Here is a 144179-nt window from a genome sequence, read left to right as displayed (position 1 = left end):
ACTACAGCTGCTAACCAAAACGCCAGCAGTTCGAATCCACCAGGTGGTCCATGGAAACCCTATGGAGCAGTAGTTCTACCCTGTCTTATAGGGCCACTATGAGTTGGAATGGACTCGACAGCAAAGGGTTTTGAATGTGTAAGGCAAGGGGCCCTGGTGATGCAGTGATTAAGCATTTGGCTGCTAACCAAAAGGTAGCCAGCTCAAATCTACCAGCCACTCCTTGGAAATCCTATGGGGCAGTTCTACTCTGTTCTATAGGGTGGCTATGAATTGGAATCAACTTGGTGGTAATGGGTTTGGGTTTTTTGGATGTGTAAGGCAAGGACCCCTGTTTAGATGCTTGGCTGCTTACCAAAAGGTCAGCAGTTCAAACACACTAGCCACCCCTTGGGAGAAACCTCTGGCAGTCTGCAGTCTGTTTTTGTAAAGGTTACAGCCTTGGAAACCCTATGGGGAAGTTCTATTCTGTCCTATGTGGTCACTACGAGTTCTGAATTGAGTTTGATTTTGGTTTATGTGCAAGCTGTCACTCTCCCACTGCTGACGTTCTCATGGGTGGAATCCTTTCTTCAAGTCCTGCTGATATACACGACTGTCTTCTTGAACTCATTCCCTTTTCTTTCATGTCCACTGTCTTATTTCAGACCAGACTACTGCTAACTAACTAAGCCAAAGCCATTGCCGTTGAACTGATTCTGACTCATAGTGATCTTATAGGACAGAGAACTGCCCCATAGGGTTTCCAAGGAGTGACTGGTGGAGTAGAACTGCCAACCTTTTGGTTAGCAGCCAAGCTCTTACACACTGTGCTGCTACTATTCCAGATTAATTGGTCTCATGGTCTGGCCCCTCCAATCCACCACTTACAGCTACAGCTGTGATTTTTTTAAACTTCAAATCTGATGAGTCTCGACCTCCTGCCACAACCAAAAAACCTGTTGCTGTCAAGTCGATTCTGACTCATAGTGACCCTATAGGACACAGTACAACTGCCCCATAGGGTTTCCAAGGAACGCCTGGTGGATTCAACCTACTGACATTTTGGTTAGCAGCCAAATTCTTAATCACTACGGCACCACAGCAACTTGTATTTCTTCTTCAAATACTTAAACACAGTTGTGGTTTTGTTTGATTTATTTATTTTTTGTTCCTATTGTCTCTTTAACATAAAGTCAGATACATAAACATGTATTGAATAAACTGAGCAAAAACCCAACAAAACTGTGTTCTATCCCAGAGTTCCTACCTAAGTCTGGAGCCATGTTAAATAAAGCAAATCTGAACACACCTAAATAATCTGGATAATCTCTTAGGGTTTCTGATCATGAGATCTGATCTTTAGGGCTGGGTGAGCTGCAATAACGGTAGCCACTAGCCACATGTGGCCAGTTAGCCCCTGAAGTGTTGTTAGTCTCAGTTGAGATGTGCTCTATGTGTAAAATACACATAAATTTCAAAGACTTGGTATGAAAAAAGAATGTAGAATATTTCATTAATCATTTTTATATTGATTACATGTTGAGATGATAATTTTTAGATATGCTGGGTTAAGTAAAACACATTATTAGAATTAATTTCACATGTGTCTTTTTATTTTTATTTTTAAAAATATGGCTATTTAGGAAAACTTAAAATTACACAAGTAGTTTGCATCACGTTTCTGTTGGACACCACTGCCCTAGAGGGGGAGGAGAGAAGACAGAAGAGAAAAGTTGTCATCAAAAGTTAATGTACACAAAGGGGGCCAAGATGGCAGAGTAGTCAGATGCTTCCAGTTGTCCCTCTTACAACAAAGACCCAAAAAAAGAAGTGAATCGATTATACGTATATGTACATGACAAGCTGGAACTATGAACATCAAAGGCAAAGTAAAGAAATTGCACTGAGTGACAGAGGGAGTGAGAGACAGTACAGAAACAGTGAGGAGTTGCTGAGTCAGTGGGAGCACCTCAGCCACGATTACTTGGTGTGACCATGGCAGGTTTGGCAATAGTGTTTGGGGATGCAGCTGCTTCAGCAAAAGTGGCACACCCCTGATCCCCTGGCGCGACTGTGGTAGGGCTGGCGGTGGTGTTCAGGACATGGCTGCTTCAGTGAAAGAAGGCAAGCAAGGTGGCACAGCCCCAATCCCCTGGCGCGACCATGGCAGGGCTGAGACAGGGCACGGAATCGAGGCACACCTCCAGAATCTGCGATAAAACAGTGTTCTTGGCACAAGATAAGTGATTTTGTCTAATTTACCAAACTGATCTAATAGCTCCTCCTTTTGAAAGAACTTTCTCCCATCTATCTGATTGCTCCTCCCTCTGCCCCAGCTGGCTTCAATGACAATTGATTTCCCTGGGCCTGAAATAGGTCCTGCTGCGCTCCCCAAGCCATTCTCCCAGCCTTGGAGAAGAAACAAATTAACAAAAGGGGGAAAATACTCTGCTGACACCCCTAATCTGGAAACTCAAAGCAGAAGCAGCTCCTGTCCAGGCACAACCTGTCCACAGGCTTTGTCTTTCACCCCTGCATGGATTCAGGTGGCCCCATTACAGCAGATAGGATCTGGCTTTTACATTGCAAGGGCGAATGTGTTTCAGGTCTGACTGTAACCGTTTCAGCTCTGTGGTGGAGAGGTGGGTTTTTGATGTTTGATACTGCTCTACCTATTAAACAGGGTCCTCACCAACCAACAGCAGGGCCCTGAGGACTGGTGGCTCCACCCATGCCACATTGCCACCTGTGACAGGGGTCCAAGGATAAGTGGTGGTTCCCAGTCCTTACAGTTAAAAGCATTGGGTGCCTATGGTACAGTTGCAGAGCCCAACCATGAGAGTGCTCTAGAGAACAGGGACACACCTTCCTCATAGCCACTTGGGGGAAGGTTGTCAGCCCCCTGCCTTCCTCAGAGTGTGACCCCCTGCTGCAACCAGAAACTTGTGCATACACCAATCACCACTGCTCCTCTAAGATCATAGGTGAGAGCCTATACTGCACACTAGGTTACTGACTACCTGGACACCTAAGCTGAATTCATACAAGAATAATGAATGGACTCCTAAGCTCATATACCCGGTGACAGCTCTAGCCACCTGGTGACAGGATATTAGTGTTTCAAAGGCTTCTATAATCAAGTTAGCTCACTCTAGTAGCCTATTCGGGTATATCAAAATGAAACAAAGCAAGAAGCTGGGACACAGCGAGCAAACATAAAATAAATTAATACAATAACTTATAGATGGATCGGAGACAAGAGTCAATATCAAATCTCCTAAAGAAGTAGACCATGATTGCTTCAGCAAACTCCCAAAACAAAGAATCAAGGAATCTTCCAGATGAAGATGTATTCCTGGGATTACCAGGTGTAGAATACAAAAGATTAATACACAGAACTCCTCAAGAGATCAGGTAAAACACAGAACAAGACAAGGAACACACAGATAAAGCAGCTGAGGAAATTAAGAAGATTATTCAAAAACATAATGAAAAATTTAATAGGCTGCAAGAACCCATAGAGAGACAGCAATCAGAAATTCAGAAGATTAACAATAAAATTTCAGAATTACACAACTCAGTAGAAAGTCAGCAGAGCAGAATTCAGGAATTGGAAGTCAGAATTAGCAAGTTTGAAGATAAAACACTTGGCAACAATATATTTGAAGAAAAATCAGATAAAAGAATTAAAAAAAAATGAAGAAGCCCTAAGAATCCCATGCGACTCTATCAAGAGAAATAGCTACGAGTGATTGGAGTACTACAACAGGGAGGGATAACAAAAAATACAGAGAGAATTGTTGAAGATTTGTTGGCAGAAAACTTCCCTGACATTGTGAAAGATGAGAAGATATCTATCCAAGATGCTCATCAAACCCCATACAATGTAGACCTCAAAAGAAAGTCACCAAGACATTTTATAATCAAACTTGCCAAAATCAAAGATAAAGAGAAAATTTTAAGAGCAGCCAGGAATAAATGAAAAGTCACATACAAAAGAGAATCAATGAGAATAAGCTCGGATTACTCAGCAGAACCTTGGCAGACAAGAAGGCAATGGGATGACATATAGAAAGCATTGAAGGAAAAAACTTGCCGGTCAAGAATCATATATCCAGAAAAACTGTCTCTCAAAAATGAAGGTGAAATTAGGACATTTCCAGATAAACAGAAGTTTAGGGAATTTGCAAAAACCAAACCAAAACTACAAAAATTACTAAAGGGAATTCTCTGGTTAGAACATTAATAATATCAGAAATTAATGCAACACTAGAACACAGGACAGAGCAACCAGGTATCAACCCAGATAGGGAAATCACAAAAATAAATCACAATAAAAAAATGCTCAAAACAGGGAGTTGGCGATGTCATTATGTAAAAGATGACAACATTAAATCAATAAAGAGAGACTAAATAAAGTAGTCATAGATCTTTCATATGGAGAGGAAGTCAAGGCAATGTGAAGAAATAAAAGTTAGGTTTAAACTTAGAAAAATAGGTGTAAATATTAAGGTAACCACAAAAGAGACCAACAATCCTATACATCAAAATAAAATACAAGAAAAACAGAAAGACTCAGCAAAAACAAAATCAACAACAAGGAAAAAGAGGAACACACAATTTACAATGAAAAGCTATTCAGCACCAAAAATTAAGTGGAAAAAGAAACTGTCAACAACACACAAAAAAAGACATCAAAATGACAGCACTAAACTCATACCTATCTATAATCACACTGAATGTAAATGGACGAGACGAGAGTGGCAGAATGGATTTAAAAAAAAAGGATCTCTTTATATGCTGCCTACAAGAGACACACCTTAGACTTAAACAAACAAACTAAAACTCAAACAATGGAAAAAATACATCACGCAAACAACAATCAAAAAAGAGCAGGAGTGGCAATACTAATTTCTGACAAAACAGACTTCAAAGTTAAGTCTACCACAAAGGATAAGGAAGGACACTACATAATGATTAAAGGGACAATATACCAGGAGATTATTACCATATTAAATATTTATGCACCCAATGACAGGGCTTCAAGATACATAAAACAAACTCTAACAGCATTGAAAAGTGAGATAGACAGCTTCAAAATAATACTAGGAGTCTTCAACATACCATTTTCAGTGAAGGATACAACATTCGGAAAGAAGCTCAATAAAGACATGGAAGAGCTAAATGCCCCAACCAACCAATTTGACCTCACAGACATATACAGAACACTCCACCCAACAGCAGCCAAGTATAGTTTCTTTTGCAAGGCATATGGAACATTCTCTAACATATAGACCACATGTTAGGCAATAAAGCAAGCCTTAACAGAATCCAAAACATAGAAATATGACAAAGCATCTTCTCTGAACTTAAAGCCATAAAACTAGAAGTCAATAATAGAAAAATCAGGGAAAAGAAATCAAACATATGGAAATGGAACACTTTGTATAAAAATGATTACATTATAGAAGAAATTAAGAACAGAATAAAGAAATTCATAGAATCCAATGAGAATGAAAACACTTCCTACAAAAATTTTTGGAACACAGTTAATGCAGTGCTCAGAGGTCAATTTACAGCAATAAATGCATATATCCAAAAAGAAGAAAGGGCCAAAGTCAAATCATTAATCTCACAACTCGAACAAATAGAGAGCAACAAAAGAAACACTCAGAGAGCAGAAGAAAGCAAATAATAAAAATTAGAGCAGAATTATATGAAATAGAGAGCAGAAAAAACAATTGAAAGAGTTAACAAGGCCAAAAGCTGGTTCTTTGAAAAGATTAACAAAAGAAAAACAGGAGACAAACCAAATAACTCGAATAAGAAAGGAGTGGGTGATATCACAAGAGACCAAACTGAAATTAAAAGAATCATAACAGAATACTACGAAAAATTGTAATCTAACAAATTTGAAAATCTAGAGGAAATGGACGAATTTCTAGAAACATACTAGCTACCTAAACTAACACAAACTGAGGTAGGGCAACTAAATAAACCCATAACAAAGAAGAGATTGAAGAGGTAATTTAAAAACTCCCAACAACAACAAAAAAGCCCTGGCCCTGATGGCTTCACTGGAGAATGCTACCAAACTTTCAGAGAAGAGTTAACACCACTACTACTAAAGGTATTTCAGAGCATAGAAAAGGATGGAATACTCCCAAACTCATTCTATGAAGCCAGCATAACCCTGATACCAAAATCAGGTAAAGATAACACAAAAAAAGAAAATTAGACTTGTACCCTCATGAACTTAAACACAAAAATCCTCAACAAAATTCTAGCCAATAGAATTCAACAACATATCAAAAAAATAATTCACCACAACCAAGTGGAATTCATACCAGGTATGCAGGGACGGCTCAGTATTAGAAAAACCATCAATATAATCCATCACATAAATAAAACAAAAGACAAGAAACACATGATCTTATCAATTAATGCAGAAAAGCCATTTGACAAAGTCTAACACCCATTCATGACAAAAACTCTTAGCAAAACAGGAATAGAAGGAAAATTCCTCAGCATAATAAAGGGCATTTATATAAAGCCAACAGCCAACATCATCCTAAACGGAGAGAGTCTGACAACATTCCCCTTGAGAACGGGAACCAGACAAGGATGCCCTTTATCAACACTCTTATTCAACATTGTGCTGGAGGTCCTAGTGAGAGCAATTAGGCTAGATAAAGAAATAAAGGGCATCCAAATTGGCAAAGAGGAAGTAAAGGTATCTCTACTGCAGATGACATGATCTTATACACAGAAAAACCTGAAGAAAACTTCTGAAACTAACAGAAGAGTTTAGCAGAGTATCAGGATACAAGATAAACATACATAAATCAGTTGGATTCTTCTACACCAACAAAGAGAACATCGAAGAGGAAATCACCAAATCAATACCATTTACAATAGCCTCTAAGAAGATAAAATACTTAGGAATAAATCTAACCAGAGATGTAAAAGACCTATACAAAAAAAACTATAAGACACTACTGCAAGAAAGCAAGAGAGACCTACACAAGTGGAAAAACATACCTTGTTCATGGATAGGAAGAGTCAACATTATAAAAATGTCTATTCTGCCAAAAGCGATCTAAAGATACAATGCAATCCCGATCCAAATACCAGTGACAACTTTTAATAAGATGGAGAAACAAATCACCAACTTCATATGGAAGGGAAAGAGGCCCCAGAGAAGTAAAGCATTACTGAAAAAGAAGAACAAAGTGGGAGGTCTCACACTACCTGATTTTAGAACCCATTATACCGCCACAGTAGTCAAAACAGCCTGGTATGGGTACAACAACAGATACATAGACCAATGGAAGAAAACTGAGAATCCAGACATGAATCCATTCACATACGAGCAGCTCATATTTGACAAAGGCCCAAAGTCTGTTAAAAGATAGTCTCTTTAACAAATGGTGCTGGCATAACTGGATATCCATCTGCAAAAAAATGAAACAAGACCCATACCTCACACCATGCATAAAAACTAACTCAAAATGGATCAAAGACCTAAATATAAAATTTAAAACAATAAAGATCATGGAAGAAAAAATAGAGACAACGTTAGGAGCCCTAATACATGGCATAAACAGTATACAAAACATTATTGGCAATGTACAAACACCAGAGAAGAAATTAGATAACTGGGAGCCCCTAAAAGACAAACACCTATGCTCATCCAAAGACTTCACCAAAAGAGTAAAACGATTACCTACAGACTGGGTAAAAAGTTTCTAGCTATGACATTTCCAACCAGAATCTGATCTCTAAAATTGACATGATACTGCAAAAACTCAACAACGAAAAGACAAATAACACAATTAAAAAACGGTCAAAGGATATGAACAGGCACTTTACCAAAGAAGACGTTTGGGCTGCTAACAGGTACATGAGGAAATGCTCATTATCATGAGCTATTAAAGAAATACAAATCAAAACTACAATATGATTCCATCTCACCCCAACAAGGCTGGCATTAATCCAAAAAACATAAAATAATAAATATTGAAGAGGTTGTAGAGAGACTGGAACACTTATACACTGCTAGTGGGAATGTTAAATGGTACAACCACTTTAGAAATCAATTTGGCATTTCCTTAAAAAGCTAGAAATAGAGCTACCATACCACCCAGCAATTCTACTCCTTGAAATATACTCTAAAGAAATAAGAGCCTTCACACGAACAGACATATGCATACCCATGTTCACTGCAGCACTGTTTACAATAGCAAAAAGATGGAAGCAACGAAGGGGCCCATCTACGGATGAATGGATAAATAAATCATGGCATATTCACACAATGGAATACTATGCAATGGTTAAGAACAACGATGAATCTGTGAAACGTTTCATAACATGGAAGAATGTGGAAGGCATTGTGTTGAGTGAAATTAGTCAATTACAAAAGCACAAAAATTGTACGAGACCATTGTTATAAGAACTCCAGATAAAGTTTATGGTTATGAGAGTGTGGAAGGTGGGAGAGGGATATCCACTAACTAGATAGTAGACAAAACTGTTTTTAGATGAAGGGAAGGGCAACACACAACACATGGATAGTCAGTACAACTGGACTAAACCAAAAGTAAAGCAGTTTCCTGAATACAAGCAAACACTTCCAAGGCCAGAGCAGCAGGGACAGGGGTCTGGGGACCACGGTTTCTGGGGACATCCAGGTCAATTGGTATAACAAAATGTATTAAAAAAAAAAGTTCTGCATCCTACTTTGGTGAGAGGCATCTGGGGTCTTAAACGCTAGCAAGCAGCCATCTAAGCTGCATTAATTGGTCTCAACCCACGTGTAGTAAAGCAGAATGAAGAACACCAAAGACATACGGTAAAGATGAGCCCAAGAGACAGAAAGGGCCACATAAACCAGACACTCCATCAGCCTGAGACCGGAAGAACTAGATAGTGCCCAGCTACCACCGATCACTGTCCTGACGGGGAACACAACAGAGAATCCCTGATGGAGCAGAACAGTGGAATCACAAATTCTCATAAAAAGACCCAGGCTTAATGGTCTGACTGAGACCAGAGGGACCCTGATGGTCATGGTCTCTGGGCCCTTTGTTAGGCCAGGATTGGAACCACTCCTGAAGCCAAGTCTACAGACAAGGATTGGACTAGACTATAAGATAGATAACGATACTGGTGAGGAGTTAGCTTCTTGGCTTAAGTAGACACTTGAGGCTATGCGGGCAACTCCTGTCTGGTGGTGAGATGAGAAGGAAGTGGGGGACAAGAGCTGGCTCAATGGACACGGGGAATACAGGGTGGAGAGAAGGAATGTGCTGTCTCATTAAGAAGAGAGCAGCTAGGAGTACACAGCAAAGTGTATATAACTTTTTGTATGAGAGACTGACCTGATTTGTAAACTTTCACCTAAAGCACGATTAAAAAAAAATATACATACTTCTTCCACCCTGAGACCAGAAGAGCTAGGTGGTATCTGGTTACCACTACCAACCTTTCTAATCAGGGCCATGGTAGATGAACCCTGACAGAATGGGAGAGAAATGTGGAACAAAACCTTAAGTCCCTAAAAAACAAAAACAAAAAACAGGCTTACTGGACTGATTGAGACTGGAGGACTCCCAAAACTATTGCCCTGAGCTACTCTTCAAACCTTGAATGGAACATAACCCCTGAGGTCACCTTGTAGCTAAATAACAAGTTGGCTCAAAAAATAATGACTACCACCTGTAACTACTGTGTGCCTTTAAAAAATCACCTATATGAGACCAAATGGTTAACAGTTACTTTAAAATAAAGATGAGAATGTAAGGGGGCAAGGAGATTAGATTAATGGAAACAGAACAACTAGATGAAATAATGAGAACGTTCACACATTGTGAAGACTGTAACCAACGTCACTCAACAACTTGTGAAGACCTGCTGAATGGGAACCTAAACTGTTATGCAAACCTTCACTAAAAACACAATAAAATATTATTAAAAAAAAAAAGTTAATGTAACAATTGTTAAATATTCATGTAAAATGAATAACAATTGTTAAATATTCTATATAAAATAGAATTTTGTGACTAAGTACTGAATCCCTCAACATGTAGGATAAATAAAACTTTAAGTATATGTTTATGATTTTAGTCTGTAGGTTCACAGAATGCAGATTTGATATCAGAGAATCAGACCATAAAAAGAAGGCCAGTGGAGGCGAATGGCTAATGAATTTTCTCTCAGCACGTGAGTACTATTTTATAACACCTTGCAGATTCTGAATCCCAAGTTCAAGCTGAATTGCTTACCTGGGTACTTTTCCAGTTCCTGAAGTTTGGACTCATTGATATCTGTGGCTATGACTTTGGCACCTTCTCTTGCAAAAGCCTGGAGGATACAATGCACAAATAAATCCTTTGTTTACTTGGTTAAGCTGCTTCCCTTTTATCTTGTTTCCACTGTTGTTTTCCCTAAAAAATAGGTGGGATCTCACACTATCTAGTCTCACCCAATACCCCCATTGTTGTTATTTTTTTACTTTTATCATTAATTAGAACAATGTGACATACATTGTGCTTGCCATCTGACTTTGTCCATTTAACCCAAAACGTCCACTTAAGTAACATCAAATATGACAGGGCTTTTAAAACTAGGATTCTGTTATTAACACCACTCAAATAACTGCAGTTCTGAGATTTGTTAGCCTATCTTCCATTTCTGAGCAGGTGACTGAACTCTAATGAGAGAAAAATGAGTTATTTCACCCTTTTTCTCCGAAGAGTACTCTAGTGCTTTCACAAACGTCAAGCCACATCCTACCACTATACTGAAGGTGGTTAATTAGCTCAGCTATGCGTTTGTGGGTGTAACGTGGGAGAAGATGTAAATTAGAAGGCAATAGTACAGTGAGCGTCTTATAACTCTGCAGTCCTATGTCTGAATGGACGTCACTGCAGAATGCTATATATTCTTTTAAGGATCCTAGTGGTGCAAAGGTTAAGCGCTTGGCTGAGAAACGAAAAAGTTGGCGGTTCGAATCCAACCAGCAGCTCTGCGGGAGAAAATACCTAGCAATCTGCTTCCACAAAGATTACAGCCAAGAAATCCCTATGAGACAGTTCTATGCTGTCACATGGGGTCACTATGAGTTGGAATCAACTGATGACACATAGCAACAGTATCTCCTTGTAGGCCCCTTGAGGTTGGTTTATTATGGTGCAGAGAAACCGAGGCAGAGAAATCAGTTTCTCAGAATCAAAGGTCATCAGTGACATCGCATACACAACATGTGAGGCATTTGTCCCTTCATCAGCCTGGGCTCAGTGACTTTTTTTTTTATAACTTAAGACAACAGCAGCACAAAGTCAACAGAAAGAGTAGAGGGGGTTAAATAGCAGTGGAATCATTCCACATAATTCAATACCTCAAAAGGCAGTAAGCAAACAACGAGAGATATTAACTTACCAAGGCGGCTGCCTGGCTGATGCCCTGAGCAGCAGCTGTCAGGACGATGACTTTGCCATCAAGTCGACCCAGAATGCAACCTGTAGTTTAATCCAAAGGCATATGCATTAAAAAAAAAAAATGTGGTGAAAATATACACAACAAAACATGCACCAACTCAACAATTTCTATGTGTACAATTCAGTGGCATTGATTGCATTCTTCACGTTGTGCAGCTGTTCTTGCTGCACATGCCTTTAGGTGGAACAGGTGCTTGTGTTAGCCATTCCACCGAAAGGCATGAGCACTTAATGGCTAACACAAGCACACGTTCCTGGCACTAACATTTAGAAAGAACGGTTCAAGGTGGTTCTTGACGAACTTCACTGCACCTTTGCACAAACAGTCCCACCATCTGAACTCTCCAAGAATGCGTTTTCTACATACCGATCTCTACATTTCAAAAACATTTAGCACAACCCACTGAGGAGATAACTGGTGACACACAGACATTGGATTTTAACCTGCCTTTCGGTCCCTTCACTACTTAGTAACCACAGCCTCTAATGCTGAGGCTGCAGGGGTGAAATTCTTTCCCTTACTGCCACCACCACCCTCCTCCCCACCATCCCGCACACATTGTTATTACGTTGTTTGTGTCCTTAACACTCCAGACTGCTTCTGTCTTTCCTGGAAGCTTTTAGTGAGGCTTGCACTATCAGTAGCGCATGGCTTTCCCTTGTGCTTTTAAAAGGTTTCAGGGCTGGCCTCAGACAGTCACTGAAGAAAATCAAATCGTGCTCAGTACCACCATTTTACAGATGAAAAACTGCTCCAATGGGTCAAACTCATAGAACCAGTTAAAGGTAGAGCCAGAAGGAAACTCAGCCCTCCTGACTCTTTTGTTACATGAACGCTTCACCCCACAATGCTGCTAACCCTCTTTTAAAGTTAGAGCACGCATTTCAACAGCTACAATCAGTAATGTTTAAAGGGAGGACTGAGGAACTGTGACACGGGCAATTTAGATATTTGGCCAGTGCCTGCTTGGACTGTAGATTGCAGGTAAAAAGAATGACTGGTGATGAGGCCTCAGGTTGTGACAGGTCAAATGATGATCAAATGAGGCTGTCTTCAAAGAATCAGGTTCCTTCTATTGCCCTGATCTGCCCTTAATGTGTGCCCTCTGACCTCATACCAAGGCACAAAATGGCTGCTACATCTCCAGACATCATATCTACATTCCAGGGTAAAAGAAGGGGAGAAGCAAAACCCTTTAGAGAAGTCTTGCCTTTCTACTCAAGCAGGAAGCCCTCCTCTGAAATTCCTTTGACCAAATCTGTGTTACTTGACCACCTCTTGCAGCCAAGGAGGCTAGGAATTTTTGAGTTTTTGCTTTCCAGTTTATGAAGGGAAAGGCAGGGGAAAGTGAGTTGGATGGGTGTTGACTGAATGCCCTTAGAGTATGTACACAAATAACCTACACAACCACTGTGCTCAACCACCTGCCTGATGAAAGACAGGCTGCTAGCTTAGCCCAGGGGGATCATATGATCTAGTTCTTTCTTTTTGATATTATTGTCCACAAAACATTTTTTTTTTTTTCTGTTACTCGACATGGTCCTTCCTATAAAACCTTCACACTTGTTTAAGCTTTACATGCTAATGGGGCTATAGTTACTCCTACAAGCAATGGGAATTGAAGGATTTATGGAAAGAGAGTGATATGAGCAGATATGGGTTTTAGAAAGATCCCTCTGGAGAACAGCCCTGGAGAGGGAGGGACCAGGAGTAGCAAGTTCAGTTAGGAGGCTAGTGCAGATGCTGGTGAGGGCCTGCAGTGAAATAGCAGGATGGAGAGAAGGGGTGGATGAGAGAGATGACAGACAGGTGTGGACACCGATGGGATGAAGATCAAAGAGATTATATGGTTTGCCTCATGTTTCATTGCTATGAGACAGTAGATCTGAACTCTGCTGTACAGAAGATCTTTATGAGTTGGAACCAGCTTGACAGCACCTAACAACAACGACAAATGGCCAAGGGCCCAGCTTCCCATGGGCTGTTCCCAGCCAATGCCTGAGTGCTGCATGGACACTAAGGAGCCCCATTCCTAGGAGACAGGGCTCCTCTCTGGAGGCTGACCTCCTCTTGCTGAACCTTCCTTAGACTACACAGTGCTCTAGGACGCTTGCACCCAACCTGGCTTCCCTGTCTCCCTCCCTTAAGGTCAGATTTGTACCTTGACCTGTCAGTTCACCCAGCCTTTCCCAGTTCCCTCCTCATTTTCTCTCACAGACGTTTCCCTTAACAAAACTATGCATATTTAATTCTGCCTTGCGGGACCAGGCTAAAACACCTACCTTATAAAAACTGGTTTCAGAGATCAGTTTACAATTCACTGATGGTCTACGATTTTGTCTGCATTTGTTATGCGATGGAGAAGCCGGGCTTTTACAGTGCCTGGCCTACTCTGATTCAATTAACTTCTACTGGTTTTTTTTTTTTATTTCTTACGTGAGTGATAAATTTTTACTCTAAACGTGGAAAGAGCTAAGAGATATATACAATATATAAATAGTAGACTCCCTGCTGTGGAGTTGATTCTGACTCATAGTGACCCTATAGGACAGGGTAGACCTGCCCCATAGGATTTCCAAGGAGCTCCTGGTGGATTTGAACTGCTGACCTTTTGGTTAGCAGTCTTAGCTCTTAAGCGCTACGGCACCAGGGTTTCCATTGTGCCTCCAGGGCTCCTTAACCTCTCTAAAACACATCCGTTGCCATGGAATTGATTTAGAAAAAAACAAACCCATTGCCATTGGGTCGATTTGGACATATAGTGACCCTATAGGACAGAATAGAACTGCCCCACAGGGTTTCCAAGGAGTGGCTGGTGGATTTGAACTGTCGACCTTTTGGTTAGCAGCCTTAACTCTTAAACATTGCTCTTAACCACTAGACTCCATCAGTTGTTTGTGCCTACGCACCAGGCCATATGCTGCTCCAGGGTTGTTGTTGTTCGGTGCCTTGGATTCTGGCTCACAGCTACCCCATGTGACAGAGCAGAACTGCCCCAAAGCTCCATTTGAACCCACCAGCAGGTCCACAAGAGAAAGATGTGGCAGCCTGCTCCTGTGAAGATTACAGCCTTAGACACTCTACAGGGCAGTTCTATCCTGTCCTTTAGGGTCGCTATGAGTCAACATGGACAGGACGGCAGTGGGTTTGGTTTTTGGAATATTTGTGGAAGGAGATCACCAGGTGTTTCTCCTGTGGAGCAGCTGGGTGGGTTCCACTCACCAGCCTTTTGGGTAGCTGCCAGGACACTTAGCTATTGCTTCAGCTGGGCTCCAAGGTTAGTCAAAATTAAATGAGCCAGAAACTGCACGTGGAAGATAGCAGGGCAACAAAATGGAAGGAACCCAGGACACTGAAGAGTCTGAGCCTTCCTGGCCTTGACCTAGATTTTTTTTTTCTGGTGTAGTCCAGATAGAAGGAGAGAAAAATATGGAACAGATCACAAATCCTTTTTATAATAATGATCTCATACAGTATTTGTCCTTTTGCAATGGACTTAGTTCACTCAGCATAATGCCCTCCAGATTCATCCAGGTTGTGAGATGTTTCGCAGATTCATCATTATTCTTTATCGTCGCACAGTATCCCTTTGTGTGTATATACTATAGTTTGTTTATCCGTTCATCTGTTGATGGGCACTTAGGTTGTTTCCATCTTTTTGTGATTGTCAATAATGCCGCAATGAACATGGGTGTAGATATGTCTATTTGTGTGATGGCTTTTATTTCTCTAGGATAGATTCCCAGGAGTGGGAGTGCTGGATCATATGGTATCTCTGTTTATAGTTTTTTAAGAAAGCATCATATTGTTTTCCAAGATGGCTGTACCATTTTGCATTCCTACCAGCAGTGCATAGGAGTCCAATTCCCCACCAGCCTCTAAGACATTTTTTTTTTTTAATTTATGCCAGTAATGTTGGGGTGAGATGGTAACTCATTGTAGTTTTGATTTGCATTTCTCTGATGCCAAGTGATCGCAAGCATATCCTCATATGTCTGTTAGCTGCCTAAATGTCTTCTTGGTGAAGTGTCTGTTCATATCCTTCCACCTTTTTTTAATTGGATTGTTTGTCTTTCTGTTGTAGAGGTGTTTTGATTTTCCTATGGATTGTAGAGATTAGACTTTTGTCAGATATGTTGTAGCCAATTTTTTTTTTTCTAGTCTGCAGGTTATCTTTTTTCTCTTTTGGTGAAGTCTTTTGATGAGTGTATGTGTTTCATTTTTAGAAGATCCCAGTTATCTGGCTTACCTTCTGATGTTTGTATATTCTTAGTTATGGTTTGTATCCTGTTTATGCCGTGTATTAGGGTCCCTAGTGTTGACCCTATTTTGTCTTCCATGATCTTTATAGTTTTTGGTTTTATATTTAGGTCATCGATCCATTTTGAATTAGTTTTTTTTGTATGGTGTGAGGTATGGATCCTGTTTCAATTTTTAGAGATGGACATCCAGTTTTGCCACCGCCACTTGTTAAAAAGGATGTCTTTTTCCCATTGAATGAACTTTGGGCCTTTGTTTAAGATCAGGTGACCATAGGTGGATGGATTTACATCTGGGTTCTCAATTCTGTTCATTGGTCAACGTGTCTGTCATTGTACCTGTACTATTTTGACTACCTTAGCTGTATAGTAGGTTCTGAGGTCAGGTAGTGAGGGTCCTCCTACTTTATTCTTCTTTAATAGTGCTTTACTTATCTGGATCTTCTTTCCTCTCCATATAATGATTAGCTTTTCCATCTCTTTAAAGAATGCTGTTGGTATTTGGATCGGGATTGCATTGTATTTGTAGATTGCTTTGGGTAGAACTGACCTATGTAGGTCTCTCTTGGTTTCTTGCAGTAGTGTTTTGTAGTTTTCTTTGTATAAGTCTTTTACATCCCTGGCTAGGTTTATTCCTAAGTATTTTATTTTTTTTAGGGGCTATTATAAATGGTATTGTTTTATTGATTTCTTTTTTTGTCATTCTCTTTATTGGTATACAGGAATCCAAGTAATTTTTGTATTTTTAGCTTATACCCTGTTAATCTGCTGAATTTATTAGTTCCAGTAGTTTTCTTGTGGAGCCTTTAGGGGTCTCTGTGTATAGCATCATACCCTGTAACCCAGTGCTGTATCATCTGCAAATAGGGATAATTTTACTTCTTCCTTACCAATTTGGATGCCCTTTGTTTTTCTTGCCTTACTGCTATAGCTAGGACTTTCAGCACAATGTTAAATAGGACTGTTGACCTAGATTTTTTTGAGTGAGGAAAAGAAATTTTCTCTTTGGTATTTAGTCTTTCATTAAAAATTTTATTTTACAAATATTTATTGATTTTCAGCTCTGTGCTAGACACTGGATTTAGTAGTAAGAATCTATGAATATGGTATAGCTATTTATTTATTTTGATTGTTCTTTAGATGAAGGTTTACAGAACAAATTAGCTTCTCAATAAGCAGTTAGTAAACATATTGTTTTATGACATTGGTTAACAAGCCCACGACATGTCAACACTCTCCCTTCTAAATCTTGGGTTCCCTATTACCAGCTTTCCTGTCCCTTCCTTCCTTCTAGTCCTTGCCCCTGGGCTGATGTGCCCCTTTAGTCTGATTTTGTTTTATGGGCCTGTCAAAATCTTTGGCTGAAGGGTGATCCTCAGAAGTGACTTCATTACTGAGCTAAAAGGTTGTCTGGGGGCCACACTCTCAGCGTTTCTCCACCCTCTGTCAGGCCAAGAAGTCTGGTCTTTAGGAAAAGAAAATTTTATTGTGTTTAAGGTACAATTATTGGGGGGATGTGGAGCTTGAACCAGAAGTGTGGAGGCTTGAGATGGAAGAGCACCTTGGGTAACAGGTCAAGTTTGGCTGAAGAGAATGGAGGTGAGTTCTAAAAGAAAGAACTCGATTATCCTAGGTAAAGAACCTATAGGTCATTAGATGGGTAATTGAGCAAAGTGACTGCGCAGGTTTTTGTGCACATACTCCATGTGAATTCACTCAACACCCATTCAACTCTCCTTCCACCTTGCTTTCATTTCATAAAGTCTGGGAAAGCAAAAACTCTCAAATTCCTAGCTTTCTTTGCTGTAAGGGGTGGCTGAGTAACACAGATCTGGGCAATGGAATATAGGCTGGAATTCCTGAGGGAGGCGTCCTTCTTGAGTAGAAACACAAGGCTTCTCTAGAAGTCTTATGGCTTTTGCTCCTCCCCTTCTTTTTGCCCGGAATGTAGATATGATGCCTGGTGACATAGCAGCCATTTTGTGCCTTGGTATGAGGTCAGAAAGCACACATTAAAGAGAGAGCAGGGCAATAGAAGGAACCTGGTTCCTTCAAGACAGCCTTGAGGCATCAACCCTGGTCTAACTTCTCTGGACTTGTGTAAGATAAAATAAAGCCCTCTTTAAGACCACTATTTTTCAAGTTTTCTGTTATTTGGAGCAAAGTGTATTCCTAACAGTCACAGTGAACACAGTCAGAAAGGCTTTGAATGAATTCCAGATCTTTTTCTCACTAGCTAAGTGAATAAGTCATTTTAACTCCCCAAACTTAGCTTTCTCATCTGTAAAATGAAGGTAACCATAGCACCTACCTACCTCAGGGGTGCTGTGAGGAGGAAAGATTCGGAATGTGAAACCATCATACAATGTTTGACATGTATGCACTTAATAAATTTTAGTGATTATTATTACGGAAGTTACCAGAGGAATGTACTAATGTATGATTAAAAAAAAAATTTTTTTTTTTTTTAAACCTTGAGCTTAGTTTCTGCACATGTCCAAGTGACGCTTTTGGTAAAATTGTGCTTGTTGCCCCCTGCAGTTTAATGCTGGGTCTAATGATCTGTCAGGAGCCCTGGTGGCACAGTGGTTAAAGAAGTCGGCTGCTAACTGAAAGGTTGGCAGTTCGAACCCACCAGCTGCTCTGCAGGAGAAAGATGTGGCAGTCTGCTTCGAAGAAGATTTATAGCTTTGGAAACCCTATGGGGCAGTTCTATTACAGGGTGGCTATGAGTCAGAATCAACTCGACGGCAGTCAGGGTTTGGTAATGATCTGTAATCTCAGCCTTGCTTTAATAATAATGTCCTTCCTTTGAATTTTGAGGATTTTAGAATAGACGTTTTATGACTATAAGTGTTCTCTAATCCTTTCTTCCTTAATGCAGCTTTCTTCAGCCTCCCATGCTGACTGACTTCAGTAATAATGCTCTCTGAAAACTGCCCGAGTCTCATGGTATTGCAGATATTTGCTTGCCTGTTTATAGACACCAGACTAAATTCTTCAAGCTAGGCATTTATCTTCCTTCCTTGTACAAGTTCCAAGAAGGCAGGCCTTGTACTGTGTAGATCAGCGACCAGCATGTAGTAAAAAAAAAAAAGACACATATTAAATATTTGCTGAGTAGCAGGCTTTCAAAAACATGTTTTCTATAAGCAATAATATCACATTTTGTCTTCTCTACGGCACTGGGTTTTTTTATTTGGAGCCCTGGTGGTACAGTGAATAAGAGCTCAGCTGCTAACCAAAAGGTGGGCAGTTTGAATCCACCAGCCGCTCCTTGGAACCCCTATGGGGCAGTTCTTCTCTGTCCTATAGGGTTACTGTGATTCAGGATTGACTTGATGTCAATGGGTTTGGTTTTGGTTTGATTTAGTCCTGAATTTACTTTCTAAAAAATTTTATGTTTACAGAGAATTTTTTTTTTTTTTTTAAGGTTAAATCAGTTTCTCTGTATCTGTGGAGACCTGAAAGAAGGCTAGTCCATTCCTGGTACTCTTTGTATCTGGCCAATAGTTACTCTGCAACCTATTTTTAATAGGATGTGAGTGGGATGGATCTCTTTTTCACCTATAACCTCTGAAATGAGGGAAGAAGGAAGGAGCCTCTATCCCCAACTTTCTTCTCTTGGCATCTTAGTTCCATATTTCTAACTTCCTACTTAAAAAAAAAAATTTTTTTTTTTTTTTTTTTTACTGGATACTGAATGCCCTATAAATACCTCAGATTCACTATGTTTAAAATACAACATCATCCATTTCACTATTAACCCACATTTTTCTTTTTTTATTGTACTTTAGATGAAGGTTTACAGAACAAACTAACTTCTCATTAAACAATTAGTAAACATATTGTTTTACGACCTTGGTTAACAACCCCATGACATGTCAACACTCTCTGTTCTCGACTTTGGGTTCCCTATTACCAGCTTTCCTGTCCCCTCCTGCCCTCTAGTCCTTGCCCCTGGGCCGGTATGCCCATTTAGTCTCATTTTGTTTTATGGGCCTGTCTAATCTTTGGATGAAGGGTGAACCTCAGGAGTGACTTCATACTGAGGTAAAAGAGTGTTGGGGCACCATTCTCTCAGGGTTTCTCCAGTCTCTGTCAGGCCAGCAAGTCTGGTCTTTTCTAGTGAGTTAGAAATTTGTTCTACAATTTTCTCCAGCTTCATGGGACCCTCTATTGTGATCCCTGCCAGAGCCTGTCAGTGGTGGTAGCTGGGCACCATCTAGTTGCACTGGACTCAGCCTGGTGGACGCCATGGTAGTTGTTGTCCATTAGTCCTTTGGACTAATCTTTCCCTTGTATCTTTGGTTTTCTTCTCTCTTCTTTGCTCCTGAGGGGTGGGACCAGTGGAGTATCTTAGATGGCTGCTCACAGGCTTTTAAGACCCCAGACGCCACTCACCAAAGTAGAATGTAGAATATTTTCTTTATAAACTATGTTATGCCAATTGAGATACATGTTCCCAGAAACCATGGTCCCCATAGCCCCTGGCCCAGCAATTCAGTCCCTCAGGGAGTTTGGATGTGTCTATGGAGCTTCCACGACCTTGCTTTATACAAGTGGTGCCGACTTCCCCAGTGTTGTGTACTGTCTTACTCTTCACCAAAGTTACCATTTATCTATTGTCTTATTAGTGTTTTTTCATCCCCACTGCTCCCCTCCCTTGTAACTATCAGAGATTGTTTCTTTTAGTGTGTAAATCTTTTTAATGAATTTTTACAGTAGTGGTCTCATACAATATGTGTCTTTTTCTGATTGACTTATTTCACTCACCGTGATGCCCTCTAGATTCATCCATGTTGTGAGATACTTCAAAGAGTCATCATTGTTCTTTATCGTTGTATAGTACTCCATTATGTGTATATACTATAGTTTGCTTATCCATTCATCTGTTGATGGGCATCTAGGTTGTTTCCATTTTTTTGCTATTGTGAACAACACTGAAATGAACACTGGTGTGCATATGTCTATTCGTGTGATGACTCATTTCTCTAGGATATATTCCTACGAGTAGGATTGCTGGATCATATTTCTAGTTTTCTAAGGAAGCACCATATCATTTTCCAAAATGATTGTACTTTTTGCATTCCCACCAGCAGTATATAAGAGTTCCAATCTCCCCAAAGCCTCTCCAACATTTTTTATTTTCTGTTTTTTGATCTGTGCCAGTAATGCCAGCATGAGATGGTATCTCATTGTTAACCCACCTTTTTCTATTGATCCTTTTTTAGTTAATGGTAATGCCTATCACCCAGGTTTTCCTGGTAGATACCTGAGATTTATTTTCGACATCCTCTCCTGTCTACCTTGATTGATCTAACCAATACGATGAGCGTGACAGGCCTCAAGTCTTGCCTGGCTTTAAGGTGACAATGATTTGAACGCCCTAAGTTTCATGGATTTCATGAATAAGTTCTGGATACCTGAGAGGCATAATCTGTGAAAGGACATCAGGGCCTGAAAGGCAGTTTATCTAGATAAGGAGATAGCCACTCCCTACTTCTTCAGTTTCCACTATTCCTCAATTTCTTATAATCTGGCTGCTTCCTTCACCACTCAACTAAACTGTTCTCACAAAAGTCACCAATGAGCTCTATTATCACCAAATTGAGGAGACATTTTCAGTCCATATTCTGGCTCTCTTTCACATTTGCCACTTTTGATCGCTTCATCTATGACATAGCTTCTCTCCTCCACTGATGAGTGATACCACTTTTGTTGGTATTCTCTTTGAACTGTCCAACCTTGAACCCATGTGTTGCCCCTTTTCTGCTAATGACGCTTGAATGTTTATTTCTTCCAGAGTTTTTTTTTCCTGTCTTAAGGCTTTATTCTTCTTTTATGCTTTCTGGGTTACCTTACCCATGCTGTATTATCTACCACCTATATGCTGTTGCGCCCTGGTGGCAAAGTGGTCCAGAGCTCGGCTGCTAACCAAAAGGTCAGCAGCTCAAATCCACCAGCCACTCCTTGGAAACCTTATGGGGCAATTTTACTGTGTCCTATAGGGTCACTATGAGTCAGAATCAACTCAATAGCAATGGGTTTGGTTTATGTGGTGTTAAGTCCCAGATCATTCTCCTCTAAAACATCAGATGCACAATTAAATGCCTACTGGGCTTCTCTTCCTGAATATTCCATCTATAGACTTCAACCTCAGAACATCCCAAACTAAACACCTAATCTCTCTTCTTGCCTCACCCGTTTTGGTCCTCTTTGTTTTTTCTTTATCTTAGTTAATGGCATCACTATACACAAACTTGGCTAAGTCCAAATCCTGGGATTCAACCTAAATTTTCTCCCTTACATCTACTACTCATATGGACCTACCATTTTAGCTGCTAAATGTTTCCTCAGTCCATTTCTTCCTCCCCATTCCTATGTCTTCCCTAGTAGTAGTAAAAAAATAAACAAACAAGATCCAAAGAAGTTGCTGTTGAGTGGATTCCCATTCATGGTGACCCCATGTGTGTCAGAGAAGAACTGTACTCCATAGGGTTTTCAAAAGCTGTAATCTTTTGGAAGTAGATCACCGGGCCCTTCTTCTGAGGTGCTTCAGGGTAGATTCAAACAGCCAACCTTGTGGTTAGTATCTGGATGCTTAACTGTATGCATCACCCAAGGACTTCCACCTAGGAATATGCCAAAGCCATTGCCGTCGAGTCGCTTCCAACTCACGACGACCCCATGTGTGTCACAGTAGAACTGCCCTCCACAGGGTTTTCAAGGGTTGCAATCTTATGGAGTAGATCACCAGGTCTTTCTTTTGCAGTGCTGCTGGGTGGATTCAAACCACCAACCTTTCAGTTAGTAGCTGAGTGCAAACCATTTGTGCCACCCAAGGATCTCTACTAGTACAAACCAAACCCTTCACTGTCGAGTCATAGCGACCCTCTAGGACAGGGTAGAACTGCCTCACAGAATTTCCAAGGGGCAGATGGTGGATTCAAACTGCTGACATTTTGGTTAGCAGCCGAGCTCTTAAACACTTTGCCACCAGGGCTCCTCTAGCAGTACCGTCACCCATGATATCTCTTCTGCACCACTGCAACCGCCTCTTGTGTGTTCTCCCTGGCAATAGGCTGATCCCCCTCAAACTAATTTCTTCTTCATTCAGTAGCAAAGTATCTAAAATGGTAATTTGATTATGTTACTCCCACCATTCAAAACTGTCAATAGCTCCTCATCATCTACAGGGCTTACCTCTGACTTTCACTACAGTCATATCTAGTGTAATTTTTTACAGCGTTTCATAGGACTATATTTCTATCACTGCACTTATGACCTGTCTGTATGTCTGCCTCACTGACTAGATTATGAGATATTTGAGATGTTATTTATATCTGTCTCCCAAGCACAGTGTCCAGGCCCATAGGCAGAGCTCAGGTTTTGATAAATGAACAGGTTCTAGGTGCACTGAAGATCTTCCACATGAGCCCTATTATCCATGATTCGGTAGTAAGTACATTAACATCAAATATGTCAACTCCCAAAGCAGGACTTAATACACTGAAATTTATGGACATTTATAAGGATATTACTCAAAAAGTTGGTACTTTAAGTTTCTCCATGACTCCGTGGAATTCTGTGGAACATCTTTGGTTTACAGAGAGAAGTTTTTGAATCTGTTTGGTTTGTGAATATGAAAGTGGGAGTTTTGCTTTTACTCTAATTCAAAACTCTTTTGGGGTTTCAATTTCCTTCTCCAAATCAAGAGACAATATATTCAAGTACTTGTAACAATTATTCATCTCTGAGTATTTCTCCAGAAGCTTCTGAATAAAATTAGAATTCACTTAACAATTCATTCTACCGATTAACAATAAATGGTCCCAGCCGTGGGACTGTAACAAAACTTACCCTTTAACACTTTCTGTAGGAGAAAAATAAACTAAGACTTTTGTGTTTAAAAAGCAAAACAAAACAGAACTGCTGTTGTTGATCTTGGATTATAGAAATAACTATTGTTGAAAAATTTAAACATTAAATATAACAATGAAAATGAGAACCACCATTGATATTATTTTGATGCATTTTCTTTTCAGTCTTCGTTGCTTAGGCATGCAGGCATATACACAAATTTAATTGTGATTATAGTATATATCATTTTAAACAGCTCATTACAAGATGGTGCTCATTACTTTTCATGGTATTTTAAAGGCCTGTGAAATCCTGTGTTTGAAATCAGTGGTTGCTCAATATTCTGTTACCTGGATAAATAAAAACTTCTAATCATTTTCTAGACTTTTGATACACAAGTTTAAATTTTGCTACTCAAAATACTACTACAATGGGATCGTTATTCACAGATCTTTGACTGCATTTTCAATATTTTTTTCAGGAAAGATTCCGTAAAATGGATTTACTGGTCAAAAGATAAGAACACTTTGAAAACCTTGATACTAACAATTTGCAGAAAAAGTGGAATAACTTATTCTCTCAAAAGGGAGTGTCCTGTCTGATCACAGTCTTGTCAGGATGAAATATTTATTTAAAAAAGAAACAAACACAAAAAGCCAAACCCAAGAAGACCTGACTTTGAATGAGCCATTAGCACCTCACTGTTGCTTTAATTTGTATTCTTTTATTATTTATCATCACTTCACTCCCCCTTTTACCAAACTTTCTACTCTAAGGCTTTCCTGGCATTATTCTGCTCTCATTTAACTGGGACTTCTGAGGCTGCCCCTTTACCAGCTCTGATTTCTTCAAGTTCATGTTCTCCAGGCCCCTTCCCAGGCTCAATGCCAGTCTAATTCTACACTCTTTCCCCCTCAGTCCAGCTACTTTTAAATGTTCAATACTATCTTATTTCTATCCTGATAATTTACAAATCTACTAATCCCGTATAACTCTATGAATAATTCTAGCAATATTTTAGTTACTACATTGTTTTAGAAATATTAGGTATTTTGTTTGTCTCTGCTGCTGAAATCTTGAGCAACATAAATTTTATCTTATTTATCCTCTTCCACAAGGCCTAGCCCAGTGCCTATTACTTAGGATGACCTCAGTAAATGCTGGTTGTATGAAAGAGATTTAAAAAATCAAACTACAATAAGATACCATCTCACCCCTTCAAAAAATGGCAATGATCAAAAAAAAAAAAAACAAAAAACCAGAAAACAAATGCTGGTGAGGCTGTGGGGGATTTGGAACTTTTATACATTGCTGGTGGGATTCTAAAATGGTATAACCACTATGGAAAACAGTATGGTGCTCCCTCAAAAAGCCAGAAATAGAAATACCTTATAATCCAGTAATACCACTTCTAGGTATATATCCTAGAGATATAACAGCAGTGATATGAACAGACACGTGCACACCTATATTTATGGCAGCTTTATTCACAACAGCAAAAAGATGGAAACAACCTAAGTGCCCATCAATGGAGGAATGAATAAACAAATTATGGTACACACATACAATGGAATACTATGCAACTATAAAGAATAATGAGGTGTCCATGAAACATCTTACAACATGGATGAATCTGGACGACATTATGCTGAGAAAAATAAGTCACTCACAAAAAGACCAATACTGTGTGGTCTCACTATTATAAAAAACAGATATACACACAGAAAGCAAAGTTCTTTGATGGTTACTATGAATGGGAAGGAGAGGGAGGGCGAATAACTTTCTAGATAGTGAACACGTATTACTTTTGGTGATGGGAAAGGCAGGACCAAAGATGGGTCAAGTCAGCACAACTTGACCAAGATAAGTACACTAAGTACAGGAGAAAAAGGGTCAATTTCAGTAAAGGCTATAACATATATAATTTTGCAACAACAGTAAAAACAACCAAAACACAAATCAAAACAAAACAAAAAATAATTTATAATGGCCTGCATAGGGAATAGTGGTAATAAGGCCAAGGTCAAGGACATGAGGCTCATTTAGACCAAACTTTGGTGCTCTGTTCCAAAGCGAGGCACAGATCATACACTCTCATCTAACAGGAAGAGGCATGCCTTTGATCATGTGGAATCTGGAGAGAGTACAACTACATGAGCAAAATCTGTCCCTAGTGGACAAAAAGAAGCCCTGGTGGCACAGTGACTAGGCACTTGACTGCTAACCAAAATGTCAGTGGTCTGAACCCACCCAGTGGCTCCTCAGGAGAAAGATGTGGCAATCTGCTTCCATAAATATTTAGCCCAAAGAACTAAAGGACCACATGAACCAGGAGCTCGACCCGACTGAGAGCAGAAGAACTAACTATATGGTGCTTGGCTAACACCAACAACCACTCTGACAGGGATCACAACAGACTGTCCCAGATAGAGTGGGAGAAAAAATGTAAAACAGAATTCAAATTCATGAAAAAAGACCAGACTGAGACTGGAGAAACCCTCGAAACTATAGCCCCTGGAAACTCTGCTAACCCAAAATTGAAATCATTCCCATAGCCCACTTTTCAGACAAAGATTAGACAGGGCTATAAAACAAAAAATAACACACATGACAAACGTGCTTCTTAGTTCAAACAAATATAAGAGATCAAATGGGCAATTCCTATCCAAAAGCAAGATGAGAAGGCACGAAAGGACAGGAACTAAATGAATGGACAAAGGGAACCTGGCTGGTGGAAAGGGGGAGCGTGCCATCACATTGTGGGGATTGCAACAAATGTTGCAAAACAATATGAGTATAAATTTTTTAATGAAAAATTAACTTGAGCTGGAATCTTTCAGCTTTCACAATAAAAACAAAAGATTACAGCCTTGGAAACCCTATGGGGCAGTTCTACTTTGTCCTATAGGGTCATTATAGGGTCTTTCTGAGTTGGAATCGACTCTATGGCAATAAGTTTGGTTATGGTTTTAATGCAGAGAAAAAAGCCAGTTCAAATATATATACACCAATGATAATATATATATCAATGATAATATCTGAAAACCCTGTTGACACAGTGTTTAAGAGCTCAGCTGCTAACCAAAAGGTCGGCAGTTCAAATCTGCCACCTGCTCCTTGGAAACCCTATGGAGGCAGCTCTACTCTGTCTTATAGGGTACTATAAGTTGGAATCAACTAGATGGCAATAGGTTGGTTTTTGATAATATCTAAGATTTCTATTATCTGAATATATTAGAATAAATTGGTGCTTTTTTGAAAAAAAGTGATAACTTTGATTTCTGTGTGTGGCTAAAAGTTTATATTTTTTATTTAAAGGAACTTGTGTATACTTCAAAATCTGTTGGCATAGTGGTTAAGAGCTACAGCTGCTAACCAAAAGGTCAGCAGTTCGAATCCACCAGGCGCTCCTTGGAAACCACATGGGGCAGTTGTACTCTGTCCTATACAGGGTCGCTATGAGTTGGAAGTGACTGGATGGCAATGGATTTGGGGTTTTGTTTGGTGTGTACTCTGGGGTTGGTAAATTAAATATGATTAATAGAGAAATTGTAGCTGTACTTCCTTCTATTACCCAGAGTTCACTCTATTTTAGGGATTTCTTTAGCTATGTAATTCCAGCTTCACATGATTCTATAGCACGTATCTCACGATGGGGCAGAGTGTGACTCTGAACATGTAGTAAGCACATCTAGAGATTGGGATTCTATACTTTGTATATAAAGGAGCCAGTGTGAGCACAGGGAGTGGGCGTAAGAGACAGAGACACAAGACAGATAAGGAGAGAGATTGTAAAAAGAGTACAAGGTTGTAAAAAGAGTGCTCCACTCCCAACATAGAAACATGGAAGCTATGAAAATCTTTTCCTGTAAATTTCTGTAAAATTGCAAAATCAAAAATTAAAGAAAACAAAGGGGACATGGGCTATTGAGCTAAATTTGACGTTTCAGTGCACTGTATTTTAGAACCCCTCAATTGGCTCCTGAAAAAGCTCTGCAGTCCAACCTCAGTGGATAACCTTTGGTGACCAGCACGTTTCTCTCTCTTCCACAGGCCCTGGCACTACCCCCAACTGCTTTACAGAAACCTCTCACTAAATAGGGTCATGGGAATGTGTATTTTTTTAAAAAGCAATCAAACAATTCTTAGGTCTCTTAAGACCTATGGGCAGAAATTATATTTACATAAGAGTCCATTTACTTATACTGGTAGATGAGGCCCATTCCAGCTCAGAGAAAAGTTCGATTCAGTGCCTTAATAAAACTGATGTTAATTAAAAAACAATTTATTAAATAAAAGATCAATAAAATTTGCTTTCAAAAGTTTAAAGTTAGTAAGCAGTGAATAAGAAAGTAAATTTTTAAAACTTGAATTATCCTTCATATTTTAATCTGATTTTTGTTCTTCATAGGAGTTATACTCTGAAGGTCAAACTCTTTCGTTTAATTATATAGAATAGCTAAAAAAATTAGGAAATTTTTCTTTATAAATATTTGGTGGCAATGACAGATACTTTTAAAATTATAGTTGAAAAGCAAGTTTTATACAAATTTTTACAAGGCTGCACCAGTTTTAAAATTTAGAATGTAATTTTAATAAAAACCCTAATACTGCCAGGAATATAATGTTCTTTCTAACAAACTTAAAATTAAATGTCAAAAGTAGGTTTTAAGTAAAAATCTTTAATCAATATTGCTTTTTTGGGGCAGATACAGGAAATACTTCCTCTTTGTCCACATATTGCTTGTAACAGAGCTGATTATCTAGAATATAAAACTAAGCAGTGGAGGTGGAGCCAAGATGGTGGAATAGACAGATGATTCCGGCGAGCCCTCTTTACAACAAAGACCCGAAAAACAAGTGCCCTGAGCATCAAAGGCAAGCTTAGAAAATGAACAGAGGGGCAGGGGGAGGAAGAGAGGGTTCAGAAGCAGAGAGGAGTTACTGGGCCTGAATCGTGGGGAGCCCTCAGGCACCATTCCCGGAGCGGCAGAGGCAGGCTGGTACTAGCGTTCGGCCACAGTTTCCTCAGGGAGAAGCAGCCAGCCACACAGCCTAATCACACCTCTGGAACCACAGAAGAAAGGTGCTCTCGGCAAAAGTTAAGTACTTACATATATTTTACTAAGGCCCCCCCCTTCAACCCCCAAGCCGGCTTCGGCGGCTGAATTCCCTGGGCCTGAGATAGGCACTGTTGAGCACCTAGAGCCATTCTCCCAGCCCTGGAGAAGGAAAAAAATTTGCATTTGGGGGGAAAAAATAATTTGCCAGCTCCACTAACTGGGGAAGCTCAGGTCAGAAGCGGCTCCTGTCCAGGCATAAATGGTCTGTGGACTTTGAGCACCTTTCTGCTCTGCATGGACCTGTGTAGGCCTATTTCAGGAGAATAGGCCCTTGTTGGCAGACTCCAACCATTTCAGCTATTTGGTGGAGAGATGGGCACTTGATGTTTGACATTGCTTTGCCTATTAAACAGGGTCCTCACCTACCCACATCAGGGGAGTAAGGACTGGCAGCTCCACTCAGGTCACCCAGCCACCCATGACAGGGGTCCAAACATTGGGTGCCCATGGTCTGTCTGCAGAACCCACCCACCTGCATGCTCTAGGGAACAGGGACATGCTTTCCTCAGAGACATTTGGGGGTCAGTTCTCAACCCCTGCATTGTTCAGAGTGTGACCCCCTGCTGCAACCAGATACCAGTACCTACAACAATCACCCCTGCCCCTCTAAGACTGTAGGACAGAGCCTGTACCACATACTTGATAATCAGCTACCTGGACACCTGAGCTGAATTCATACAAGAAAAGTGAATGGAATCCTAGACTGATATACCTGATAACAGCCCTTGCCATCTGGGGGCAGGACGTCAGAGATCCAAAGGTGAAAATAATCAAGCTACCTCACTGAAGCAACCCATTTGGGCATATCAAAACAAAACAAAGCCAGAAGCTACGACACCGTAAGCAAGCATAAACTAATACAATAACTTATAGATGGCTCGGAGACAAGAGTCAATATCAAATCACATAAAGAAACAGGCCATGATCACCTCAACAAGCTCTCAAAACAAAGAATCCAGGGATCTTCTAGATGAAAGTGCATTCCTGGAATTACCAGAGGCAGAATACAAAAGTTTAATATACAGAACCCTTCAAGACATCAGGAAGGAAATGAAGCAATACGCAGAACAAGCCAAGGAACACACAGATAAAGCACTTGAAGAAATTAGAAAGATTATTCAGGAACAATGAAAAATTTAATAAGCTGGAAAAATCCATAGAAAGGCAGCAATCAGAAATTCACAAGATTAACAATAGAATTACAGAAGTAGACAACTTGATAGAAAGTCAGAGGAGCAGAATTTAGCAAGCAGAAGCCAGAATTTCTGAACTTGAAGATAAATCACTTGGCACTAATATATTTGAAGAAAAATCAGATAAAAGAATTATAAAAAAATGAAGAAACCTTAAGAATCCTATGGGACTCTATCAAGAGAAATAGTTGGACTACCAGAACAGGGAGGGATAACAGAAAGTACAGAGAGAATTGTTGAAGATTTGCTGGCAGAAAACTTCCCTGATATTGTGAAAGCTGAGAAGATATCTATCCAAGATGCTCATTGAACCCCACATAAGGTAGACGTTAAAAGAAAGTCAGCAAGACATATTACAATCAAACTTGCCAAAACCAAAGATAAGGAGAGAATTTTAAGAGCAGCTAGTGATAAACAAAGAGTTACCTACGAAAGAGAGTCAATAAGAATAAGCTCGGACTACTCGGCAGAAACCATGCAAGGAAGAAGGCAATGGGATGATGCATTTAAAAAATTGAAGAAAAAAATTATCAGCCAAGAATCATATATCCAGCAAAACTGTCTCTTAAATATGAAGGTGCAATCAGGACATTTCCAGATAAACTGAAGTTTAGGTAATTTGTAAAAACCAAACCAAAACTACAAGAAATACTAAAGGGAGTTCTTTGGTCAGAAAATCAATAATATCAAGTATCAACCCAAGACTAGAATACTGGGCAGAGCAATCAGAAGTCAACGCAGACAGGGAAATAAAAAAAATTAAGCAAGATAAAAAAAAAAAAAGCTTAAAACAGGGAAACAGAGATGTTATTACATCAAAGAACACAACATTAAAACAATAAAGAGGGACTTAGAAATGTAATCACAGACCTTCCACATGGAGAGGAAGATATGGCAATACAAAGAAATAAGTTAGGTTTAAACTTAGAAAAATAGGGGTAAGTAATAAGGTAACCACAAAGGAGACAAACTATCCTACTCATCAAAATAAAATGCAAGAAAAAAATATAGACTCAGCAGAAACAAAATCAACAACGAATATGAGGAAAGGACAATATATAATCTACTCAGCACACAAAATTAAGTGGGAAAAAGAAACTGTCAACAGCACACAAAAAAAGACATCAAAATGATAGCACTAAATTCATACCTATCCATAATTACCCTGAATGTAAATGGACTAAATGCACCAATAAAGAGACAGAGAGTGGCAGAATGGATTCAAAAACATGATCTGTCTATATGCTGCCTACAAGAGACACACCTTAGACTTAGAGAAACAAACAAACTAAAACTCAAAGGATGGAAAAAATATATCAAGCAAACAACAATCAAAAAAGAACAGGAGTGGCAATATTTATTTCTGACAAAATAAACTTTAAAGTTAAACCATCATAAAGTATAAGGAAGGACACTATATAATGATTAAAGGGACAATATACCAAGAAGATATAACCATATTAAATATTTATGCTCCCAATGACAGGGCTGCAAGACACATAAAACAAACTCTATCAGCATTGAAAAGTGAGATAGACAGCTCCACAATAATAGTAGGAGACTTCAACACACCACTTTCGGTGAAGGACAGGACATCCAGAAAGCAGCTCAATAAAGACATGGAAGATCTAAATGGCACAATTAACCAACTTGACCTTATAGACATACACAGAACAGTCCACTCAACAGCAACCAAGTATACTTTCTTTTCTAGTGCACATGGAACATTCTCTAGAATAAACCACATATTAGGTCATAAAGCAAGCCTTAGAAGAATCCAAAACATTGAAATATTACAAAGCATCTTCTCTGACCATAAGGCCATAAAAGTGGAAATCAATAACAGAAAAAGCAGGGAAAAGAAATCAAACACTTGGAAACTGAACAATACCCTGCTCAGAAAAGACTGGATTATAGAAGACATTAAGGATGGAATAAAGAAATTCATAGAATCCAATGATAATGAAAACACTTCCTATGAGAACCTTTGGGACACAGCGAAAGCAGTGCTCAGAGGTCAATTTATATCTACAAATGCACACATCCAAAAAGAAGAAAGGGCCAAAATCAAAGAACCATCCCTACAACTTGAACAAATAGAAAGAGAGCAACAAAAGAAACCCTCAGGCACCAGAAGAAAACAAATAATAAAAATTAGAGCAGAACTAAATGAAATAGAACACAGAAAAACAATTGAAAGAATTAACAAGACCAAAAGCTGGTTCTTTGAAAAAATCAAAAATTGATAAACCATTGGCCAAACTGGTAAAAGGAATGGATGATTTCCTAGAAACACACTGCCTACCTAAACTAACACAAACAGAGGTAGAACAACTAAACAAACACATTTACAAAAGAAGAGATTGAAAAGGTAATCGAAAAACTCCCAACAAAAAAACACCCGGTCCAGACGACTTCACTGCAGAGTTCTACCAAACTTTCAGAGAAGAGTTAACACCGCTACTACTAAAGATATTTCAGAGCATAGAAAAGGACGGAATACTACCAAACTCATTCTATGAAGCCAGCATATCCCTGATACCAAAACCAAGACACCACAAAAAAAGAAAATTACACACCTATATACCTCATGAACTTAGATGCAAAAATCCTCAAAAAAAATCCAGCCAATAGAATTCAACAACATATCAAAAATATAATTCACCATGACCAAGTGGGATGCATACCAGGTATGCAGGAATGGTTTAATATTAGAGAAACAATTAATGTAATCCATCACATAAAAAAAACACAAGACAAGAATCATCTGACTTTATCAATTGATGCAGAAAAGGCATTTGACAAAGTTCAACACCCATTCATGATAAAAACTCTCAGCAAAATAGGAATAGAAGGAAAATCCCTCAACATAATAAAGGGCATTGATACAGAGCCAACAGCCAACATCATCCTAAATGGAGAGAGCCGGAAAGCATTCCCCTTGAGACTGGGGAACCAGACAAGGACGCCCTTTATCACCACTCTCATTCAACATTGTGCTGGAGGTCCTAGCCAGAGCAATTAGGCTAGACAAAGAAATAAAGGGCATCCAGATTGACAAGGAAGAAGTAAAATTATCTCTATTCGCAGATACCATGATCTTATACACAGAAAACCCTAAGGAATCCTCCAGAAGACTACTGAAACTAACAGAAGAGTTCAGCAGAGTATCGGGACACAAGATAAACATACAAAAATCAGTTGGATTCCTCTACACCAACAAAAAGAATATCAAAGAGGAAATCAGCAAGTCAATACCATTTACAGTAACCCTCAAGAAGATAAAATACTTAGGAATAAATGTTACCAGAGATGTAAAAAACTTATACAAAGAAAACTCGAATACATTTCTGCAAAAGAGTCCTAAATGAGTTGAAAAACATACCTTGTTCATGGATAGGAAGACGTAACATTATAAAAATGTCTATTCTACCAGAAGCAATCTATAGATTTAATGTAATTCTGACCCAAATTCCAACGACATTCTTTAATGAGATGGAGAAACAAATCACCAACTTCATATGGAAGGGAAAGAGGCCCCAGAGAAGTAAACCATTACTGAAAAAGAAGAACAAAGTGGGAGGTCTTATTCTACCTGATTTTAAAACCTATTATACCGCCACAGTAGTCAAAACAGCCTGGTACTGGTACAACAACAGATACATAGACCAATGAAACAGAGTTGAGAATCCAGACATAAATCCATCCACATATGAGTAGTTGATATTTGACAAAGGCCCCAAAACAGTTAACTGGGGAAAAGACAGTCGTTTTAACAAATGGTGTTTGGCATAACTGGATATCCATCTGCAGAAAAATAAAACAAGACCCATACCTACTCCATGCACAAAAATGAGCTCAAAATGGATCAAAGACCTAAATATAAAATCTAAAATGATAAAGATCATGGAAGAAAAAATAGAGACAACGTTAGGAGCCCTAATACATGGCATAAACAGTATACAAAACATTACTAACAATGCAGAAGAAAAACTAGATAAGTGGGAACTCATAAAAATCAAACACCTATGCTCATCCAAAGACTTCACCAAAAGAATAAAAAGATTACCTACAGACTGGGAAAAAGGTTTTAACTACGACATTTCCGATCAGTGCCTGATCTCTAAAATCTACATGATACTGCAAAAACTCAACTGCAAAACGACAAATAACCCGATTAAAACATGGGCAAAAGATATGAACAGATACTTCACTGAAGACGACATTCAGGTAGCTAAGAGATACATGAGGAAATGCTCTCGATCATTAGCCATTAGAGAAACGCAAATCAAAACTACAATGAGATTTCATCTCATTCCAACAAAAAAGCATTAATCAAAAAACACAAAACAATAAATGCTGGAGAGGCTGTGGAGAGATTGGAACACTTATACACTGCTGGTGGGAATGTAAAATGGTACAACCATTTTGGAAATTGATTTGGCGCTTCATTAAAAAGTTAGAAATAACTACCATATGATCCAGCAATCCCACTCCTTGGAATATATTCTAAGGAAATAAGAGCCTTTACACAAACAGACATATGCACACCCATGTTCACTGCAGCACTGTTTACAATAGCGAAAAGATGGAAGCAACCAAGGTGCCCATCAACGGATGAATGGATAAATTATGGTATATTCACACAATGGAACACTACGCATCGATAAAGAACAGTGATGAATCTGTGAAACATTTCCTAACATGGAGGAACCTGGAAGGCATTATGCTGAGTGAAATTAGTCAGTTGCAAATGGACAAATATTGTATAAGTCCACTATTATAAGAACTCAAGAAACAGCTTAAACAGAGAAGAAAATATTCTTTGATGGTTACGAGATGGGGGATGGAGGGGAGTGGGATGGGGTATTCACTAATTAGACAGTAGATAAGAACTACATTAGGTAACGGGAAAGACAACACACAATACAGGTGAGGCCAGCACAACTGGACTAAACCAAAAGCAAAGAATTTTCTGGAATAAACTGAATGCTTTGAAGGCCAGCATAGCAGGGGCAGGGGTTTGGGGACCATGGTTTCAGGGGACATCTAAGTCAATTGGCATAATAAAATCTCTTAAGAAAACATTCTGCATCCCACCTTGGAGAGAGGCGTCTGGGGTCTTAAGCGCTAGCAAGCGGCCATCTAAGATGCATCCATTGGTCTCAACCCACCTGGATCAAAGGAGAATGAAGAACACCAAGAACACAAGGTAAATATGAGCCCAAGAGACAGAAAGGGCCACATAAGCCAGAGACTACATCAGCCTGAGACCAGAAGAGCTAGATGGGGCCCGGCTACAACTGATGATCACTCTGACAGGGAATGCAACATAGAATCCCTGAGGGATCAGGAGAGCAGTGGGATGCAGACCCCAAGTTCTCGTAAAAACACCAGATTTAATGATCTGAGACTAGAAGGACCCCGGTGGTCATGGCCCCTGGACCTTCTGTTGGCCCAGGACCGGAACCATTCCCAAAGCCAAGTCTTCAGACAGGGATTGGACTGGACAATGGGTTGGACAGGGATGCTGGTGAGGAGTGAGCTTCTTGGATTAGGTGGACACTTGAGACTATGTTGGCATCTCCTCTCTGGGCAGCGAGCTAGGAGGGTAGAGGGGGTTAGAAGCTGGCGAAATGGACACGAAAAGAGAGAGTGGAGGGAGGGAGCGGGCTGTCTCACTAGGGGGAGAGCAATTAGGAGTATGTAGCAAGGTGTATATAATTTTTTCTGTGAGAGACTGACCTGATTTGTAAACTTTCACTTAAAACATAATAATAATAATTAAAAAAAAAAAGACAAATTAAGCAGTGGGTTTGTTTAGTTTTTTAATAGTCGTCAAATATCTCATTTTTTTCTCCATTAACATTTCTCATTTCAACCATGATTTGTAATAATTTTATTCAATATCCCTTGTGGGGGACAAGGAATATATATCAACTGTGACTGTGGTAACGTTTCCTCTTTTTTGGCAGCACAGTTCCCTTAGCTTCTCCATGTTCACTAGTATCTCTGAGGATCTGAGGCAAAACAATGAACTCCTTTAAGAAATATACTTTGCATACAATTTTATGAATGTACTAAACCATCAAATCTCATAATTTATATTATTACTGTCAATATGAAAAATTACATACACAAAAGAAGATTCATGCTTTATATTTATAGACATTATCTGGCATTTGGGAATGTGACTGGAATATATTCTGATGGGCACCTTAATTTATCTTTATAAAGCCTTAGTCCCTGCCATTTTCGTTTACCATTTATGCAAGCTTAATAAGTCAGCCTGTAGAGTGGGAAGAATAATTATATATCCCTTTCCAGTCTACCTTCCAAAAATAATTCACCAAAACTTCTGTAGAATTAAAACATAACTAAATTGGAAATGAGGGAAAAATAATTTTGTTTGGACTCAATTCATTTGAAAAATTATGTAAATGAAAGTAAAGTGAAAAAAACGTAGGTCAAACCTTCAGGAATTCAAGGTTCATTGCTTCCACCCATATTTATATGTAACTTTTTTTTTTTATATATTGGTTTATATGTAATAAAGTTCATGGCTGTACCTCAATCTTCCAGGCCTTTTAACGGTGTTGGTCTAACTATAAGACTTTGGAGTGGGAAAAAAGAAGTATATGATTTTGGTCAATATTGAAAGGCTTCCCTTAGGGTAGCAGCCCTGGTGGCACATCACTAAAGGGACTCAACTGCTGACCGAAAGGTTGGCTGTTCGAAACCACCAGCAGCTCCACAGGAGAAAGACGTGGCAGTCTGTTTCTGTAGAGATTTACAGCCTTGGAAACGCTATGGCGTTGCTATGAGTCAGAATGGACTTTATGGCAGTGGGTTTGGTCTGATCCTCTAGGGTAAAACAAAGCAAAAAAGAGTAAAGTAAACCCTAGAGTAGGGTCTCCCAAATTTGTCTTATGGTTGCCATGATGCATATATGTGTGTGGGCATGCATACACAGACATCAATGCTTTGTGTGTACTGATAATATTGTATTTGAGTGCAGTGAGACAGAATATTACATTGACACAGGAAATCATACAAAAGGCTAGAGAGCATGGAGAGATGAAGGAAAGGGGGAGGTAACATTTAATGAATAAGGAGATGGGCACCACAGCAGCTGATGCCTAAAAGTTAATTCTGTAGCTTTTCAAGACCTTAGTTCTTCAAACCTGATCATGATCACCTGTTGGAGCTCTAGTGTAGACAATTGGTTCAGAAAATTGGTCTCTGTCCAAAAACACTAAGGTAATGATGCAACAGTTAATTTTGATTAGGGCGAAGTAGTAAATAGACAGTAAAACCACATTATTTTAAATTTTATTATTTCAGAATTTATAAATTAACATAAACTTGGATGAAGTCTTCAGAGATTAATAAATTTATTAGAATCAATGAAATGTAGAAACATTTTAAAAATGGAAAAATTGTAATTCTAATAATGAAAAAATATTATTTATTAAAACTAGACCAGCAAAAGATCTAATGACTTAATGCATATATTTAGAATAATAATTAAAAAAAAACTTGGGTCTCTTCAAATATACAACATAATGTTTAATTAATTTAGATTGTCTTTACCTGTGTTTATTTAAATTACTGAGTTCTTCTGGGATGTGGCAAGAAAAAATAAGCTACATTTCTATTATTACTAAAATCTTCCCTCTTTAGCTCCAAAATACTCCAGTCACCTCTTCCCATCTGTTCTAAAAGTACCTTCTACTCATTTCCTAAGACCCATTAAAATTAGCAATTTCAAAATTACTGCTTCTAATTTTTAACTAGATACATAAAAGAAACTTAGTGAGTAAACTTTAAAAATAAATGTTAAGATCAGATTGATTTTTATGTCATATATTAAGAAACAGTTTTAGGTTTTTACCTCAGTAGATGTTGGGGGTAGTTTATCCTCCAAATGTTCATTTACTGATTCTGTGGTATATGTGCTAAGAGTTAAAAGAAAAAAGAATTTGAAAGAGAAGCAGGGCTATAAGTCCTGCACCAGGTAGAAACCCTATTCTTATTTATTTTGGCAGAAAATACAGAGAAATAGGGAAATGTTTGATATGCCTGAAACAGAAAATAGATTGTTTCGATTAAAAAAAATAAAGGATATTTTTCTTCACAAGTAGGAGAGGTTCTTATAGAGACAAATGGTTTGATCATAGTCTAATCCTTTTATACTGCTACCAAATAAGAAAGCATATGATGTATTTTACTAGTTATTCACCTATAATAAGAATAGGAACTCTGCACAGTTTTTTCTATTGAGATATAACACTGTATCAGTCAGAATTCTCCAGAGAAAGAAAACCAATAGGGGATGTTGTTGTTAGGTGCCATCTCATAGCAACCCTGTGTACAACAGAACAAGACACTGCCTGGTCCTGTGCCATCCTCACACAACTGCTGCTATGTTTGAGTTTATTGTTGTAGCCACTCTGTCAATCCATCTCATTAAGGGTCTTCCTCTTTTTCACTGACCCTCTACTTTACCAAGCATCTTAGGCTGTGTTCTCTAGAGAAGCAAAACCAGTAATGCGTATAAATAGAAAGAGATTTATATTAAGGAAATGGCTCATGTGGTTGTAGAGGCTGGAACATCCCAAGTCCATGGGTCAGGATAGAGGCTTCTCCTGATTCACATGGCCGCAGGGGCTGGTGAACCCAAGATCGGCAGTTCAGATGGCAGGGCTTTTGCTCACAGGCTATGAAGATCAACAAGTCCTAAGATTGGTAGGCATGACAGCAGGTATAGTGCTAGCTCAAGTCCCAAAAACCAGAGTTCAGGATCCAGAGTAAGCAAAAACCCACAAGCCTTGCCAGAATGTCCACTTATATTCAATGCAGGGCACGCGCTCAAGGAAACCTCTTTTCAACTGATTGGCCACTCACAGCAGATCCCATCGTGGAGGTCATTACGTTATACCAAATCTCATCATGGAAGTGATCACAACATCATACGACCGCCAAACCACTGAGAATAATGGCCAAGCCAAGTTGACACACAATCTGAACCGTCACAGCAAGCATGGTGTCCTTCTCCAGTGATTTGTCCCTCCTGATAACATATCCAAAGTATGTGAGAGGAAATCTCGCCATCCTTGCTTCTAATGATTATTCTGGCTATGCTTCTTCCTCAACAGATTTGTTTGCTCTTCTGGCAGTCCATGGTATATTCAATTCTTGGCCAATACCGTAATTCGAAGGCATCAATTTTTCTTCAGTCTTCCTCCTAGGGAATAGATATAGATAGGTAGATAAGTAGACAGACAGATAGATAAAAGAGAGAAGAGAAAGACACAGAGAGAGATTAAGATAATTTATTTTAAGGAGTTAGCTTACGTGATTGTGGGGGCTGGCAAGTCCAAAAGCCGTAGGGTGGGCAGGCAGGTAGGTTGGAAATTCAGGTAACAGCTGATATTGCAATCTGGAGGCAGCAATCAGTATGGAAGGCCAGCAGGCTGGAAACTCGGCAGGATTTCTATGTTGCAGTTCCTTCTTTGGGAACACTGTTTTTGCTCTGAAGGCCTTCAACTGATTGGAGGGGTCCACCCACATTATGGAGGGTAATCTGCTTTACTTCAAGTCAACTGACTGTAAATGTTAATCACATCTAAATACCTTCACAGCAACATCCAGACCAGTGTTTGATCAAGCAACTGGGTACCATACCCTAGCCTAGTTGACACATAAAATTAACCATCACAAACACATACATAAAAAAAATTCACAAGTGATAATTGTATAGTTCTGTGATTCTTCACAAAATGAACACACCTGAGCAGCCTGCACCCAGCTTGAGAAAGCAAACATCATCAGCACCTTAGAGGCTCCCCTTTTTAGTCACTACACATCTTCTCGAGGGTAACTACTATCCTGAATTCTTACACCCTTAGATGAATTTTATGTTTTTGAATGTTCTATAAATGAAACCATATGATATATACACATCTGGCTTTTTCTTTCACTTAACATTATTTTTGCATTCCATGCTCTTGCATGTAGTTAATTCCCTCTCATGGCTGTATAGCATTCCATTTCATAAATATACCATAATTTATCTATTCTATTTAAGGTTCACTTTTGTTATCAATGGAGCTCTGGTGGCATAGTGGTTAAGAGCTTGGCTGCTAACCAAAAGGTCAGCAGTTTGAATCCGCCAGCTGCTCCCTGGAAACCCTATGGGGCAGTTCTTCTCTGTCTTATAGGTTGCTATGAATCAGAATTGACTCAGCTGCAATGGGATGTTTCGTTTTGTTTTTTTATGAATAGTGCTATGAATATTTGTGTACATGTAGTGCTATGAAGAGCAACTCTGGTAGTGTAGTGGTTAAGTGCTTGGCTGGTAACTGGCTCCATAGAAGAAAGATGTCGCAGTCTGCTTCTGTAAAGATTAGCCTTGGACTTGATGGCAATGGGGGGTGGTGGTGGTGGTGCCATGAATATTTGTGTACATGTATTGTACTGTTTCATGACAGCAGATTATGCCAGTTTTCCAATTTACTCTATATTTACCAATTCAATAGATTTCCAGTTCCTTATATCCTTGTTAACCTTGGTATTGTCTTTTTTCTTTTAACTATTTTGGAGATTTTGCATTGTGGATTTAATTTGCATTTTCTTGATGACTAATGACCTTGAACACTTTTTCATATATTTACTGACAATCTTAGTATATCCTTTACCAAAGTGTCTGTTCCACACTTGTCCTTTTTTTTTTTTTTAATTGTATTGGCTTCCTTTTTCTTAATTTGTTGGAGTGCTTTATGTATTCTAAATATGAATCTTTTGTCAGATATGTAAATTGCAACTATCTTCTCCCATTCTGTGGCTTGCTTTTTCACCCTGATGTTGTCTTTTAATGAATGGTTTTATTTTAATTTAGTCCAATTTATCCTTTTCTTCTTTTATGGTTAAAGCTTTTACTGTTTCAGAAATCTTTGCTTACAATGAAGTCATAAAGGTATTCTCCTATGTATTCTTCTAGAAGCATCACTGACCTGTCTTTTATATTTAGGTATATGATCCATGTGTGGTATGATTTTTCATGTATGCTATGAGGAAGGGATCAAAATTCATTTTTCCTATATAGATATCTAATTTACCCAGCACCATTTATCAAAATAATCATGCTTGAGGCGGGGCCAAGATGGCGGACTAGGTGGACGCTACCGCGGATCCCTCTTGCAACAAAGACTCGGAAAAACAAGTGAATCGATCACATACATAACAATCTATGAACCCTAAACAACAAAAACAGATTTAGAGACGGAGAACGAACAAATACGGGGAGGCAGCGATTGTTTTCAGAGCCTGGAGCCAGCGTACCAGTCAGGTGACCTTCGGCGCCCGATTTGGGGCAAAGCCCAGGGGGGACAGACGGCACAAACAAGAGGCCTAGCCCTAGCCCCCGAACTCATTCCGGGAGGGGGCCCAGCCGGTTCGCGCGGGCGGCGTGGTGGCGCAGCCGGTGCGAAAAGTCCCTGGGAGGCAGTGACTGGTCTTGGAGCGGGGAGAGCAGCGTCCCAGCTGGGGAGCCGTCCCGCCGGGATTTTGGCGGACCACGGGCGCAGGAAGCTGCTCCACCCCCCTGAACTAACCCCGGGAGGGGGCCCAGCCGGTTCGCGCAGGTGGCGTGGCGGCGCAGCCAGTGGGAGACGTCTCCGGGAGGCAGTGACTGGTCTTGGAGCGGGGAGAGCAGCGGCCCAGCCAGGGAGCCGTCCCGCCGGGATTTTGGCGGACCGCGGGCGCGGGGAGCTGCTCCACCCCCCTGAACTAACCCCGGGGGGGGTGCCCAGCCAGTTCGCAGCGACGGTGCGGCGCCGCGGCAGGCGGGACAGGGAGTCCCCGGGAGGCAGTGACTGATTTTGGAGTCGGGAGTGCACCGTCCCAGGCTGGCAGTGGAGGATCTGACCATGACTCCAGTGGGCCAGACCGCCCGGGGGCAATCTCCACACAGCCAGCACACATAGGCGACGCGCCATGCGGAAATCTCAGATATAATAGTCATTCCAAGCAAGACAAGCAACTCTGGCTATATTCAGAGGTGCTACTCTCCTATCTCTCTGATCCCTCCCCCACCCTCCCCAGGCGGCTTCATTAACATCCAAATAGCCTGAGCCAGAGGGAGAACTCTGATAGGGATCTGACTGCATTTTTTTTTTAGCGGATTTTCTGGGAAAACTAGTTTCCCAGTGATGGCTCGGAGACAGCAGTCCATATCAAACCACATAAAGAAGCAGACCATGACAGCTTCTCCAACCCCCCAAACAAAAGAATCAAAATCTTTCCCAAATGAAGATACAATCCTGGAATTATCAGATACAGAATATAAAAAACTAATTTACAGAATGCTTCAAGACATCACAAACGAAATAAGGCAAACTGCAGAAAAAGCCAAGGAACACACCGATAAAACTGTTGAAGAACTCAAAAAGATTATTCAAGAACATAGTGGAAAAATTAATAAGTTGCAAGAATCCATAGAGAGACAGCATGTAGAAATCCAAAAGATTAACAATAAAATTACAGAATTAGACAACGCAATAGGAAGTCAGAGGAGCAGACTCGAGCAATTAGAATGCAGACTGGGATATCTGGAGGACCAGGGAATCAACACCAACATAGCTGAAAAAAAAATCAGATAAAAGAATTAAAAAAAATGAAGAAACCCTAAGAATCATGTGGGACTCTATCAAGAAGGATAACTTGCGGGTGATTGGAATCCCAGAACAGGGAGGGGGGACAGAAAACACAGAGAAAATAGTCGAAGAACTCCTGACAGAAAACTTCCCTGAGATCATGAAAGATGAAAGGATATCTATCCAAGATGCTCATCGAACCCCATTTAAGACTGATACAAAAAGAAAAACACCAAGACATATTATCATCAAACTCGCCAAAACCAAAGATAAACAGAAAATTTTAAAAGCAGCCAGGGAGAAAAGAAAGGTTTCCTTCGAGGGAGAATCAATAAGAATAAGTTCAGACTACTCAGCAGAAACCATGCAGGCAAGAAGGGAATGGGACAACATATACAGAGCACTGAAGGAGAAAAACTGCCAACCAAGGATCATATATCCAGCAAAACTCTCTCTGAAATATGAAGGCGAAATTAAGATATTTACAGATAAACACAAGTTTAGAGAATTTGCAAAAACCAAACCAAAGCTACAAGAAATACCAAAGGATATTGTTTGGTCAGAAAACCAATAATATCAGATACCAGCACAATACAAGGTCACAAAACAGAATGTCCTGATATCAACTCAAATAGGGAAATCACGAAAACAAACAAATTAAGATTAATTTAAAAAAATAATAAAAATACACATAACAGGGAATCATGGAAGTCAATAGGTAAAAGATCACAATAATCAAAAAGAGGGACTAAATACAGGAGGCATTGAACTGCCATATGGAGAGTGATACAAAGCGATATAGAACAATACAAGTTAGGTTTTTACTTAGAGAAATAGGGGTAAATAAAAAGGTAACCACAAAAAGGTATAACAACTCCATAACTCAAGATAAAAGCCAAGAAAAATGTAATGACTCAACTAACATAAAGTCAAACACTATGAAAATGAGGATCTCACAATTTACTAAGAAAAACGTCTCAGCACAAAAAAGTATGTGGAAAAATGAAATGGCCAACAACACACATGAAAAGGCATCAAAATGACAACACTAAAAACTTATTTATCTATAATTACGCTGAATGTAAATGGACTAAATGCACCAATAAAGAGACAGAGAGTCACGGACTGGATAAAGAAACACGATCCATCTATATGCTGCCTACAAGAGACACACCTTAGACTTAGAGACACAAACAAACTAAAAATCAAAGGATGGAAAAAAATACATCAAGCAAACAATAAGCAAAAAAGAAGAGTAGCAATAGTAATTTCTGACAAAATAGACTTTATACTTAAATCCACCACAAAGGATAAAGAAGGACACTATATAATGATAAAAGGGACAATTGATCAGGAAGACATAACCATATTAAATATTTATGCACCCAATGACAGGGCTGCAAGATACATAAACCAAATTTTAACAGAATTGAAAAGTGAGATAGACACCTCCACAATTATAGTAGGAGACTTCAACACACCACTTTCGGAGAAGGACAGGACATCCAGTAAGAAGCTCAATAGAGACACGGAAGACCTACTTACAACAATCAACCAACTTGACCTCGTTGACTTATACAGAACTCTCCACCCAACTGCTGCAAAGTATACTTTTTTTTCTAGCGCACATGGAACATTCTCTAGAATAGACCACATATTAGGTCATAAAACAAACCTTTGCAGAGTCCAAAACATCGAAATATTACAAAGCATCTTCTCAGACCACAAGGCAATAAAACTAGAAATCAATAACAGAAAAACTAGGGAAAAGAAATCAAATACTTGGAAAATGAACAATACCCTCCTGAAAAAAGACTGGGTTATAGAAGACATCAAGGAGGGAATAAGGAAATTCATAGAATGCAACGAGAATGAAAATACTTCCTATCAAAACCTCTGGGACACAGCAAAAGCAGTGCTCAGAGGCCAATTTATATCGATAAATGCACACATACAAAAAGAAGAAAGAGCCAAAAGCAGAGAACTGTCCCTACAACATGAACAAATAGAAAGTGAGCAACCAAAGAACCCATCAGGCACCAGAAGAAAACAAATAATAAAAATTAGAGCTGAACTAAATGAATTAGAGAACAGAAAAACAATTGAAAGAATTAACAAAGCCAAAAGCTGGTTCTTTGAAAAAATTAACAAAATTGATAAACCATTGGCTAGACTGACTAAAGAAATACAGGAAAGGGAACAAATAACCCGAATAAGAAACGAGAAGGACCACATCACAACAGAACCAAATGAAATTAAAAGAATCATTTCAGATTACTACGAAAAATTGTACTCTAACAAATTTGAAAACCTAGAAGAAATGGATGAATTCCTGGAAAAACACTACCTACCTAAACTAACACATTCAGAAGTAGAACAACTAAATAGACCCATAACAAAAAAAGAGATTGAAACGGTAATCAAAAAACTTCCAAGAAAAAAAAGCCCTGGCCCGGACGGCTTCAGTGCAGAGTTCTACCAAACTTTCAGAGAAGAGTTAACACCACTACTACTGAAGGTATGTCAAAGCATAGAAAATGACGGAATACTACCCAACTCGTTCTATGATGCCACCATCTCCCTGATACCAAAACCAGGTAAAGACATTACAAAAAAAGAAAATTATAGACCTATATCCCTCATGAAGATAGATGCAAAAATCCTCAACAAAATTCTAGTCAATAGAATCCAACAACACATCAAAAAAATAATTCACCATGATCAAGTGGGATTTATACCAGGTATGCAAGGCTGGTTTAATATCAGAAAAACCATTAATGTAATCCATCACATAAATAAAACAAAAGATAAAAACCACATGATCTTATCAATTGATGCAGAAAAGGCATTTGACAAAGTCCAACACCCATTCATGATAAAAACTCTCAGCAAAATAGGAATTGAAGGAAAATTCCTCAACATAATAAAGGGCATCTATACAAAGCCAACAGCCAATATCACTCTAAATGGAGAGAACCTGAAAGCATTTCCCTTGAGAACGGGAACCAGACAAGGATGCCCTTTATCACCACTCTTATTCAACATCGTACTTGAAGTCCTAGCCAGGGCAATTAGGCTAGACAAAGAAATAAAGGGTATCCGGATTGGCAAGGAGGAAGTAAAGTTATCACTATTTGCAGATGACAGGATCTTATACACAAAAAACCCTAAGGAATCCTCCAGAAAACTACTGAAACTAATAGAAGAGTTTGGCAGAGTCTCAGGTTATAAAATAAACATAAAAAAATCACTTGGATTCCTCTACATCAACAAAAAGAACACCGAAGAGGAAATAACCAAATCAATACCATTCACAGTAGCCCCCAAGAAGATAAAATACTTAGGAATAAATCTTACCAAGGATGTAAAAGACCTATACAAAGAAAACTACAAAGCTCTACTACAAGAAATTCAAAAGGACATACTTAAGTGGAAAAACATACCTTGCTCATGGATAGGAAGACTTAACATAGTAAAAATGTCTATTCTACCAAAAGCCATCTATACATATAACGCACTTCCGGTCCAAATTCCAATGTCATATTTTAAGGGGATAGAGAAACAAATCACCAATTTCATATGGAAGGGAAAGAAGCCCCGGATAAGCAAAGCATTACTGAAGAAGAAGAAGAAAGTGGGAGGCCTCACTCTACCTGATTTCAGAACCTATTATACAGCCACAGTAGTCAAAACAGCCTGGTACTGGTACAACACCAGGCACACAGACCAGTGGAACAGAATTGAGAACCCAGATATAAATCCATCCACTTATGAGCAGCTGATATTTGACAAAGGACCAGTGTCAGTAAATTGGGGAAAAGACAGTCTTTTTAACAAATGGTGCTGGCATAACTGGATATCCATTTGCAAAAGAATGAAACAGGACCCATACCTCACACCATGCACAAAAACTAACTCCAAGTGGATCACAGACATAAACATAAAGACTAAAACGATAAAGATCATGGAAGAAAAAATAGGGACAACCCTAGGAGCCGTAATACAAGGCATAAACAGAATACAAAACATTACCAAAAATGATGAAGAGAAACCCGATAACTGGGAGCTCCTAAAAATCAAACACCTATGCTCATCTAAAGACTTCACCAAAAGAGTAAAAAGACCACCTACAGACTGGGAAAGAATTTTCAGCTATGACATCTCAGACCAGCGCCTGATCTCCAAAATCTACATGATTCTGTCAAAACTCAACCGCAAAAAGACAAACAACCCAATCAAGAAGTGGGCAAAGGATATGAACACACATTTCACTAAAGAAGATATTCAGGCAGCCAACAGATACATGAGAAAATGCTCTCGATCATTAGCCATTAGAGAAATGCAAATTAAAACTACGATGAGATTCCATCTCACACCAACAAGGCTGGCATTAATCCAAAAAACACAAAATAATAAATGTTGGAGAGGCTGCGGAGAGATTGGAACTCTTATACACTGCTGCTGGGAATGTCAAATGGTACAACCACTTTGGAAATCTATCTGGCATTATCTTAAACAGTTAGAAATAGAACTACCATATAACCCAGAAATCCCACTCCTTGGAATATACCCTAGAGATACAAGAGCCTTCACACAAACAGATATATGCACACCCATGTTTATTGCAGCTCTATTTACAATAGCAAAAAGCTGGAAGCAACCAAGGTGTCCATCAGCGGATGAATGGGTAAGTAAATTGTGGTATATTCACACAATGGAATACTACTCATCGATAAACAACAGTGACGAATCTGTGAAACATTTCATAACGTGGAGGAACCTGGAAGGCATTATGCTGAGAGAAATGAGTCAGAGGCAAAAGGACAAATATTGTATAAGACCACTATTATAAGATCTTGAGAAATAGTAAAAACTGAGAAGAACACATACTTTTGTGGTTACGAAGGGGGGAGGGAGGGAGGGAGGGAGGGAGAGGGTTTTTTATTGATTAATCAGTAGATAAGAACTGCTTTAGGTGAAGGGAAAGACAACACTCAATACATGGAAGGTCAGCTCAATTGGACTGGACCAAAAGCAAAGAAGTTTGTGGGATAAAATGAATGCTTCAAAGGTCAGCGGAGCAGGGGCGGGGGTCTGGGGAACATGGTTTGAGGGGACTTCTAAGTGAATTGGCAAAATAATTCTATTATGAAATCATTCTGCATCCCACTTTGAAATGTGGCGTCTGGGGTCTTAAATGCTAACAAGCGGCCATCTAAGATGCTTCAATTGGTCTCAACCCACCTGGAGCAAAGGAAAATGAAGAACACCAAGGTCACACGACAACTAAGAGCCCAAGAGACAGAAAGGGCCACAGGAACCAGAGACCTACATCATCCTGAGACCAGAAGAACTAGTTGCTGCCCGGCCACAACCGATGACTGCCCTGTCAGGGAGCACAACAGAGAACTCCTGAGGGAACAGGAGATCAGTGGGACGCAGACCCCAAATTCTCATAAAAAGACCATACTTAATGGTCTGACTGAGACTGGAGGAATCCCGGTGGCCATGGTCCCCAGACCTTCTGTTGGCACAGGACAGGAACCATCCCTGAAGACAACTCATCAGACATGAAAGGGACTGGTCAGCGGGTGCGAGAGAGACGCTGATGAAGAGTGAGCTAATTATATCAGATGGACACTTGAGACTGTGTTGGCAACTCTTGTCTGGAGGGGGGATGGGAGGATAGAGAGAGAGGGAAGCTGACAAAATTGTCATGAAAGGAGAGACTGAAAGGGCTGACTCAATAGGGGGAGAGCAAGTGGGAGTAGGGAGTGAGATGTATGTAAACTTATATGTGACAGACTGATTGGATTTGTAAACGTTCACTTGAAGCTTAATAAAAGTTAATATAAAAAAAAAAAGATCATGCTTTACATACTGCATTGCAATGTCACCATTGTTGTAAGTTAACTAACCAGTTGCCACCAGGGTGTAAATTAGGTGACCATATTTTTTTTTTCTTATATATATATATGAATCTATTTTTGGACTCTATTCTGTTCCACTGGCCCATATGTCTCTCCTTATGCCAACATTACACTGGTGCTTATAAAATAAGTATTGATATCTGGTGGTATAAGTTCTTCAGTTTTTTTTCTTCTTCAGAATTGGATTGACTCCTTGGTCCTTTGCATTTACACATAAAATTTTGGAATCAAGTTGTCAGTTGCCTCTCTCTCTCACACACACATATACTGTATTAAATCTATAGATCATTTTCAGGAGAAATGACATCTTAACAATATTGAGTCTTCTAATCTGGAACATTATATACTTTCTGGTTATTTAGATTTTCTTGATCTTATTTGGAGTGCTCAGAGCAGAGATCTTGTACATCTTTCATTAGATTTATTTCTAGGTATTTCATATTTCTTGGTGCTACTACAAAAAAATTCATTCTTGCTAGTATACAGTAATACCAGTAAAAATTTTTTTGAACATTTTATTGTGATTTGGGTGAAAGTTTACAGAGCAAATTAGTTTCCCATTCAAAAATTCATACACATTTTGTTTTGTGACATTATTTGCACTAGAAACACAAGTAATTTTTGTTTAATGACTTTGTATTTAGGTCTTGATAAATTCACTTAATTCTAATAGTTAATCTACACATTCTGTTTGGGTTTTTTAAGTACACAAGCATGTGGTCAGAAAATATAAGTTTTATTTCTTCCTTCCTCAATTTTATACAGTTTATCGCTTTTTCCTTTTCTATGGCATTGGTTGTAACCTGCCTTTACAGTTGCTCTATATCCTTGCTAACCTGTCTGTAGAATTTCTTTTAGTATAGATCTCTTGGCAATAAATTCTCTCATTATTTTTATTGTTATTATTTTGCCTGAAAAAGTCTTTATTTCACCTTCAGTTTTGAAAGTCATTCTCATTGGATATAGATTCTAGACTAGAAACTTTCTTTTAACACATTAAAGATGTTATTCCATTGTCTCCTTACTCCCATAGTTTTTCTTGAGAATTCAACCATCATTCTTACCATGACTTCTTTGAAGATAATTTGTTTTCCCCTTTTGGCAGATATTAACTATAGTTATTTTAATGTCTTTGCTAACTAAAAAACCTGGGTCACCTTTGAATCTGTTTTTTAGATTATGGTTGGTCATATCGTTAGTATGGCTAATAATTTTTACAGAAAGCTTGACACTATATAAAAAATTAAAAATTTACACAGTCTGAATTCTATCTTTCTCCAGAGGAAAAGATGTGAAGCTGAGGATGGGGGGCATCTGATTACTTTAAACTAATCAGACTGAGCTCAGTTGAGGCAGCTTTGTAACACTCTGCAGTACCTCAATTTGTACTGGCTCCTAGGTCATAGTCCCTTGGGGCTTTTACCTTAGATGATGATCCCAACAAATTATGGTAGCCTCACTTGTTTCTCTCAGATCAGAGATGCCTTACCTTTTCCTCTTGGTTCACACCTAACGTCTGTGCTTTCCTGCCCTGGAATAGCTGACTTAACTTATCAAAGCTCACATAGCTAGTAAATGGAGTAGGCTTCAAAATCAGGCAATCTGGATCCACTGGCCACACTGTTAACACTAAAGTCCCTATAATGTATCAAACACTGTGCCAGGCACACACAAAAGTGCCGATAAGGCTTAGATATTAATATTTATAAAATGGCAATCAACTTGGTTATGTGCAGAGCACAAGTTCTCTCTTGCTTTCAGTGGGCAGTGGCTCCAATCTTGGTTCAGTTTTCAAAGCCTTGGCTATGCTGCTTTGGGTCTGTCCCATGTTGCGCTCATGGGTTAGTCTTTGACCTGGGCAGTAGTTTACATCTTCATTCAGTTCTCAAGGCCTTTGCTATGATGCTTAGGGTCTTTCTCATGCATGTACAGCCTGAAGAGACCCAAGGCACTTGGTTTGGTCCATACACAGAATTAAGGAACTGCCTCCCTTCTGCAGCTTTCTCCTCTCCTAGACTCCTCCACACTCTCTAGCTCTCAGGGTCTCATCCCCTGGTTCCTCTGGCAAGAATACACTGTTTCTCTCTGAGTTTTAGCTGCCCATGCTGCCATAAATAGCACCTGTTCTCTGTTCAAAGCTGTGAGAGGAAGAAACATCGCTCACACTGTTGTTGGACTATAGGGGTCCATTTTCCCAGCACCCCAGGCCATAAAAGTCAGGTTTGTATTATAATTTTGGTGTCCTGTGCTGCCCTTACACAGTTGCATGATTGGCGCCCGCCTTCAGGTCAAAGCCACAATCAAAACCAAACCCAGTGCCATCGAGTCAATTCCAACTCATGGCAACCCTATAGGACAGAGTAGAACTGCCCCATAGAGTTTCCAAGGAGCACCTGGTGGATTTGAACTGCTGACCCTTTGGTTAGCAGCTGTAGCACTTAACCACTACAACACCAGGGTTTCCAAAGCCACAACAGAAAGAGAAATTTACTCCTGTAGTTTCAACTCCCCTGCACAATCTACCTGCTTTTCCTCAGTTACAAAGACTGCTGCTAAATACTAAACCACACCAAAATCCATTTGTTTACTTTTTAGAGTCCTAACATAGTTGTTTTGAGCATTTTATTCAGAGTTTTTGGTTATAAGCAACGGGGAAGTTAGGCTGTGGTGGGCCTACTCCATCCTAGATGGAACTGAAAGCCTGTGAGCTTCATTAGAAGAGGGACCATATCTAGTTTACCTTTGATCTACATAGTTCTGGCACATGGTGGGCGGTCAATAAAAACTTGTGGAATAAACATTGGTGACTGAGAAGTTAAAAATTCCAGATAATTAAAATAATAATAAAAAAGAAAAAGATTTCAGTGTGGTTAACAAGAAATGAGTCTTTGATAGAAGAGTAAGAGATTCTAAAACCAAGTACAGGTTTTTCAAACACATTAACAAAAAGGGTGCAAATTCTAGGATGAGGAAGATCCTAAATGATTATATCATAAAGACAGAACTAGTTTGTTCTGTAAACCAAAACCTAGAATGGAAATTTTGAGGAGCCAGGACCCTTTACAAGATATATTTTTGGTACAAGTTTAGATGGAGGGAGTTGAGCAGGAAAAATAAGATACATACATAATGTAGGGGTCAGAGCAGGGTAGGCAGGATATATGGGCCTTATCTCTCTCTCCATTGCTCCCTTCTCTCTTTTTTAAAATTGTGCCTATCTCCTTTCTTCTTTTTTCTAGGTATCTCCTTACTTCTATCTTCCTTTGGACTTATTTCTTCCCCTGGGCCTTTCTTATCTGACCAAATAGAAATTAGACATTTTTAAATGCCTATGGAAACCCTGGTGGCATAGTGGTTAAGTGCTATAGCTGCTAACCAAAAGGTCGGCAGTTTGAATCCACCAGATGCTCCTTAGAAACTCTAAGGGGCAGTTCTACTGTGTCCTACAGGGTCGTTGTGAGTTGGAATCGACTCGATGGCAACGGGTTCAGTTTTTGGTTTTACTTCGTTAATAAATTTTATAATTTAAAATGTAGATAAGTTAAACTTAGAAATTTTACCTTTTTTTTTAAGATAACATTTGGTGGGATTATGCATCAATCTCTTGGTAGAAAAACATCTCGTCAACAGCTCTGTGCAATTGTTTAAAATAAATCTGATGTAAATAAAATCCTACCTGTATAATTCAGAAGTAACTGTGGTAATCTGGTTGTCTAAGAGCTACATGACAGCATCCTGTTAGGGTTCTCTCCTTATATGTCTGTATAGCTGGCATAATGGAAAGAATGAGGGCTTTGAAATCAGAAAAATAGTGCTTGTACTGTGGTATGTAACACACAATGGAGTATTATACAATGCTAAAGAACAAAGACAAATCTGTGAAGCATCTCATAACATGGATGAAACTGGAGGACATTATGCTGAGTGAAATCAAAAAAGGATAAATATTGTATGAGACCATTACTATAAAAACTCATGAAAAGGTTTACACACAACAAGAAACAATTTTTGATGGTTACGAGAGAGGGGAGGGGTGGGGATAGAAAAACACTAAATGGACAAGAGTTAAGTGGTAACTTCGGTGAAGGGTAAGACAGTACACAACAGTGGGGAAAGCCACACAACTTGTACAAAGCAAGGTCACGGAAGCTTCATAGACACATCCAAACTCCCTGAGAGACCAAAATGCTGGGCTGAGGGCTGTGGGGACCACGGGTTCCGGGAACATTTAGCTCAACTGGCATAACGTAGCCTATAAAGAAAATATTCTACATTCTACTTTGGTGAGTGGCGTCTGGGGTTTTAACAGCCTGTGAACAGCCATCCAGGATACCTGACTGGTCTCACCACTTTGGGAGCAAGGAAGAATGAAGAAAACTAAAGATATAAGGGAAAGATCAGTCCAAAGGACTAATGAACCACATCTACCATGATCTCCACCAGACTGAGACCAGTACAACTAGATGCTGCCCAGCTACCACCACTGACTGCTCTGACAGGGATCACAATAAGGGTCCCAGACAGAGCTGTAGAAAAATGTAGAACAAAATTCTAACTCAAAAAGAAAGACCAGACTTCCTGGCCTGACAGAGACTGGAGAAACCCCCAGAGTATGGACCCTGGACACCCTTTCAGCTCAGTAATGAAGTCACTCTTGAGGTTCACCCTTCAGCCAAAGATTGAACAGGCCCATATAACAAAACAAGACTAAAGGGGCACAAGGGGCACACCAGCCCAGGGACAAGGACTAGAAGGCAGGAGGGAACAGGAAAGCTGATAATACAGAACCCAAGGTTGAGAAGGGAGAGTGTTGACATGTCGTGGGGTTGTTAACCAATATCATAAAACAATATGCATACTAACTGCTTAATGAGAAACTAGTTTGTTCTGCAAACCTTCATATAAAGTAAAATAAAAAAAATATAGTAGCTTTGTAATCGCAAATAAATTACAATCTCTCTTCATCTTTCAATGGGAATAGTACTATCTACTTTTCCTAGTTTGCACTGGCAGCTAGGGAAAGCAGAATCATTTGAGAACATACAGCAAAATATGAGTTTATTGGATAAGTTTATTGGGTATCATGTATAATAACAGAAACAGTGTAGATTATTTGTTAGTATACATGACAGACTTCATACAGGTTTATCTTCTATTTTTTCTGATCATATCATTTTCAGAAATTTTTATGCTATACTTATTTTAATAAGCTTCCTGAGATTTTAATAAGCTTCCTTAGATACTTTTTCTAATAAGGCTGAGTATAAACACTACAAATATAACATACATATATACCATCTTAGTAGAGTGATTAAATGAGCTTATGGCAATAATTATGGTATTTGATTGAGAATTTTTATTAGCATAAATATGTACTGTCATATTCATATTGCAAGCCTGGTCTTTAAAGTAGTAGAAAATTTTGATGGACTTAGAGGTTCTACTTTCCACCGTGTTTTATTAGAATGTCTACTTGACTGTACACATTAATGATGCACACAGTGTGGTACTGTCTAAGCCCTCTGCTTTTAACTTGCTATATAATATTCAGTAAATCACTTGTCACTTCATCCCTCTGCTCCTCAATTCCAAATCTATACAATGGGGTGGGGAGGGAGCATCCTAGGTGATCTAAGACCTTCATCAGTTTTAAATCTATGATTCTATTCTTTCATGGACCTAGTAAGAAACAGTGAGAAGGTACATGCTGCCTGGGAACTTACTTCTTATTTAAATATCATGAGTGTACATATCATTTAATATAAGCAATTTTTTGTCTTTCCCGGATGTGTGTTCACGTATGGTATTCTGGGTCTGTTCTTTCGGAGCAATGTTGTGGAATGGTGACATCTAGTGACTGCAGCACAGATCATTTCACCAACATTTATGGCCAACTCTCAGTCCTCTGAATGTGGATGATTCACTCTGTGGCTTAGCTAGTACTTGAACATCACTCCTCACCTCTCCCCTTTATAGATTAAAGAAATATCAATTAAATTTTATAATAGCATTTACAATTGGATACATAATATTGGAAATTTCCTCTTGAAAAAACCACAATGCACACAGAGTTAAGATAAACTAAAGGCAGGCCCCTGGTTATAAATGTCTGACTTAGACAGGACTCCTACTTGCCCTTTGACGTTATATAAATTTGCCTTCACTTTGAAAAGACTGAACTAACTCCTCGAGAAGAAAAACCAAAACGAAATCCTTTGCTAGAGAATGTACTCTGACTCATAGCAACCCAGTAGTTGAAATAAATTCATCACAGGAATCTTCACTTTCTGCACATCCAGCTTTTAAATCATTGAAAAGACTTTGAGCCTCTTCTTGCACTAAGACCAAAACCAAACCCACTGCGGTCGAGTAGATTTTGACTCATAGCGACCCAATAGGACAGAGTGGAACTACCCCATAGAGTTTTCAAATAGCGCCTGGCAGATTCGAACTGCGGAACCTTTGATTAGAAGCCATAGCACTTAACCACTATGCCTCCAGGGTTTCCTTCTTGCACTAAAGTAAGGCTAAATAAGAACCATACGCACCTGTTCCGACTTACCTACAAATGTGACTTAAAGACAGGAACGGATCTTGTTTGTAACCAGGAACTGCCTGTATTTTAAGTAAGACTGCAACTTATTTCCCTCCTCTGAGAGTGAGATAACTGGGATGTGACCTTAGGTGAGTCTCAGTCTGTAGTGCATGCCCTCAACCATAACGTTCTATCGTATTGCTGACACATAATAAACGTTTAACACATATTTATTAAATTAATGCTGTTGTAGTTAGTTGCTGTTGAGTCAATTCTGATTCATGGAGACTCCATGTGTGCAGAGTAGAACTGCTCCATAGGGTTTTCAAGGCTGTGACCTTCTGAAAGCAGATTGCCAGGCCTGTCTTCTAAGGGTGGGTTCGAACTGCCAATGTTTTGGCTAGTAGTTCAGCCCTTAACCATTTGTACCACTCAAAAAAAGAAAGAAAAACAAACCCATTGCCATCGAGTCAATTTCACCTAAACAAAAAACCAAACTCAGTGCGGTTGAGTCGATTCCGACTCATAGCGACCCTATAGGACAGAGTAGAACTGCTCCATAGAGTTTACAAGGAGTGCCTAGTGGATTCGAACTGCCGACCCTTTGGTTAGCAGCCGTAGCACTTAACCACTAAGCCACCAAGGTTTCCCCTCAATTCCACCTAAAAAAAAAAAAAAAAAAAAACCTAGGGACTCCTAAATTAATATTAGGTAAAGCAAAGCATAGCATATGCATTAATATCTGTGTTTGTGAATATGTACTGCTTTAGAATCTCTGCAACTACTGCAGCTTTTTTCAGACAGACAAAGAACTCATCTTGAGGTTAGACCAAAGATCATCAAGTAAAAACAACTACGTTATATATTTTTTTGGGCAAAAGAATTTGAGAGCTACATCCAAAAAGAGAATACTCCTTATAAAAAGCATTCAAATTGAATAAGATTGTTTTCAATGACAATGACTAGCTCGAATTATTACTTAAGCAGGACAAGACAGGGCTAAACTACTGCAGTTCAAATTGACCTTGCTTGCTTAACAATCTTTATTTTTTTGACAAATGTTTTTTGAGAGCTCATTCTGTGACCAGTACTGTATTCTCCTCTCTATACAGGATTTAGTCAAAACAGGGTGTTGTCCAAGCATATATGGGATGTGGGACGGGGTTCGAGAAATGCTTCTCAGGAATTCACACTCCTATGACCGTACTAGATTAAATCAGTGCCTACTTCATAATCATTTCTGGTTCTCTGAATTACCAAATACAGTAGATGGTAGATAAATATTTAATCCTATTAAATGTTCGGGACCTTCATTTGCTGATGTGGCACCACTCAAAATGAGAAGAAACAGATGCAAACATCCATTAATAACTGGAACCTGTAATGTATGAAGTATGAACCTAGGAAAATTGGAAATCGTCAGAAATGAAATGGAACACATAAACATTGATATCCTAGGCATTAGTGAGCTGAAATGGACTGGTATTGGTCATTTTGAATCGGACAGTCATATAGTCTACTATGTTCCGAATGAAAACTCGAAGAGGAATGGTGTTGCATTCATCGTTACAAAGAACGTTTCAAGCTGTACCCTGAAGTACAACACTGCCAGTGATAGGATATATCCATACGGCTACAAGGAAGACCAGTTAATATGACTATTATTCAAATTTACGCACCAGCCACTAGGGCCAAAGATGAAGAAATAGAAGATTTTTATCAGCTGCTGCAGTCTGAAATGGACTGAACATGCAATCAAGATGCATTGATAATTACTGGCGATTGGAACGCAAAAGTTGGAAACGAAGAAGGATCAGTAGTTGCAAAATATGGCTTTGGTGATTAGAAATGATGCCGAAATCACACGATAGAATTTTGCAAGACCAACGACTTCTTCATTACAAATACCTTCTTTCACCAACATAAATGGTGACTATACACATGGACCTAGCCAGATGGAACACATAGAAAGCAAAATGACTACATCTGTGGAAAGAGATGATGGAAAAGCTCAATATCATCAGTCAGAACAAGGCCAGGGGCTGACTGTGGAACAGACCATCAATTGCTCAATGCAAGTTCAAGCTGAAACTGAAGAAAATCAGAGCAAGTCCACGAGAGTCAAATTATGAACTTGAGTATATCCCACCTGAATTTAGAGACCATCTGAAGAATAGATTTCACGCATTGAACACTAGCGACTGAAGACCAGACGAGTTGTGAAATTACATCAAGGACATCATCCATGAAGAAAGCAAGAGGTCACCGAAAAGAAGGGAAAGAAAGAAAAGACCAAGATGGATGTCAGAGGAGACTCTGAAACTTGCTCTTGAGGATCGAGCAGCTAAAGCAAAAGGAAGAATTGATGAAGTAAAAGAACTGAACAGAAGATTTCAAAGGGCATCTGAGAAGACAAAGTAAAGTATTATAATGACATGTGCAAAGAGCTGGAGATGGAAACCAAAAGGAAGAACATGCTCGGCGTTTCTCAAGCTGAAAGAACTGAAGAAAAATTTCAAGCCTTGAGTTGCAACAGTGAAGAATTCCATGGGGAAAATATTAAACGATGCAGGAAGCATCAAAAGAAGATGGAAGGAATACACAGAGTCATTATACCAAAAAGAATTAGTCGATATTCAACCATTTCGAGAGGTGGCATATGATCAGGAACCAATGGTACTGAAGGAAGAAGTCCAAGCTGCTCTGAAGGCATTGACGAAAAACGAGGCTCCAGGAATTGACAGAATATCAATTGAGATGATTCAACAAACAGATGCATCGCTGGAGGTACTCACTCATCTAGGCCAAGAAATATGGAAAACAGCTTCCTGGCCAACTGACTGGAAGAGATCCATATTTATGCCTATTCCAAGGAAGGTGATCCAACCGACTGTGGAGATTATAGAACAATATCATTAATATCACACACAAGCAAAATTTTACTGAAGATCATTCAAAAACGGCTGCAACAGTACATCAACAGGCAACTGCCAGAAATTCAGGCCGGTTTTAGAAGAGGACGTGGAACCAGGGATATCATTGCTGATGTCACATGGATCCTGGCTGAAAGCAGAGAATACCAGAAGGATGTGTACCTGTGTTTTACTGACTATGCAAAGGCATTCGACTGTGTGGATCATAACAAAGTATGGGTAACATTGCGAAGAATGGGAATTCCAGAACACTTAATTGTGCTCATGAGGAACCTTTCAATAGGTCAAGAGGCAGTTGTTCGGACAGAACAAGGGGATATTGATTGGTTTAAAGTCAGGAAAGGTGTGCGTCAGGGTTGTATTCTTTCACCATACCTATTTAATCTCTATGCTGAACAAATTATCCGAGAAGCTGGACTATATGAAGAAGAACAGGGCATCTGGATTGGAGGAAGACTCATTAACAACCTGTGTTGTGCAGATGACACAACCTTGCTTGCTGAAGTGAAGAGGACTTGAAGCACTTCCTAATGAAGATCGAAGACCATAGCCTTCAGTATGGATTACGCCTCAACATAAAAAAAACAAAAACCCTCAAAACTGGACCAATGAGCAACATCATGATCAACGGAGAAAAGATTGAAGTTGTCAAGGATTTCATTTTGCTTGAATCCACAATCAACAGCCATGGAAGCAGCAGTCAAGAAATCAAAAGACACATTGCATTGGGTAAATCTGCTGCAAAGGACCTCTTTAAAGTGTTGAAGAGCAAAGATGTCACCCTGAAGACTAAGGTGCACCTGACCCAAGCCATGGTATTTTCAATCACATCATATGCATGTGAAAGTTGGACAATGAATAAGGAAGACCGGAGAAGAGTTGACAGCTTTGAATTGTGGTGTCGGTGAAGAATACTAACTGCCAAAAGAACGATCAAGTCTGTCTTGGAAAAAGTGCGGCCAGAATGCTCCTTAGAGGCAAGCACGGTGAGACTGCGTCTTACATACTTTGGACATGTTGTCACGAGGGATCAGTCCCTGGAGAAGGACATCATGCTTGGCAGAGTACAGGGTCAGCGGAAAAGAGGAAGACCCTCAACGAGGTGGATTGACACAGTGGCTGCAACAGTGAGCTCAAGCGTAACAATGATTGTGAGGATGGCACAGGAACGGGCAGTGTTTCATTCTGTTGTGCATAGGGTCCCTGAGTTGGAACCAACTCGACGGCACCTAACAACAACAACATTAAATGTTATATTTTAAACAAATACGAAATGTTTTTGTATTACAAGAGGCCTCCAACCAGCAATTATTTTCTACCCAGTCAACTTTTTCTCTGTTATCACTTTGGATATAATGGATTGTGAAAAGCAAAGAGGCAAAGCAGTTCAGGAAAAAAAATAGGAAACTCAGAGTCAGAAGACCGTGGTTAATAATTCTGCCACTAACTAGGTATGTGTCCTTGGTCAAGACCCTTAACCTCTCTGAGCCAGTTTCCACATCTGAAAAAAGGCAGTTACAAAAACTGAGTAAGATAAAGAAGTGAGCATAGCACAAGATATAAAGGGCTATCCAAATGCTGTCTATTATTATTATTGTTATTAGAGTCAATACAAATCAGGTCTCCCTTTTACTGCTCATCCTAGCTCTGTAAGGCAACAGGATTCCCAAACTTTTTCCTTCACTTTCCTGTTACCACTTAAGAGCTAGTCTTTTTTAAATTTTTATTGTGCTTTAAGTTAAAGTTTACAAATTAAGTCAGACCGTCATACAAAAATTTATGAACACCTTGCTATATCCCCCTAATAAGTCAGCACACTCATCCCCTCCACTCTCTCTTTTCGTGTCCATTTGGCCAGCTTCTGACCCCTACTACCCTCTCATCACCCCTTCAGACAGGAGATGCTAACACAGTTTCATATGTCTACTTGATCCAAGAAGTTCATTCTTCACCAGTATCATTGTCTATCCCATAGTCCGGTCCAATCCCTGTCTAAAGAGTTGGCTTTGGGTATGGTTCCTGTCTTGGGTTAACAGAAGATCCGGGGACCATGACTTCTGGGGTCATTATATTCCCAGTCAGACCATTAAGTCTGGTCTTTTTATGAGAATTTGGGGTCTGCATCCCACTGCTCTCCTGCTCCCTCAGGGGGTCTTTGTTGTTTCCCTGTCAGGACAGTCATAGGTTGTAGCCAGGCACCATCTAGTTCTTCGGGTCTCAGGCTAATGTAGTCTCTGCTTTATGTGGCCCTTTCTGCCTCTTGGGCTCAGAATTACCTTGTGTCTTTGGTGTTCTTCATTCTCCTTTGATCCAGGTGGGTTGAGACCAATTGATGCATCTTAGATGGCCGCTTGCTAGCATTTAAGACCCCAGATGCCACTCTCCAAAGGAGGATGCACAATGTTCTCTTAATAGATTTTATTATGCCAAATGACTTAAATGTCCCACGCAACCATGGTCCCCAAGCCCCTGCCCCTGCTATGCTGGCCTTCGAAGTGGTCAGTTTATTCCAGAAACTTCTTTGTTTTTGGTTTAATCCAGTTGTGGCAACCTCTCCTGTATTGTGTGTTGTCTTTCCCTTCACCTAAAATAGTTCTTATGTACTGTCTAATTAGAGAAAACCCCTCTCCCTCCCTCTTCTTATAACCATCAAAGAATATTCTCTTCTCTGTTTGAACTATTTCTCGAGTTCTTATAATAGTGGTCTTATACTCGTCCTTTTGAAGCTGTAGTTTCACTCAGCATAATGCCTTCCAGATTCCTCCATGTTATGGAATGTTTTACGGATTCATCATTGTTCTTTATCAATGGGTAATATTCCATTGTGTGAATATATCATAACTAATTTATCCATTCATCCGTTGATGGGCACCTTGGTTGGTTCCATCTTTTTGCTATTGTAAACAGTGCTGCAGTGAACATGGGTGTGCATATATCTGTTCATGTAAATGCTCTTAATTCTCTAGGATATATTTCAAGGAGTGGGATTGCAGAATCGTATGGCAGTTCTATTTCTAGCTTTAGAAGGAAGCACCAAATCCATTTCCAAAGTGGTTGTACCATTTTATATTCCCGCCAGCAGTGTGTGTTCCAGTCTCTCCACATCCTCTCCAACATTTATTATTTTGTGTTTTTTTGATTAATGCCAGCCTTGTTGGAGTGAGATGAAATCTCATTGTAGTTTTGATTTGTATTTCTCTAATGGCTAATGATCGTGAGCATTTCCTCATGTATCTGTTAGCTACCCGAATATCTTTAGTGAGGTATCTGTTCATAGCTTTTGCCCATTTTTTAATTGGGTTGTCTTTTCATAGTTAAGTTTTTGCAGTATCATGTAGATTTTAGAACTCAGGCGCTGATTGGAAATGTCATAGCTAAAAATTTTTCCAAGTCTGTAAGTAATCTTTTTACTCTTTTGGTGTAGTCTTTGGATGAGCATAGGTGTTTGATTTTTAGGAGCTCCCAGTTATCTAGTTTTTCTTCTGCATTGTTAGTAATGTTTTGTATACTGTTTATGCCATGTATTAGGGCTCCTAGCATTGTCCCTATTTTTTCTTCCATGATCTTTATCGTTTTAGATTTTATATTTAGGTCTTTGATCCATTTTGAGTTAGTTTTTGTGCATGGTGTGATGTATGGGTCTTGTTTCACTTTTTTGCAGATGGATATCCAGTTATGCCAGCACAATTTGTTAAAAAGACTGTCTTTTCCCTATTTAGCTGACTTTGGGCCTTTGTCTAATATCAGCTGGTCATATGTAGATGGATTTATGTCTGGATTCTCAATTCTGTTCCATTGGTCTATGTATTTGTTCTTGTACCAGTACGAGGCTGTTTTGACTACTGTGGTGGTATAATAGGTTCTAAAATCAGATAGGGTGAGGCCTCCCGCTTTGTTCTTCTTTTTCAGTAATGCTTTACTTATCCGGCCCTCTTTCCTTCCATATGAAGTTGGTGATTTGTTTCTCCATCTCGTTAAAAAATGTTGTTGGAATCTGGATCGGAATTGCATTGTATCTATAGATGGCTTTTGCCAGAACAGACATTTTTACAATGTTAAGTATTCCTATCCATGAGCAAGATATGTTTTTCCACTTATTTAGGTCTCTTTTGGTTTCTTGCTGTAGTGTATTGTAGTTTTCTATGTATAGGTCTTTTACATCTCTAGTAAGATTTATTCCTAAGTATTTTATCTTCTTGGGGGCTACTGTAAATCGTCCTGATCTGGTGGTTTCCTCTTGGATGTTGTTTTTGTTGGTGTAGAGGAATCCAACTGATTTTTGTATGTTTATCTTGTATCCTGATGCTCTGCTGAACTCTTCTATTAGTTTCAGTAGTTTTCTTGAGGATTCCTTAAGGTTTTCTGTGTATAATATCATGTCATCTGAAAATAGGGATACTTTTACTTTTTTCCTACCAATCTGGATGCCCTTAATTTCTTTATCTAGCCTAATTGCTCTGGCTAGGACCTCCAGCACGATGTTGAATAAAAGTGGTGATAAAGGGCATCCTTGTCTGGTTCCCCAGTCTCAAGGGGAATGCTTTCAGGCTCTCTCCATTTAGGATGATGTTGGCTATCAGCTTTGTATCAATGCCCTTTATTATGTTGAGGGATTTTCCTTCTATTCCTATTTTGCTGAGAGTTTTTATCATGAATGGGTGTTGAGCTTTGTCAAATGCCTTTTCTGCATTAATTGATAAAATCATATGGTTCTTGTCTTTTGTTTTACTTATGTGATGGGCTACATTAATTGTTTTCCTAATGTTGAACCATCCCAGCATACCTGGTATGAATCCTACTTGGTCATGGTGAATTATTTTTTTGATATGTTGTTGAATTTTATTGGCTAGAATTTTGTTGAGTGATTTTGCCTCTGAGTTCATGAGGGATACAGGTGTGTAATTTTGTTTTTTTGTGGCATCTTTACATGGTTTTGGTATCATGGATATGCTGGCTTCATGGAATGAGTTTGGGAGTATTCCGTCCTTTACTATGTTCTGAAATACCTTTAGTAGTAGTGGTGTTAATACTTCTCTGAAAGTTTGGTAGAACTCTGCAGTGAAGCCATCCCGGGCAGGGCTTTTTTTTTTTTTTGTCGAGTTTTTTGATTACCTTTTCATTCTCTTCTTTTGTTATGGGTCTATTTAGTTGTTCTACCTCTGTGTTCGTTTAGGTAGGTAGTATGTTTCTTGGAAATCATCCATTTCTTCTAGGTTTTCAAATTTGTTAGAGTAAAATTTTTCATAGGAATATGATATGATTCTTCTAATTTCAGTTGGGTCTGTGGTAATATTGCCCATCTCATTTCTTATTGGGGGTATTTGCTTCCTCTCCTGTTTTTCTTTTGTCAGTTTGGCCAATGGGTTATGAATTTTGTTAATTTTTTCAAAGAACAAGCTTTTGGTCTTGTTAACTCTTTCAATTGTTTTTCTCTTTTCTATTTCATTTAGTTCAGCTCTAGTTTTTATTATTTCATTTCTTATAGTGCCTGAACCTTTCTTTTGTTGCTCTCTTTCTATTTGTTCAAGTTTTAGGGATAATTCTTTTATTTCGGCCCTTTCTTCTTTTTGGATGTGTGCATTTATTGATATAAACTTACCCCTGAGCACTGCTTTTGCTGTCGCAAAGGTTCTGATAGGAAGTGTTTTCATTCTCATTGGATTCTATGAATTTCTTTATTCCATCCTTCATGTCTTTTATAATCCAGTCTTTTTTCAGCAGGGTATTGTTCAGTTTCCAAGTGTTTGATTTCTTTTCCCTGCTTTTTTCTGTTATTGATTTCTACTTTAATGGCCTTATGGTCAGAGAAGATGCTTTGTAATATTTCAGTGTTTTGGATTCTGTTAAGGCTTGCTTTATGACTTAATATGTGGTCTATTTTAGAGAATGTTCCATGCACACTAGAAAAGAAAGTATACTTGGCTGCTGTTGGATGAAATGTTCTATATATGTCTATAAGGTCAAGTTGGTTAATTGCGGCATTTAGATCTTCTGTGTCTTTATTGAGCTTCTTTCTGTCCTTCAGTGAAGGAGAGAAAGTGATGTCCTGTCCTTCACTGAAAGTGGTGTGTTGAAGTCTCCTACTATAATGTGGAGTTGTCTATCTCACTTTTCAATGCTGTTAGAGTTTATGTATCTTGCAGACCTTTCATTGGGTACATAAATATTTAATATGGTAATATCCTCCTGGTATATTGTCCCTTTAACCATTATATAGTGTCCTTCCTTATCCTTTGGGGTGGATTTATCTTTAAAGTCTATTTTGTCAGAAATTAATATTGCCACTCCTGCTCTTTTTTGATTGTTGTTTCTTTGATATAATTTTTTCTATCCTTTGAGTTTCAGTTTGTTTGTTTCTCTAAGTCTAAGGTGTGTCTCATGTAGGCAGCATATAAACGGATAGTGTTTTTTAATCCATTCTGCCACTCTTTATTGGTGCATTTAGTCCATTAACATTCAGCGTAATTATGGGTAGGTATGAGTTTTTTTTTTTTTTTTTTAGTTTAGTGTTGTCATTTTGATGTCTTTTTTTGTGTGTGTGTTGTTGACAGTTTCTTTTTCCTACTTAATTTTTTGTTCTGAGTGTTTATCTTTATATATTGTCTTTTCCTCTTATTCGTTGTCATTGATTTTGTTCTGCTGAGTCTCTGTTTTTTTCTTGTATTTTATTTTGAGGAGTAGGATAGTTAGTCTCTTTTGTGGTTACTTTAATATTTAACCCTATTTTTCTTAGTTTAAACCTAACTTTTATTTCTTTATATTGCCTTATCTTCCTCTCCATATGAAAGATGTATGACTACATTTCTTAAAAAAAATAGTCCCTATTTATTATTTTAATGTTGCCTTCTTTTACATAATGACATCACTGTTTCCTTGTTTTGAGCATTTTTTTATCTCGATTTATTTTTATGATTTCCCTGTCTGGGTTAACATCTGATTGCTCTGTCCAATGTTCTAGTCTTGGGTTGATACCTGATATTATTGATTTTCTAACCAATGAACTCCCTTTAGTATTTCTTGTAGTTTTGGTTCGGTTTTTACGAATTCCCTAAACTTCTGTTTATCTGGAAATGTCCTAATTTCACCTTCATATTTGAGAGACAGTTTTGCTGGATATATGATTCCTGGCTGGCAATTTTTTTCCTTCAATTTTTTAAATATGTCATCCCATTGCCTTCTTCCTTGCATGGTTTCTGCCGAGTAGTCCGAGCTTATTCTTATTGACTCTCTTTTGTAGGTAAGTCTTTGTTTATCACTAGCTGCTCTTAAAATTCTCTCCTTATCTTTGGTTTTGGCAAGTTTGATCATAATATGTCTTCGTTACTTTCTTTTAAAATCTACCTTATGTGGGGTTTGATGAGCATCTTGGATAGATATCTTCTCATCTTTCATGAGATCAGGGAAGTTTTCTGCCCATAAATCTTCAACAATTCTCTCTGTATTTTCTGTTTTCCCTCCCTGTTCTGGTACTCGGATCACTCGTTTATTTATTTATTTTTTGATAGAGTCCCACATGATTCTTAAGGTTTCTTCATTTTTTAATTCTTTTACCTGATTTTTCTTCAAATAGATTGGTGCCACCAATTCTGCCTTTGAGTCGCTCAAATTCTGCTCCTCTGACTTTCTACTGAGTTGTCTAATTCTGTAATTTTGTTGTTAGTCTTCTGAATTTCTGATTGCTGTCTCTCTATGGATTCTTGCAGCTTATTAAACTTTTCATTATGTTCTTGAATAACCATTTTAATTCCTTCAACTGTTTTATCTGTATGTTCCTTGGCTTGTTCTGCATATTGCCTGATCTCCTTCCTGATGTTTTGAAGTGTTCTGTATATTAATCTTTTGAATTCTGCATCTGGTAATTCCATGAAGGCACCTTCATCCAGAAGATACTTTGATTCTCTGTTTTGAGAGCTTGTTGAAGCAATCATGGTCTTTTTCTTTATGTGGTTTGATATTGACTGTTGTCTCTGAGCCATCTATAAGTTATTGTATTAGTTTATTTTATGTTTGCTTACTGTATCGTAGCTTCTTGCTTTGTTTTGTTTTAATATGCCCAAATGGATTGCTTGAGTGAGCTAGCTTGATTATTTTAGCGTTTTGAGCTCTGATGTCCTGTCTCCAGATGGCTAGAGCTATTATCAGGTATATGAGCTTCTGAGTCCATTTCCTTTTCTTGTGTGGATTCAGCTCAGGTGTCCAGGTAGCTGGTCATCAAGTGTGTGGTACAGCCTCTGTCCTATAATCCTAGAGGGGCAGGGGTGATTGGTGTAGGTACCGGTATCTGGTTGCAGTAGGGGGTCACACTCTGAACAAGGCAGTTAGCTGACAACTGTCCCCCTAGTGTCTCTGAGGAAAGTGCGCCCCTCTTCCCTAGAGCATACAGGTGGGTGGGTTCTGCAGACAGACCATGCGCACGCAATACTTTTGATTGTAAGGACTGGGAGGTTATCCTTGGACCCCTGTCGTGGGTGGATGGGTGACCTCAGTGGAGCTATCTGTCCTTATGCCCCTGATGTGGGTAGGTGACGACCCTGTTTAATAGGCAAAGCGGTGTCAAATATCAAACACCCACCTTTTCAACACACAGCTTAAACAGTTGCAGTCTGCCAGCAAGGTCCTATTCTCCTGAAATAGGCCCACACACTTCCATGCTGGTGGGAAAGGTACTCAAAGTCCACGGAACATTTATGCCTGGACAGGAGCCACTTCTGTCCTAAGCTCCCCAGGTTAGTGGAGCTGGCAAATTATCTATTCCCCCTGTTGTGATTTTATTCCTTCTCCAAGTCCAGGAGTATGGCTAAGGGTGCTCAAATGGGCCTATCTCAAGCTCAGGGAAATCAATAGCAATTTAAGCCAGCTTGGGGGCAGGGGGTGTGGTAGAATATACCCAAGTACTTAGCTTTTGCTGAGAGCATCATTCTTCCCTGGTTCCAGAGGTGTGAGTAGGCTGTGCAGCTGGCTGCTTCTCTCTGAGGAAACTGGGGCCAAATGCTACCATGAGCCTGCTGCAGCCACTCCTGGGAGTGGTGCCTGAGGAATCCCAATGATTCAGGTCTGGCAACTCTTCTCTGCTTCTGAACTGTCTCTCTCTCCCCCTATCACTCAGTCTGTTTTTGAACTTTGCTTTTGATGTTCAGGCCTCCTAGAGTGTCATAAATACAATCGTTTCACTTGATCTTTCGGTTCTTTGTTGTAAGAGGGATGACCAGAAGCATCTGGCTATTCTGTCATCTTGGCCCCCCGTCCCAAGAGGTAGACTTTTATACTATAATAAATACATATTAATGGAACTAGTTAAAAGAAAAAAGAAATTAGGAAAAACATGCCAAAGAGATTAATGAATATACATTGCAGGGATAAGCAAGAGAAAAACACCAGCCAAGGAAGTCTAGAATGTGCATGTAAAGACCAAAGCAAAAAAATCAGGGCACATTTTTTTTTCCATGTTAGTTAGAGAAATAAGAGGCACAAAAAGGTAATGCTCTGAAACAATGTTCTCAGTAAAATTGTAACCCATCAAGCTGCAAGTTAGGACATCTGGATTCAAGGGCTAGTTCAGCTACTAACTTAACCATTAATACCCAGGTGGTCGTCCCAGCCAATACTCTGGTCTTTCAGTTCCTTGATGTCATTGATTACTACGATGTTTCTCTCTACCTCACCTCAATCACCTGCTCACAGTCCTCAAATCTCAAATGGCCACACGCCATCCCCAGATGTGCTTCTCTATTATGATTACCTTCCAGCCTCCAAAACAACTACTTTATACCTTCTCCCCTTAAGCCTCCTATCCAAACATTCTTCCTTGTCACAACTTACTTGCCTCATACCTTATACTTCATTGAGAAAACAATAATCAGTATCAGACATTCCCTCACCTTCTCACCACTGAATCTATCCATTTACCTGTATCTCTACCCATATTTGTTGCCTTTCTTCCTGTTCCTACGAATTATAGTGAAACCTGTGAGAGTTGGAACTCAACAGAACTGCCTTGTTTTTCCGAGTCTTGCAATTTTTCCACCTATTAGTTGAAAATATTTGGATTTTCCTTCTCTGACAGGTTTCTGCCTTACACAGGTTTCGGTTTTCACAGGTTTTTCTGTAAACATAGGTTCATGTGCCCACGCAAGGCCAACACTTAACATGTATTCTCTGGATCCTCTTGATTTCTTAAATACTTCATTTCTAAAATATATACACTCACTCTTTTTTCCTGGTTAGGGTCAATATTTTTATTACAGTATTTGGACGCGGTGGGAGAGCACCTGGACAGAAAGTAACAGGGGAGTGTTTCTTCATCTGTTTGAGAGGGTTGGGTTAGAAGAACTTTTCAGACCCTTCCAACTCTGATGCTCTTGAATTCTTTGAATCACAGTTTTAAACCTGACGCTTCATCATTTTCAGTCTCCCCACCATTCACAGCTTCACCATTGAAAACCTTTTCAAAGAAATACATAGTTCACTAGTGTACTCTCTCTTATACCATCATTTTCTCTCTATTAGATCATTCCTATTAGCCTAAAAACATGCTTAAGCATCCCTTTCTAAGAGCCCTACTTTGCTGCCACATATTCTTCTAGATATTACCTCCATTTCTCAGCTCTCCTTTATAGTACAATATCTTGAGATGTCTACAGTGCTACATCCCTTTCTTCAACTCACGTTTTCTTTTCAATATACTTCTCAAGGCACACAACTACTATGTTGCCCAAATCCAAAGGTCAGATCCCTTTTCTTTATTTGACTTGATCTCTCAGAATGATTCCATACAGTTGGCCATGCTTTGTTGTCTTTGTTTTATGTCACTATGTTCTTTGTGCTTTCTTCCTATGCCATTGGCTATTCCTTCTCCATCTTCTTTGCTTGCTACTCTTCCTCTGCTTTACCTTTAAACACTGGAATGTTCTCTATGAACACATTTTCCACAGGTAGTTTTTGCTATATGCTAATGACTCTCAACTTTGTATCTTTGGTCCCCTTGCCCTCTGCAGAGAACTCAAAGACTCAGGACTTATGTTAGATTTCTAGAGCATACCAAACTTAACATAAGCAAAATCGAACACCCTACCACCACTACCACAATATGTTTCTGTCCTAGTCTTTTCCATTTGATAAATGGCACAACCATCCATCTAAGCTCAAGACAAAAACCTAAGAACAAGGGGTGACTCTTTTTTCCTCATCCCTATGAGAGAAAATATTGAAGTTGTCAAAGATTTCATTTTATGTGGACCTGCAATCAACACCCATGTAAGTGACAGTCAAGAAATCAAACAACATATTGCATGGGGCAAATCTGCTGCAAAAGACCTCTTTTAGGTGTTAAAAATCAAAGATGTCACTTTGAGGACTCAGGTGTGCCTGACTCAAGCCATGGTGTTTTCATATGCATGCAAAAGCTGGGCTATGAATAAAGAAGACTGAAGAGTGGACACTTGAGACTATGTTGGCATCTCCTGCCTGGAGGGGAGATGAGAGGGTGGAAGGGGTTAGAAGCTGGCAAAACGGACATGAAAAGAGAGAATGGAGGGAGACAGCGGGCTGTCTTATTAGGGGGAGAGTAATCGGGAGTGTATAGCAAGGTGTATATGGGTTTTTGTGTGAGAGACTGACTTGATTTTTAAACTTTCACTTAAAGCACAATAAAAATTATATATCTAAAAAAAAGAAGACTGAAAAATTGATGCCTTTGAATTATGTTGTTGGTGAAGAATATTGAATATATCATGGAGTACCAGAAGAAGGAACAAATCTGTCTTGCAAGAAGTACAGCCAGAATGCTCCTTAGAAGTGAGAATGGTGAGACTTTGTCTCAAGTACTTCAGATATGCTATCAGGAGGGCTCAGTTCCTGGAGAAGGACATCATGTTTAGCAAAGCTGAGGGCCAGTGAAAAAGAAGAAGACCCTTAATGTGGTAGACTGACACAGTGGCTACAACAATGGACTCAAACATAGCAACGATTGTGAGGCTGGCGCAGGACTGGGCAGTGTTTTCATTATATTTTACATAGGGTCACTATGAATTGGAACAGACACAACAGCACCTAACAACAACATATTAAAAACATTAGCAATTCTGTAGGCTCTACCTTCAATATATATCTTACATTCATCCACTTTGCAACCACTTTAGCCCAAACTACCATCATTGCTTTCTGGACTTCCACAATTACCCTCTAATTGCTAGTAATATTTCTCCTCAATTCCTACGAACCTTTCACGACAAAATGGGCAGAACAAACCTTTTAACGATGTAATAAGATCATGTCACTTATTTCCAAAACACTACTGGTTTCTAATCACACTTTAAATAAATCCCAAGCTTATCATCATGGCCTATTCAAAACCCTACATGATCTGGCCCAATCTATCTCTCTTTATCTTGTACCATTCTCTCTACATTCCAGCTACTCTGGTCTTTATGATGTTGCTTGAAAGAGCCAAGTTGCCTCCTACTTCAGGGTCTTTGTAATTGAAGTTCTCCTTACCTTCAATGCTCTAATCCCCAAAAGCCCCATGGTTGGCTTCTTCTTATCAGAGAGGTCTCGGCACAAATGTCATCTCTTCAGAGAGGTCTCCTCTAATCAATCAGTCTAAGCTAACTCCTTCCCCAGTCTCTCTCACTTACCCAAAATTTCCTTGTTCATATATTGTTTGCTTGTTTATTTTTTGTCTCCTCTCACTATAACTTAAGCTCTTTGAGAACATGAATCTTGTCTTTCTTACTACTGTTCTCACAATGCCTAAAACAATGACTCTAAAAATACCTGACAAACACCTGGCACTAAACAAGCCACTCATCCTCTTCATTTAACATACATTTGTAGGTTTACTACTGCTACACTTAGCTCTGCATCCAAGGAATATAAAGGTGAATAAGGCAACGTTCCCTGAGAATCTCATCTACTCATCCCTTCAACAAACATTTCCTGAATATACATTATACTATGTTCCAGGTACTGTTCAATCTCAGCGTTTAGTTTCCTCCACAGTAAAATGGGGTTCTGTTAACCAACACTATATCATAAAAAAAAAAAAAAAAAAAATCATAGAGGTGTATAATTTAACAGGATGAGTATGAATATAATGCATAAAAGGAGAAGTGCTATAAAGATGTTACTTTATATAGGACCCTCACTGCATCCGCCTCTCTCCTTTTGTCAGGCAATGGGGAGGAGTTTATGTCCAGCCAACTGACAAAACCAGCATTATAAATTCTTGTCCTCACAGAAAGCAGTAAACGTGAATTCCCTTTTTATAGGCACATAGGAGTGACTACAAAGTTTGGGACATGAATTTTAATTTTCCACACTTGTGTTACACAAATAACAATTCTATTTAACTCTATGGAATATAAAGGGGTGTGGGGTTTGGTTTCTCTCAGTGCCACCTGGGCCAATTGCCCCTCCGTATGGGCCTGTCTGATATTCCACACACCCTAGAGCTTCCACAGGGGGGCGACATGAACCTGGTACGCGCCCGCAGAACTCTTATAAGGGCTCCTGAATAATTACATGCCTGCCACACTGCACATGTGCAACTACTATCCTTGATCTTTCAAAAGCACTGACTGTCCACACAGCGTGTCCACCGTGATAAGCCCACCGGAATAGGTGGGGAGGTAAGACGCGGGTGGAAGGGTGGGGGCAGGTGAGGGCTCATTTGTGGAGATCCGCCATTCGTACGAGAGTGTGCGTTTCATAAAATTAATGTTGCAGTCAGTCTTGCCTTACAGACCACTTCTCACTTGCGAGCACCAGTAAAATGAGATAAAGAAACAGGGGAGGAAGGATAACAAAGAGAGATAAGATGACGTAGTGAAGAACAGGTACGGGAGAGTTGGGAACACGTCTGCTGGTGTTCTCCCAGTGCCTGGCAAACGGGGCCGATGTTTACTTCCCTGTGCTGAAGCGGGAAGAAAGGCATTCTGGGGGCTAGCGGAAGGAAAATGACAACGGGAGACCAGGTACTTGGACCCAAGGGCCTGGAAAGAGAAAGGGTGGAGAGAAATGGGCCATACCTACAATTTCTTTAGCATCCCCTGTTGCTTCTGGCGCCCAGCAACTGTCCGGTAGACTAGGCGACACTGAAGATGGCCGCAGGCACGTGGACGCGGCATCCGTGTGCGAGGGGCCGATGGCTGTGCAGCGGGGGCGGGGCTACTAGCAGCCAAGCATTCGCTTGACTTCCAAGCCACTGGGGCCCTAAGAAGTGAGGGTCACTGGAGCTCCCCAGGACAGACGGGGTGTTTTCAGTCTATTCAACCGTTTCCTTTACATGTCCCTTCTGAATATAGAGCTGCCTAGACTGTAAAAGTCCTGGGACACAGTTGATCCAAAAAGTAGTGCCAGGAGCTACAAGTGCTAGAAGTAACTTGCCAAAGCCGGATGTAGTTTCTTTAAACTGGTTGCTGTCGAGTGGATCCCAACTCACAGTGACCCTGTAGGACAGAGTAGAACTACCCCAAAATGTTTTCAAGGAGCAGCTGGTGGATTCGAACTACCTACCTTTTGATTAGCAGCCAAGCTTTTAACCACTTCCAACAGGACTCGGTCTCCTCTTTAATGAGCTTAAATATTCCAGTGGCTGTTGAATGGATTCTGACTCAGGGCGGCCCCATGTGTGCACAGTAGAACTGCTCCTTAGGGTTTTCATGACCTTTTAAAAGCAGATCATCAAGCTTGTTTTCCAAGCGCCTGTAGGTTCGAACCGCCTACTGGTTGGCTAGCAGTGGAATGTTGTCTGATTCAATTTGGACTCACAATGACCCTATGTTGTATGCTATTCAGTCGATTCAGACTCATAGAGACCCTGTAGGGTTAAGGAAGTCCTCTGTTTTCAAGATATGAAAGAGAAAAGCAGGTAGATCTCCAAAGATACTGGGAGTAAGGACAAATGGGGGATGTGGGAGGGAGGATCTCTGCAAGGTGTCTGATGGCCTCCAGGGCACTGCTCTGTGAACTGCTGGAGAGTTAAGTGTTTAGAGTTCACCTAAGGGGGGTGGAAAGCGTGTCAACAAACGGAGACTTGGAATTGTCACCAGATCAGTGGGCTCAGGCCAGATTTAATTTGAGGTAGTCAACTAAAAAATGTGATATTTAACTTGCTACCAAAATAGCATGAAGCTATTCCCACCAGTTAGAGTTGTAAGTGACCCCATGTAACAGAGTAGAACTACCTCATAGGGTTTTCTATGGTGTAATTTTTATGGGAGCAGATCACCAAGCCTTTCTCCCACGGAGCCACTGGGTGGATTTGAACCACTGACCTTTCTGTTCACAGCCTAGCACTTAACAGTTGCACCACTAGGCATCCTTACCTGTTAGCAGAGAACTACATAAATGATTCATATAGAAATATAAATTTCTATGAATTTCATAATTCATATAAAAATATCGTTCTGGAATCTTTCAAAAATGTTCATTTACTTGAATATATTAAAAATGGTTTAAAAACACATTTATAGAAATACCTGACACCTTTTGTTGTAAAAAATGTATAGCAATTTAAAAATAAATTGATTATACTTGCAACAATGTCATAGAAAGCAAAAAACCTTTGAGGAACAAGGACAACTTTCCTCATGACACCATTTTTCCTAAATTTGATGCTTTGCAAATGATTAAAAAATGTCTACTACATAAATGATTTTATACTACTGAAAGCACTTAAAAATAGAAATTTGGCTAGTGACAATTTAAGTGCCATCTTTCTTTTCCAGTCTCACTAATTATCTTTAACCTTAAGTGCCAAACATTTACTCTGGACTTCATTGTTTCCACACTTAGCTGATACTAGGGCATCCACCTAGTTGATCCCGTCTTCACTTCACTCCCCAATATTACCCATTGGTCCTATTCACTCTCAAAGGCCCAATTCAGATATCACCTCCTTCAAGAAGTCTTCAATTTTCCCACTGTAAAGAACTCTATTAAATTGTTCATTTGTATTACAGCTATTAAAAACAAAAGAAAAAAACAGTTACTGTGGAGTTGACTACCAACTGATGGGAACCGCATGTGTGTCAGAGTAGAACTGTGCTCCACAGAGATTTCAATGGGTGATTTTTTTGGAACTAGATTGCCAGGCCTTACTTCCGAGGTGCCCCTGGGTGGACTTGAGCTGCTAATCTTTTGGTTAGCAGCTGAGCTCTAAGCCATTTGCACCACTCAGAGATTCATTACAGCTATTAATAATTACAGCTATTAACGCACATCTTATTTTCTTGTAAAGTTCTTGAAGGCAAGTACCATGGTATTCACAATTTTATTCCCCATTGTGTCAAACACAGTTTACATCCCACCAGCATTCAAGTTTTACCGAAAACAGAGCCCTTGACTATCTTGTTCATCACTGTATCCCTGGAACCTAGCACATTGCCTGGCGTATAGCGGGCATGTTATATTTTGAGTTAGTGATTTAAAATGTAAGCTCCATGAAGGCAGGGATCTTTATTATTCATTGAAAAATTAATATTCAACTGTTACCACCTGAATAAATGACTTTTTGAAGACTTAGCCTTCATTACATGCAAGAGAACTCTTCAATCTATATATCTCCATAGAAGTCAGATATAAAATTGACTTTCACCCAATTAATTCCATGGACGTTATATCTTTCTGAAAATAAGATACCCTCCAAAACTGCAAGAATAGAATCTAAAATGATCAAAATAAAATAGATGTTTACATTAAGAGTATTTTTACAAAATGGTACAGCTGTTGTGGAAAACAGCGTGGCAGTTACCCAAAAACCTAAAAATAGAACCACCATATGATCCAGCAATTTCCAAAAACTTGAAAGCAAAGACACAAATAGAGGTTTGTATGCCAATGTTCACTGCAGCTCTATTCACAATAGCCAAAAGGTAGAAACAACCTAAATGCCCATCACCAGGTGAATGGGTAAACAAAACCTGGTATATACATACAATGGAATACTACTCAGTCTTGATACATGCTACAACATGGATGGAGCTGGAAGGCATAATTCTGAGTGAAATAAGTCAGTCACAAAAGGAGAAATATTATATGACCTCACTTACATAAAAAAGACAAGAAAAGGCAAATATATAGAGAACAAAGTTTATTAGTGGTTAGCAGGCATGGAAGGAAGGAGAAAGGGAAAGGGATTAACGGTGATGGAAATATCACATTGATTAACAATAAGGTTGCACAACTGATTATTGTAATTGCTGCCAATAAGTTGTATACCTATAAAAAGTTGAATTGGCAAAAGTTGTGTGATATTTACAACAATGACAAAAAGAAAAAAAAAGTAGATGGTGAGGCTGCTTATATACAACCAAAAATCTCAGGGAATTTGGCTTCTTGATTTGGAGGTTTAGGGTCACGGACATTCCAGTTAATTAGCCTAGTAACATGTTTAGTGCTTCTATTCTACCTACTAGTTTGCTACATAGTGACTGGGGTCTTAAAAGACTGCAAGCAGTCCCATCTTGGAGAAAGGCATCTGGGGTCTTAAACTCTAGCAAGTGGCCATCTAAGACGTAGCAATTGGTCTCAACCCACCTGGATCAAAGGAGAATGAAAAACACCAAAGACACAAGGTAATTATGAGCCCAAGAGACAGAAAGGGCCACATAAACCAGGGCCTACATCAGCCTGAGGCTGGAAGAACTAGATGGTGCCCAGCTATAATCGATGACTGCCCTGACAGGGAACACAACATAGAACCCCTGAGGGAGCAGGAGAGCAGTGGGATGCAGACCCCAAATTCTCATAAAAAGACCAGACTTAATGGTCTGACTGAGACTAGAAGGACCCCGGTGGTCATGGCCCCCAGACCTTCTGTTGGCCCAGGACAGGAACCATTCCTGAAGCCAACTCCTCAGCCAGGGATTAGACTAGACAATGGATTGGAAAGGGATGCTGGTGAGGAGTGAGCTTCTTGGATCAGGTGGACACTTGAGACTATGTTGGAATCCCCTCCCTGGAGAGGAGATGAGAGGGTAGAGGGGGTTAGAAGCTGGAGAAATGGACATGAAAAGGGAGAGTGGAGGGAGCAAGCGGGCTGTCTCATTAGGGGGAGAGGAATTGGGTGTGTGTAGCAAGGTGTACGTAAGTCTTCGTGTGAGAGACTGACTTGATTTGTAAACTTTCACTTAAAGCACAATAAAAATTAAAAAAAAAAAAAAAAAAAAAGCCCCAGAGAATTGCTGCCCAGAGAGTTAGGCAAAGGATTTTTTAAACAAAATACTGATGTTTCTTTCATGTCCTTTCTAAAGAATAAATTCTCTTATCACTGTGAGGAAAAAAAAAAAAAGACTGCAAGCAGGGTCCAAGGTACAACAATTGCTATCTATATGCCTGGAACAGTACAGGAAGAAGGAGCGTCAGGAATAGAAGGAGGAGGATATGGAATGTGTTGGTAATTGCCTCCATGAATAACTGCCTCCTTTGCCATGAGACCAGAAGAACTGAATGGTGTCCATTACTGAACATCTTGATCAAAGATTCTATAGAAGGATCCTTATCAAAAGAGGGAAAATGTGGAGCAGAATTTCAAATTCCCATGGACTCCAAACTTCCTAGAGCCATAAAGATTAGGTGAACCCCTAAAACTACTGCCCTGAGATAATCTTTTAACCTTAAACCAAAAATATCTCTGGAGACTTCTTAAAAACAAACAATAGTTTAGCTTAACTAGTAAAAAATGTCTGTCTTGAGCATAATGCTTTTTTAAGAACTATCTATATGGGATCAAACTGACAATAGCAAGTTGAAAGATTAGATAGGAATCTTAGGGGGCAGTGAATTTATGTTAATGGGGGAGGAATAACTCAGGAGAAGGAGAGTGAGAATGGCTCCACAGCTCCAAGAATGTAATTAATATCACTAAATGGTACATACAGAAATTGTTGAACTGGTGAATCTTTTGCTGTGTATATTCTCAACAACAAAATAAATAAAATTGAAAAAAAAGTACTTTCTGTTTCCTTCTTTGTACTTCTCTGTGTTCTGAGTTTTTTGCAATGAAAATGTATTACTTTTGTAACCAGAAAAAAAAAATCATTGTTATTTTTAAAGAATATAATGAATAAAATTATTTGTAAATGAATAGCTGAGGAAATGTTGAGGACATCCAAGTTCAATCAAGGTTATTTGGGGCTAAAAACAGAAAAAACTGGGATGTTAAAATAACTTAAAGACCTGAAACCTAATCAATGTATCTGAAAGATACTCCACAGAGGGAGATGGATGTCACAGGGCCCAGGAAAAAGAGAGTGCTGAAGAACAAGAATTTCCAGTGTTTAGCATTCTTGGAAGTGTGACCCTCCAGATCTGAAATGTTGTGTGACAAGTTTTCTTTTGATACTAGAAGATGATGCCCTCAGGGACTCAGTAAAAGTTTATTAAATGCCTATTGTGTCCCATGCCCTCTGCTAATTGCTGAGAATTCCAAGACGACCAAGATAAGTCTCCTGCTCCTAAGGAGCTGATTTAATAGGAGACAAGCATACAAACAAACTGAAAAAAGTGTCGTTGGTGCTCTGAGAGTATGTATAACATGTGTACAGCCCACTTGCAGGGATCCAAATGTTAAAGTAATTATTTCTGTCTGATCTACTGGTTTTGTGAGGAATTCACTAATTGCAGTACTCTTCCCCTCACCCCTTTTGCTAGCTAAATCCTAATCACCCCTCAGCAGCTGAGGCCCCACTTTCTCTGGGGAGTTGTGCCCAACTGGACCACCCTTGGGTGCTCCTGCTAGGAGGTCCCTAGGGCCCCTGTACTTCCTACAGAACAGCACTTACACTGTTTTGCAATCTTTTGTTTGTCTCTTCTAGCTGATTGTCAGATCCTTAAGGACAGGAACAAATATTATTCTTGAGGATGTGCCTGGATCACCAAAGGCTTTCAGTAAGTGTTTGTTGAATGAATACAGTTTTAGAGCCTATAGAGGACCAGATCAACATTAAGTTTATCATGCCCCCACCAAGGTGCAACTAACCAAGGAAGTTCAGTTTGAAAGGTGCAAATGATCTTTGATAGAAATTAATTCAATCGCAAATGAGAACATAAATACTAAGGGAATATAATACCATAAATTATCCAGAATCTGGCTGACATCATAAAAACAAAACCTGTTTAGAAGATGTGAATATTAAGTTATTCAAACTTTTGAATACAGGTGAAGACCATGATAGAAATGGCAGCCCAGTAGTCTCATGAAAGGAGAGGAGTAGACAAGCTTTATGTAAATAAGCTTGGTCAAATTAGAATAGTCATCATTTGCTAATTTAGTATCTACATCAAGATTAGATTGAATTTTGAATTCTAGGTGAAAGAGTTCAGATGTGATATAAATAAATACTTCAGGTATACATAGCACATGATGTAAGTTGCATTTGAATGTGATTATTCTTGCAACTAGGCAGGGGATGACCTAGAGTGGAGACAAACTATGGGTGGTACACGAATCCAGATAGGGCCTTTTGTATAAGAGGGACAGGATGTGACCTATGCAGATGAACCTTTCTTCTAATACGTCTCTGCTGGCATGTCACAACGTCTGAAATTCCTGCCACAGAAGTCACTCTTTTTTGGGTTAAGGTACTGTCTTCAGAAGGCCCTTGTTAAGATGCAAGAATATATTACTAAGTGATGGTAACATCCAACAGAGTGGTACCTCTGGCTCCCAAATCTAATCTTTTGTTGCTCCTAGGAATGAGGATACTTCTCAGCCTTCTCATAGCCAGGTGTGGCCATCACCAATGGAATGTAAGAGGAGAGATTTGCCAACTTCTATATCACCTCCTATTATGGACTGAACTGTGTTCCCCCCCAAAATGTGTGTCAACTTGGCTAGCCCGTGATTCCCATAGTGTGTGATTGTCCACCATTTTGTAATCTGATGTGATTTTCCTGTGTTGTAAATCCCACTTATATGATGTTAATGATGTCAGATGAGTGGCACTTATGTCAATGAGACAGGACTCAATCTATAAGATTAAGGTTGTACATAAATGAATCTCTTTTGGGATATAAAAGAAAGAAGTGAGCAGAGAGACATGGGGACCTCTTACCACCAAGAAAGAAGAGCCAGAAGTATGCTGAAAAGCTCCTAGACTGAGGAAGATGGATGACAAGAACCTTCCTCCAGAGCTGACAGAGAGAGAAAGCCTTCCTCTGGGGCTGGGACCCTGAATTCAGACTTCTAGGTTACTAGTCTGTGAGAGAATAAATTTCTTTTTCCCAAAGCTATCCACTTGTGGTATTTCTGTTATAGCAGCACTAGATGACTAAGACATTTCCTTAAAAATAAATTGCCTGCCTTTGACTTTCTCTTTTATTTCTTCCCGAGGGCTAGGAAAGAGACACGGTAGAGACTGAACTTCTACCAATGTCCTAAGCTAGGGCATGACAGAGTCTCATGATGGAAGGTCACAGGTCTCTAAATGAAAACTCATGAGCAGAGTGACTCTATTACCATCAACCAGCCAGCCAGTTTCATTAGAAAGAAATACATTTCTAGTATGTACTGTATGTTTTACCTCTTGTTTATATTACCTTTAACCTAATTAATATAATAGTCATGAGGATGACATAGATTTGAAAAGTTAGCTATCTCTCATCTAGGGAACAGGAAGGCCCTAAAGGCATGGGTCATAAGGAAAATAATAAAAAGAGCTGGATTAGGGCACTCTATAGGGAAGGTAAACTCGGATGAGTCACTGAAATGGAGGACACTGTCTAGTCAGTTAAGGAACAAGATAAGGTCTTCTGACATCTAGATGGGGACAAGAGGAATGTACTTAAAAAATGTACTTAAAAAATCTAGTAGGGACTAATCAGTTACAATAATTCTCAGAAAGTAGTAAATGAAATAGAAATAGAGAAGAGACAGAATAGCAAGGAGAAAGTAGCTAGGAATTGATGAGGGAGTGCATTACAGTGTTTAAAAAAAAGGAGTGAAAACCAGTTCAAAGCATTTGAGTCTAAGTGACTGAATCGTGAGACTGTGAGAGTAACTAAGTCAGGGCATTCAAAACATTTGAGTCTAAGTGACTGGATCGTGAGACAGTAAGAATAACTAAGTCAGGGCATTCAAAGCATTTGAGTCTAAGTGACTGAATCGTGAGACTGTGAGAGTAACTAAGTCAGGGCATTCAAAGCATTTGAGTCTAAGCGACTGGATCGTGAGACAGTGAGAGTAACTAAGAGCAAGTTGTTGGGTGATAACTAAACTCATTCTTCCTTCTGCTAATTTTAAATTATGGTAGCACATTAAAGTATATAAAGTAGTAGCATAAAAATAAAGATATATGATGAAGAAGAGTTTGAAAAAGAAAAAAAAAGGTAAAGAAATCAGGATTGGAGATGTAGAATGTTACCACTGTCATAAAGAAAAAGCCACACTTACGGTTCTACTGCATTTTAAGCTTAAACATTACATATTTCAACTCCATCTTGATGAAGCAGCCTCTGGTAGCAGTTTTCTAAATATTATATTCAGCATTCTCTCTTTTCACCTCTGTTAACTTATTCAGAAGGATCTCCTTGAACCTTTTCATCTTTCTGGAGAAGCCTGGGGCCCAACAAACCAATAAGGAGACTTCCAATTGGGGCTGTAATGAGGATAGCCAAAAATGCCACTGTCAACACAGCCATTCCATATTCTTCCAGCTGTGTATCTCCATGTGATCTTGCTGTATCCAAAGCCACAGATCCTATTGCAGCCTGTAAAAGTTTAAGGATAAAGTAGGAAATATGGTAGGAGAAGCACAGAAAGGTGAATTAATTGTTTCCAAAAAAAAAAAAAAAGCTTGTTCTTTTGTTCAACTAGGAAAGTTGTATTTAGCCTTCCCTCAAAGGGTACTGCAGTTGGTTTGGATTATCTGACAGACTGATGATTCATATGCACTTATATGTATGAGGCAGGATTACATAAATATCACGCAAATGAATTTCACAACACTAAGCAGACACAGACTCACAATATCAATTATAATATAACATTAAGTTCTGCATACTAAATTTCTCCTGAATAAAGATGACTGTTACTGGTTGCCTCATTCTTTTATCTTTAGAAATTTGGAATTAAAAATAAGAGGAAAAAATACACTGATAACTTATCGGAAGATGGTGAAGTTTTAGATTTGGGCTAAAAATGTAAGAGTATGCATTGCTTAGAGGCTAAACTGTTAAACATCATGAAACATGAAAGTGGGGGGTACCTTCAGGAACTTCAAGTTAATCTTACTAGGTATTTGGTAACTCTTGCTTGTAGCAGCTTTTTTTTTTTTTTTTCCAGTCTCATTTGCAACTAGATGTAACTATATATCTAAATTCTGGCCACTGAGAGGTGAGCAGAAATGATAAGTTCAAGTTGTAGATTGTGCCCTGAAAAGGAATGGACATGCATGTCCCTTATCTTTTCCCCCTTTCCACTGGATGGAAAATATTGAGAGTTGGAATTGTCACCTTAGACCCATGGATGGAAGGCACATGCTGAGGATGGCATTCACCCTGCCAGCTCTGAAATGTCTGTGCTGAACTACCAGCGAGAGAGAGATAAAAATTTCATTTAGTCCCTGTATTTGGGGGCTCTTTGTTATTGAAGCTTACCCTGTACCCTAACTAATTCAACATTTCATGGATTCTTGGCAAGAACTGTAAACACTGCAAAATATATTTTCAGTTCTCTCTGTACCCGTATGTGTATGTTTTGGGATTTGTGTATTGGCTAGTGTTTTGTGTTGAACTTTGTCCCCTAAAAATATGTGTTATAAATTCTAATCCCTAGAGAGGTTATAATCCCATTTGGGAATGGGTATTCTTTGTTACGTTAATGAGGCAGTATTAGAGTGTGTATTGAGCCAACTGGTTTGAGATATAAAAGAGCAGATGAAGTTAGCAAGCAAGCACAGTTCAGGGAAGACAGATGTTATGCCACACGAGATCTCCAAGGATCCAAAAAACAGAAGGTGAAAAGTGAAAAGGACCTTCCCGAGAGGCAACAGAAAGCCTTCCCCAAATCCAGTACTCTGAATACAGACTTCAAGCCTACTGAATAGTGAGAAGCCACACACTTGTGTTAGTTCTATTATAGTAGCACTAGGTAACTAATATAGCTGGATTGTTATGTAAAATATATTTACTATAGTAGGCTACAGACAAAAAAGTTTGAAAAACACTGATATAGAAAAAAAGATATAAGAAAGTCTTGTGTCTTATGCAGTGGCAAAAGGAGAAAAAAAAATTTTCCGCACGATACAAAACAAACATTATCCAATATATCCTGGATATTTTTCCTCATTTTATAATTTTCCTTCATTGTAGCACAGTGCCATTTTTCAAATTTTAACATTTTATAACAAATTGTTCAGACCAAATCTACTAGAATCATTATTTTGGTATTTACCTGCTAAAGTTACCAGGAGTTATGTGGAAGCAAGAAATGCTCTGAGAGAAAAATTATTCCCGTTATTTCACTACATTAATCTTACAGTGCTCTTAACCATTATGTCTCAGACATCTTTGAAAATCTGATGGAAAAAGGAGAAGTTTCTCTGGAATAATGCCCACGCCGACAGCCACACAAAGGCTGCTACATAATCACTGAGCATACACACTCTCCAAAACAAAAAAACCAAACCCCTTGCCAACAGGCCGATTCTAACTCATAGCGAACCTACAGAACAGACTAGAACTGCCCTATAGGTTTTCCTAGGAGCAGCTCATGGATACAAACTTCTGACCTTTGGGTTAGCAGCCAAGCTTTTAACCACTGCCAAATTAAAAAAAAAAAAAAAAAATTAAGACCAACTAATTTTTAATTCCACAAAAATAGAAATTTGCACTAGTTTTTTTTTTTTTTTTTTTATCTGTAAGTGCTTTCATATCACTTGCTCATTAAAGTACACAGATTTCAAGTCGAGTGAATGCAACACTTGGCAGGAGGTTAAGCTTGTTTAAATAATTTAAAATCAACTAATAATCTAGAAAATCAATAAAGCATTTTCTGAGTTGTTTTCAATAGATCTTCTTTTCTCCATTACATATAAAATCTGGCCAAGCATCACTGATCATTAATTATATTGACATTGAAGTATTTTTGACCACTAAGATTGGCCATGCTCTTTCTGTTTCCCTCTCTTCTTGGGACACTAAATGAAAAGAGGTGACAACTATCTCTGTGGGTTATTTAGAGAGCTATATGACTGGTAAAAATTCAAATCCTTCTCTCCTGCTACTACTGCTTTCTAGTAGTGCAGGGATCTATTAGATCTTTAGTTGTACCCTGGCCATCTAAAAAAAATTTAAATAACTCATCACACTTAAGGAATCAATATACTAAAGATAAAACTTTTGAAGTGTAAATTAATATAAGCTAGAAAAATTTTTTCTCTTATTTTCATAAATCAAACTCTCATCAATTATTTTCACCAAACTTGAATAAGCTCTCTCATTCAGTATTTCAAAGTATCATATAGAAATAGAAGTTAAAATACTAAGCTATCCTAACCATCATTACCTGGACTGTGGCCTTAGGAAGCCATGCAAAAGAAATAAATATCTTTTCCTTTGTGTTAAAATCAGCAAAACACACCATCAGAAATACGGTCAAAATTCGTATCAATACTGCAAGGCCCAGGGTGGCAACACAAAGTCCTGTAAGAAAAACTCAATTTTTATAAATAATGAAACACTGGGGGAGAAATCACATTTCATGGTTATTGATTCAAAATACTACCAAGAGAAATAATTAAGGAACATTAAAAAATACAAACATGGTTAGGCATAATTTATCAAAAAATCACGATTAAGGGCCAATCAGATCACTTGTTTAAAATAAGATGTTTTCTTTAGACTAAAACTAGAAATTAACTAAACATATTTGAATTTCTACAAAGGAAATATGAATATTGTATCATGCTTTATACCAAGAACCACATTTTCTTCCATTTGTTTATTTAACAAGAATTTATTAAGTGATAATGCATGACAGGCTTTGAACTGGTCACTGGGTACAAAAGATGTATAATGTACAGACTCTGCCTTTATGAGCATCAAAGTCAGAGGAAGACAAAAATAAACAAAAAAAACCAAACCCGTTGTCATCAAGTCAATTCTGACTCATAGCGACCCTATATATAAGCAATGAATTCACATACTATGAGGTAAATGCAGTATAAACAAATAGGAAGGCATAGAAGAGGGGAAAATTAACATTTTCATCAAGAATGTTTAGAATTCTTTACAGAGTAAAAGACCAGAGGTGATATTCAAAATATTTAACAGCCAATCAGAATGGAGCTGACTCTGCAAAGACCAATGAGAATGGATACTGGCAGTACACAACTGTTTCACCATATTGGCGTATACTAGCATCAGCCTAACCCTCAATAATATATATATAAAAAAAAATAACATACAGCTACTTAATTCAGTTGTTTAGAACTTTTGAAGGAGAAAATTTCATCCTGATTTGTAAAATAAGGGATTTTGAGTAGGGCAGCTGCAGACTACTGGACCTGAGAAAGGTACAGCTAAGGTGACTATTGAGTAACAAGGTGATTTTTTTTTTTTTTAAGTAACATTTGTTGAGAGTCTACTCTGTTCCCGCCGCCGTGCTAAGCTTTAAATGCAGTTTTACTTAACTCACACAACCTGTGGTGTAGACACTACTTTTATTCTTATTTTACAGTTGGAAAAAAAAAAGGATAAATAACTATTCTAAGTTCAAAGGCACTCCTTGGAAACTCTATGGGGCAGTTCTACTCGGTTCTATAGGGTCGCTATGAGTCGGAATCGACTCGACCACACTGCGTTTGATTGGAAGTTCAAAGGGCTAGTACAACTTCAGACACATATTGTCGGATGATCTGCTGTGATCTGCAATAGGGTTTCTCTTTGCAAAGATTTTGTGGCTCTTTGTTGAAGTGTATTTCTTCCAGGTTGGCAGGTATTCAAAAGCATACGCTGCCTGACATACAAGATACAAAATCCATTCCCAGAAGGGAACACTGAAGGAGGAGCAGGTTTGGGGAGATGATGATGAGTGAGTTTTAGATATATTGAATTTAATTTAGAGATAAATATTTTGGAATTACACAGTTTATAATTGAACCCATGGGAAGTTCTGAGAAGTGATATATATAGAGAAAAGTAGGTGCTTTGGAAAGATCTTTAATTTAAGGGCAATGTTCAAACCATATGTAGTATAAAGGAGACTACAAAAGACACTGGAGAATATGAAGTTTCAGAATTCAACAGAGTTTTAAAGAGGTCAGTAATATCAAATGCTGCTAAGATGTCAAGTAAAATAAAGACTGGGAAGTATTTACTGGATTTAGCAATATAACCTTGGTGAGAGCGAGGTTGGCTGCATGATGGGGCAGAAGCTGCATTGAAGTGCATTGAGAAAGTGAATGGGAGGTGTAGTGGAAAAGGGGAATGCAGTTACTTCTTTTAAAAGTTTGAAAAGAGAGAGGTGGTATGGTAGGTGGGAAAGGCAGGCAGTAAAATGGAAGAAGGATAAACTGGGGAAGGAAAATGGGGAAAGGATATGTTTTTGTTAAGATAAAAATGGTTAGAGACTTTAAATTCTGAAGAGGAAGAAGCTGAGATAAGGTATTTGAAGATGTATGAGTGAAAGGGAAGGATCCTTGTCTGAGATTCAGAAGGAGATGGCGGAGGATGGGGTCCCTAGTATGGATGGAAGAACACTGTGATGGGAGTAAAGGATGAAATCATGAGTATATGATCAAGTTAATATTCAAGTATTATACTGTGAATCAAGAGAGTATTAATATGATGACTTGAATATATGGATGAATAAAGAAATGGATGAGTCAACAAACATTTTTATTTCATGGGCACATTTTATAGAACTGACCAGTTGTTTCAAACTTCTGGCCCTTAGTCAGAACAAGTTTAGATGAATAATAACATTCTTATCATTGGAAGAAAAAGTTTTAAGCCTGTTATCTCTTGATTGTGGTCAGTAGTGTCATATTTACAAGGAGTAACAATATGAAAGGTGTGAAATTCACCGCCTTGGATTTACCAGCATTCTTTTCTAACCAAATAGTCTAACAGACTTAGATCATGACTTTACATGTAATTAACTTTTTATATAATTGTGATAATGGAAACCACTGAACACATGCCTGCTAAAGAGATTTTAACTGAATATAGAAAGAGAAGATTTTAGTTCAAAAGTGTACTTTGAAAGTCTTACCAACAGTTTCTGGTTTGAGAGATGCAATGGATACCTCTGCTCCAAACAGTCCAAAAAGAAGGGGCTGAAAAATGTCCCAGGCAACTGCAATTATTTTTTCAACCTCTGCCTTAAAGAAAAATGAATAACATACACACACACAACTTTTACTATGTGAGGTTATAAGTAACAAAATTTTACTAATTTGAAATTTGAGTCAATTTGACCTAAGGCAGGCTTTACTTTTATTTTTGTATTATCTTTAAATAGGAGGTTAGCTACAATAGAACAAAAAAATTGCCTGGAACACTTCTTATTCATTTAGATTATTATATGATGTGTTTAGCATACTAAAGTATGAGTTTGCAAATGGATGTTAATTATAAAGATTCTTATAAAATAATCTTAGGAGGGCTATTTCTGAATATATTATGATCAGATAATTTACCATGTGATTTTAAAGACTAATCAAACTGACCATGTGTTTATTTTTATTTTACTCAAAATTTTTATTTTGTACTAATCCTCTGAATTACTACAAGTTAAGATGCCAGCTATTATTCTGAAATCACATAATACAACAGGAAGAGCCCAGGTATGAGGGCCAGAAGGCCAGGTTCTAGTTCTGGGTCATCACTAACAGAGTCGAGAACCCCAGCCAGACTTGATTGTGCTCACCATGGGACCACACTGCACACACCGTGTCCTGAGACAGCTCCTCCACTACTGAATGGCTCCAACTGTCCAGAAGCCATTACCTATACTGAGGCATTAGATTCTGCACATAGGAAAAAACACAGGACCATTGATTTCCACCTAACAGTCCATCAGTTTGTGAATGCCACTATCATATTTACCCAAGACTCCTGTTTCCCTGACTAAACGTTTTAAAATTTTATTACTTTTAATTTATGAAGTTAGAAGATCTTTTACCATTCTTTGTATAAGTCTCAGTTTGTCAGTGTAATTATCCATCTAACTTCCTATCTGTCTAGCTAAATCAATAGGTAATACATTCATCAAAATCAAGTATAACAGAGTAGCCAGTGGAAAGTCCATCATCATCCCCCAGGCACTCAGATGCTCGTCCCCTCCCCCAATAGACAACTCTGGTTATTGGAAGATTTTTTGCACATAAAAGCAACCATAAAAGCATTAAATGTATTTGTTTGCTCCTCTGTCTACAAAACAGTAGAATACTATGTACAGTATTCATTGAGTTTATTTTTTTTTAAATCTTCAGTCTTTCCCTCTGGCTATTAAAGGGCTTCCTCTTCATTTTTACAGTTCTGTCATATTCCAATTAGAGATTCGGCATAAATTATTTATTAGAAGCTATCTAATGAGAGTTAAAGTTTTCAATTTTTGCTGGTACAAAAAATATTGCAACGAATACATCACTTTGTATTCCATACATGTGCAAATATATACGCTAGCTAAGTCTTTAAATGTAGACTTGCTGACTAAGAGCACATATGCATTTGCCATGGTGACAGGCTCAGCCTAACTGCCTTCTATCAGCAGTGTACACATGGGCTTCTTTTTCTATACCCTTATCAACAACTATGTTATTACACTTTGAGAATTTTGCTAATCTGATAGGTAAAAGTATCTCTTTTTAAAAGTGCCAGTCAAATTTAATTCCTCTAGCCCTGAGTTTCTTCATCTAAAACTTTTAGGGATTAGACTGATTGTTAAATTCCTTTCTTGCTTTAAAATTCCATAATTCTATGGACAACTCAAATCTCATTCTACATAATAAGACAACCTAGCAACTGTATTTAGCAAACACCTTGGTTTCTTGATTAATTTAAAAGAAATGCCAGTAGGATCAAATTAGAATGGCAAAGCATAGCAGCCAAAGTCCAGGAATGACAGAGTAAGTTTTTTCTTAACTTTTGACAAAATTGCTATTAAAAGCTACGTATTATTATAGGTAAAATGAAAACTGGGGGAAAAAAATCAATTTTCCAACTCAAATCTAGAAATAAGCCCAAGTGGAGAAACATAGTGATTTATATTTTTAAGTTGTCTCCCTGAAAAGTACTAAGTACTTTTTTCCTGACAAGTACTGGTAACTTTAGTTAGCAATTCATGGCTTTAATCCTCACAAATAAAAATTTTCATGAATCACAGATTTTACTAATTTACTTTCCTTACCCCCATGAAGACACAAGTAATAAAAAGAATTAAATCAATATTCCTTACCTAAGTATAGCACAGATGGTTACTTGCTCTAAATACATGATTCTATACAATGCTGATTTTTATGCTAATTAAGACTAAGTCTTAAATCTTCATACTTTTTATTTCAACTCAAGGCATATTTCTCAATCTCGTATGTTTGCATCATCAGAAAAGAAATAGATCTGACGCTCTCCCTGTTTATGCCCTTAAAGAAACAATGCTCTAGATACACAGACAGTGCCTGGGGTTATAAACAAGATTCATTCCTGAGTGTGTCTTTAAGAATTTGCAGGTAAGGTGGAAGAGGTGCATAAGGTTCTTATTTAGCCTTATTTTAGGGCGAGAAAAGGTTTAAAGCCTTTTCAATGATTTAAAAGCCGCACTTAGCAAGTGAAGGTGATTGGAATGAAGAATTTGTTTTGAGCAGGGGTTGGTTTGGAAACCCTGGTGGCATAATGGTTAAGTGCTTACGGCTGCTAACCAAAGGGTCTGCGGTTTGAATCCACCGGGTGCTCCTTGAAAACTCTGTGAGGCAGTTCTACTCTGTCCTACAGAGTCACTATGACTCGGAATCAACTGTATGGCACTGGATTTTTTTTTTTTTTTTTGGTTTAGGGATTTGTTCAGTCCTTTCAAAGCAAGGGCAAATTTACATGACGTTAAAGGGCAATTTAAAGTTGTCCTTGTAAGCTGGGCATTCCTAAAAGGGGAACTGCCTATACTTGGATAAACTCATCAAATATTAATGACACAAAGAATTACAGCTTAACCCTAAAGTTATAAATTTAGTAAAATTTCATATTCGATATTAGGAAATCACTAATTTCTTTCCAGAACTCCTTTTTTTTTTCCTTACAATACTTGTTAAAATCTTGAAATAATAATTCATTTAGGCTTTCTCCCATTTCACTTTTTTTCTTTCCTTTCTTTGCAGGAAAAAAAAAAACGTGCTTTTTTTGGTGCAAAGCTTAGTTTTTTGTTTTTTAACAAAGCTTAGCTTTTATCAGTTAGCAATACTGATACATATTTAATAAAACTCCAACTTTCCATTTATATGATGCCTTAAACTTTGTAAAGTGCATTCACATGATATACTAGCTCCTTTCAGTCATGACTACAGCAATTTGATGAACTTATACAAACAAACAGCAACAGGAATTCAGTTTTTTAAACTGAATTAGAGAAAGGGATTCTTAATTTTTATAATTTTTGAGGATTTTTCTTTCGTACTTTGAAGTCAGGTGAGACTTTTTTTTTTTTTGCATACAACCACTTATTTATTTATTTATTCATTCATTGAACAAGGGCTTTAATGCTTTAACTCTGTATTTTTTTTTTATTAACTTTTATTAAGCTTCAAGTGAACGTTTACAAATCCAATCAGTCTGTCACATATAAGTTTACATACATCTTACTCCGTATTCCCACTTGCTCTCCCCCTATTGAGTCAGCCCTTTCAGTCTCTCGTGACAATTTTGCCTGCTTCCCTCTCTCTCTATCCTCCCATCCCCCCTCCAGACAAGAGTTGCCAACACACTCTCAAGTGTCCACCTGATATAATTAGCTCACTCTTCATCAGCATCTCTCTCCCACCCGCTGACCAGTCCCTTTCATGTCTGATGAGTTGTCTTCGGGGATGGTTCCTGTCCTGTGCCAACAGAAGGTCTGGGGACCATGGCCGCCGGGATTCCTCTAGTCTCAGTCAGACCATTAAGTATGGTCTTTTTATGAGAATTTGGGGTCTGCATCCCACTGATCTCCTGTTCCCTCAGGAGTTCTCTGTTGTGCTCCCTGTCAGGGCAGTCATCGATTGTGGCCGGGCACCAACTAGTTCTTCTGGTCTCAGGATGATGTAGGTCTCTGGTTCATGTGGCCCTTTCTGTCTCTTGGGCTCTTAGTTGTAGTGTGACCTTGGTGTTCTTCATTTTCCTTTGCTCCAGGTGGGTTGAGACCAATTGATGCATCTTAGATGGCTGCTTGTTAGCCTTTAGGACCCCAGACGCCACATTTCAAAGTGGGATGCAGAATGTTTTCATAATAGAATTATTTTGCCAATTGACTTAGAAGTCCCCTCAAACCATGTTCCCCAGACCGCCGCCCTTGCTCCGCTGACCTTTGAAGCATTCATTTTATCCCGGAAACTTCTTTGCTTTTGGTCCAGTCCAATTGAGCTGACCTTCCATGTATTGAGTGTTGTCTTTCCCTTCACCTAAAGCAGTTCTTATCTACTGATTAATCAATAAAAAACCCTCTCCCTCCCTCGCTCCCTCCCCCCTTCGTAACCACAAAAGTATGTGTTCTTCTCAGGTTTACTATTTCTCAAGATCTTATAATAGTGGTCTTATACAATATTTGTCCTTTTGCCTCTGACTCATTTCGCTCAGCATAATGCCTTCCAGGTTCCTCCATGTTATGAAATGTTTCACAGATTCGTCACTGTTCTTTATCGATGAGTAGTATTCCATTGTGTGAATATACCACAATTTATTTACCCATTCATCCGCTGACGGACACCTTGGTTGCTTCCAGCTTTTTGCTATTGTAAACAGAGCTGCAATAAACATGGGTGGGCATATATCTGTTTGTGTGAAGGCTCTTGTATCTCTAGGGTATATTCCGAGGAGTGGGATTTCTGGGTTGTATGGTAGTTCTATTTCTAACTGTTTAAGATAACTCCAGATAGATTTCCAAAGTGGTTGTAGCATTTGACATTCCCACCAGCAGTGTATGAGAGTTCCAATCTCTCCGCAGGCTCTCCAACATTTATTATTTTGTGTTTTTTGGATTAATGCCAGCCTTGTTGGTGTGAGATGGAATCTCATCGTAGTTTTAATTTGCATTTCTCTAATGGCTAATGATCGAGAGCATTTTCTCATGTATCTGTTGGCTGCCTGAATATCTTCTTTAGTGAAATGTGTGTTCATATCCTTTGCCCACTTCTTGATTGGGTTGTTTGTCTTTTTGTGGTTGAGTTTTGCCAGAATCATATAGATTTTAGAGATCAGGCGCTGGTCGGAGATGTCATAGCTGAAAATTCTTTCCCAGTCTGTAGGTGGTCTTTTTACTCTTTTGGTGAAGTCTTTAGATGAGCATAGGTGTTTGATTTTTAGGAGCTCCCAGTTATTGGGTTTCTCTTCATCATTTTTGGTAATGTTTTGTATTCTGTTTATGCCTTGTATTAGGGCTCCTAGGGTTGTCCCTATTTTTTCTTCCATGATCTTTATCGTTTTAGTCTTTATGTTTAGGTCTTTGGTCCACTTGGAGTTAGTTTTTGTGCATGGTGTGAGGTATGGGTCCTGTTTCATTTTTTTGCAAATGGATATCCAGTTATGCCAGCACCATTTGTTAAAAAGACTATCTTTTCCCCAATTAACTGACACTGGTCCTTTGTCAAATATCAGCTGCTCATACGTGGATGGTTTTATATCTGGGTTCTCAATTCTGTTCCACTGGTCTATGTGCCTGGTGTTGTACCAGTACCAGGCTGTTTTGACTACTGTGGCTGTATAATAGGTTCTGAAATCAGGTAGAGTGAGGCCTCCCACTTTCTTCTTCTTATTTTTCAGTAATGCTTTGCTTATCCTGGGCTTCTTTCCCTTCCATATGAAATTGGTGATTTGTTTCTCTATCCCCTTAACATATGACATTGGAATTTGGACCGGAAGTGCGTTATATGTATAGATGGCTTTTGGTAGAATAGACATTTTTACTATGTTAAGTCTTCCTATCCATGAGCAAGGTATGTTTTTCCACTTAAGTATGTCCTTTTGAATTTCTTGTAGTAGAGCTTTGTAGTTTTCTTTGTATAGGTCTTTTACATCCTTGGTAAGATTTATTCCTAAGTATTTTATCTTCTTGGGGGCTACTGTGAATGGTATTCATTTGGTTATTTCCTCTTCGGTGTTCTTTTTGTTGATGTAGAGGAATCCAAGTGATTTTTGTATGTTTATCTTATAACCTGAGACTCTGCCAAACTCTTCTGTTAGTTTCAGTAGTTTTCTGGAGGATTCCTTAGGGTTTTCTGTGTATAAGATCATGTCATCTGCAAATAGTGATAACTTTACTTCCTCCTTGCCAATCCAGATACCTTTTATTTCTTTGTCTAGCCTAATTGCCCTGGCTAGGACTTCAAGTACGATGTTGAATAAGAGCGGTGATAAAGGGCATCTTTGTCTGGTTCCCGTAGGTGAGACATTTTAATACTGAGAAAACTATCACATTAAATTGTAAATTTCTCAATCCTGGATCCCTGTAAAATTTCAACATTCTAGTTCCCTATTTCATTGAACTTGCTTTATTACATATAACATGTTTGAGTAATAAGCAGATTTGGGTTTAGTTTTTAATTTTTTTGTTTTTGCTTACATTCACTGAAGAATGTTTACATCCTTTTTACTGAAGGAAATCACTCTTCTCCATTGACATGCATCCTACCACATAGGTTTATATGCATTTACATATATCTAAATATCATAATACAGAATATGCTTCATAGCTTAAAATCCTATCTTAATTTTCATTAAAAGTATGACTTAGAGATCTTATAATATTAGTTGCTAGTTGGCTGCAGAGTTGGCTCCCACTCATGGTGATTTTATATATAAAAATATAGCAGAATTAAATAATATTAGTACATAAAAAAAAATTTTTTTTTTAATATCTATATATATATATGCACCTCGTTCTTGCTGCATAGTCATCCATGAGATGGAAGTATGATAGTTTATTTACTCATTTATTGATGGACTTGTAGATTATTTCCAATTTTTATCTTCTCTAAAAATACTGTAAAATAATTTCTCTCAAGTCATTCTCAAAAACACATTTCAGGTATAATAATGTGCTCATTATCAATTTCTTGCTCCTTTGCTCTAAATCTCCTTTTACTGTCCATTCTGCAGAAAAGAAACTTGGCCCTTTGAATATTCTTCCTTTGTCAGCTGGCATGACGTTAAGCTTTGTGAGCAGAGGGCTCTGAAGAGCTATTGCTTGAGGGGTGCTTTTCTTCCTGGTTTCTGTGGCATCAGGATCCTGCAGCCGCAACGCTGCTCTGGCACTAGGCTTCTCCAGAGTCAGGCTTCTACAGTGCATGGCGGCCAGCAGCACCCAGCGGCTAGCAGCTTCACCCAGCAATTCCCTGGGGAAGTTTATAGCAGACTGTTTTTGGCAAGACAATTCTCCATGCACCCTAGAGGGTGGATTTCCTGCAAGTTTGGAGGGTGGATTTCCAGCAAGTTCTATAGGCATGTCACCACAGCGACTTCTCTGCCAGCCAGTGAGACAAAGCAGTGCCCTCTCCAGCAAGGTCTGGATCTCAGCCTTGGTGGCGGCGGAGGGAGGTCTTTCTTGGTTGCAGTATCTCAGCCTAGCGGGGAGAGGCTGTTCTTTATAGCTGCATTTTGTATTGTATTTAGAGTTCCCTTACTTCTTACTAGCCAGTGCCTTGTGGCTCTGATGTGTTACAGCTACTAATTCTTTATAGTAAACTTTCCCTGTTCAAGTTACTGTGTAGTTTCTCTTTCCTGATCGGACCGATTGATACAGCACTAACTTTACAATGTGTAATGTAAAAAATCTAGGAAACGATTGATAAATCCGACTACAACAAAATTAAAATGCTTTGTACAAAAGAGACCATAAACAAGGGTAAGTGACAAGAGAAAATATTTGCAGCATGTAAAACAGAGTGAGGGAAACATTCCGTAAATAACAGGCCAAAAAAAATAAGTGATTCACAGAAGTGGAAATGCAAATGGCCAATAAACACTTAAAAAGATGCTAAATTCATTAATCAGAGAAACAAAAATTAAAATGACATACTATCACACTGGAAACAACTCTAAAAATTTGTGTAATGTCACATATTTGTGAGATTGTGAGGAAACTTTCACACACTAATTGGAGAGCAAACACTGGTAAAGCTTTTATGGAGTAATTCAGCTGTGCCCATTACAGTGTCTGAGAATTTTCATTGAATAGATTTTTAATCAACTGAGAATCCTGGCAAATGGTTAAGCATGAGGCTGCTAACTGAAAGGTTGGCAGTTTGAGCCCACCTAGCCACCCCTGGGAGAAGACCTGGCCATCTGCTCCTGTAAAGATTAAAAAAAAAAAAAAATTTTACAACCAAGAAAATCCTATGAGGCAATTCTACTCTGTCATGTGGGGTCGCTATGAGTTGAAAATCAATAGCATCCAACAACGAGAATCCATTTTATACTTACAATTATGTATCTCTAAGGATCTGCAATTCTGCATGTATACAGTATTCAGCTGTTTGCAAAAAGAGGATTATATTGTTTTTCTATTTTTTTACTTTTATTATTTCTGGTATGTTTATTATCATGAAGATTCTCTTTCCTTTTAGCTTATAAACACTGAAGGACAGAGCACATGTGAGGGGTTGTTGATTTATCTATATAGCTCTATTCATATAGCATGCAAAAGGTTATGTTTTCACAACATAAATGATCTTGTAATGACCCAGGTTTAAATTCTGCCACCCGCTAACTGCAGGCTACTTGCCTCTCAGTGTCTCATTTTTCTCATCTGTAAAATGAGAGGTTTGTATTAAATGACATCTAAGATCCTCTATCATTTAATGACATTGAATAATTTGGCCAAAAAAAGTGGGTCAAGTTGCCATCCTTCAACATACCTTCATATTTTAATTTTTAATCTGCTTTAGCCAAAGCAGACTTCAGCTGATATCCATAGTAGTAAAAAACAGGAACCAACTATTATTTTTGGTTTATCCTTTTGTTGCCATGACCAATTGTTTAATGGAAGTCCTCAAATATTTTCATGTGTTCAGAATGCCAATGAAAGCAGAAGGCCTAAGGAGCTTTCCCCACCGAATTGTTTATTTCTAAATTGTGGACAAAGGCCACAACTCATTCTTTGATTGCTTAACACTTTAAATTCGTTGAATATCACACATGAACTTATTCATTGTAAAACTTAAAAAAAAAAGTCACAGTGTAGCTTGTGGTTTTTTCATAATGTCAAAACTAAAATAAACTTGTTTATAAAGAAAATGCAGTCACTGAATAGGCTAAGTATAAAATATCAGCCCAGTGTAATGCAGATGTGTTGTCCCTTGACAATTAAGTCCACTTTACACATCTGGACGCGCTAGTACGAACCTTCAACAATATAAATCACTTTCAGGAATGGACAGAGAAATGGAGGTATCCTCATGAGTTAAATATCCACTCGATCTGATATTTTTCTTCTTAGAAAGAAGAACATTTCCAGATTTAGAAGGCCCAAAGGATATCAAGAAAAAAAAATCCTATAGCCTTGGTTGCACAATGGTTAAGCCTTGGCTGCCTGAAAGGCCCTGGGTTCAAACACAAATGCCACTCAGGGGGAAGATCTGGCAATCTGCTCCTGTAAAGGTTACAGCCTTGGAAAACCTATAGGGCAGTTGTACTCTGTCCTATGGGGTCACTATGAGCCAAAATCGACTCCACAGCACACAATAACAACATAGCTCTAAAGGTGACCAGAAGCAGCAGTGGATTTGAAAAAAGATGAAAGAGGCTTAAAATTTTTACGTACTCATCTAACTTGAGGAGTTCCTGGGTGGCACAAACAGTTAAGTCCTCAACTACTAGCCAAAAGGTTGGTGGTTCAAACCCACCCAGAGGCACCCTGGAAGACAGGCCTGGCCATCTGCTTCCAAAAGGTCACAGCCTTGAAAACCCCTGAAAGGTCACAGCAGCTCCACTCTGCACACATGGGGTCAGCATGAGTCAACTTGACGGTAACCAACATTTGAATACAAAAAATGGCAAGTTAATGATTATAACGAAAACCAATGGGAAAAGTAGGCAATAATATCAGAAAACTACAGACATAAAAAGATTTTCATAAAATATTTTAGATTTCCAAAGTAAAACATCAATATTGCTGTAGTACTGTAGAGCTTACAAGTGTTTCATTTCCATTATCCCACAGAATAGTCACAATGGATTCTTTAGATATTACTATTGTCTTCATTTTACAGTTGACAAAATTGAGTCTCAGAGAAGAAAAGTGACTTGCTAGGAAGTGGCAGAACTGGAACTGGAATCTCAATCTCCATAATAGCTTATGTTCTTTTTCTTACATCATGCTGCTATGGAGGTAAGTATAAAAATAATACGGGCCATAATTTACTGAGTGTATTCTATGACTAAGTGCTTTATGTAGATTGTCATTTAATCAACTCTATGAGTTGTTGTTTATTATCAGTCCCTCCTTTACATATGAGGATATTAAGGATCTGATAAGTTAAATAATTTGCACCTGGTCATATAGCCAATAAGTCTTACAGTGAGGATTATTAGCCTAAGCAGGCTGAGCTCTCAGACATTACATGTGCTATAGGACAAGGGAAGAAAAGAAGTCCAAAATCTGGACCCACAGGTTTGATACCCCTAGAAGTAGAAATTTTCTTGAGCAATAAATTAGAAAAGGTACTGACAGTGACTGCCACAAAATTGATTCAATAAAGACTAAGTATCTTTCTTTAGGGAACCAACGGTGGATTCTCATTCTGATTCTGCCATTGCCAACTTTGTGAAAATAGGCAAACTATTTACTATCTCTAAGTCTTGGTGCCCTCGTTTGTAAAAATGGGACTAGTATCTACCTTTCAAGGTTACTGTGAAGAACAAGTGAGATAATATATGTCATATTTCACTGGGGAAGGGATCAGTTTCACTGGAAAAGAGATCTTTATGAAATAAAATACAGGAACACTTACAGTAAGAGACTGATAGATAGGACCATATGAAAATATAAGTTCTTCATCTATTAATAAGGAACAAAATAAACAGGCACAAGTACTAATACTGTGTGTGTGTATCACACAAATCAGTAGTCAATATGTTAAATCCAAAGATAATGGACAAAAGGCCTATCAAAGAAAAATTCAAATGGCTAAAAATAGGAAAAAGAGTTTCATTATCACTGTTAAAGAAGCATACAGGAAAACAGGATACCATTTTTTGCCTATTGGTATGGCTAAAGATTACAAGCAATAGTATTCTGAACCAGTGACTTACAAAGTGTGGTCCCCAGAGGAGTAGCATTAGCATCAAGTGAAACTTGTTAGAAGGACAAATTCTCAGACCGCACCCTAGACCTGCTAAATCAGATAATGGGGGAGAGGACCCAGAAATCTAGTTAAACAAGCCTTCTAGGTGATTCTGATGCATGTCGAAGTTTGATGAGCATTATTCTAAGCTAATGAGTTTGTGATAAGATATTTACTTTGTGTATTGCTGCTGAGAAAGTAAATTAATACAACACTAGAAATTAGTTTGGTAATACATGTCAAAAGCCTCAAAATGTTCCTATTACTTGGCACCAAAATTACACCGTTAGGAGTGTTCCTGTCTTAGTCATCTAGTGCTGCTATAACAGAAATACCACAAGTGGATGGCTTTAACAAACAGAAACTTATTTTCTCACAGTCTATTTGGCTAGAAGTCTAAATTCAGGGCCTCAGCTGCAGGGGAAGGCTTTCTCTCTCTGTCCGCTCTGGAGGAAGGTCCTTGTTATCAATCTTGCCCTGGACTAGGAGCTTCTCCACCCAGAAACTCTGGGTCCAAAGGACACACTCTGCTCCCCTTGCTTCTTTCTTGGTGGTATGAGGTCCCCATTCTCTACTTGATTCCCTTTCCTTTTATCTCGTGTAAGATGAAAGGTGGTACAGGCCACACTCCAGGGAAACTCCTTTTACATTTCATCAGGGATGTGACCTTAGTAAAGGTGTTACAATCCCACCCTAATCCTCTTTAACATAAAATTACAATCACAAAATGGAGGACAACCACACAATACTGGGAATCATGGCCTAACCAAGTTGACACATATTTTTGGGGGACACAATTCAATTCATGACAGTTCCCTAACAGGAAATAATCAGATATTGGATTTCAACATAATTTAAAATAAAGAGACTGAAAATAACCTAAATATATAGGTATATAGGAATGGTTAAAAAAATTATGGTACATCTACATGTGTGTATGTATATATATATATATATTTTTTTTTTTAAATCACCAGAGGTACACATGAAACATATTTTAGTAGTGATTTTCTCTCTGGATTGTGGGATTACACTGATTGCTTCCATGTAATCAGCTGGACTACAGGCAATTTAGATAAAGTTATGACAAATGAAGACAAATGACCCTATGTTTTGGTCCATATTTTCTATACAACCCACATTATAGTTTTTCTGAAGAGAAATATAATTGAAACTGATCAAAGTTTCCCTTTTCTTTCTGTGCCCATAGTCAATGGCCACTTGCATAAGGCATGAGTTTCCCTTTGATTTCACTGTTGCTAAAACTACTCTTTTATGGTCTGTCCCAAATGTTGTGGCTCTTTCTCGTTGTTCATGCATTTTTTTCCTATCATTTATGAATTTAGAGATTAACTTATTTATTTATTTTTTTAATTAAAATTGATTACAGTAGTCATGTTGTGCTAGAGACTTAATTTTAAATTGCAAAGTTTAGGATTACAATGCTTTCTAATACACTTCATATTTGTTACTCAAATAGATGTCAGAATATAAAAATGTGCTCTGCACAACAATGCTACAGTTGTATTATAGGCTAGTACAAGTTCTTTTGGGGTCGGATAGACCTGAGTTTAAATCCAAAAGCTGCCACTTTCTAATTTTGTGACCTTGGGCATGCTACTTAAATTTCTCTCTCTGACTTATTAAAAACAAAACAAAATGAAAAACCAGTTGCTGTGGGGTCACAATGCAAATGCAGTAACATCGCTTTGCTAAGTGAGAACTTAATCTTTGTCTTGGGGCAAAGGAGTAGGTCAGGGTGCTTCTAAGAGCAGGGTGCCTTAGTCAGTAGCCAATGCTGGGATGAAGACAGTAAACAATGAAACCTCAGAGGATTCAAGGACACGGCACATTCCTTGGTCTTGAGCTGAGACTAACAGAGGCAGTCTGTTAACCTTGCCTAAGCCCACAGATAAAGTGAATCCATGTAAAAACAAATGTTTTGATAAGAACAAATGTTATGAGGAATGAGTACCCAATTTATATTGGAAAGTTTACTTTTTCCTTTGCTTTTGATGGATGTTAAGTCACTTGTATTATTAATGTAGGTGTTGCTTAAAAAGAGAGGAGAGAGAGACACACATGACATAAGCCTTATAGTTAAGCCTCTTGGCAAGGCAGGTTGCTTAGGTGCTCTAATGCCTAGAGCAGGGCTAAAAGGGACTCTCCCCTCTCTTCTGAAGCCCACTCCATCTAAGCCCACTTTCCTGTGTCCTCAATACCCTCTAAACACCATGCTTCAGGCAGCCCCTCCTAATCCCTCCCCCGGAAATGAGATGATTCAACATCACACTTGTTCTAATTTTGTAATTACACTCTTACATAGTACCAGCCTTCCACCTGAATGCTATTTACCCACAAGGAAATTTTTGTCTCCAGTAGATCCCCACAGAGATTCATTTAATTGAATATGATTTTATACCTGATCTCAAGATTTATGACCTTCATATATTCATCCATAAGGCATTCTCTTAAGCTTAATTATTTTTAACAGTCATCTTCAAGTTTTATACGATTATTCCAAAATCAGAAAGATTAGTCCAAAGGACTGATGGACCACAATTACCACAACCTCCATCAGACTGAATCCAGCACAACTAAATGGTGCCTGGCTACTGCCACCAACTGCTCTGACGGGGATCACAACAGAGGGTCCCAGACAGAGCTGGAGAAAAACGTAGAACAAAATTCTAACTCAAAAAGACAGACCAGACTTGCTGGCCTGACAAAGACTAGAGAAATCCTTAGAGTATGGCCTGCAGGCACCCTTTCAGCTCAGTAATGAAGTCACTCCTGAGGTTCACCCTTCAGCCAAAGATTGGACAGGCCCATAAAATAAAACAAGACTAAATGGGCACACCAGCCCAGGGTCAAGGACTAGAAGGCAGGAAGGAACAGGAAAGCTGGTAATAGGGAACCCAAGGTTGAGAAGGGAGAGAATTGACATGTTGTGGGGTTGTTAACCAATGTCATAAAACAATATGTATACTAACTGTTTAATGAGAAGCTAGTTTGTTCTGTAAACCTTCCTCTAAAGTACAATAAAAAATAAATGAAACCTGAAAAAAAAAATCTAAAATCCTGTTATTTGCACTTAATTTAGGTCACGTGTATCTATAATCTCTTCATTAAGCAGAATAACAAATGATCCTGCCAAGGTCAAATCTGTAAAAACACACCTGGAAATTATAATAAGTGACAACCAGCTAATTCCCATAATAGAGATTAAGAAAATTAATAGTCTTAAAAATCATTAAGGAAAACCCAAATAACTCTTGAAAAGAGGCAAAGGCTTTTGAACAAATTGGCTGTTAAATATGAAAAGATGATTAGCTTCATTCATAAGGAAACGCAAATCAGATTTTTCACCTATCAAATAGCAAAGATTTGAAGAATGGATATACTCAGGAGATCCTCTCCCATTCTGTTAGTGGGGATGTAAATTAGTGCAGCCTTTTGAAAGGGCAAACTGATACCATCAAAATTTTAAATGTGCACATTCTTTGATAGAGTAATTCCACTTCTAGAAATTTATCCTACAGATAAACTCAAAGATAAGCTACATTTTGTTAATTCTTTTCTTTTTTTTACTGTACTTTAAGTGAAAGTTTATCATTTAAGTCAGTTTCTCATATAAAAACTTATACACACATTGTTATGTGCCCCTAGGTGCTCTCCCTACAATGTGACAGCACACTCCTTCTCTCCACACTGTATTTCCCATGTCCATTCAACCAGTTCCTGTCCCCCTCTGCGTTCTCATCTCACCTCTAGACAGGAGCTGGTTACATAGTCTCATGTGTCTACTTGAGCTAAAAAGCCCGCTCCTCACCAGTATCATTTTATGACTCATAGTGCAGGATAATTTTTGCCTGAAAAGTTGGCTTTGGGAATGGCTTTAGTTCAGGGCTAACAAAGAGTCTGGGGGCCATGTCCTCTGGGGTTCCTCCAGGCTCAGTCAGGAAATTAAGTCTGGTCTTTTTACGAGAATTTGGGGTCTGCATCCCACTACTCTCCTGCTCCCTCAGGGGTTCTATGTTGTATTCCCTATCAGAGCAGTCATCCATTGTAGCCAGGCACTATCTAGTTCTTCTGGTCTCAGGCTGATGTAGTCTTTGGTTTATGTGGCCCTTTCTATCTCTTGGGCTCATAATTACCTTGTGTCTTTGGTGTTCTTCATTCTCCTTTGGTCGAGGTGGGTTGAGACCAATTGATGCATCTTAGATGGCCACTTGCTAGCGTTTAAGACCCCAGATGCCACTCTCCAAAGTAGGATGCAGAATGTTTTCTTAACAGATTTTATTATGCCAATTGACTTAGATGTCTCCTGAAACCATGGTCCCCAAACCCCACCCCAGTCACACTAGCCTTTGAAGCATTCAGTTTATCGGGAAACTTCTTTGCTTTTAATTTACTCCAGTTGTGCTCACCTCCCCTGTATTGTGTGTTGTCTTTCCCTTCACCTAAAGTAATGCTTATCTACTATCTAATTACTGAATACCACTCTCCCACCCTACCTCCCTCCACCCTCTCAAAACCATCAAAGAATATTTTCATCTCTGTTTAAACCATTTCTCGAGTTCTTATAATAGTGGTCTTATACAATATATGTCCTTTTGCAACTAATTTCACTCAGCATAATGCCTTCCAGATTCCTTCACGTTATGAAATGTTTCACAGATTCATCACTGTTCTTTATCGATATGTAGTATTCCACTGTGTGAATATACCATAATTTATTTATCCATTCATCCGTTGATGGGCACCTTGGTTGCTTCCATCTTTTTGCTATTGTAAACAGTGCTGCATAACATGGGTGTGCATATATCTGAGTAAAGGCTCGTATTTCTCTAGGATATATTCCAAGGAGTGGGATTGCTAGATTCTATGGCAGTTCTATTTCTAGCTTTTTAAGGGAGCGTCAAATCAATTTCCAAAGTGGTTGTACCCTTTCACATTCCTACCAGCAGTGCACAAGTATTCCAATCTCTCCACAGCCTCTCAAACATTTATTATTTTCTGTTTTTTTGATTAATGCCAGCCTTGTTGGAGATGAAATCTCACTGTAGTTTTGATTTGCATTTCACTAATGGCTAATGATCATGAGCATTTCCTCATGTATCTATTAGCTGCCTAAATGTCTTCTTTAGTGAAGCGTCTGTTCGTATCTTTTGCCCATTTTTTAATTGGGTTATTTGCCTTTTTCCAGTTGTGTTTGCAGTATCATGTGGATTTTAGAGATCAGGCACTGATCAGAAATGTCATAGCTAAAAACTTTTTCCCAGTCTATAGGTAATCTTTTTATTCTTTTGGGGAAGTCTTTGGATGAGCATAGGTGTTTGATTTTTAGGAGTTCTCAGTTATCTAGTTTTTCTTCTACATTGTTAGTAACGTTTTGTATACTGTTTATGCCATGTATTAGGGCTCCTAACGTTGTCTCTATTTTTTCTTCCATGATCTTTATCATTTTAGATTTTATATTTAGGTCTTTGATCCATTTTGAGCTCATTTTTGTGCATGGAGTGAGGTATGGGTCTTGATTTATTTTTCTGCAGATGGATATCCAGTTATGCCAGCACCATTTGTTAAAAAGACTGTCTTTTCCCCATTTAACTGTTTTGGGGCCTTTGTCAAATATCAACTGCTCATATGTGGATGGATTTATATCTGGATTCTGAATTCTGTTCCATTGGTCTATGTATCTGTTGCTGTACCAGTACCAGGCTGTTTTGACTACTGTGGCTGTACAATCAGGTAGAGTGAAGCCTCCCACTTTGTTCTTCTTTTTCAGTAATGGTTTACTTCTCTGGGGCCTCTTTCCCTTCCATATGAAGTTGGTGATTTGTTTCTCCATCTCATTAAAGAACGTCGTTGGAATTTGCATCAGAATTACATTAAATCTATAGATTGCTTTTGGTAGAATAGACATTTTTATAATGTTAAGTCTTCCTATCCATGAGCAACGTTTATGTTTTTCCACTTATTTAGGTCTCTTTTGTTTCTTGCAGAAGTGTATTCTAGTTTTCCTTGTATAAGTCTTTTATATCTCTGGTAACATTTATTCCTAAATATTTTATCTCCTTGAGGGCTACTGTAAATGGTATTGATTTGGTGATTTCCTCTTTGATGTTCTTTTTGTTGGTGTAGAGGAATCCAACTGATTTTTGTATGTTTATCTTGTGTCCCAATACTCTGCTGAACTCTTCTATTAGTTTCAGTAGTTTTCTGGAGGATTCCTTAGGGTTTTCTGTGTATAAGATCATGTCATCTGCAGATACAGATAATTTTACTTCTTCCTTGCCAATCTGGATGCCCTTTATTTCTTTGTCTAGCCTAATTGCTCTGGCTAGGACCTCCAGCACACTACTGAATAAGAGAGGTGATAAGGGCATCCTTGCCTGGTTCCCGTTCTCAAGGGGAATGCTTTCAGGCTCTCTCCACTTAGGATGATGTTGGCTGTTGGCTTTGTATAAATGCCCTTTATTATGTTGAGGGATTTTCCTTCTATTCTTATTTTGCTGAGAGTTTTTATTATGAATGGGTGTTGAACTTTGTCAAATGCCTTTTCTGCATCAATTGATAAAATCGTGTGATTTTTATCTTTTGGTTTTTTTATGTGATGGATTACATTAATTGTTTCTCTAATGCTGAACCATCCCTGCATACCTGGTATGAATCCTACTTGGTCATGGTGAATTATATTTTTGATATATTGTTGAATTCTATTGGCTAGAATTTTGCTGAGAATTTTTGCATCTGCGTTCATGAGGGATATAGGTCTGTAATTTTCTTTTTTTGTGGTGTCTTTTTTTACCTGGTTTTGGTATCAGGGATATGCTGGCTTCATAGAATGAGTTTGGGAGTATTCCATCCTTTTTTATGCTCTGAAATACCTTTAGAAGTAGTGGTGTTAACTCTTCTCTGAAAGTTCAGTAGAACTCTGCAGTGAAGCCATCCGGACCAGGGCTTTTTATTGTTGGGAGTTTTTTGATTACCTTTTCAATCTCTTCTTTTGTTTTGGGTCTATTTAGTTGTTCTACCTCTGTTTGTGTTAGTTTAGGTAGGTAGTGTGTTTCTAGGAAATCATCCATTTCTTTTGCCAGTTTGGCCAATGGTTTATCAATTATGTTGATTTTTTCAAAGAACCAGCTTTTGGTTTTGTTAATTCTTTCCATTGTTTTGTCTGTGTTGTATTTCATTTAGTTCTGCTCTAATTTTTATTATTTGTTTTCTTCTGGTGCCTGAGGGTTTCTTTCGTTGCTCTCTATTTGTTCAAGTTGTTGGGATAATTCTTTTATTTTGGCCCTTTCTTCTTTTTGGATGTCTGCATTTATGGATATAAATTGACTTCTGAGCACTGCTCTCGCTGTGTCCCAAAGGTTCTCTTAGGAAGTGTTTTCATTCTCATTGGATTCTATGAATTTCTTTATTCCATCCTTAATGTCTTCTATAATCTAGTGTTTTTTCAGCAGGGTATTGTTCAGTTTCCAAGTGTTTGATTTCTTTTCCCTGCTTTTCCTGTTATTGATTTCCACTTTTATGGCCTTATGGTCAGAGAAGATGCTTTGTAATATTTCAATGTTTTGGATTCTGCTAAGGCTTACTTTATGACCTAATATGTGGTCTATTCTAGAGAATGTTCCATGTGCACTAGAAAAGAAAGTATACTTGGTTGCTGTTGGGTGGAGTGTTCTATATATATCTATGAGGTCAAGTTGGTTGACTGTGGCATTTAGATCTTCCGTGTCTTTACTGACTATCTTTCTGGATGTCCTGTCCTTCACCAAAAGTGGTGTGTTGAAGTCTCCTACTATTATTGTGGAGCTGTCTATCTCACTTGTCAATGCTGATAGTTTGTTTTATGTGTCTTGAAGCCCTGTCATTGAGTGCATAAATATTTAGTATCATTATATCTTCTTGGTATAGTCTCCCTGTAATCATTATATAGTGTCCTTCCTTATCCTTTATGATGGATTTAACTTTAAAGTCTATTTTGTCAGAAATTAATATTGCCACTCCTGCTCTTTTTTGATTGTTGTTTGCTTGATATATTTTTTCCATCCTTTGAGTTTTAGTTTGTTTGTTTCTCTAAGGTTCGTCTCTTGTAGGCAGCATATAGACAGATTGTGTTTTTTAATCCATTCTGCCATTCTCTGTCTCTTTAGGAGTGCATTTAGTCCACTTACATTCAGAGTAATTATGCATAGGTATGAATTTTTTTTATGAATTTAATGCTCTCATTTTGATGTCTTTTTTTGTGTGCTGTTGACAGTTTCTTTTTCCCACTTAATTTTATGTGCTGAGTAGATTATATATTGTCCTTTCTTCATATTCGTTGTTGATTTTGTTTCTGTTGAGTCCCTATTTTTTTCCCGTATTTTATTTTGATGTGTAGGATAGTTTGTCGCCTTTGTGCTTACCTTATTATTTAGCCCTATTTTTCAAAATATAAACCTAACATTTACTTCTTTGTATCACCTTGTCTTCCTCTCTATATGAAAGATCTATGACTACATTACTTGGTCCCTCTTTATTGTTTTAATATTGTCTTCTTTTACATAATACCATTGATGTTACCCTGCTTTGAGCGTTTTTTTTTTTTTTTTATCTTGATTTATTTTTTTGAATTCCCTGTCTGGGTTGTCTTCTGATTGCTTTGCCCAGTGTTCTGGTCTTGGGTCAATACCTGATATTATTGATTTTCTAACCGACACGCTCCCTTAAGTATTTCTTATAGTTTTGGTTTGGTTTTTACAAATTCCCTAAACTTCTGTTTATCTGGAAATGTCCTAATTTCACCTTCAAATTTAAGAGACAGTTTTGATGGATATATGATTCTTGGCTGGCAATTTTTTTCATTCAATTTTTTATGTAAGTCATCCCATTGCCTTCTTGCCTGCATGGTTTCTGCTGAGTAGTCCAAACTTATTCTTATTGGCTCTCCATTGTAGGTTACTTTTCGTTTATCCCTAGCTGCTCTTAAAATTCTCTCCTTATCTTTGGTTTTGGCAAGTTTGATTATAATATGTCTTGCTGACTTTCTTTTAACATCTACCTTATATGGAGTTCGATGAGCACCTTGGATAGATATCTTCTCATCTTTCACGATATCAGGGAAGTTTTCTGCCAACAAATCTTCAGCAATTCTCTCTGTACCTTCTGTTATCCCTCCCTGTTCTGGTACTCCAATCACTTGTAGGTTATTTCTCTTGATAGAGTCCCACATGATTCTTATGTTTTCTTCATTTTTTAATTCTTTTCTCTGATTTCCTCGAATATATTAGTGCCAAGTGCTTTATCTTCAAGTTCAGAAATTCTGTCTTCCACTTGCTCAAATCTGCTTCTCTTTCTATTCAGTGCTCTACTTCTGTAATTTTATTGTTAATCTGAATTTCTGATTGTTGTTTGTCTATGGATTTTTCAAGGGTATTAAATTTTTCATTATGTTCCTGAATAATCTTTTTAATTTCTTCAATTGCTTTATCTGTGTGTTCCTTGGCTTGTTCTGTGTATTGCCTCATTTCCTTCCTGATGTCTTGAAGGGTTCTGTATATTAATCTTTTGTATTCTGCCTCTGGTAATTCCAGGAAGGCACTTTCATCTTGAAGATCCCTTGATTCTTTGTTTTGAGAGCTTGCTGAGGTGATCATGGTCTGTTTCTTTATGTGACTTGATATTGGCTCTTGTCTCCGAGCCATCTATAAGTTATTGTATTAGTTTATTTTATGTTTGCTTACTGTGTTGTAGTTTCTGGCTTTGTTTTGTTTTCATATGCCCAAATGGGTTGCTTCAGCGAGGTAGCTTGATTATTTTTGCCTTTGGAGCTCTGACGTCCTGTTCCCAGATGGCTAGAGCTGTTATCAGGTGTATCAGTCTAGGAGTCCATTCACTTTTCTTGAATGCATTTAGCTCAGGTGTCCAGGTAGCTTATCATCAAGTGTGTGGTATAGGCTCTGTCCTACAGTCTTAGAAGGGCTGGGGTGATTGGTGTACGTACTGGTATCTGATTGCAGCCTGGGGTCACACTCTGAACAAGGCAGGGGGCTGAGAATTGTCCCCCACGTGTCTCTAAGGGAAGTGTGTCCCTGTTCCCTAGAGTGTATAGGTGGGTGGGTTTTGCAGAAGGACCATGGGCACCCAATGTTTTGGTTGTAAGGACTGGGAGGTACCAGCTATCCTTGGACCCGTGTTGCAGGTGGCTGGGTGACCTGAGTGGAACTACCAGTCCTTAGGCTCCTGATGTGGGTAGGTGAGGAGCCTGTTTAATAGGCAAAGCAATGTCAAACATTAAATACCATCTCTCCGCTGCACAGCTGAAATGGCTGGAGTCTACCAACAAGGGCCTATTCTCCTGAAATAGGTCCACATAGGTCCATGCAGAGGGGAAAGGTACTCAAAGTCCATGGACTGTTTATGCCTGGACAGGAGCCGCTTCTGTCCTGAGCTCCCCTGGTTAGTCTGGCTGGCAAATTATCTTTTCCCTCTGTTGCAAATTTATTCCTTCTCCAAGGCTGGGAGGATGGCTCTAGGTGCTCAACAGGGCCTATCTCAGGCCAAGGGAAGTCAGCCGCTGAAGCCAGTTTGGGACCAGGGCGTGGGGTGTGTGGGGTGCTGTAAAATGTATGTAAGTACTTAGCTTTTGCAGAAAGCGCCATTATTCTCTGGTTCCAGAGGTGTGAGTATGCTGTGTTGCTGGCTACTTCTCCCTGAGGAAACTGTGGCCGAACATTAGTACCAGCCCCCGCCACTCCCGGAATGGTGCCTGAGGGCTCCCTGCAATTCAGGTCTGGTAACTCCTCTCCACTTCTGAACCATCTCTCCCTCCCCCTGCCCCTCAGTTCATTTTCAAAGCTTGCCTTTGATGTTCAGGGCTCCTACCTTGTCATAAACATACTCGTTTCACTTGTTTTTTTAAGTCTTTGTTGTAAAGAGGGCTCGCTGGAAGCCTCTGTCTATTCCGCCATCTTGGTTCCACCTCCCCAAGGCTGTAATATTTATGGAAGTAATTGCCAGGTCTTTCTCCCCCAGAGTGGCTTGTGGGTTCAAACCACCAACCTTTCAATTAGCAGCCGAGAGCAATTAGGTCTCCTTCCCAAGAAAGTTTACAGCCTAGGAAATCCTACGAGGCAGCTCTACTCTGTCCTATAGGGTCTTATAGACTAGCTATGAGTCGGAATCGGCAGAACGTCACACAACAACATAGCTATAAAATGCAACACTCTGTAGCCATTACAAAAACATAAGGAAGGCATTACAAAAATACATTTTATATATTAAGTAAAGACATCAAATTATAAATTGATCTGCAAAGGGAAAAAAAGGATATTCATGTGTACATTATAACATTTATCTATGCATATAGTTTTTATGCCAAAATATGTTATTTGATGTTAAAAAAGCATCTGGAAAGAAAAAAAAAAACTTAAGCTGATCAGAAAGCAGTTGTGCACTGAACTTAAAGTGAAATTCACCTTTTTCCTTGTCCATCCTGTGCCTGGAAGGAAGGCCATGACTAATACGCACAGTAGTTCTCCTGACCCAGGGAAACCAAAATACACACTGCTGAAAATAAGTAGCCCAGAGGACCCCAACACAAGGAATGCTTTCATCCACACAAGAGTGCCCTATAGGAGAAAAAAAGTTAATTAGCAAAATTATTTCAAATAACTGATTTTTAATTATTGATTTTTCTATAATATGAATTTACAGGGAAATAAAAATACCTACATCTGCCTGCATAAACGCATGATGTAACATTTACCTTCTTTTCCTTAACAAAGGCAGAATGAGTGTATCTACAAATGTAAATTCCTTTTCAGGAACACCAATTATCTTCCTCATATTGTTATGATGCCGAACAGGTTTCAGTGCACCTTCCAGACAAGATGGACTAGAAGGAAAGGCCTGGCAACCTACTTCCAAAAATCAGCCTAGGAAAACCCAGGGAGTGTTTCATTCTGTTGTGCCTTGGGTCACCATGAGCTGGAGACAGACTCAACATCAGCTACCAACAACAACAGTAAACAATTCATAATTTCACAGGGTTGAATAGCAGAAAAAAGTACACAAGCTTTGGATGCAGACAGACCCAGGTTAAAATTCTAGCTCTTTTACATGATTGGCATGTATGCAGTGGCTGCATTACTTAATCTCTCCAAGCTTTGTTTCCTCATCCACAAAACTGGTATAAAAACATTTACATCTTAGGGGTTTTGTGAAGGTTAAAGATATTATATCTCCACTATCTTCTTGCTCTCTGTTCGCTCTTTAATTTGGTGCTCCTGTGGTTTTTCTTTCTAAATCCTTGACTAGCAAGAAGTTGTAGGAGGCTATAGATTGAGACTAGTTTTTTTTAAGTCCAACAACTGTGTTTCTTTCTCCCTTTATGTTCCTCTGCTCAGCCTTTTAAACATTTTGATCACTTTAAGACGCAGGTTTTTAAAAGTGCTTGATTGGATTTGGAGTCAAGCAGGCTCTGGAGCTGGATGACCTGAGTTCAATCCCAGCTCCACTGCTTTCTAGGTATGTGATCTTGTTCAAGTTACTTATCCTCTCAATTTCTTCATCAGTAAAATGGTCATACTCATAGTAACCTCATCATGGGTTATACAGATTTCAGTGATGATAGAAATATTCTATACTTGCACTATCCAGTACAATAGCCACTAGCCACTGTGGCTATTGACATGCAACTGAGGAACTGATATTTCTTTTTTGATTTTTAAAGATTTATTGGTAAAAGGTCTGCAAGTGTTTTCACAATTGTATGTATACTTAATATTAGGGAAAAAAAATCAAAATAATTTAGAGTGTGGATAAGAAAATATTCACCTGAATCAAAATATTTTAGGTTCCTTAATGTTCAACAATTAGCTGATAAGCTACTTTGCACATGACTTTCAGGATCAAATACTTTTGAGGTTATAATAGTTTTTTTTGTTTTGTTTTCAACAATAAAAGTCTAATGATAGATCAATTCCAAATCTTGTATAATTAATTTAAATTGTGTGGTAATTCCTGTCATTAGACAGACTTCTTAGAACTTAGGATGAGGAAGAGAATTAATTTTATTAATTTAAATAGCTACATGTAGCTAGTGGCTACAATGTTGGACAGCGTAGCACTAAATAATGACTTTAAAGTACTTACCACATGGGTTTTTTGGGTTAGGTGAAAAAGTCAGCTATAATTTTTTCTTAATAATAAAAATATTAAAGAAATGCGTTCTCTTTATTTTTCTTCTATAGACAATTTTAGAGTTTTTTGGAGAAAGAGTGCAATAAAAATTTAGTCAACATATATTCTGATAATGGAAATGTTAATTTTCTTAACTAAAATTCTACTTTAACTGAATTTTTGATGAACTCCATTCAAAATGCACTGAAATCTGAAAATAACACGAATTTTTATGGAAAGAAAAATTTCTATATGTTTCTCTATCCTAAGAGAATTAGGAGGCTAAAAGGAAACAAAACCGTTGTATCTCGTTGAGAAAGCATTGTGTGCAGTGAAGAACTTTAATATTCTTGGCAAGAAATGTTGGACTACGTTACAAGGAAACGTTGAAGCCTATCTGATAGTATTAGAAGCTAAAGTATTTTGATACTAACAAAAGAGACCAAAAAAAAAAAAAGCCATTACATAGCTTGATTTAGTCAAATATAATAATAAAAAAAAAACTGGCAAACCTTATTTTTTAATTTGTTTTACTGTGACATTTAAAGTGTACAGTATATAAATTAGAGAAAAATGTTTGGACTGCATTAAATATCTTACACATTTAATCCTCTTCATAAATCTCATGGATGGCACTGAGACAGCAGTAAGCAACTTTAACTGCCGGGCTATTTTCTAAACCATGACTTTCACACGTGGCTTTGATGGAAGTATTCCAGAGTGTTTTTAATAACATTTTAGAGCATGACTGTCCCACAGATTATTTCTTTCACCTGGGCACTGCTTAGAGAGTGAATAAAAAATCCAAGAAGAGATCCAGTTGCCACACCGATTACCACCTGCAAAACTCCTCCGAGGACATTAACAATTGTGGAGTCTGAAAAAGACAGAAAAAGACAAACTTCAGACAGAATTCTTAATCCTTAAGTACTCAAACTTTACTTCTACAATTATTGGAATGAAGCATCTAATTACATATGAGGAAATTTATAGACCCTCTACATTCTTAAATATATGTAACTTAAAGTGTTTGGTAAAAAGAGCCTATCTTATAAGATTTGGGTTTTTTTTTTTTTATCTTTTAAGAAAAGTATGCATACAATTGGAGACAAATTATGAAACAGGCTAAGATATGATCTGTGCAGTTTTTTACGCATTTACTTCAATACAAATTTAAAGGGCCTAAGAAAATGTGAAAGAGGAAATTCATAATTAAAACCTAATCTGCTCTATTGCATTATATGCAGAGGCCGAGCGACTTAGAGAGATCTAGCTAAGCTTTCAAATTATTGTTTAAGAGCCTGGTTTTTAATCATAAGTGTGCATTGGTTTTAGTATCTCCGATATGTATAGACTGCAGTAACCTAAGAATCTGGAAATAAAAGTCAAAAACCTCTTCTTACTGTAATGAGTTCAAGGCACTCATTCCTTCTCAAATGTTTACTCTAAAAGTAAATCTGAAAAGAAATGACTTTTGAAATTGCTCTTAGAAGAGTTTTTATTTGTTGATTCACTTCTTTGAAAGAGGTAAGTAGAACTTACATTCTTCCCCACAGCATAAGAGGATTTAGGAAACTCTAATGGATAATCTTTGCTAGAACATTGTGAAGAAAACTGTATTAAAATTACTCCATACATAAAGCCCCTCTTCACACGCTGTTCTAAGGAAAAATGTACTCAGTAACTAGTTATTTCTTGTTATTGCAGCAACTGCCTCATGTAGTATTATTTTTGTTTAGCTAGGACAATTGTCTGCCAGGTAACGGTATAACTGTCAAAAGCATCTCTCTGTGATACTAGCACAACACTCAACCTATGACAGTAAATAATTTACTATAAATGTGTAGAAACTAGCTAATTTGTTTCAATCTCTGGTATATTAAAGTTGTTTAAAAAAGATGAAAAAAGGTTTCTTGGCTCTCATCCCTGGAAATTTCAGTAAGTCTGGCAGGGCCTGGGAGCCACATTTTAAAGAAGCATCTAAGTCCTCCTGATCCAGAAGGTCTATGGGCCACACCGGGAGGGAGCGGGAGAGGGAGGAGTGGGATCTTATCAGAGTCAATTAGGAAGGTTCTTCAGACTATCCAGACCTTCTCTTTCTATCGCCACCCCCACACCCTCCACAACTCTGGATTGTAAAAACCCCAGCCCTGACACTCCCCACCTCTCTTCTCTCCCCTCCCCCGCCCCCGTTATTCTAATGTAAACATTGTTGCTCTAAAGCAGTAGTTCTTAATCTTGACTGCACTGGTTTCCATTCTCAGTTTCTGAGTGAATTGGTTTAAGGAAGTCCCTGGGTGGTGCAAACAGTTAACTCACTCAGCTGCTAATAAAAAGGTGGAAGTTTAAGTACACCTGAAGGCACCTCAGAAGAAAGGCCTGGTGATCTACTTCTGAAAAATCAGCCATTGAAAACCCTATGGAGCACTAGATATTCTACTCTGCGAGGGGTTGCCATGAGTTGGAATCAACTTGAGGGTAACTGGTTTGCCGGTTGGTTTAGGGCCCCTATATGAGTATTCTTTAAAACTTCCCAAGTATTTCTAACGTGAGAATGATTGGTTTAAAGGTATGTACCAGGAAAGCAGTGAGAAAATAAGTTTGGAAAGGTACAGTAGAGTTAAAATAAGGACAAGAGTGTACAACTGACCTAACAGGTAAAAGGGGTCCTCACTGGTTCTTGAGGAGATAACAGGAGGTAACGCTATGAAAACAATGTTGTGAGAAAATTAACTTGCCAGTATACACAGCAGGCACTGTAAGGCAGGAATGGGCTGGAAGGCAGACCCTGGGACAGTGTGAAGAGGTCATGCTCTGGTAACTGTCATAAATTATATGTAATCATAAAACGGGATGATAACTATAGGAGTTGGAGAAACTGAGAATGCATGGCTTTCCAAGAAAGTTCCCACATAATAATGTGAGGCTAAGGTTTTTTTTTTAAGTTTAGGCTACAATTACACTTTGTCAATAGTATAGGTTAAAAATCTTCTCTCTCAATCTTAGAAGGTAAGATTAAGAAATGCCAAAGGATAATAAAAACCCCAAAACCAAATTCATTGGCTCAGAGTCGATTCCAACTCATCTCGACCATACAGGTCAGGGTAGAACTGCCCCATCAGGTTTCTAAGGCTGTAATCTTTACTGATGCAGATTGCCACATCTTTCTACTGTAGAGTGGCTGCTGGGTTTAAACCACTGACCTTTAGGTTAGTAGCCAAGTGCTTAACCACCGCACCATCAGGACTCCTTAAAGGGTAATAAGGTGTTAAATAACAGCGTGTGAAAAAATGTCTTAAATTCCTCTTCTATTATTACATAAAACAAGATACGTCCATATCAGGCACAAATTAAGTATTTCTTATGTGCAAGAATCAGTAAAATCCATTGAAACCATTTCTATCACTACCGATGAAATGCTAAAGATGAGGGGACAGAAACTGTCCGTCTTTTAAAGCGTTCTGTTTCTTCTGCTTGGATGGCTCTGTCACTCGTGCTCATTGAAAAAAATCTACTCATCCTTCATGTTGTCTCCAAGATTAAACTTTCCCAGATCCCTCCACGCAGAAGCTGTTCTCCTCCTTCTTGAAACTTCACTACTTTGTACCCCCTTATTGCACTTCTTGCAGACTCTGGAACAGCCAATCTCCAGAGACAGGAAGGGAGTAAAGTTACGTACTGGTCCTTCTGGGTACAGAACTCCTGGAGTTGTTTTCTCTACTTTTATTTTGACTTTATCAATTATCAAGCAAATATGCTAGGCTTATAACATTTTAATCTATGTCTCTAGAGTGCAAGAGAACAGTATGTTGTGAACTGCCTAGTTTACCTGTGGAAAATGCTATGAACAGGCACATGTTAAAGCCAGTGATGGCTAGAAGGTCGTCAAAGCTGCCAGCAGCCATGAGTAAGGTTGGGACACCTGTTTTAACACCATAGTCTTCTTCCTGCAAACGTAGTGTTGAAGGCACCACAACAGCTGGAGATACGGCACCTAAAACAAAACTAAGCAGGCAGCACTTTAAACATTTCTGATAGTATCTTAATATCTTTTTTTTTTTTTTTAATTATAATAACCTCTACTTGTTTGGAGGCTACCCTTTGTAGACTTTTACCTACAGTCTTTCAAATGGCAGACAAGTGCCAAAGCAGAAACTCATACACACAAATTCCACAGAACACTGTTTTTTGTTTTTGTTTTTAATTACTGTACTTTAGATGAAGGTTTATAGAACAAACTAGCTTTTCACTAAACAATTAGCACACATATTGTTTTCTGACATTTGTTACCAACCCCATGACATGTCACCACTCTCCCTTCTCGACCTTGGATTCCCTATTACCAGCTTTCCTGTCCCCTCCTGCCTTCTAGTCCTTGCCCCTGGGCTGGTGTGCCCCTTTAGTCTTGTTTTATTTTATGGGCCTGTCTAATCTTTGGCTGAAGGGTGAACCTCAGGAGTGACTTCATTACTGAGCTAAAAGGGTGTCTGGGGGCCACACTTTCGGGGCACAAAACACTGCTTTTTAAAGTGTGGCCATAGATAACGTCCAATAGAAATGCTTAGATTGCCTTAAAATATATATATATATGATATACATACGTGTATGTATGTGTATATATATACACACACACACATATGTATGTATCAAACCAAACCAAACCCATTGCCATCAAGTAGATTCTGACTCATAGTGACCTTATAGGACAGAATAGAGCTGCCCCACAGGGTTTCCAAGGAACGGCTGGTAGATTCGAACTGCTGACCTTTGAGTTAGCAGCTCTTAACCACTGCGCCACCAGGGCTATATATATGATTTATTTATTATTTTGTGAGTGGTATAGAAGATCCGTACCTGGGTGGTGCAAGTGGTTAATGCGCTTAGCTGTCAACTGAAAACTGGAGGTTCAAGTTCATACAGAGGAGCCTCAAAAGAAAGGTCTGGAGATCTACTTCTCAAAAACCAGCCATTGAAAACCCTCTGGAGCACATTTCTTTTTTTTTTAATTTTTACTGTGCTTTAAGTGAAAGTTTACAAATCAAGTCAGTCTCTCATACAAAAACTTATATATACCTTGCTATATACTCCTAATTCCTCTCCCCCTAATGAGACAGCACACTCCTTCCCTCCACTCTCTATTTTTGTGTCCACTCAGCTAGCTTCTGATCCCTTCTGCTCTCTCATACCCCCTCTTGGAGCACATTTCTACTCTGACATACATGGGGTTGCCATGAGTCAGAATCGATTCGATGGCAACTGGTGAATAGAAGACCTCATGGGGCTAAGCCCCAGAAATCTGCCTTTTTCTTAAACTAAACATTCATGCTATGAGGTTTGGAAGCCAGTGACACTATCAGGACTTGGTATGTAATGTAAGAAAACAGATTAGGAGGAGGAGGTTGTGATGACAATGATAATAACAGAAGCTGCAGCAGTAACGGCAAGGAGCATTTTACATGCCAAACGCTATTTTAAGTACTTTACATGTGTTAACTAATTTGATTCTCAAAACAACCCTATGAGGTAGACTTAATCATAATCATAATCATCATTTTACAAACAAGGATCGAGGTCCAGAGAAATTGGTAATTTGCCAAAAGTCACATGGTAGAAAGTCACAGATTTGGGATCTGAACCCAGGCAGTATAGCGCCAGAGTCTAAACCATGACAAGTGAGAACTTCTCATTTTTTACCTACGTAACTAAAACCATGTATTACAGAGCCGACTCCAACTCAAGGCCACCTAATATGGGTGTCACAGTAGAACTATGCTCCACAGAATGCAAAATGGTACAACCATTCTGGAAAATGATATGGCGCTTCCTTAGAAAGCTAGAAATAGAAATACCATATGATCCAGCAATCCTACTCCTAGGAATATATCCTAGAGAAATAAGAGCCATCACACAAATAGACATATGCACACTCATGTTCACTGCAGCATTGTTCACAATAGCAGAAAGACGCCAAAAACCTAGGTGCTCGTCAACAGATGAATGAATGAACAAACTATGGTACATACACACAATGGAGTACTATGCAATGATAAAGAACAATGATGAATCTGGGAAGCATCTCACAACATGGATGAATCTGGTGGGGATTATGCTGAGTGAAATAAATCAATCACAAAAGGGCAAATATTGTATGAGACTGCTACTATAAAAACTCATGAAAAGGTTTACACACAAAAAGAAACAATCTTTGATGGTTACGAGGGAGGGGAGGAGTGGGGATGGAAACACACTAAATAGACATGTCATAACTTTGGTGAAGGGTAAGACAGTACACAATACCGGGGATGCCAGTACAACTTGTATAGGGCAGGGTCATCGAAGCTCCATAGTCACATCCAAACTCCCTGAGGCAGTGAATTACTTCCTGGGCATAGGGCCGTGGGGACCATGGTCTTGGGGAACTTCTAGCTCAATTGGCATAACATAGTTTATAAAGAAAATGTTCTACATTCTACTCTGGAGAGTAGCGTCTGAGGTCTTAAAAGCTTGTGAGCAGCCATTTAAGATACTCCATTGGTCTTACCCTGTCTGGAGCAAGGGAGAATGAAGAAAACCAAAGACACAAGGGAAAGATTAGTCCAAAGGACTACTGGACAGCAACTACCACACTTTCCGCCAGACTGAGTCCAGCACAACTAGATGGTGCCCGGCTACCACCGCCGACCACTCTGACAGGGATCACAATAAAGGGTCTCAGGCAGAACTGGAGAAAAATGTAGAATAAAATTCTAACTCACAAAAAAAGACCAGACTTACTGGCCTGACAAAGACTGGAGAAACCCCAAGAGTTTGTAAAGCTGTCGGCCAGGGCTTCCCCCGGCTCCACTGCAGTTTCCCAAACCAAGGTTTCTGGCTGCGGCTTGGCCGGGCCACGCCGTAGCCCTAACCTCGGTTTGTATTTGGCACTGGAATCCCGTGCATACATGAACCAGGATCTTGGCACACATGCACAACCTAAAGAGCTGTGGCCCTGAAGTTGACCCCAAACCTGAACTTTGCCGAAGAGGAAGATGTTCTTCGGCACACAGCTACATTCGAGCCCATTTGAAAAGCAAAGGGTCCCTTCCTTTGCTACAGACTCAGCACCTGGATCTCCAAATATGGAAATAGGAGGGATCAGGGTGGCTGATTTTGGGTGCCAATCCCTGTCCCTTGGGGACTGGAGGGCATAAAAGCTCCAAGCTCCCCTGTGGTGGGGATCTCATGGTCTTTTGGCTGCTAGGCCCCACGTTGGTCCTTGTTTGCACAAACAATAAACTTCCACTTTCTGTTTCCCTTGCAACTGGTGGTATGACTCCATCTTATTTCGATCGGCTAACAGAACAGGACAAAAACCCTTGTTTGGTTACAGATTTTGGTGACTCTGTTGGAACCCAAGGACTCTGAAACATGCATGGTGAGTATCTGAACCCCAGCAACCCCTTAAGGCGTGCCCTTACCTCATCTGGTCTGTAAGGAGTGTCAGGTGGCCACCGCGATCCCCGCCCCAGGAAAAGTCCACCAGGTCCCCGCCACAGCTGGGAACAGAAATTGGACGGAAAAGGCCTCCAAATTCAGATAATCAGAAATTGGTTAAGCACTGCCCTCTGAACCAGGTTGTTCTACTGGTCATTTGAGGGAGGGTACAGTACCCCCACAGGCCAGGCAACAAAGAGGGTGGCAACAGCGCAGTCCTAGGACCAGACCCCATCTGAGACAAAATGAGGGAAGTGGGAGGTTGTGGCCCTGGGGCCCAACCTCAGCCTAGCTGGGGTACCTTGCCCCATCTGACACCAAGGGCATCAGTTTACCCCGCTATCAGCGATGGTTGGGGAGGTTGAGGCAGGATTAAGAAATCTGCAGGTCTGAGCCATAAGAGGGACTGAAGCCCTGCCAAGATTGTCCTTGTTACTCCGGAGGTCGCCCCACCATTGGCGACGATCTTTGTCCATCTGTGACCACCCAAGGCTAATCAGCAGTTGATAGAGGGTATTTAAGCCCCTCCAGAGTGGCCCAACACTGGTGACAATCTTTCTTTCTGAACACCCGCTTCTTTTCTTTCCCTTTCTTTCTATCTCTGCTCTCTGACAGCAGAAGATGGATAATTTAGTTTATGGTCATTGATTTTGGTTAAGTTCTGATTTTGGTTTTGGTTCAGGCTTTGGTTTTGGTTTTGTTCAGGGTCCTGGGAACGTCCTTCTTGTATTGATATTCTTTGTCTGTCTGTTGGGCATTCCTCTAGGTTGGGGGGCGTCCTTCTGTCTGAACGCATTGGAACCAGTGTTGTCTGTCCCCGTGTCTTCGCCTGAGTATGTAGGTGTAAGAACGTGGATAATACTAAAAGCATTTCAAAGCATTCACCCTTAAGGTGTACTTCAAAGAACTGGGATAAATTTGGTTGTGATTGTGGGAAAAAGAGAAAGCCCACCACGTCGACCCCAGGGCTAATGATGAACAGCCCTTACAATTGCAGCAGCATGCGGCTCTCCTCCAGGACCTGTACCAGGGGAGAAGGGGTGAAGAATTAACCAAGGATGGCAGTTCGGATGTTCTGGGAATTTTCCCTTGTCATCTTCACCCCTTGCTATCGAGGGACAAATGTGGCCCTGGGTGTCACAAAGCCAGAACAGAGCCAACAGGGAGGGCTAGCCCTTGGCCAGTATCCGCTCCACCAAACAACTCCAGCAGTGAATAGATGTCAGGTTACTTTTAGCATAGCAGACCTGATTAACTGGAAGAGTAACACCTCAGGATGTCATGAGAAACCAAGGAAATTGTAAGAGCTATTTACTGCCATCTTTAAGTCTTTTGATCCCACCTGGACAGACTGTCAATCTCTCTTAAGCACCCTCCTCCCCTCAGAAGAGGGGTGGGTGGTCTTAGACAAGGCCCAAGAGGAAGCCCAGAGGTGACATGATGCTCAACCAACCAGAGATGCAGTCAAGACATCTTCTCCCTTCAAGACCCCCGCTGGGAACATAATTGCACGGCAGGCTCATCCACTATCGGGACTGTTTTTTTGGAGGGCCTTAGGGGTGCAATGCCTGAGCTCTTAAATTGGAGTAGGGTATATGAAATTAAACAGTGTAAAGATGAGGATCCTGCAGCTTTCCTAGATTGGGATCCAGAGGATCCAGCAAAAGCTCACGTGGTCAATAGTATTTTTATAAGACAGTTTTTAGTGTGCCCTGGACACTGGGAACAGATTTCACAAAATAGAGGGGGTGAGTAACTATGAGTATTGAACACCTAGTCAGGTTGCCATTCAAGGTCTATAACAACAGAGAAGACAAAGGCAGGAAGCACCAGGTTGCCCTACCAGCAGCAGCTGTGCATACTAGGCCCCCTGAGGGGAGATCTGTGGACCCCAGTGAGGCCTGACCCCAACCCCTTCTGGGAAAGAGCCAGTGTAATTATTGTAAGCACGAGGGCCACTGGAAGAGAGAGTGGCCCAAGTGAAAGAGCAAGCACCAAGTAATTCAACACCATTCCTCTCTGGTTGATAATCCCAGCCCATTGGCTTAATCTATTGCCGCTCCAGATATGGCCACTCTATCCCTACTCTGTTCCTGGGAGACTCTGTCCACTGTGACTGTTTCTGGACAGTGGGCCTGGTCCATACCAGCTGTTCAGATCCACAAGATCAACCTTTAGCAGACGCCGGTTTAGAAATCTTCATAAGTGGGAGTAGCTTGGTCGAGGATGGCCGACAGACAGCAGACTACACAGTTGTCAGCCACACTGAGGTCCTCGAGACAAACGCTCTCTTAAATGGAACCTCAGCCCAAAAAGCCAAGCTGGTTGCGGTGACCCAGGCCTTGTGTTTGGCCAAGTCCAAATGGGTGACCATTTATATAGATTCAGAGTACGTGTTGTCAGTTTTACATGTATATGGGACTTTGTGGAAGCAAAGGGAGCTTATAAATTGGGCCAATAAAGAAATCGAACACAGTCAACAGATTTTGCAACTCCTTGAGCCAGTGTCACTCCCCACTGCTCTGGCAGTGGTACACTGCAAAGGACATCAACAGGAAGATACAGTAGTGGTCCAAGACCACCAAAGGGCCGATTTAGAGGCCAAGCAGGTGGCTAGAACTGTGACCCCAGTAGTAGTGACTGATTCTAGCTTGCCACAAGCTACCGAAGACCTTTATAAGGCCCATTCATGATAGTTGCAGAAATAGGGGCCAGGCAGGGAAGAAACAACTGAAGAGACTTAGAGAAGTAAAAGGGTAGAAAGCAAGAATGAAGAGATAATGGAAAGAGAAGAAGAAAAGGAGGAAAAGAAGTAGAATAGCGAGAGAAGGAAGTAGACAGGTAGGAAGAAAGGGAAAGATGGCTCCAGGCTGGAACATCTTGGGTGTCCAGCAAAAACCTAAACGTAAACATATTTATTCTGCTACTGGATCAGGTTTTAGAGACTTGTGTGCAGCAGGCTCTGCACCACCTGTCACTCTGTATGGTCTCTCGCAGTATTAAAGACTACTATTTACAAAAAAAAAAAAAGGCAAAAAGATCTCGGCAATGTCAGAGGGGACCAAGTACCAGGAATATGTTCCAGGAGATTGCAGGGAAAAAGGTGAACCAGACTATTGAAGTCCACCAGGCCAAGCCTTGCAAGGAGACCTAATTAACATGGGCTAAGACCCTCCCCTTGGCTCTGTTCAGGACTAGTGTTACACCTCAAACCTAACTGAAGGTAAAACCTTTTGAGCTTATGTACAGGTGTCCACTCCATTGTAATTTGTGGGAGGGCTTAATTTAACTTAAAGGGAGCATGGATCCACCACTCTCGCACCAAGCCAGCTCCTACTCACGGTATCAACCAACAAACCCTGCAGAACAGTAAGAATTGGCAGAACAGTGATAATTGACAGACTCAGGTTTCAGAGGATTCAAAGTGATAGACAACTGTGCCAACTGACTGTCATCCCCTGGTGATTGTGCAGGTTGTTTTGGTCTTCTGGATAATAATAGATTTCTCGCTCTGTAAGATCTGGTGCTTGATTCCCTCTGAGCTCAATGACTAACTATTGACTAGCTCTATTCATGGCTCTGTTCATGTTTACCACCTATATGTGGCCTTATATCCTGCTTGTGTATTTCCTATGTCTCTCGGGGGAGAGGCAGGGCCCCAAGAATGGCAGGGTAATTATCTCATAAGCACCTCAAATGCTCTCCATTTAAAAGATCACTGGGTCTGTTTCACTCCCCCTACCAGAACTAAAGACTATATAGAAGCAGTCCTGGTCACCAATTACACCCAGGTGCCCCCATCTACTAAAAACACCACTAGATTTCCCACACAATGGGTCTCTCTCTGGGCCCATCTTTCATTCACTCCCGTATATGGGATTAACGTTTCCTGGGTTGAAAACCATACCCTATCTGTTCACCGCCCATTGACCAAGAGTTTAATTCCTCTAATTACAATAGGGACTTAGTCCAGCAAACTATCTGGAGTCTCACCAACCCTGATGTTAAAGTCTCAGACAACTGGAGTGAGATAACTTGTCTCCAGACTAAACTGACCAACTAAGTCTGTTGCACAGGGGCATCTACTGAGGGAAGGCAGCCAGGAATTTCCCAAGAACTTTTTGTTTGCTCCTTGACAATTGCTTGCCTGACCACATGAGGCCTACCCCCCAGACACACTCAATTACCTCCAAAGCACATTGACAATGCCACAGAAAAGAATACCAAAGCCCCACGTGCTGAATTTATCGACCTGAACTTTATGTTTCCCTAGCCCCAAACTTACAGAGCAATGCTTAGCTCAAGCTGGCTAATGCCACCCTCAATAACTGCACCATTACGAAATCTTTATGTGCTCCCAATGGATATATCTGGATATGTGGATCTGGCTCATATCCAAACAGCAGCAGCTCAGCTCACCAGTATCCAGATTTTGGGTGGGCAATACCTTGCATCGACCCTGTCATGACCGCCAGTCAATGCTCCCTAAGATTTTCATCGCCCTTGGGCACCAGTGTCCACATATTCCAGGTCTCTAACCAAACCTCAAGTTATAGATGAAAGACAGCATTAGGTTTAATTCTGGCTGGGGCAGGTGTAGCAGTAGGACTCCTGACACCTTGGTGAGAATTTGCCTATCCTGAAGCCACCCTTCGTTATTTGACCCTATCCATAGAAAGTACTGCACAATCCACAGCTCGAGACGTCAAAGATCAAAAAAGAGCATTGACTCTCTGGCGACAGCGGTCTTAGACCATTGCATACCTCTGGACTATTTGCTAGCTGTACAAGAGGGTGATTGAGCAGTAACCAACACCTTTTGCTGCATTTACATTAACACCTCCAGAGATGTGGAGGTAAACGTGAAAAAGATTTATGAGAAAGCTAAGTGGCTAGACAAGTTCATCCAAGGCCCAACTTCACAAGATGTCTGGATATAATAAAGGCAGCAATCCCAAGCCTAACATGGTTTCTTCCTCTTCTAGGACCCTCGGTCATGGTCATTCTGCTACTTGTATTAGGACTTTGTATGTTTAACCTTTTAGTAAGTTCATGTCCTCCAGACTTCAGAAGTTCCACCTGATGCTGCGACAGGGGTATCAACTTATGATCCCCCAGAGGTTCCAGCTAGAGCCCAGTTCTACGCCAACACCCTGGCCAGCAGGAAGAAGCTACAGAAGATGAGATCTTCAGCCCTAAACCCTTTTTAAGATTAAAAGAAACATGTTAGGGGGGGATGGAAGCCATCGCCAAGGCTTTCCCTGCTTCGCCAGTTTCCCCCCTCCCTCACAGCCTGCCAAGCCACAGTTTCTGGCTACAGCTTGGCCCAGCCGCGCCACAACCCTAACTGCAGTTTGAATTTGGCGTTGGAATCCCACACATGCATAAACCAGGATCTTGGTGTATGCACAGGACCTAAAGAGCTGTGGCCCCAAGGTTGACCCCAGACCTGAACTTCCCTGGAAAAGATGTTCTCTGGCATACAGCTGTTTCTGAGCCCATTTGAAAAGCAAAGGGCTCCTTACTTTGCTACATGGCTCAGCACCTGGATCTCCAAATAAGGGCATAGGAGGGATCAGGGTGTGGGATTTTGAGGGCAAATCCCTGCCCCTTGGGGACTTAAGGGCATAAAAGCTCCAAGTTCTCTTGAGGCAAGGAGCTCATGGTCTTTTGGCTGCTAGGCCTCATGTTGCTCCTTGTTGTGCAAACAATAAATTTCCACTTTCTCCTTCCCTTGCAACTGGTGATGTGGCACCCATCTTATTGCTAGCAGCTGATAGGACAAGAACCCTCCTTTGGTTACATGCGGACTCCAAACACCCTTTTAGCTCAGTAATGAAGTCACTCTTGAGGTTCACACTTCAGCCAGAGATTAGACAGGTCCATAAAACAAAATGAAACTAAAGGGGCCACAAACCCAGGGGCAAGGACTTGAACACAGGAAGGGTCAGGAAAGCTGGTGATTCAGGACCAAGGTTGAGAAGGGAGAGTGCTGACCTGTCATGGGGTTGGTAACGAATGTCACAAAACAATATGTGTACTAACTGTTTAATGAGAAGCTAGTTTGTTCTATAAACCTTCATCTAAAGATTAGAAAAAAGAAACAATTGTGCTCCACTGGGTTTTCAATCACTGATTTTTCAGAAGTAGAGTGCCAGAACTTTGTTTGAGGCACCTGTGGGTGGACTGGAATCTCAAACCTTTCATTTGGCAGCTAAGCTTAACCATTTGCACCACCGAGGGACACTTCTTACCTCCTTATTAGGACTGAATATTAAGTGCTTTGCTATTTATTTACTTCTCATAGTTCTTAATCATGAGAAGTAAGGACTGACAACAGGAAGAAGAGACAGCAGAACTACCAAATCACAACAGTCTGGTGACAAGGAAGGAGGAAAACAGTCCTAGGTGTTGATGACTGTTGATGTGTTTATTATCCTTTGTACAGACTTAAGGTGAGATCCTGTATCTCTCTCATCAGCATGGAACCAGGGGTAGGTAAAAGACCATTACTTCTTCAATTAGCTTAAAGTTAGAGCCTATAGAAACATATACTATATTTTAAAGTTAAGGTATTTAGATTATGCTGGAAAGTCTATGTTGTATTTTCTGATGTCCTTAAGTAAATGCTAATATGCATTCTCTTGTATGGAATCATAGAAAGGCCTAAAATCTGTGCATGTTTTCATATGGACAAAGAAAAATCATTACCCCAGTAAAAATCCCCATCGCCATGGTAAACCCATCAGGAAGTGGGCAAGAAGAGCAGAAGCGCATGCCTCCACAAGACAAGGACCCATGGATAGTCTCATGCAGACACCCTTCAACCTCTTCAGGGCCTGAAATATAAAGATAGACACACTAAAATAATTCTCTAAAGACATGCAGAGAAGATAGACTTGAGGTATGAGATAATCTTAAATTTTTTCTTCAGCATTCAGACCATGTATAAGTCAACATAAACCTTCCAGGTAATGAGTTTTATTTAGCAAACACTTCAGTATTCTGTTTCAGAGTTAATTTATTTAGACCTCAAGGCCACACTGAGATAGGTAGCATTTTCCAGATGTCCTCCAGTAAGAAGGCACAAGGTAATTTGCTCAAGGTCATGAAATTGGCAAGTGGTAGAGCCAGGTTTTCAACTTAGGCAAGCAGCTGACAGAGTCTGTGCTCATAATCCCCACACTAGCTGACTTAACCCTCTCAGTACTAGCTTTATTTATCATCTGTGGCCCTATAATGAGGCTAGGGCGAAAAGCCTCATTTGGTTCATGATAGCCCCAAGAACACTTATTCCTGCATTCATAACATACATGGAAAACAAAACAAAACTAAAACATGAGTCTCATTTTATACACTAGGAAGTCTTCTGAGCCAGAATACTTAACCCTAAGCATGTACATAGGGCTTTAAAAAAAAAAAAAAATTTTTTTTTTTTTTTTACACACCAAAAATAAGAAGTCTTCTCCCTCACTGACTGTAGTTTATAACTAAGACCTGTATCTCTGTCAGAGAGAAAGGGAGCCTTTATTCTTGGTGCTGTCCCCACTTCACTTTCTCCAAGAAAGCACAGGAATATGTTCTGAGGTCTTGTGAAGCATAAGGTACTAGCTACACAACAGTCCTGTATGAAATAACTGCTACTTCCTCCTTAAGATTGTCATGCAAAGTGCCCACATCCATTCTGTAAAGCTCAGTGATTATAAACACTTGCAGTATTGGAGGAGTAAAATTCCTATTCAGTAATTAGAAATCCCCACCTCATACCTGTGAATCCACTTCAAGGCCGGCATGAACCAGTGAGATAGACAGGGCTACGCTTCTCAAAATGGAAGACCATTTGTGTTCAATCTGTACATTATCACTGACGACCGAGATATTCCTGATGAGAAACCCAGCAAGCAGCATACCTTGAACGGAGAAGTCAAACAGCTCTTGTTGTTAGTTTCCAAACACAGAAAATATTTCTCAGCACATTAGATGTGAAAGAGACGACTATACAATCCTAGGAACCACTTCCTTTTTGCTTAGTCCTTGGATAAAATGAAGATTTTGAGAAATTTAAGTAATACAATAAATTAGAGGTACAAAGAAAAGATTTTGATAAACAGATTAAAAAGACAAATTAGGATAGTTAATATCCCCCAAAATACCTGAACCTAAAAAGTGAGAAAGAGAATGCAGCATTTGGAAAGACTGTGGTCAAATTCTAAATACAAAATTTTTATTGCAATTTTCAATTCAGTCATTCCTTTGGGTACAAACAGCAAACAGTTCCTGAAATTATGTGCTATGTCAGGTTACCTGAAATATCAACAAATACTTACATGGGTTCCATTTTACCTTCGAATCAGATAATCTAAAAATGCCTAACCTACTTTGCTTCTAAGCAAAGGCTTTGGTGAATTATGATGGGATGGACACCACTGCCCTTTCATGTCAGCTGGTGACTTCTTTCATTCATCCATTCAACATTCACCAAATGCTTTCAGTATTTTAGACACTACGTCCGCTGGTCTCGTGGTTCCTGCTGATCGCACCAGTGCCGACGTTTTTCTGCTTCTCCACTCCGCTGCCCTTGTTGACATTCTCTCCATTAGCTCAGTATTATAGCCCTTGATCATTATTACAGCTCTTTTATTTGAGTCTTGGAGGTCCTCAGTGCAGGGACCCTGGGTCCCAAGTTCGTGCCCCTCTCCAAGCTCTTGTAAATCAGGAGGTCTCCAAGAAATCTCTGTGAGATTGACTGCTTATATAGGAAAACTTGTCAATTTCAAGGTGTGGTTGTCCTCACAGGATGGTAAACTAATTCTATTAGGTGGATTACAAGACACTTAGGCAGACAGCAAGCCGACCAATCCTTGCAAGCTGCTTAGATGGACAGCAAACAGATCAATCACCTGGCCAACTGCAGCTCGACCAATCATTTTGGAAGAATTGCAAACCATGCCAGAAAGGCTGCATAAAAGAAACCCATTACACCACAGTTGCAGTGCTTAAGGAATTACTGAATCAAGATGTTAATCATCAAGGCTGATAATATAAGAGAAAAAGAGATGATTATTACCCATGAATCCCCTGTGAAGTAGCCTTGTTAAAAAAAAAAAAATATATATATATATATATATATATATACACACATTTTAGGCTTTGCAGGCCATACAAAAACAAATCTTCTCATCAACAATAAATTTATGTAAAAGGGACAGAGGAACATGGTAAATGCCACCACTGGGATATAATCAGCAAAATTTAGACTCTGTAAAATACAGTACAAAAGCAGTTTTTTTTTTCTTCAATAATGATCTGCTTTAAAATAACTTGGGAGTAGCTGAAACAAGGTTGCCTACATATTGATAATTTTTGCCGACTTAAAAAATTTCTGTAACACAAATTTTTAGAGAAAATAACACTCCTCTATCAGAGACAGTGTTCAACCAAGGGAGAGGTCACCATGGGCTGAGAGGCAGGAAGGGGACACCTGCCAAAGCAAAACCAGGCCATTGGGAAGGGAAAAGTGTCTCAGGGAAATTGTTTCACATTCATTTCAGAAACAAACAAAAATGCCCCCTCATCACCCGTCCCTGGCAATTATTTCGATAAACTCTTAAAAATATAGAACAGGCAATCATCACACGTATTCTGTGTCTTAATATGCGTTTTCTTCATGGATTCACATAATGTTCTGCCCTTGGACACTGGTCTTAATATCATAAAAAAGGTAAGCTTTCTCTATCACAAGTGTAATACTATACAAAGCAACATAAGATATATCATGTATGTACTTTTCACAATACTTTCAGTTATTTGGGGAGATTTTATGTGATCAACGCAAAGCTTTTTCTCTTTGCAGTGTGGTACCTGTTACTTGTTGCAACAATAGACTTGTCTTGGTAAAGAGAAGTTAAGGAGTAAAGAACATTTCCATAGAGTCTAGAACACTGGTCTTCAGTTTTAGCTACGTATTATAATATTAGCATCATCTGGCAGAGCTTTTAAAATTCTACCCAGGCTGTACTCCATACTAATGAATTAAAAATTTCTGGGGGTGGGACCTATGCATCAGCATTTAAAAAAACTCCCGAGATGACCCCCATGTGCAGCCAGACTTGAGAACTAATAATCTTTCTACTTAGAGCGTGGTCTTGGAGTTTATCATAAATGCAGAATCTCAGGCCCCATCTCAGACCTGTTTAATTAGAACCTACATTTTAACACAACCCCAAGGTCATTCCTATGTACGATAAAGTTTGAGAAGCATTGTTACAGATGCAGGGGTCAGCAAACGTTTACTGTAAAGGGCCAGATAAAAGGCTTTGAGGGCCATCAGTCTCTGTTACAAGTTCAAAACTCTGCTGTTATAGTGCAAAAGCAGCCACACATAATATGTAAACAAATGAGCCTTGATGTGTTCCAATAAAACTGTACTGACAAAAAAACAGGTGGCTTGTCAACCCCTGATTTATAGTAGACAGGCTTAATTGGAAATAACTCATTTTAACAATAATTCAATTTATAATACTGCTGTTGTGTACTGTCATGTTGACTCAGACTTGTAGTGAGCCTATATAGGACAGAGTAGAACTGCCCCTATAGGACAGAGTAAACTGCCCCACAGGGTTACCTAGGCTGTAATCTTTATGGGAGAAGATTGCCAGGTCTTTTCTCCTGTGGAGCTGCTGGTGGGTTCCAACCTCCCACCTTTCAGTTACCAGTTGAGCACTTAACCATTGTGCCACCAGGGCTCCCTATAAACAACTTTAGGGAACAAAAAATAACCATGAGAAGAAAAATAGTTAAGTGAAACAACTTCAGTTTACATAAAACTTAAAAATATATTGAGAAATAGTTCATAGTAAGATTTAAATAATTCTACTCCTTTTTTTACATTTAGCTTCAGCTGCTGACCACAAATTCAAAGCAAGTAATTTTGGTCTAAGATAACAACTCTGACTTTCCTCACTAGCATAAGCTAACACACACACACAAACAAAAAAAAAACAACTTTTAGTTTGGGGAATGTGTGCAAATATGTATGTACGTGTAAAACGTAAGTGGTTTTTGAAAAAAACTTAGTGAATAGTAAATCTGTTAGAAAAGAACACAAAACACTTTTTGTGATAAATTTAAAGTGGTAAACTGAAAAATTTTGTAATTAATGGCATTTTAAAAAGAAATATAAAAGGCATAATAGCTAGTTTTAAGAGTAATTTGCATGTATGTCCTGGGTGGGCATCCTCACTGCCTCTGGAAGCACACTTCTGTCTAATTTTTAAGACCATGATATTATATTTTAAATATACCCAGAGGAGTCCTATTAAATGCTTAACAACCAGCTCTCCAAAACTGTATGGGCCTTTACATTTGTACATAAGTTTATTATACATTTTAATAATATAAAAGATACATTGTGCAGCACACAATTCACAAATATACAATACTCTTTACTGTAAATTCTATGTAGCCAATGGATTCTAATAGGATGCTCTCACTGATTTTTGTTGAACTGAACTCAGAACCAACGACTGTTGCAGTTCAACCGTGACTTGACAAAATCAGGTGACAAATAATGCTTGAATACTCTCTGGTTCAGCAAAGAAGTCACTCACATCACTGATGAACAAGTGTAGCTTCACCATGACTGTTAGTTGGTATTTTTGGTTATGTGACAGCATAAGATGAAAATGGAACAAGATACGTGTCAGAACTTCACTCATTTGTCAATGAAGTGAGTGACTTCTTTGCCAAATCAGAAATTAGTTTTTGAATTCTAGAAGAAAATATCCTCAATTTTTTTGTGCTATTCACAAGGAAAAGGCTACAGACATGACACACTTTTAAGTTTAATCTGAATTATTAATGTTTTCTCCATAACATTTTCAATCTAGACAATTGACAAAACAATCACGAAAGCAATGTATCAATCCTGATTTGTGGCATTTTCTGACTCTGTGGTATAGATACTCCCAACGTGGCTGATTTTAAGCCACTAACATGGTGTCACCGAATGTGGAGCTGGGAAGAGGCACAGCAACACACCACCATAGAGTGTTTCTGCCATTAAGATACAACAGACACAAATAGTCTTAAGGGCACAGAGAAGGCGAAAATGCAGTAAAATCATTAGGAAGTGATGAATTTTGAGTATTTACTGCTCTTTAATATAAATTATTTAATTTTAAGTTTATATAATCTAATATTTTAAAATAGAATGTTTAACAACGGGCTCACAAAATTCCTCAAAATTTAATATTGGTTTTTGCAAGCTGGTACAAATTGGTTCTAGCACACCAAATGCGCTTTTATTCACACAAAACTTCCCAAACTACTATTTAAAAAACTTGATTTATTCTGAAGGAAAGACAACGTGGTTAGCACTTACCAAGAAGAGGAGGCAGCCGAGGCAATGTAGGTAACTTAATGAGCCTGAACAGTTGACCTCCAATGAAGGCACAAAAGAACAGGATTATGATTTCAAATTGGTTTCCTCCAAGGAGAATTCCATCACTGATAACTGACCAAACTACCATCCACAGAAGAACAACCATGACAGCTGAAATAAACCAGGAAAACTAGTTTCTATCAATAAATTATCATATGCAGACTTTAATATCTTTTAAAAATTTTTTTCTTAAATAAGTATTAAGTAGTAAGTAATGAATGTATTAGTAGCTAAAGAAACTACCAATATTTAGAAAATTGTATATTAAAACATTCTCATTTCTTTCAAGAAACAATTCTTTCAGGTCTCAAGATATGGGTCTTACTATATTGCATTTTATTCTTTTTTTTTTTTTTTTGGTGAAAGCTTACAGAGCAAATTAGTTTCTCATTAAGCAGTTAGTACACAAATTGTTTTGTGATATTGGTTGCCAACCCGGTGATGTGTCAACACTCTTCCCTTCTCCACCCCAGGTTCCATGATTCCATTTGTCCAGGTTTCCTGTCCCTTCCTGCCTTCTCACTTTGCTTTTGGGCTGGTGTGTCATTAGTTTCGTATACATGACTGACTATAATACATTTTAATTTACTGCATTTAGATGCTTGCTTTCAAGTCTTAGAATAACAGCTGTATTTCCTGTTATTCTCAACTATATATTTTGACCCTCTAATTTGACTATAAATTCTTTAATTGCATGAACTGGCTTCAATTTTTCTTCCAACATCTAGTTTAGTGCTCTTCAATCAAAATGGTCTTAATAATGCTTGTTCACGAACTCTAAGATTTATATTTATATATACACATATATATTTATATATACACAATTCTATTTTTTTATATATATATAGAAAACACATAAGTTAATATTATACATTTTAATAATAAACCCAGTGCCGTCAAGTCGATTCCGACTCATAGCGACCCTATAGGATGGAGTAGAACTGCCCCATAGAGTTTCCAAGGAGCGCCTGGCAGACCTTTGGTTAGCAGCCGTAGCACTTAACCACTATGCCACCAGGGCTTCCAATATAAAAGATAAATTGTTTATCATAAATTTTAATAATATAAGATATATTGGGCAGCACATAATTCACAATAAACAATAATATAAAATGTATAAAATAACAGTATTATGTCACCATCAGGAAACAAAATTTATGAAAATATTTCTAATATTATAAAAAGTTATTAAAGAAATAGAAACCATAAAAAAAGTAGAAGGAAAAAAATCATAGCCCACATTCCAGAGGCAAAAAGGATTTGTTCCTCTACTTTTACCTATAAATTAATTTTCCATAAATTACATATTTATATACACACATATCAAAAAAATAGTTGCTGTAGAATCAATTCCAATTTATAGTGACCCTATAGGACAGAGTAGAACTGCCCCATAGGGTTTCCAAGGAGCGGTTGGTGGATTCAAATGGCCAACCTTTTGGTTAGCAGCCTGAGCTCTTAACCACTGTGCCACCAGGGCTCCATATACATGTATAGGGCTTGCTAAAGGTAAGTCATGAAGAGCTCTTTGTAAACTGTGAAGCACTGTGTAAGTCTAAATACATAGAAAATGAATACTTATAAGGTTCCTCTAAAATGCTTTTAATTCAGTTAATAATTAACTTCTCATTTATAATTTTGGAAAATCTGATTTTCACATGTAAGATTACTTCATAAGAAAGAATACATAGTGTAGACTGAACGGGCACAGGGAGGAGTATAGGACAAGAGCAGTACTGTAAGCTTGAGGAACAAAAGTGCAGGAAAATAAGTGAAGGTGTGTTTACATACACCAACCCTCATTTTTCAGGCAGCCTTATGGACAATGATTATAGAATTTTTATAAAAGCTGAGTCTCCAAATCATATCATTCATTTTCATCCTTTCCTTATGTCAAGTCATATCTATTTTATTGTCATGGTTTTAACCAGAAACATAGAACCAGAAACAGTGGAATTATCTGAATGGTAAACGTTAAAAAATAATAATAATAAAGGACAGAAAAGGTATAAAATTATCTATTGCCTTGTTAGCTAGTGTATATTTTTGAACCTGTATATTTATTTTGTTTCAAATAAAATTTGAGATTTTTCCCCCCATGCTTTTAGAATCTTACCTAATTTCACTGAAAACACATCTAGAGTCTAAAATACAACATCATACTTGGCTTTCCCATAGTCCCAGATGAGAATGGGAAAAATGTTTTTTCAGAACTCATACGTCAAGTATAACTATAAAGAAGTAAGTCTGGTTTTTTCAGTAATCATAATTTTTAGCTCAAATGTACTACATTCTTCAACATATTTACCTTAAGACATCACATATTTACACTACTGATGCTATCATTCCTCAAAATAATTTTGAAATTGTCTTTAAATTTTCAAAACCCTCTTCTTTCCCTTGCTATACTACACATCCCTCAACACATACACATGTACGCACTTCTTTTTTGAACAACAAAAAAATGATATTACTGAATCTGAATATCATTTTATTCATGGAACTGATATCAGAATAGCCTTTGGATGCTTCCAAAGACCAAATTCAATTGTAACATTATTCAAAATAGTGCTGACATAAATTCCCAAAGAAAAATCTCAGAAATTTTTTAGTAATAAAAGCTGTATTGGACTGAGCTGAATTGCAAACCAAGATCCTTACTTATAAAATGAGGATTCATGAGAAGGCAGAGCGAAGATGGCAGAATAAACAGACATTTCCGTCGAGCCCTCTACAACAAAGACCCGAAAAAACAAGTGAAAGGAGTATATTTGTGACAAGCTGGGAGCCCTGAGCATCAAAGACAAGCTTAGACAACGAATTGAGGGGCAGGGGGAGGAAGAGGTCATTCAGAAAGGAGAGGAGTTACCGGAACTGAATCTTGGGGAGCCCTCAGGCACCATTCCCAGAGCGGCGGCAGTGGCGGTGGCCGGCTGGTCCTAGCATTCAGCCGCAGTTTCCTCAGGGAGAAGCAGCCAGCCACACAACCCACTCACACCTCTGGAACCTGAGAAGAACTGCGTGCTCGGCAAAAGCTAAGTACTTGCGTATATTTTACCGCGCCCCCCGCCCCCAAGCCGGCTTCAGCGGCTGAAGCCCTAGACCTGAGGTAGACCCTGGTGAGCACCTAGACCCATCCTCCCAGCCTTGGGGAAGGAAAAAAAATTTGCAACTGGGGGGAAAAGATAATTTGCTAGCTCCATTAACCGGGGGAGCTCAGGATAGAAGCAGCTCCGGTCCAGGCATAAACCGTCCGTGGACCCTGAGCACCCTTCCCTTCTGCATGGACCTGTGTGGGCCTATTTCGGGAGAAAAGGCCCTTGTTGGCAAACTCCAACCATTTCAGCTGTGTGGTGGAGAGATGGGTGTTTGACATTTGACATTGCTTTGCCTATTAAACAAGGTCCTCACCTACCCACATCAGGGACCTAAGGACTGATAGCTCCACTCAGGTCACCCGCGACAGGGGTCCAAAGATAACTGCTACCTCCCAGTCCTTACAGCCAAAAACTTTTGGTGCCCATGGTCCCTCTGCAGAACTGACCCACCAGCACGCTCTAGGGAATAGAGACATGTTTTCCTCAGAGACACTTGGGGGTCGGTTCTCAGCCCCCTGTCTTGTTCAGAGCGTGACCTCCGGCTGCAATCAGATACCGGTATATATGCCTATCACCCCTGCCCCTCTAAGACTGCAGGACAGAGCCTGTACCACACACTTGATATCAGCTACCTAGAAACCTGAGCTGAAGTCGTATAAGAAAACTGAATGGACTCCTAGACTGATATACCTGATAATAGCTCTAGCCAGCTGAGGACAGGTCACCAGAACTCCAAAGGCAAAAATAATCAAGCTAGTTCACTCAAGCAACCCATAGGGGTATACCAAAACAAAACAAAGCAAGCGGCTATGACACAGTAAGCAAGCATAAACTAATACAATAACTTCTAGATGGCTCCGAGACAACAGTCAATATCAAGTTACAAAAAGAAACAGACCATGATCACCTCAAAAGGCTCTCAAAACAAACAATACAGGGATCTTCTAGATGAAACTGCATTCCTGGAATTACCACGGGCAGAATACAAAAGTTCAATATACAGAGCCCTTCAGGATATCAGGAAGAAAATGAGGCAATATGCAGAACAAGCCAAGGAACCAAAGATAAAGCAACTGAAGAAATTATAAAGATTATTCAGGAACATAATGAAAAGTTTAATAAGCTGGAAAAATCCATAGACAGACAGCAATCAGAAATTCAGAAGATTAACAATAAAATTACAGAATTAGATAACTCAAGAGAAAGTCAGAGGAGCAGAATTGAGCAAGTAGAAGCTAGAATTTTTGAACTTGAACATAAATCACTTGGCACCAATATAGTTGAAGAAAAATCAGATAAAAGAATTTAAAAAATGAAGAAACCTTAAGAATCATGTGGGACTCCATCAAGAGAAACAACCTACGAGTGACTGGAGTACCAGAACAGGGAGGGATAACAGAAAATACAGAGAAAATTGTTGAAGATTTGTTGGCAGAAAATTCCCTGATATTGTGAAAGATGAGAATATATCTATCCAAGATGCTCATTGAACTACAAGTAAGGTAGATCGTAAAAGAAAATCACCAAGACATATTATAATCAAGGTTGCCAAAACCGAAGATAAAGAGACAATTATAAGAGCAGCAAGGGATAAAAGAAAAGTCACCTACAAAGGAGGGCCAATAAGAATAAGCTCGAACTACTCGGCAGAAACCATGCAGGCAAGAAAGCAATGGGATGACATATTTAAAAAATTGAAGGAAAAAAATTGCCAGCCAAGAATCATATATCCATCAAAACTGTCTCTTAAATATCAAGGTGAAATTAAGACATTTCCAGATAAGCACAAGTTGAGGGAATTCATAAAAACCAAACCAAAACTACAAGATATACTAAAGGGAGTTCTTTGGTTAGAAAATCAATAATATCAGGTATCAACCCAAGACTAGAACACTGTGCAGAGCAACCAGAAGACAAACCAGACAGGGAAATCCAAAAAAACAAAGCAAGATTAAAAAAAAAAAAACCCGACACAGGGTAATGGCGATGTTATTATATAAGAGAAGACAACATTAAAATAATAAAGAGGGAATAAGAAATGTAATCATACACCTCCCATATGGAGAGGAAGATATGGTGATAGAAAGAAATAAAAGTTAGTTTCAAATTTAGAAAAATAGGGGTAAATAATAAGGTAACCACAAAGGAGAAAAACTATCCTACTCATCAAAATAAAATACGAGGGAAAATACAGACTCAGCAGAAACAAAATCAACAACGAATATGAGGAAAGGACAATATATAAAGAAAATCTACTCAGCACATAAAATTAAGTGGGAAAAAGAAACTGTCAACACACAAAAAAAGACATCAAAATGATAGCACTAAATTCACATCTATCCGTAATGACGCTGAATGTAAATGGACTAAATGCACCAATAAAGAGACAGAGGGTGGCAGAATGGATTAAAAAACAAGATCCATCTATATGCTGCCTACAAGAGACACACCTTAGACTTTGAGAAACAAACAAACTAAAACTCAGAGGATGAAAAAAACTATATCAAGCAAACAACAATCAAAAAAGGAGAGGAGTGGCAATATTAATTTCTGACAAAATAGGCTTTAAAGTTAAATACATCAGAAAGGATAACGAAGGACACTATACAATGATTAAAGGGACAATACACCAAGAAGATAGAACCATATTAAATATTTATGCACCCATGACAGGGCTGTAAGATACATAAAAAAAAAAAACTCTATTAGCATTGAAAAATGAGATAGCCCCACAATAATAGTAGAAGACTTCAACACACCACTTTTGGTGAAGGACAGGATATCCAGAAAGAAGCTCAATAAAGACATGGAAGATCTAAATGCCACAGTCAACCAACTTGACCTCGTAGACATACACAGAACACTCCACCCAACAGCAACCAAGTATACTTTCTTTTCTAGTGCACATGGAACATTCTCTAGAATAGACCACATATTAGGTCATATAGCGAGCCTTAGCAGAATCCGAAACATTGAAATATTACAAAGCATCTTCTCTGACCATAAGGCCATAAAAGTGGAAATCAATAACAGGAAAAGCAGGGAAAAGAAATCAAACACTTGGAAACTGAACAATACCCTGCTGAAAAAACACTAGATTATAGAAGACATTAAGGATGGAATAAAGAAATTCATAGAATCCAATGAGAATGAAAACACTTCCTATCAGAACCTTTGGGACACAGCAAAAGCGGTGCTCAGAGGCCAATTTATATCAATAAATGCACACATCCAAAAAGAAGAAAGGGCCCAAATCAAATAATTATCCCTACAACTTGAACAAATAGAAAGAGAGCAACAAAAGAAATCCACAGGCACCAGAAGACAACAAATAATAAAAATTAGAGCTGAACTGAATGAAATGAAAAACAGAAAAACAATTAAAAGAATTAACAAGACCAAAAGCTGTTTTTTTGAAAAAATCAACAAAATTGATAAACCACTGGCCAAACTGACAAAAGAAAAACAGGAGAGGAAGGAAATAACCTGAATAAGAATTGAGATGGGCGATATTACAACAGACCCAACTGAAACTAAAAAATTCGTATCAGATTACTATGAAAAACTACACTAAAAAAAAATTGAAAACCTAGTATGGATGAATTCCTAGAGACACACTACCTACCTAAACTAACACAAACAGAGGTACAATAACTAAATAGGCCCATAACAAAAGAAGAGACTGAAAAGGTAATCAAAAAACTCCCAACAAAAAAAAAAAACCTGGTCCGGACGGCTTCACTGCAGAGTTCTACCAAACTTTCAGAGAAGAGTTAACACCACTACTACTAAAGGTATTTCAGAGCATAGAAAAGGACAGAATACTACCAAATTCATTCTATGAAGCCAGCATATCCCTGATACCAAAACAAGGTAAAGACACCACAAGAAAAGAAAATTATAGACCTATATCCTTCATGAATGTAGATGCAAAAATCCTCAACAAAATTCTAGCCAATAGAATTCAACAACATATCAAAAAAAAAATAATTCACCATGACCAAGTGGGATTCCTACCAGGTATGCAGGTATGGTTCAACATTAGAAAAACAATTAATGTAGCCCATCACATAAATAAAACAAAGAACAAGAATCACACGATTTTATCAATTGATGCAGAAAAGGCATTTGACAAAGTTCAATACCCATTCATGATAAAAACTCTCAGCAAAACAGGAATAGAAGAAAAATTTCTCAACGTAATAAAGGGCATCCAAAGCCAACAGCCAACATCACCCTAAATGGAGAGAGCCTGAAAACATTCCCACTGAGACAGGGAACCAGACAAGGATGCCCTTTACCACCACTCTTATTCAACATTGTGCTGGAAGTCCTAGCCAGAGCAATTAGGCTAGATAAAGAAATAAAGGGCATCCAGATTGGCAAGGAAGAAGTAAAAGTATCCCTATTTGCAGATGACATGATCTTATACACAGAAAACCCTAGGGAATCCTCCAGAAAACTACTGAAACTAATAGAAGAGTTCAGCAGAGCATCAGGATACAAGATAAACATACAAAAATCAGTTGGATTCCTCTACACCAACAAAAAGAACATCCAAGAAGAAATCACCAAATCAATGCCATTTACAGTAGCCCCCAAGAAGATAAAATACTTGGGAATAAATCTTACCAGAGATGTAAAAGACTTATACAAAGAAAACTACAGTACACTTCTGTAAGAAACCAAAAGAGACTTACATAAGTGGAAGAACATACCTTGCTCGTGGATAGGAAGACTTAACATTATAAAAATGTCTATCCTACCAAAAGTGATCTATACATTTAATGCAATTCTGATCAAAATCCCAAGCACATTCTTTAAGGAGATGGAGAAACAAATCACCAATTTCACATGGTCGGGAAGGAGGCCCCAGATAAGTAAAGCATTACTGCAAAAGAAGAACAAAGTGGGAGGCCTTACTTTACCTGATTTTAGAACCTATTATAACACCACAGTAGTCAAACAGCCTGGTACTGCTACAGCAACAGATACATGGACCAACGGAACAGAATTGAGAATCCAGACATAAATCCATCCACATATGAGCAGTCGATATTTGACAAAGGCCCCAAAACAGTTAACTGGGGAAAAGACAGTCGTTTTAACAAATGGTGCAGGCATAACTGCATATCCACCTGCAAAAAAGTGAAAGAATACCCATATCTCACTCCATGCACAAAAACTAACTCAAAATGGATCAAAGACCTAAATATAAAATCCAAAACGATAAAGATCATGGTAGAAAAAATAGGCATGTTAGGAGCCCTAATACATGGCATAAACAGTATACAAAACATTATAAAGAATGTAGAAGAAAAACTAGATAACTGGGAGCTTCTAAAAATCAAACACCTATGCTCATCCAAAGACTTCACCAAAAGAGTAAAAAGACTACCTACAGACTGGGAAAAAGTTTTTAGCTATGACATTTCTGATCAGCACCTGATCTCTAAAATCTACATGATACTGCAAAAACTCAACTGCAAAAAGATAAATAACCCAATTAAAAAATGGGCAAAAGATATCAATAGACACTTCACTAAAGAAGACATTCAGGTAGCTAACAGATATATGAGGAAATGCTCATGATCATTAGCCATTAGAGAAATGCAGAGCAAAACTAAAATGAGATTTCATCTCACTCCAACAAGGCTGGCATTAATCCAAAAAACACAAAAGAATAAATGTTGGAGAGGCTGTGGAGAATTGGAACACTTATACACTGCTGGTGGGAATGTAAAATGGTACAACCACTTTGGAAATTGATTTGGTCCTTCTTAAAAAGCTAGAAATAGAACTACCATAAGATCTAGCAATCCCACTCTTGGAATATATCCTAGAGAAATAAGAACCTTTACACGAACAGATATATGCCCACCCATGTTTATTGCAGCACTGTTTACAATAGCAAAAACATGGAAGCAACCAAGGTGCCCATCAACGAATGAATGGATAAATAAATTATGGTATATTCACACAGTGGAATGCTACGCATCGATAACAACAGTGAGGAATCTGTGAAACATTTCATAACATGGAGGAACCTGGAAGGCATTATGCTGAGTGAAATTAGTCAGTTGCAAAAGGACACATATTGTATAAGACCACTATTATAAGAACTTGAGAAATAGTTTAAACTGAGAAGAAAACATTCTTTCATGGCTACGAGAGGGGGGAGGGAGGGAAGGTGGCAGAGGGGCATTCATTAATTAGATAGTAGATAAGAACTACTTTAGGTGAAGGGAAAGACAGCACACAATATAGGGGAGGTCAGCACAATTGGACTAACCCAAAAGCAAAGAAGTTTCCTGAATAAACTGAATGCTTTGAAGGCCAGCGTAGCAGGGGCAGGGGTCTGGGGACCATGGTTTCAGGGGACATCTAAGTCAATTGGTATAATAAAATCTATTAAGAAAACATTCTGCATCCCACTTCGAAGAGTGGCATCTGGGGTCTTAAACGCTAGCATGCAGCCATCTAAGATGCATGAATTGGTCTCAACCCACCTGGGTCAAAGGAGGATGAAGAGCACCACGGACACAAGGTGATTACGAGCCCAAGAGACAAAAAGGGCCACATGAACCAAAGACTACATCATCCTGAGACAAGAAGGACTAGATGGTGCCCAGCTATAATTGATGACTGCCCTGACAGGGAACACAACAGAGAACACCTGAGGGAGCAGGAGAGCAGTGGGATGCAGACCTCAAATTCTCATAAGACCAGACTTAATGGTCTGACTGAGACTAGAAGGACCCCGGTGGTCATGGCCCCCAGACCTTCTGTTGGCCCAGGACAGGAACCATTCCCGAAGCCAACTCTTCAGACAGGGACTGGACTGGACAATGGGTTGGAGAGGGATGCTGGTGAGGAGTGAGCTTCTTGGATCAGGTGGACACTTGAGACTATGCTGGCATCTCCTGCCTGGAGGGGAGATGAGAGGGTGGAGGGGGTTAGAAGCTGGTGAAATGGACACTAAAAGAGAGATTGGAGGGAGAGAGCGGGGTGTCTCATTAGGGGGAGAGCAATTGGGAGTGTGTAGCAGGGTGTATATGGGTTTTTGTGTGAGAGGCTGACTTGATTTGTGAACTTTCACTTAAAGCACAATAAAAATTATTAAAAAAAAAGGATTCATTTAGAATTGTAAATTGAGATGTGTCTGCTCAAGTATTAGTAACAGTACTTAACAGTATGAACAACCAACATTTACGTAGTGCTTGTCTGTTTACAAATGATTGCACTAACACTTTTCTCATTGGATCCCTAAAGTAATCCCTTGAAATGCTTACTCATATGAGGAAAAGGAAAACACTTTTATTTCTGCTCTTTTCCCCTTCCTGATGGCTGGAATGGCGGTGACTGCAGAGACCTTGAAAGCTCCACGCTGAAGACGGCGAAGACTTGTCAGTGTGGGTTCCTGAATGACGATGTGGGTGGGGCAAAGCCACCTAGCAGTGAATTGTTCACCTAGTACTTTTCATATGAGACAGAAGTAAACGGCTTTTTGTCTTTTAAATCATATGATTTTGGGATTTCTCGTTATAACAACTTCATCTTTTACTCTCTCGTTCTTAACGCACCCTTACTACATACGTACCATTTGTTACTACTCTGTCCAGTAATCCATGTGAAAGGTAAGCAAATGCCTGTCTTTGTCTCTGCAAATGATTTGATGCAGTTGGTGTTTCTTGCGGGTTTTTTTCACTGTTCGTGTTGCTCATTTCTATCTTCACTCCTGGGGTTAACTCTCCCCACCTGTGTCTAAAGGAGCAAAATATATCCTTAAAACTATATTTGCTACACATTTTTATACATTCTGAGTCATCATATCACAAATCAAACTTCCATTACTAGAATCAAGACTAATACTTTATAGGAAAATGCACAACTTTTTTTTTTTTTTTTTTTAATCAGCTGATGCCTGGAACAAGAACTATGTTACCCTTAGCACTGAATCACTATTTGTGGAATAAATGCTTGATTCACATCAAATTTCATTATGCTGGGTTTAAAATACGAGCCCTCGTGGTGCAGTAGAAACCCTGGTGGCTTAGTGGTTAAGTGCTACAGCTGCTAACCAAGAGGTCAGCAGTTCAGATCTGCCAGGCGCTCCTTGGAAACTATACGGGGCAGTTCTGCTCTGTCCTATAGGGTTGCTATGAGTTGGAATCGACTCGACGACACTGGGTTTGGTTTTTGGGTTTTGGTGGTGCAGTGGTTAAAGCACTGGGCTGTTAACCAAAAGGTCAGCAGTTCACCCACCAGCTGCTTCGCGGGAGAAAGATGTGGCAGCCTGCTCCTCTAAACCTTGGAAACCCTATGGGACAGCTCTACTCTGTCTTATAATGTTACTATGAGTTGGAACTGACTTTAGGGCAGTGGAGTTTTTTGAGAGTTGGGTTTAAAAATCAGCATTTTTAAGGTAAGATACAGGGCAATAAACAGCAAACATACCAAAGGTGTTCAGGAAAAGACAAAAAAAAAATATATCATTCATTCATCTACTTGAATTTAGGAAATAGAAGGGAAAGGGAAGAAACCAAAATCTGTCTAGGGTTTAGGCTAGGAACACAAAGATTTTCACAGGCTCCCCATTCTTCCAGCCTCATATGTGGGCCAGCTACTAACGGCTTTGACTAGGAATCTGCTAGTCATATCTGACCTAGACTGTTTCTGAGTTTGGGGATTAAGAATGGGGAGAAGTGTTAGTTGACTGGTAGGGAATGAAGAGAACACAACTCAGTAACATATTGAAAATAATCCCCTCTTTAAAGAAACAGCTGGGAAGTTCTACACTTAAAGAGATTTACCTGAGTTTCTTGATGCACAGAGGCTGTGTGACTCACCTCTATGGAAGGTTCTGAATCCGCACATTCAACTGTTTCGTCTTCGTCCCTCATGATTTATGATTTAAAGAAGACAGAGGGAAGAGGAACAAGATCTATTTTGAAAGAAAAACAGTAAAAAATTAAAAATTTGAAAATCTATGTAACTAAATGAATAATTTGTAGTTATTTTTTTCCTTAGGCCTGTGAGCAGCTGCCATATTTTAAGTTAGACTATTGTAACTTCCAATTGCTAATCTTTTCTGTGATTCCATTATCCTCAATCTTATCTATCTTTTCACCTCTCTTGAAAAAATCCTTGCTGACCAGTCATATTTTTATACGATTTCTCCCTCACCCATTTTTTTTCTCATGAACAAGGTTAAGGTTTAAGTTGTAAAATTTTACTGAGAGATTAATCAATACAAGAATTTCAAGCATAAACATAGGATAAAATTTATGACAGAAGTGGGACTGAAATACAAGTTCATGGAGAAAAAAGAACATGTGAAATTCCAAACTGTTAAAGAAGAATTTGCTCCCCTAATTTTTCAATGGATCAAGTGGATTCCAACTCAAAGAAACCATATAGGACACATTAAAACTGTCCCACAGGGTTTCCAAGGCTGTAAATATTTATGGAAGCAGACTGCCACATCTTTCTCTCATGGAGCAGCTGGAAGGTTCAAACATCTGACCTTTCGGTTAGCAGCGGAGCAATGTTAACACTGCACCACCAGGGCTCCAATAGATAATGGAAGATATCAAATTACTGTGGTACTTAGATTCCACTGGACTATTAAAAGAGCAATATAACTTTATTTACTTTTTTTTCTTTTGGCTTTAAAAAACAGAAGTTTATTCTTTCACAGTTTAAGAGGCCAGAAGTCCAAATTCAGGGCACCACCTTTAGGGGAAGGCTTTCTCTCTCTTTCGGTTCTAAGGGAAGGTTCTTGTTTCCTTTCAACATCTGTGGGCCCAGCATTCCTTGGAGATCTCCATGTGTCTTAGCATCAACCTTCCCCTGGTTCTAGGAGGTTCTCAGCACAGCAACCCCATTTCCAAAGGACATGGCCTGCTCCCCATTCTTATTTCTTCCCCACCCCATATTTTGAGTTATAACTTCGAAACATTCCAAGCAATAAACCCAAGCAAAACTATTGCCATTGAGTTGATTCCAACTCATAGCAATCCTACAGGATAGAGGAGAACTGCCCCATAGGGTTTCCAGGGAACGCCTGGTGGATTTGAACTGTCAACCTTTTGGTTAGCAGCTAAACCCTTAACCACTGTGCCACCAGGGCTCCTTCCAAGCAAGAATACTGTTAAATTGTCCTCTCTAAAGCCTCAACATGATGAAGCAGGAAAGCTCCAGGTAATTTTCCAATAGGAGGAATGAGTCACCTACAAATCACATCATTTTCATAGAAACCAGAGTCACTAGTTCTTGCCAGGTCCTTATTTCTAAATTAAAATTTTTAAAAAGACAAAACATTGATTCAGTAGCTACATCTTAGGCACTGTGCTAAGTGCTATGGTAGTCACTGCCACAGTGACACATTCTTTGCCCCCCATGGGCTTATATCAGGAAAGATAAAATAACTAGAAAACCTGTAAGGCAGACCTACAGGGTGACTTAATCTACATTCACTTCAACATCTATAGAGACTGAAAAGCCAAACATTCCAATTCCTAACCACTTTTGCAGCTAGAGTTACCCGCGTG

At 39.0% G+C, this 144179-nt stretch overlaps 1 protein-coding gene across 1 annotated transcript; it reads right to left on the bottom strand.

Annotated features, from left to right (window-relative positions):
* Window positions 1–79656: 79656 nt before the first annotated feature.
* LOC100663888 (sodium/hydrogen exchanger 9B2-like) lies at window positions 79657–142529 on the bottom strand. Its single transcript, XM_064286300.1, has 10 exons — window positions 142440–142529; window positions 141227–141410; window positions 125854–125996; window positions 124798–124925; window positions 114443–114618; window positions 111387–111490; window positions 108909–109061; window positions 86187–86295; window positions 83478–83614; window positions 79657–80680 (listed from the first exon to the last, which is right to left on the bottom strand). The coding sequence occupies exons 1-10, from the start codon at window positions 142527–142529 to the stop codon at window positions 80483–80485; spliced, it is 1422 nt and encodes a 473-aa protein (XP_064142370.1). The 3' UTR covers window positions 79657–80482.
* Between the last annotated feature and the right edge of the window lie 1650 nt (window positions 142530–144179).

Source organism: Loxodonta africana, chromosome 5 (genome assembly GCF_030014295.1).
Source record: "Loxodonta africana isolate mLoxAfr1 chromosome 5, mLoxAfr1.hap2, whole genome shotgun sequence".
Lineage (NCBI taxonomy): Eukaryota > Metazoa > Chordata > Mammalia > Proboscidea > Elephantidae > Loxodonta > Loxodonta africana.
The sequence above is the reverse complement of the archived record's forward strand: the minus strand, read 5'-3'. Positions and strand labels throughout refer to the sequence as shown.

Excerpts from the sequence above, each read along its gene's own strand:
- LOC100663888 (XM_064286300.1), bottom strand. The coding sequence starts at position 142,529 with ATGAGGGACGAAGACGAAACAGTTGAATGTGCGGATTCAGAACCTTCC. Across the intron at positions 124,926-125,853 it reads GCCTTGAAGTGGATTCACAG|GCCCTGAAGAGGTTGAAGGG; the intron begins GTATGAGGTGGG and ends TTTATATTTCAG. Across the intron at positions 111,491-114,442 it reads GTTCATAGCATTTTCCACAG|ACTCCACAATTGTTAATGTC; the intron begins GTAAACTAGGCA and ends TGTCTTTTTCAG.